Source organism: Hyla sarda, chromosome 4, assembly GCF_029499605.1.
Source record: "Hyla sarda isolate aHylSar1 chromosome 4, aHylSar1.hap1, whole genome shotgun sequence".
NCBI lineage: Eukaryota > Metazoa > Chordata > Amphibia > Anura > Hylidae > Hyla > Hyla sarda.
Window position 1 is genome coordinate 403,318,451 of NC_079192.1, and position 144,179 is coordinate 403,462,629.

Genomic DNA, 144,179 nt, shown 5'->3' on the forward strand with positions numbered 1-144,179 from the left:
TGTAAAAAAACAACAACTATTTTTTGATTACCTAAACTATGACTAAATCTCCCATTTTAGACCCTGTTCCCTCTCAAAAGGAAACAAAAAGGATCACGGTCTCCTACAGAAGTTGGTAGGCCTTTCAGTCACCAATCTTACCAACACCGGTGGTCCTCATTTGTCCTTTCCAATGCTTCATCTCTTTTTTTTCTCGTAGGTATCGCCAATCGTTTACAGCATGTTTTGATGGTTGATTGAAAGGAGAATTTTACCTTCAAATGGGCTCTGTCATTACAAAATATGTCATCGGGACATATAACATTTTGATTGGTCAGAGTTTGAGTGTTCAGTCCTCAACCAATCGCTAAAACGAGACAGGAGAAGTGTGTGCTTGGCACATTCCTTCTTGGCTTTATGTCTCGTGACCGAGAAAGTCTCATAATGTGAGTCTATGATATGGTCTACCATACACCATTCATAATAGTAGTGTCTTAAGTGGTAGAGAGTTCAAAACGAGAAGCAGGAGCACCGGCACATAGCCCACTAGTAGTATGCAATGTAGTCCCAAAGTGGCAATCCACTTCATGCACCAGCCCTGATTGCGTTGGTATCAAATATAGAAATATAAGTAAAGACAGCGGCCAGCACTCACCATTCAGGGGTCTTCATTGAAGCATTTGGTGCACAAACAAGGTTGCAGTGGGCAGGGTTCAGAGGCAGGGGTCTCGGGAGCCCCGAGACCCCTGCCTCTGAACCCTGCCCGCTGCAACCTTGTTTGTGCACCGAATGCTTCAATATAGACCCCTGAATGGTGAGTGCTGGCCGCTGTCTTTTCTTATATTTCTACATTAAGTGGTAGAGAGACTGATGGGTTCCCTTAAATACCAGGTCCTGTTGCGACTGCTGCCAAAGCATGTCCTACAACTATGGCCTTGGGTGTAGGTATACAAAAGGTTAAGTTCACCCTGGTCATGTGTTGTTCCGTAAACCAAATACACCATTGAGAACTCACACAACCCACATATACTCAATCCTGATGGTATTTATTGTCACGAGTAACGAAAGTGTAAAAGAACTGCTCCTGCTGGAGTTCATCTAAAGTCATAGTCATAATACACAAATGACGTCAATCTACATAGAACCTCCCGTAAATAATGGTCTACATGGCAGGTTGTGGTACCATCATATATGACCAGTGATTTAGAACACGAACATATTATAAGAAAGGACACTCCCTCCATTGTAGTTTATAAGGATACGGTAAGTGGTCTTAGAAGGATGTACTCTGTAGAAACCTTATAATTTACACCAGGAGGGTGGTTTCATGTTGCCTCATACAACATACTCTTTTTGGTAGTGAACTGCGGCCAGCTCATACCTATTAGCCTGACACTTAGACTAAGTACTTGACAACATAGTAACACATAAGGCAGACTGGCCACCGCCTGCCATTGCTATTTCAAATGGTGCCCATCGTTTCCCGTCTATTTCGTGTATGACCTCGAGGGCAAGCTACATAGTCCGTCTACTTCTTGTTGACTGTCCATTTCAAAAATAATCTCATGCTAGAGATAAAAATATTGCTTACAAACAGATAGAAAGTACATCCCGATGACTGTGAGAGTCTTTTCTGCCAACCCCTTATTTGTAAAAATTCCATAAATGTCATTCTCCTCCATTCCTCCTTCAGTCGTGATTGGCATTCCAGACTCAGGTTTCCACCTGGGTGATAATCTTCTTCCATCTTTAGGCACTATAGTTATTCTGGAAGAGAAATCGAGAAGTGATTAGAGGCTAGAAGACTGGCATCAATGTTCAGGGTTCATTATGCAAAGTTACAGAAGGATGAACAAGTGATTGGTTTTTAAAGCCTTAAAGGGGTATTCCAGTGAAAAATTTTTTTTTTCATATCAACTGGTTCCAAAAATTTGTAAATGACTTCTATTAAAAAATCTTAATCCTTCCAGTATTTATTAGCTGCTGAAGTTGAGTTGTTCTTTTCTGTCTGACCACAGTGCTCTCTGCTGACACCTCTGTCTGTCTCAGGAACTGTCCAGAGTAGGAGCAAATCCCCATAGCAAACCTCTCCTGCACTGGACAGTTCCTGAGACAGACAGGGGTGGAAGCACAGAGCAATGTTGTCAGACAGAAAAGAACAACTCAAATTCAGCAGCTGATAAGTACTGGAAGGATTAAGTTTTTTTTTAATAGGAGCAATTTACAAATCTGTTTAACTTTCTGGAGCCAGTTGATATGGAAAAAAAAAATTCTTTTTCACCGGAATACCCCATTTAAGAACATCCAATACATGGAAAAGGTTGAAAAGGCTTAGCAAAAACATGGCTGCTTTTTCCCAAAACTGAGCCACCCCTGTCACCCCTGTGATTCCTTAGTTTCAGACTGTAAAATATCTTGCATGTAGTCTGGTCCTTTAGCCCTGTATTATTCTCCCGCTCTTCTTCTTAAAGGGGTACTCCGCTGTTCAGCATTTTTCCTAACGTTGTTCCAAACGCTGGAGCCGGCGCCGGAAGCTCGTGATGTCATAGCCCTGCCCCCTCATGATGTCACGCCCCGCCCCCTCAACGCAAGTCTATGGGAGGGGGCGTGACGGCCGTCACGCCCCCTCCCATAGACTTGCATTGAGGGGGCGGGGCGTGACATCATGAGGGGGCTGGGCTATGACGTCACAAGCTCCCAGCGCCGGCTCCAGCGCTCGGAACAGTTAAGCAGCGGAGTACCCCTTTAACCTACAGATAGTACAATTAAGGGCACATGGAGTGGAGTAACACCTGACTGGAGAATCAGACTACACAGGGTTTATTTGTAGTCTGTTACCATGGAGACACATATGTCTCCATAGAATCTGTTGAGTTGCTCAGTTCAATTGCTCAGTTTAGCCAGAAAACATTCCTTTTTTTTTTTGTAACATTCTGGTCTTTTTGTTTCATTCAAAATATGCAGCAATTATCAAAATCACAGGCCTCAACCCCCCCCCCCACTGCCCCGCCTGCCGAAAAATGCCTACTCCATTAGCTTAGCCATGTATCACAATATCCATTAGCTCTATTATGACCTAAATGATTTACAAGTGAATAGGATTTCTGTAAATATGATGTCCTCTGCATAATGCAACATCGTCTCTCGGCGGAGAAATATTTTTTCCTATTATCCTCCTTTTTTTTATTTACATTTTTGGGACTTAAAAGCCGCTGCCTCTTCTCTCCGAAGTCATTTAATATTCTGTTTCATGCCAAGGTTCAGACCGAATTCAGAATGTGATAAACATAAATGTCAGAACTCCTATCAGCATTCAGAGGGTAAAAAACTAAACAAAAACCAAAAAACCTCCATATATTTTGAGTAAATATCAAAAAGCCTGTAATTTTTGTAAACATTTGTCCCACATGCTCGGTCATTTTTGCCAAATGTCCCTTAAATCCTGCCAAAGTAAGGTTGTCATGGAGGCCACCAATGGGCAATTTTGTGGAGGTCAATGGCCTTTTCGTGCACCTGTCTGATCGCTGAGGTTTGGAACCCTGATGGTTTGGACCATGGAGCGCTGTTTAGGATGAATGGATATTCCTTAAAGGGGTATTCCAGGAAAAACAAAAATTATAATTTTATATCAACTGGCTCCAGAAAGTTAAAAAGATTTGTAAATTACTTCTATTAAAAATCTCAATCCTTTAAATAATTATCAGCTGCTGAAGTTGAGTTGTTCTTTTCTGTCTGACAACAGTGCTCTCTGCTGACACCTCTGCTTGTCTCGGGAACTGCACAGAGTAGAAGAGGTTTGCTATGGGGATTTGCTTCTACTCTGGACAGTTCCCGAGACAGTTGTGTCATCAGAGAGCACTTAGACAGAAAAGAACAACTCAACTTCAGCAGCTCATAAGTACTGAAAGGATTAAGATTTTTTAATAGAAGTAATTAACAAATCTGTTTAAAGGGTACCTCTCATCAAATAAACTTTTGATATATTTTAGATTAATGAATGTTGAATAACTTTCCAATAACATGTTAATGAAAAATATGCTTCTTTCTATTGTATTTTTCCCGATCAGTCCTGGCAGCAAGCATTTCTGACTCATGCTGGAGTCCTAAACACTCAGAGCTGCCAGCCTGCTTTGTTCACAGCCAAACAGGCTGTGAACAAAGCAGGCTGGCAGCTCTGAGTGTTCTCCTTTGTGAACAAAGCAGACTGGCAGCTCGTAGTGTTTAGGACTCCAGCATGAGTCTGAAATGCTTGCTGCCAGGACTGGTAGAGAGACCCCTAGTGGTCATTTCTTCAAAGTGGAAAATTAAATAGAAAGAAGCATATTTTTTAATAACATGCAATTGTGAAGTTATTCTGCATACATTAATCTATAATATATCAAAAGTTTTTTTGATGAGAGGTACCCTTTAACTTTCTGGAGCCAGTTGATATATATAGAGGTACCCTTTAACTTTCTGGAGCCAGTTGATATATATATATAAAGTTTTTTCTTGGATAACCCCTTTAAATATCCCATTCACACAGAATTGTATTTACTCTCTGCTACTTAGGTGACTCCATGGGTGCTGCGTGTGAACATAATAAGGTCAGAATATATAACAATCTAGAAGTGTTTTAAAATGACCTAGTGGGTTCATTTCTGACACTAAAAAGGGGTAAAGGGGTATTCCAGTGAAAAACATTTTTTTTTCATATCAACTGGCTCCAGACAGTTAAACAGATTTGTAAATTACTTCTATTAAGAAATCTTAATCCTACCAGTACTTATCAGCTGCTGAAGTTTAGTTGTTCTTTTCTTTCTGACCACACTGCTCTCTGCTGACACCTCTGTCTGCCTCAGGAACTGTCCATAGTAGGAGCAAAGCCCCAAAGCATACCTCTCCTGCTCTGGACAGTTCCTGAGACAGACAGAAGTGTCAGCAGAGAGCATTGTTTTCAGACAGAACAGAACAACTCAACTTCAGCAGCTGATACGTACTGGAAGGATTAAGATTATTTAATAGAAGTAATTTACAAATCTGTTGAACTTTCTGGAGCCCTTTGATATGAAAAAAAAAAATGTTTTAAAAAAAATGTTTGTAATCAACTGGTGCCAGAAAGTTAAACAGATTTGTAAATTACTTCTATTTAAAAGTTAAGGTTGTTCTTTTCTGTCTAAATCCTCTCTGATGACACGTGTCTCGGGAACCGCCCAGTTTAGAAGCAAATACCCATAGCAAACCTCTTCTAAACTGGGCGGTTCCCGAGACACGTGTCATCAGAGAGCACTTAGACAGAAAAGAACAACCTTAACTTCAGAAGCTCATAAGTACTGAAAGGATTAAGATTTTTTTTTATAGAAGTAATTTACAAATCTGTTTAACTTTCTGGAGCCAGTTGATATGTATAAAAAAAGTTTTTTCCTGGATAACCCCTTTAAGCCCAATTCAAGTGGTTGCGATACCAGATGCAGCCACAAGAGCGGCGCTGGATCCCAGTAAGAAACATCCCTTTTTTGTCGAATCTACAATTGCTGTATTGTCCAAAAATTGCAGTTGAGCCCTATTAAGCATTATTATGTGCCAACAATAGATTCTGTACTTTGCTTTATCTGCCCTGAAAATATTTCCTTTTTTCTCTTTTTTCGAAATAGAAAGAACACATGCCCTAGATAATTCCTCGGTGGCTCCCTTTTCTTCTTTGCCAGTTTAATTATTGCAGATCAAATAGGTTTCCTCCCTTGAAGCTTTCTTTCGGCAAGTTCTTGCATATAATCCATTATTCACCAGAAAACTATTAACACCCTCTTGATCTCTCTAGACCTTTAAAAAAAAATGGGAGAGAACTGGAGAAAGTTATAAACACTCTGTTCGCAGCCTGATACAAAATGGCATCATCTTAAAGGGGTTATCCAACTAATAACAGGATGGGGGGGTAAGTGTCTGATCCTGGGGGGAGGGGTGGCACCTTCAGAGACAAACTGGTCCCGGCAGTAATAGGCTGGCTCGACAGTGAGTCGGGACACCGATTGGCTCAGAGACCCTTCACTGCCAAGGCTAGTATGTTTTTGAAGGTGCGGGGCATCTCGGGGACATCACAGGGGTCCCCTATCACTTATCCCCTATCCTGTGGATAGTGGATAAGTTTTATTAGCTGGATAACCCCTTTAAAGGGCCCATACACCTTAGACTAAAGTCGGCGGAACCCACGACATTGATAGGCTTGGGTGACTGTCTAAAATGGGGACTTCCGGACTCTCCACTGACAAATGATGTAGGAAAAGAGAATAGTCAGGCGTATTGGATTATAACCAACCGACTCTTTTGTTACCAGGGCTGTCTGGCCTCGGCTTACAGCTCCAGCCCCCATGGAGGAAACAACAACCTTTAGCCGTAGTAAGTGTTCATGTGTATGGGGACCTCAGGAGAGATACAAACAAATACATAAATAACAAATGTTAGGCCGACAGATTTTGAAAGTGTATGACCACCTTCATCAGAAGCATTGTACCTATATAGTCTATGAAGGGTGCATAAAATAACCCAGACTTCAATAAAGGGGATACAGTAAATAAAAAGGCATTGGGAAGGTTGTGCACCCACTGAATTCCCCATGATTAGGGGTGTTGAAGCATCAGAAATGTGTTGGTTATCAAGCTAATAACACTTATAGGACTTATATCCACAGGATAGGGGATAAATGTCGCTGAATCGTGCCAGAGACCAACTGGTCTCAGCAGTTTTGGGCTGGCTAAGTCAGGACATTGCTGTGGCCAGTGATTGGCTGAGTGGCCTGTCACTACCGAGGCTCGTACGCAAAGGTGGGGACCAGAGCACTCAGAGGTAAGAGATGGGGCCTGTTCTGGAGATCACGCGGGTCTTATCCTGTGAATAGAGGAAATGTTTTATTAGCAGGATAACCCCTTTAAGGGGCCCATGCACCTTAGACTAAAGTTGGTTGAACCTGAAGACTATGATAGGCTTGGCTGACCGTCTAAAGTGGGGGCTTCCAGACTCTTCACCGATCGATGATGTGGGGGGAGAGAATGGTCGGGCAACTCTTTTGTTAATAGGGCTGTCTGGCTGCAGCTTATCCCACCCAATTTGTAAAACTTGAAAATTTTGCTGTGCTAAACATTCATGTATATGGGGATGTCAGGAGAGATAACAAACGTCAGACTGGCAGTATTGAGTGTGTATGACCACCTTGATCATAAGTAGTGATGAGCAGCACTGGCCATATTCAAATTCGCGATATTTCACACACACACACACACACACACAAATATATATATATATATATATATATATATATATATAGAGAGACGAATATTCATTCCATATTCGCGAATTTTGCGTATTCGTTATATTTGCATATGTGAATATTCGCATATTCACATATTCAAGGAAGAAAACAGTGGGGGGGGGGGGGGGGGGGTGGGCGAGCTTTACTATTGGTTGCTAGGGATGTTGTTGATAACCTCTGACAAGTGTATTTTCATCATTCTAATTGGTCCACAAGTGAAAAGAAGGAATATGCGCATATGCGGAAAAAAGTTAATATTCGTAATTTCGGATATATAGCGAATATAGTCGCAATATTCGCGAATTTGCAATAGAAATTCAAAATGTGAATATTCGTGCCCAACACTAATCATAAGTATTGTGCCTTTATGTTCTATGAACGATGCATAATATAAACCAGACTTAAATGAAGGGAATACAGTAAATAGACAAACATTAGAGAGGTTTTACCCCGATTGAATTCACCATGATTAAGGGTGCCGAAGCATCAGAAACACGTCGGTGTTTCTACTTGGCTATATGTGATGTTATTTTAATCGAGCTATGGGATAAAAGCTGAAGTTTTATACTGCGTGAACTGGATCCACTCGTTCCTCTCAAGATTTGCACTTAGAACATGATTCTTTGTATGTAGAACATTATATGTCTGTGCTATAAATTGTGGCTTGTGCAGTACAGAAAAACCTTATTCTCATATACAAGGCGTGACTGACAGCGAACAGGAAGGAATCTTTTATGTGGTTATAAATAAGACTGATTGAGCAATTAACGGAATAGAAGAGATTGACACATCAATCAAGATCTTTGTGAAACGCATCAGAGATTGAGGAGATGGTTTCTATGAAACCATCTCCTCTATGGTATGAGTGAAAAATTTAGACACCGGGAATATTTTAGGAACATAAGGAACGTGGCTCCTAGGATTCCGCTAACCATGAAATTCAACTTCTGCTCCCCATTGTGCATCCCCTTTGACAGTGTTTCCCAATCCTTTTCATCTCGGGGCACACCGTGTGATAGTTTGCACCCTGTATGTAGGACCCGCTGCAGGTAGTTTTCCTCCCTGTATATAGGGCACCTCTGTAGGTAGCTTTCATCCTGTATATAGGGCCCTACTATGGATAGCTTGCCCCCTGTAGGTAGCTTACCCCTGTATATAAGGTCTCTCTGTAGTTAGCTTCCCCCCTGTAAATGGGCTACCCATAGTTAGCTTGCCCCATGTTGGTGGCTTTGTCCCTGTAAAAAGGGCTCACCCCTGTATTTAGCTTGCCCCCTATAGATAGCTATCCCCCTGTAGGACTCTCCCCCCTCCAACCTAAGAAGAAAAAACACATACTCACCTCAGTTCTCCCACAGTCATTGGTGTATTTTCCAGCATCTTTTTGCAGCCACTAGAGGCCGCTCCAGAAGAAGTGATGTTCTCGGCCTCTAGTGGCCACAGGCAGCGTCACTAGAGGTCAGAAGGCCCTGGAGACCTCAAAGCTAGGTTGCGCTAGAAACCACATAGCAGTGATACGCCACAGGGGTCCTAGTGTGTCCCATCACCAGCTTCCTCACCAGACTGCCACGGCACACCTAGCATATCCTACGGTTGAGAAAGGGGGCCCCATAGCAAATATCAAAATGGGCCTTGTATTATGATGTGTGATTTTGCCACCCTCTCGCACCACATGATAAAGATCTGGTGTTTACTTCCCCATGTTTTCCTTCCCCATACTTCTATTGACTGACAATGGGGAGAAACATCCTGCACTGGCACTTTCTCATATAATATACTACAGTTTACAAATGATCCTTCCATATTGTGTCAAATCAAAATGACCCTAAAAATGGTGCACAAATATCAGCGCCATACACTGGACAAATAATACAGCGCTGCCTAAATAACCACTATAGACTTCAGAAATAATATTCTTAACTGTGTGTATTTAGCTATGCCATCCTCCAAGGCACAAGACCATAACACTTCATCTATTTTTAGTATGATTAAGGATGTAAATCACCTGAAATGTGTCAAATGACTTGTTGTCAGGTCCATTGTTTGATTTTACTGGAATAAAGCTTTGAAACTGCACATTCCCACACTGGACTTCTTATCTTTTATTTTTAGGATTATACTGGTTTTTCTTCACAATCATTGCCACAATTCAAAAGATATATTCACAGCATTAGAACAAGATATACAAATATCATCCAAAAGCCTATGGTATATAAATATATAACGTACATACGGTTTAACGCAGTATTACTGTACATCATACATTTTCAGTACAAAATTGCCATGAGATTAAAAACACCAAAATGAAATAAAATCCTCCAAATATAGAACACACAAAAGGGACAGTAACCATAATCTCCCCTATTAATATACCACATAATTACAGGATTCATTAAAGGGGTTCTCCGGTGCTTAGACATCTTATCCCCTATCCAAAGGATAGAGGATAAGATGCCTGATCGCGAGAGTCCCGCTGCTGGGGACCCCTGTGATCTTGCACGCGGCACCCCGTTTGTAATCAGTCCCCGGAGCGTGTTCGCTCCTGGTCTGATTACTGTCGATCACAGGGCCGACGGCGTGTGACGTCACGCCTCCGCCCCCGTGTGACTTCACGCTCCGCCCCTCAATGCAAGTCTATGGGAGGGGGCATGACAGGTATCACGCCCCCTCCCGTAGGCTTGCATTAACGGGGCGGAGCGTGATTCTTCGGTGTCACTGCATGTATTACAAGGGGCGATATTGTCCCGTTCGGTCTATGATAGTTTCCTACATACCGGATAGGCATCGATGTAGCCTATAAGGGTCAAGGTTGTTTATTACCTTCTCAACAGAGTATATTATATTCAGACTTGCAATTTCACCACAACCAAGATGGTGTTTGCCGTATCTAAGACCATATTCAGAGTTTTTATGCTCAATAAAGTCTAGCTCCCAACCAGTGCCGCTACCAACATGTGTACTACCCACTTTTTTGACAATCCACAAGAAGCCAATGACTGGTTGGACATTAGCAAAAGCTGCATACGGTCAAATACAACTTGATTAATGCTTTATAGTTGTTTTTGTCAGAAGTGATGGCCTCGCTATGTTGTGTTTTTTCTTTTTTTGGGAGCGGGAGCAGCAAGCTGTATCCAAGGATACGCTGAGTCAGTTAAAACCGGTTCCTATGTTTTTGCAAGGGTCAGGTAGTCAAATTAGACTCCTCCTTGTCTTCTTTTTGAAGAGGTTAGTTAAAGGACATGCTTTTTAGATTGCTAAATAAAAACTGTTATTATGTTTTCTTTGGGTATTTTGGGTGGGATGTGTTGTTTTTTTCTCCTCCCCTTTTTTTCCCTTCCTCCTCTCCTCTCCTTATTATTCTATATTTTTTCTATAAAACTTTATGTCTATAGTAAGCTGGTCGGACCTCTCTCCCCTGCAAATTCTATTTTCGTTTCAAGGGGAAACGGTCGCAGGCACTTTTTGGAAGCTTAAAGGGGTACTCCGCTACTCAGCGTTTGGAACAAACCGTTCCGAATGCTGAAGCCGACGCCGGGTGGTCGTGACATCATAATCACGCCCCCTCATGATGTCACGCCCTGCCCCCTCAATGCAAGTCTATGGGAGGGGGCGTGGAAGTCGTCACGCCCCCTCCCACAGACTTGCATTGAGGGGGCTATGAAGTCACGAGCTCCCGTCGCTGGCTCCAGCGTTCGGAACAGTTTGTCCCAAATGCTGAGCAGCGGAGTACCCCTTTAACCCATATTGGCTTTCCGTTTTAAAAAGTGAACAGGATATCAAGGAAAAAATTTGAGAATTCTTTTTGTACAACAATGGTACAGCACCCAAACAGATGGTTTGGGAATCAATGAAGGCATATCTCCGTGGCATTCTAATTAAAAGTATGGTGTGGGAAAAATGGAGTTGTGCCAAAGGATAGGGGATAAGATGTCAGATCGCTGGGGTCCCGCTGCTGGGGACCCCCGGGAATTGCCGCTGCGGCACCGCGCTATCATTACTGCACAGAGCGAGTTCGCTCTGCACGTAATGACGGGCAATACTTGGGCCGGAGCACTGTTATGTCACGGCTCCACCCCTCGTGACGTCACGGCCCGCCCCCTCAATACAAGTCTATGGGAGGGGGCGTGGCGCCCCCGCCATAGACTTGCATTAAGGGGGTGGGCCATGATGTCACGAGGGGCGGAGCCGTGACGTAACAGTGCTCCGTCCCCTATATCGCCCGTCATTACGTGCAGAGCGAACTCGCTCTGTGCAGTAATGATAGCGCGGTGCCGCAGCGGCGATCCCGGGGGTCCCAAGCAGCGGGACCCCGGCGATCTGACATCTTATCCCCTATCCTTTGGATAGGGGATAAGATGTCTAGGGACGGAGTACCCCTTTAAAAACTGATTTACTCTATGATGGGGTGCGAAAAGCAGAAACTCGGTTCGTGGAGGAACCTTCTGATCAAAGGGGGATAGAATTGTCTGTTGCTCAGAAAGCCCTGGAATCTTTTGGGGGAGGCAAATGATAGAACGATGATGCATAAGCGAATGTTCTATGCTGAGGGGGAGGCAGCCGGGTACATGTTATCTAAAACTATCAAAGCTCAGGATCCTTTAGTATTGCCTCCCTTAAAGACCATGAGGGTGTAGTTACTGAAGATAATGATGGTATATTAAATGTCATTCTGAAATTTTATTCTACATTATATAAATCCCAGGTGGAAGATAGTTACGCAGACACAAACATTTTTTTCATCAATCATGTGCGCGCAGCAGCAGGCAGGTTCGCATGGCTCCCCGCTACTGTGGGTACCCACTGGAGACAGACAGGGCGTCTAATCGGTTTATCAAGATCCGGTCAAAGGCCAACTCCTGTTTATTATTTCTGTGCCCCACTACATAGGGGATCCAGTGGGACCTATATTGGATGCTGACTGGGAGCTGCCACTGTATCGGTAGCCGTTATTGTGTTTCACGTGTGTGTATGTATTTGGAGGCTATGATTTATCTCCATATATAGGCTATTATATCCCACTTAACCCCTGAGGAGATCACGTATACCAGTGGCCAAAACACGTTGGGAAGTATTAAGGGACTGATTATTTGGGATAGCCAGTGTTACTCCATCATACACCATGTTACTTGGTACCTATTGCATTTGACTGAGTTTATTGATAATTTGCGTCTTTATGGTGGAGGGACAACACCCGTCTTTTCCATGGTACATTCACTTTTTTGTATTTTCTTTTAAGCTATCTATTAAAATCTAAGTTTTATTCACTCCCCCCTTCCTCTGTCAAGTTCTTCTTTCTAATTTAATTGATCTGTTTAACTGGGCTTTAGCAGACCAAAAATTGCCAAATTCAATGCGGGAGGCGATTATAGTTGTAATACCGAAAAATGGGAAAGTTCCACAACTTCCAGAATCATACAGACCTATTTCTCTTATTACTTGATATCAAGTTATTGGCTAAAATATTAGAAACACTTGAATAAGGTTATTGCAAAACTAATACATCCCGATCAGGCAGGATTTATTCCTACTAGATCTACCTCTATTAACATCAGACGTCTCTTTCTAGGTTTACAGATTCCTCCCGACTCCCCCAAAGATAGGGCCATATTCTCACTGGATGCACAGAAAGCATTCGAATCAGCCCTATGTTTCGGCGACTCTAGAAGAAATGGGCTTTTGCCCTAAATTTATTTCCTGGGTCCAATTAATGTATAAAGAGCCCCTCGTGCATATTAGAGTAAATGGTAAGATTTCCGAGTTCCTAGTTATTTCGTGGGGCGCAGCATTGATGCCCCCTGTCTCCTTTGCTATTGGCAATTGCAATGGAACCACTAGCAGAATATGTTCTTCTATAAGTAAAATAGCATTATATGCAGATGATGAACTGTTATTTTTAAACGATACCAGTCCCTCGTTGTAAGTAGCAATAAATCTCATTACGCGATACGGGAAACTCTCGGGAATAATGATAAATTGGGACAAATCGTTTTTAATGCTTTTGGACCGTACAACATCTCAGGTCCAATTAGAAGGGAATGTTACTGTTAACTGTGTCACCCAAATTAAATATCTGGGATTGGAGGTGTCAACCTCAATCCAAGATTTTTAGAGGCTCAATGTAACCCCCCTTTTGAATAGATTTAAAGGGGTTCTCCACTGCCCTGTCTTCCGGAGCTCTGCTCGCAGCGTCCGGAAGTTTATTACTCCGGACGCTGTGTGCGGGCTTCCGTGTTCGAGGCCGCCCCCTCGTGGTTCACGCCCGCCCCCTCAACGAAAGTCTATGGGAAGGGGGTGTGACCGCAGTTAAATTACTCCAGAAGCTGCGGGCGGAGCTCCAGAAGACAGGGCAGTGGAGAACCCCTTTAAGCAAAAAAGTGCCGTATGGAGGAAGGTACCGCTCTCTCCAGTTGGCAGAGTAAATTTTATTAAAATGATTTTAATGCCCCAACTATTATATATATATATATCTCCCCCATATGGCTACCATTTAACATTCTTCAAACAATTAATATCCAATTCAGGGAACTGATTTTTAATGGAAGAAAGCCTAAACTAAAACTGGAGAATCTACAACGTCCTAAACGGGAAGGCGGACTTGCTTTATCCAACTCTTGGTTTTACTTTTTGGCATCACAATGTCAACATTTTGAGGGCTGGGATACGACAAATGCTGAGAACATCTCTGCCTTGATTATGTCCAGGTATTTATCTTCTTATAATTTGGTTATGTCTCTAGAGAAAGGAGATTTGAAAACATCTAAACTTTCTCCTCCGACTGTTGTTTTGATGAACAAAGTTTGGAATAAAGTGAAACAGGTTAGAGAGGTAGGAAAGATTCTTCAATATACACCACTCTGGGGAAATCAAATTCTGAAAGAGGTGAAGAAACTGTAGGGGTTTGATAATAGGAAAAGAACGGGAGTATTGTGGGTAAAGGATTTATATAAAAATGGTAACTTTCGTTCATTTTTGGAGTTCCAGGAGGACTTCCATCTGCCTCGACACTCCCTCTTCCAATACCTGCAGCTAAGACATACCGTAATGACACAGAATAAATTTATGAAGTAAATAGTGAACTGGTTTTGGATTTAATCCTGAAGAATAAGGGTAAGGCTGGGTTCACACTACGTTTTTGCCATACTGTTTTCAATCCGTTTTTCTAAAGAAAACCGTATGGCAAAAAAACAGATGGAAAAGTATGGAAAAAAGTAAACCGTATGCGTTTTTAAACATTATCCTGTTTTTAAAAGTGCATACAGTTCCATCAGTTTTTATAGAAAAAAACCCCATACGTTTTTGAAAATGTTGTCCATTTTTAATGGGAGGGGTCTTGGGTGGGGACTTTAGGATTCAAATGCGCATGTGCAAAGTAAAAACTTATATGTTTTTCCCGTATGGAACCGTATACATGTGCATTTCCCATTGACGTCCATGTTAAAAAAAAAAAACGTATGCGGTTGCAGTACGGTTTTTAAACCGGATTCGAAACCGTGGTTGACCACGATTTTGTCTCCGTTTTAAAAACCGTACTGCAACCGCATACGTTTTTTTTTAACATGGACATCAATGGGAAACGCACATGTATACGGTTCCATACGGGAAAAACATATAAGTTTTTACTTTGCACATGCGCATTTGAATCCTAAAGTCCCCACCCAAGACCCCTCCCATTAAAAATGGAGAACATTTTCAAAAACGTATGGGTTTTTTTTCTATAAAAACTGACGGAACTGTATGCACTTTTAAAAACAGTATACTGTTTAAAAACGCATACGGTTTACTTTTTTTCCATACTGTTCCATCCATTTTTTTGCCATACGGTTTTCTTTAGAAAAACGGATTGAAAACAGTATGGCAAAAACGTAGTGTGAACCCAGCCTAAGAAAGGATCTATCTCTAAAATCTATTAGCAATCAAGAACTGGGAGACTCATCAGGTAGCAGCCCTCCGGAGATGACGGACAGAGGCGGGACTGTCAGAGGCAGAATGGAACTCAATCCTGAAATTCGTTCCGAGCCAATCTATGGGAGAAGGGGCCAGACTTTCCCAGTTATACTTTCTATACAGAGCATATCAGACCCTAGCATTTCTCTTTAAGAATGGTTTCCTAAAGGATTCTAGATTCCCACGCTGTTCTAATCCCGAGGCAGAAATGACGCATGTGCTTTGGGAATATCCTCATATACAATGGTATTGGAAATCAATTATATCAAGTTATATCGGTAAAATAACCTCCTTTGAGATTCCACTAGAATTGAAGATTTGTATTTTGGGTTATATTGAGGGTATTGACATAGACATGAATCTTAAAATTGCTCTTGGTAGAATGCTATTTATTGCTAGAAAGCTGATTGCGCAGCACTGGAGGGATTGGACTCCCCCAACACTGGAACAGTTTATTAGGAAAATGGAGACGGTGGTAGACTGGGAGAGAGCTATTTACTATAAAAAGGGGTACTGGAGGGACATTTATCCAGATTTGGACATATTGGACGAGTAGAGAATGAGAGGCAATTCCCCCCCCCCCCATTCTTTTTTTTCCCTCTTCTTCCCGTGTCCCCTCCCCCCCCCGAAGCACAATGGGATGGGTATAGGATAGGTTTGGTGGGTGGGTGGGTATGGGAATAGTAATAGAAAAAGGAAGGAGAACTTCTCTTTCTCATGATATGTTCTCTGCAGAACTTTTTGTACTAATTGTAAAATTGAAAAATAATTATTTCTTTTTCCTATGTTGTATATTCTGACAATATTGAATTAATAAGAAAGAAAGAATTTAATAATAAAATAAAAAAACATGTGTTCTCATTATAATGCTGCTACTTAAGCCAATCTGTGTCAGCTACAAAACCCTCAGCATGGAGTGGACAGAGCTTTCGGGTTATGGTACTATTAAAAGTGTGAAAATGATTTTTTTTCCATTATTACTCTCTTTCATCAACTGTTGGGTCCGAAATTGTATTTGAAATTTACCATGAAGTTTTCAGCCTTGACTCCAGTAGAGCCTAAATTTTTTTTACTTGCAAATGCACTTTACATTCACAAGTATGCACACTTTTCTAACTAAACTTTTTATTGCTCTTCTTCAGATCTATGTGTATCCATGGTTACAGACTACAAACAAAACCCTATGTGTAGTCTGACCCAGATGTTGCTCCCTTCCATCAATTCAACCCCCCTTTGTCTTTACATTAAAGGGGTACTCCAGTGGAAAACTTTTTTTTTTATCAACTGGTGCCAGAAAGTTAAACAGATTTGTAACTGACTTCTATTAAAAAATCTTAATCCTTCCAGTACTTATTAGCTGCTGAATACTACAGAGGAAGTTATTTTCTTTTTGGAACACAGAGCTCTCTGCTGACATCACGAGCACAGTGCTCTCTGCTGACATCTCTGTCCATTTTAAGAACTGTCCAGAGTAGAAGAAAATCCCCATAGCAAACATATGCTGCTCTGGACAATTCCGAAAATGGACAGAGATGTCAGCAGAGAGCACTGAGCTCTGTGTTCCAAAAAGAAAAGAATTTCCTCTGTAGTATTCAGCAGCTAATAAGTACTGGAAGGATTAAGATTTTTAAATAGAAGTAAGTTACAAATCTGTTTAACTTTCTGGCACCAGTTGATTTAAAAACATCTTTTTTTCCACCAGCGTACCCCTTTAAAGTAGAGTTTGCCAACCAGTGTGCCTCCAGTCACTGCAAAACCACAACTCCCAACATGCCCGGACAGCCTTTGGCTGTCCGAGCAAGTTGGGAGTTGTAGTTTTGCAACAGCTGGGGGCACACTGGGTAGGAAACACTATGTTAAAGGCTTTATCCAGGATTAGAAAAACCCAGCTGATTTTTTCCAAAACAGCACCACTCTTGTCCTCAGGTTGTGTTTGGTATTGCAGCTCACTTCCATTAAAGTGAATTCAGTCAAGTAATACCACAAAAATGAACTCTTTATTTCTTTTCGTGAACATCCCCTTTAAGTAGAAAAAGGGAACAAAGGGTGTAGAGTAATACATACAGGATAAGGCTGGGCTAGTTTGTAGCTAGTCATGTACATTGGACCCATGTTGGAGGCTACAAGTTGGGCCTAATTCTTTGTTTTCTTGGGATGTAAGCAATGTCAAAAATTGGAAGCCGGGTTCATGATCTCGATATGCAGTAGCCAATGGTTGCACAACTGCGGGTAATACCATGCTGCAGTTGCATGTGGCAGCTGAAGAATGGGAACCTTTCCTGGTTCTCAAAACTCTGTGGCCCGATCCAGCAGGGCTGTTGGAGAAAATCGGAACCGGAGCAGCAGATGAGGAAGCATTCATCCTCAGGATACGGCTCTGGAACTGGGCAAGGTAGCAACCATTGAGCATAATGTATCTGCGGTAGGCACTAAGCTAGAACTTAAATCTATGACGGTATATACAGTATAGAAATGAATCAGCACAGAATGTTTTAGTTTCATCTATGCTATGTATCAGCAGGGCTGTATCTGCCTTGAGGTGAGTTGAGCATCTCGCCTCAGGTGTCATACTACAAAGTCCTTGAGGGGCAGCTTGTGCCATGAAACGGCCATAACTTATACTGTCTAGCATTTTCTGCTACACAACCCTCGCCTCGTCTCTCTTTTCCGGTACTGGTGGCCCCATTGACCTCATGTCCTGCCCAATAGTCAACACAGATGTGGAATACAAGGCAGTCAGGACTGGGAACGCTGTATTTATTTGGTATGACTATTATATAGAGGTATACAGCACACTTTGCTGGTACTGGGCAGAATGTCTGAACGCAAGCCATTCTTATCTATAATTTTCAATGGTGGCAGGTGGGCGTCAGGCAAAGTTGCATTCAGCCCTGTGTATTGGTTTATTAAAAAAAAATTCCTGGCCCACTAAAAGGCCATCAATGTCAAGTTTTCAGTCCTTACAGCGGGGTAAACAAGGCCAGACCTTGGCACAAAATGGCATGCAATCTCGTCGTATTCCTGTGTCGTACTTTTGAGCGTGGCTGTCATCCCTGCAAGATGCGGAATAGAAGACACACAAAAGCCCCGCATTGGATTGTCTATCACATGTCCTTCACAGTGTTCTTTTCAATTCAACACAGTTTAAAAGACACCATTATGTACAAACCGGGCGCACGCTGGAACCATCTCGTGTTCTTTTCTCTCACGTATCTTTCTGGTGACAGCCTGCTTGGCTATTTCTCCACACAGCTGAGTACTTTGTGAACTGGTTGACATGAATGACCACTTAGCGCTGCCACTAGTGCCCTTAAGTCATAAGGTGGACGGAATAGTTATACGGTGACTTTATGTCAACTTTTTAGCTAAAAGGCATAAAAATAAATCGCTACTTAAAGGAGTAGTCCAGTACTGAAAAACGTATCCCCTATCCCAAGGATAGGGGATAAGTTTCAGATCGCGGGGGGTCTGACCGCTGGAGCCCCCCCGCGATCTTCTGTACAGGGCCCCTGCAGCCCGCGGGGCGTGTTGACCACTCAATACAACTCTATGGCAATAGAGTGTGGCGGTATGAGAGGGCGTGGCCATGATGTCATGCTCACGGCCTCCGGCTGCGAGCGTTCTGAAGTACTGAAGTACCCCTTTAAATGGTATGGCTATGTTTACACAGGCTAATGTCTGCATAGAAATTCTCCATGTGGACATTGCCCTGACAACCACATTGTCTATATCTTAAGGAATATCCTTTATAGTCCATTCTCTTTTGACAATGCTGTCTCATTCTTTGCTTGTTGCATCCTTACTGCTCACTAGTGACCACCCCTGACTACATTGGTCACCCCACTACAGTTCCATCAGTGCTCCTGCATAGTGAACAACAGTTCCACAAAATAGCCACAATGGCAGTAAGGGGGAGCACAGAAAGGCAGAGTATGAATGGGGTTTGTGCTTTCATGGGTGCTTGAGGGTAGTCCCAGGCTGTCCTCAGGGGCGGGGCTTAAATGCTCAAGGATCATGTTGGAATCCATGCTCCTGCCACTGACTTTTCCAGGAACTATAGGGGAGATTCCTTCTTTCATTTTTTAGAGGCCTTTAAAAAAAAAGTGATCTGATTGGTTGCTATGGGAAACTGGACGACTTTTTTCTCTGCACTGGCTTTGATGAATTTCTCCCTATATGCCGGAAAATTGATCCCTTATTGGGGCTAAGGGTGGAAAACAGTGAGTTCTAAGACTCCATATCCCACTCCAGAAACAATGCCAGTCCTATCCATAGCTTGTGCCTGATATTGCAGCATGACTCCGCAAGTGAATGGAACTGAGATGTAGTACCAAACGGAACCTGTGGGCTGGTGTGGCGCTGTTTTGGGAGGAAAGCAGTCATATTTTTTGTACAAATCTCTAATGAAAACAATATTTGATGTTAGGTAAGATGTATATCCATATTCTTACCAGGCAGTTGAAGTCTGAAAGGACATCAGTGTTGGACTAACAGTATCTCCTTTTAAGGTGTGTACAGCATGTGACATCTGAGACATCTGAGACATCTGTGACATCTGAGACTGAGTCTGTACTTGGGAAGGCTCTGGTACTGCTGCTTTATCCCATTGCCTCTGTCCTTGTCTCATCCATTTCGCATGGATCCCCCACCTCGCAAGGTACATTTTACAAATATCATAGTTCATTGCTGAATAATATAACAGATCTAGAATGAGCAGGATGACCACAAAGAATCCGTAGACCCAGACGCCAATGAGTGCGCTGTAGTTGCTGAAAAAAAAATAGACAAAAAGTATAGTGAATAAGACTTCAGGACAGCCCATTGGCTTCAATAACGTAATACTCCATTTAACCTGCGGGGGTGCTGCAGGGAAATAGCACACTTCCTGTTAGGTTTTGTAACATTAGATTACAGCTGATCAGAGGGTATTTTGGCTGCAGGACACCCTGTGATAGGTTTATCATCGGGGGGACACTTACAAAAAGGTGGTCCGAACTAGACAATCACAAAGTAGCACTTACAGTATGCCACACATTTACAACACATTTACTAATTCCCTTATCATACCTTGAATGCATATTTATTGGATATGCCAACACTTTGTGATAACAGGGGTCTGACCCCTGGAACCCCCACTAATGGTGAGAACGAGGGGGGGGGCACCCCATTTTAGAAGATTCTGTCATTGGAATAGCATATAAAAATGTATCAGTGGCTGCGACTCTATCTGGTTAGGTCTGTGCCTTTAAGCCTTCGGTTCACAGATGCGGAAGGGAATAATAAAGCATGTTAACTTCACAATGCAGAATATATTCCTTCCTAATAGACGTGACTGACAGAAACTCCAAAGGGGTCATTACCGATGATTATAGCTCCGGCACCGAGGATTTCACAAAGGGAGATACATATTTAGAAGACCCCCGAGACAATAATTTCACGGTGGTGCGTGATGGTGCAGAAATCACTGACCATGAGGAATGTCACCTTTGTTCTTATGTATTAGGGAGAAATGTTATGTTAGGGATGGGACCATGATTATTGGAGGATGAAAACCAACGCAATATTGCCTGTGAATATAAAATGTGTAGGCAATACCTTTCCTTATGGATGTACCTGGGACCTGCCCTATGAACCAGACTGGGACCAGACAGGACCAGGCCCAACCATATATTGCATGTCTGACCAGTCTAAAGAGAAGGTGCCTTCATATGTCAACTCATATGAGCATTGGATATGAGAACGGGATATAAGGATGGGACGTGAAGACAGCATATAAGGAAGGGGCATGAGGACAGGATATGAGGATGGGATATGAGAATGGGATATAAGGACGGGGCATGAGGACGGGATATGAGAACGGGATATGAGGACGGGATATGAGAATGGGCTATGAGAACGGGATATGAAGACAGCATATAAGGACAGGGCATGAGGACGGGATATGAGGACGGGATATGAGGTCAGGATATGAGGTCAGGACATGAGGATGGGATATGGGGACGGGCTAGGAAGACAGCATATGAGGACTGGACATAAGGGCGGCATATGAGGACAAGTTATGAGGATGGGATATGAGGACAGGATATGAGGATGGGATATGAGGACAGGATATGAGGATGGGATATGAGCATGGGATACAAGGACGGGATATGAGGATGGCATATGAGGATGGGATATGAGAACTGGATATAAGGACAAAATATGAGGACGGGATATGAGGACAGGATATGAGAATGGGATATAAGGACGGGGCATGAGGACGGGGCATGAGGATGGGATATAAGGACGGGGTATGAGGACGGGATATGAGAGTGGAATATGAGAACGGGATATGAAGACAGCATATAAGGACGGGGCATGAGGACGGAATATGAGGACGGGATATGAGGTCAGGATATGAGGTCAGGACATAAGGATGGGATATGGGGACGGGCTAGGAAGACAGCATATGAGGACGGGACATAAGGGCGGCATATGAGGAAAGGTTATGAGGATGGGATATAAGGACAGGATATGAGGACGGGATATGAGGACGGGATATGAGGATGAGATATGAGAACTGGATATAAGGACAGAATATGAGGACTGGGTATAAGGACAGAATATGAGGTCAGGATATGAGGATGAAAGTGTCATTCTTGCCTTTCTTTCCCCACATGATTTAAGTAGGAAGACCAGGCATAGCCGGGTACTCTGCAAGTTCAGAATAAATCACTATACAAATATATATATATTTTTCAAATAATATAATAAAACTGTGTGATAATCCGGGAGGAAGCTTTCATGAAGGTCATATTTGCTGTGAATTACATATGCTGTGGGTCTGGCTAAAGGGATTGTAGAGGAAGCAGTTACACCTACACTCTGGTGCCTGAGGGAACTGAAAGGCCCCTCAGCCACAACATGATATAGAGTGATGCCACAGCATAAGAGAGTCCAGACGGATTCAAATAGAGTAAGACCATCTCCTTGAGAAAACCACCCCATGTCCAGACCAGATTTCCTGTTACAGATTTTTAGGTGCCCTAAATATGATGCATATTGACTTTCTTCTTGAGAAGACCGCCTCTCTAGAAGACCACTTTTCAATGCAACTTTGGGCAGTCGTCTTAAAGGGGTACTCCAGTGCAAAACAATTTTTTAAAATCAACTGGTGTCAGAAAGTTAAAGAGATTTGTAAATTACTTCTATTTAAAAATCTATGGGAGGGGGCGTTGCGGCCGTTACGCCCCCTCCCATAGAAATTAATGGAGGGGGCATGGCGTGACGTCTCTTCCCCGTCTCGGAAGCCCGGCTGTTTCCGAAACTTCTGACGCAGCTACGCATAGAATGCGGACTGCTGCAGGGATATCGTGGGGGGTCCCAGCGGCGGGCCTCCAGCGATCAGACATCTTATCCCTTATCCTTTCGATAGGGGATAAGATGTTTTTGCCCAAAATACCCCTTTAATCCTTCCTGTACTTATCAACTGCTGTATGCTACAGAGGAAGTTCTTTTCTTTTTGAATTTCTTTTCTGTTTGACCACAGTGCTCTCTGCTGACACCTCTGTCCATGTCAGGGACTGTCGAGAGCAGGAGCAAATCCCCATAGCAAACCTATCCAGCTCTGAACAGTTCCTGACACGGATAGAGGTGGCAGCAGAGAGCACTGTGATCAGATTACAAAGAACTACACAACTTCCTCTGTAGCCTACAGCAGCTGATAAGTACTGGAAGGATTAAGATTTTTAATCTTAATCTGATGGAACCAGTTGATTTAAAGGGAACCAATCATCAGATTTTACCCTATATAACGCTTGGCAAAGCGTTATATAGGGTAAAATCTTTATTTTCACCATTCCCGGGGGACGCTCCTGCCCCCAGGGATGGTGAAGATATGAAGTTGTAAACTAGTCACCGCCGCCGCCGTAAGTAGTCACCTGGGCGGGGAGCTCTTCTCATCTACTCCCGTTCTTCGGCCGGGAGCGACGCCCCCTCCGCTTGATTGATGGGCTGCGTCATTGTTCCACTCACTGAATAGACAGAGCAGAGTGATGACGCGGCCCGTCAATCAAGCGGAGGGGGCGTCGCTGCCGGCCGAAGAACGGGAGTAGATGAGAAGAGCTCCCTGTCCAGGTGACTACTTACGGCGGTGGCGGTGACTAGTTTATAACTTCATATCTTCACCATCCCTGGGGGCAGGAGCGTCCCCCGGGAATGGTGAAAATAAAGATTTTACCCTATATAATGGTTTGCCAAGCGTTATATAAGGGAAAATCTGATGATTGGTTCCCTTTAATTAAAATAGTTTCCCACCGGAGTACCCCCTTTAAAGAGTTTTCCCTGTAATAAAGTGACCATACAGCCAATAATAATGTATTATACACAGTTGTACCCTATGCTGCCATTTTTCAGAACCCTTCTCGATATTTCATCCCTGGCCTGCACAAGCGCCGAACATAAAGAAGAAAAAGCTTTTGGTAATGATATAATGAGGTGTTGAAATTCCCAGCCAAATGCCTTATAAAATGTAAAAATGACTTGAGGGGATCGTGTATCCTCCTATATTAAGATTTATGGCGGTAGTGAGAGGAATACAATGCTGCGCACAAATTAATCTCCGCAAACACAGAGGAATGGGATTTACTCAGAATGGTAATAAATACCAGACATCATAAAGTATCCCCATCAAAAGCTGCAAAAGTGGCATCGGCCAAGAACATAAAGGAAAGGCGTACGAAAGGGGCCCACGTTTATCGCTGTTCTTCAATATACTCCTAGGGGGAGATTTATCAAAACCTGTCCAGAGGAAAAGTTGCCGAGTTGCCCATAGCAACCAATCAGATCGCTGCTTTCATTTTTGAAAAGGCCTCTGAAAAATGAAAGTAGTCATCTGATTGGTTGCTATGGGCAACTCAGCAACTTTAGCCCATAGCAACCAATCAGCTCGCTTCTTTCATTTTTAACAGGCCTTTTCAAAAATGAAAGTAGTGATCTGATTATTGGTTGCTATGGGCAACTCAGCAACTTTTGCCCATAGCAACCAATCAGATGGCTTCTTTCCTTTTTAACAGGCCTTTTCAAAAATGAAAGAAGCGATCTGATTGGTTGCTATGGGCAGCTCAGCAACTTTTCCTCTGGACAGGTTTTGATAAATCTCCCCCTAGTGACCACAGCTATAGGGGGAGAGTAGCCATGGGATGATCAAATTCCTCATGGGCCCCTCATACAGCAGACTGTTGCAAAACTACAACTCTCAGCATGCCCGGACAGCCAACGGCTGTCCGGGCATGCTGGGAGTTGTAGTTTTGCAACGGCTGGAGGCACCCTGGTTGGGAAACGCCGACCTATACTATATAGTCCAACATGCTGGGAGTTGTAGTTTTCGTTTGCGGCAGCTGCTGAGCCACAGGCTGTATAGGGGAATGCTGGGAGTTGTAGTTAGTAACTAACTGCAACTCTCGAATTTAATAAAAAAAAAAAAAAAAAAAAGCGATCAAAAAATCACAACAAAACAAAAATGGTACTGTTAAAAACTACAGATCGGGGCGCAAATGACCCTCATACAGGCCCGTTTAAGGAGAAATAAGTTATAAGGGTCAGAATAGGACAAAATCTCCCCCCCACATACGTGCATCCTGTGATGTCACGCAGATATAATCGTGATTAGGGTGTGATGAGGGCAGATGTTATTACCCTAGGGGCAGATGGCATTAGCCCCTTGTATCCGTGACGCCAGGGCGTGGTTAACCTCAGCACCACCCGAGGTATGGCCGCTGGATCCTGGGCTGTGCACGGGGCAAATAATGACTCCGATGCCAAGTTACGGAACAACGGCAGCTTTACTGAGACAGACAGGTGTAACAGTCTTTACAGCTCTGTTAGGAATAGTCTTTACAGCTCAGTTCGGCCCAAGGAGATGACCAGTGACTTTAGAGACTTGCGGGCTCACTGGGACTTGTAGTGGACTTGGACAGAATGCTGCAGACCCACGCTGAATTTAGACAGACTTGACTGAATTGACTAGGACTGACTAGACTCACCCCTTGTGTTGCTTACCAGGCTTTGACGGTCACCTGTGGGGCACTTGGTGGTGGAAGCGTGGCTACATGACTAGGCCTTGGGTCTCCTCGCGACACCAGACACTCTCAGGTCTTGACTGTTCCTCAGCATGCAGTACACTGACTAGCTATCTCCTCCCAGGGTTTATAAGGGGAGACTTTGGAGGGGTCCTATAGGTCACCTACAATACTCACCCACATACTTAATAGAAGGGTGGACTCAGGGGTCACTGCAATAGAGTCCGCCAGACAGAACAGCAAGGTACAGGGGTGCAACTCCTCTACTGGGCTACCTCATAATTAATGATGCAAATTAGCATGGCCGGTATTTCTTTTTTTTTGCAAGAAAGGTAGCAACCCTAGTCAATAGTAATAATTAAGATATTTTCATGAGCTTCTTGACACCACCACACTCCTAACCATCCCATTTTATGACTTTAAGGGGTTTTCCTTCCAAGGCAACTTTTCACTGCTCCATTCTGACAGGAGACTTGAAACCATGTTCTCAAAAATGCAGGGTGTCCCAGCAGTTGGACCCCCTGTAAGTATAATTCTCATTGCAGTATTGGTGGAGACCACCTACTTGTTCCTTGTATGAACACGGTGGCAAAACCAACAGAAATGGGCCTACCTCTTCAGGGCTTCTCTAATATATGCCCTTTGGTTTATCCTGGTCATTTGTACTTGAAGTGGACAGTGGAAGACTGGAAGAACGTTGTCTGGTCTGATGAGTCTCCATTCCAGCTGCAACATTCAGGTGACAGGGTCAGAATTCTGTGTAAACAACATGAAAGCCTGGATCCATCCTGCCTTGTATCAGTGGTTCAGGCTGGTGGGGGGGACATTTTCTTGGCACACTTTGGGCCCCTTAGTACTATTGGTATAAAAACGCCAGTCTTGTTATTGACCATGTCCATCCCTTTATGACCACAGTGGACTGATCTTCTGATGACACTTCCAGCAGGATAATGCCCCATGTCACATGACATCATTTCATACAGGACAATGAGGTCACTGGACTCCGATGGCCCCCATAGTCACCAGATCTCATCCAATAGATCACCGCTGGGATGTGGTGGAATCGAGGATTCTCATGATGGATGGGCAGCCGAGAAATCTGCAGTAATTATGAATTATGTTCATATGGAGGAACTGTGTGATGTCATCATGTCTATATGGAGAAACTGTGTAATGTCATCATGTCCATATGGAGGAACTGTGTGATGTCATCATGTCCATATGGAGGAACTGTGTGATGTCATCATGTCCATATGGAGGAACTGTGTGATGTCATCATGTCCATATGGAGGAACTGTGTGATGTCATCATGTCCATATGGAGGAACTGTGTGATGTCCTCATGTCCATATGGATGAACTGTGTGATGTCATCATGTCAATATGGAGGAATTGTGTGATGTCATCATGTCCATATGGAGGAACTGTGTGATGTCATCATGTCCATATGGAGGAACTGTGTGATGTCATCATGTCCATATGGAGGAACTGTGTGATGTCATCATGTCCATATGGAGGAACTGTGTGATGTCATCATGTCCATATGGAGGAACTGTGTGATGTCCTCATGTCCATATGGATGAACTGTGTGATGTCATCATGTCCATATGGAGGAATTGTGTGATGTCATCATGTCCATATGGAGGAACTGTGTGATGTCATCGTGTCCATATGGAGGAACTGTGTGATGTCATCATGTCCATATGGAGGAACTGTGTGATGTCATCATGTCCATATGGAAGAACTGTGATGTCATCGTGTCCATATGGAGGAACTGTGTGATGTCATCATGTCCATATGGAGGAACTGTGTGATGTCATCATGTCCATATGGAGGAACTGTGTGATGTCATCATGTCCATATGGAAGAACTGTGATGTCATTGTGTCCATATGGAGGAACTGTGTGATGTCATCATGTCCATATGGAGGAACTGTGTGATGTCATCATGTCCATATGGAGGAACTGTGTGATGTCATCATGTCCATATGGAGGAACTGTGTGATGTCATCATGTCCATATAGAGGAACTGTGTGATGTCATCATGTCCATATGGAGGAACTGTGTGATGTCATCATGTCCATATGGAGGAACTGTGTGATGTCATCATGTCTATATGGAGGAACTGTGTGATGTCATCATGTCCATATGGAGGAACTGTGTGATGTCATCGTGTCCATATGGAGGAACTGTGTGATGTCATCATGTCCATATGGAGGAACTGTGTGATGTCATCATGTCTATATGGAGGAACTGTGTGATGTCATCATGTCCATATGGAGGAACTGTGTGATGTCATCATGTCCATATGGAGGAACTGTGTGATGTCATCATGTCCATATGGAGGAACTGTGTGATGTCATCATGTCTATATGGAGGAACTGTGTGATGTCATCATGTCCACATGGAGGAACTGTGTGATGTCATCATGTCCATATGGATGAACTGTGTGATGTCATCATGTCCATATGGAGCGAAATCTCTGAGAGGCATTCAGAAGTTTTGGTTATTTAACGACAAACTAAGCTTGTTTCCTATAACATTGCTGCCGGTTGTGTCAATAATCTCCGTAATATTGTAGTTTTGCATTGAACATTGGGATCTTGATGGAGTCATTTATTTTGTTGGTCACAGTCACATTTAATATGAGAAGCGCCAATTACATCTAAAGCTATAACAAACAGCCATTCTCAATGAATGCAATCTTCAGCAATTTATTAATCTCCCAGCCTGTGGCTTCCCATCTGCTCCTTGTAAATAACATCTGTCTGTCATATAAGAAGCTTTCTCAGCTGACAGGAGGGAACAGAGGGCCCATCACTACAGAATGAGAAAGAGAGAGAGAGAAAAGGAGGGGGGCACTTACTTATCTTCATTACATTTATTGCTATAATTCCATGTCCATCTACTTAGCAATTTTTAGATTGGGGAGGGAGTCTAGGTTATCATCATGGAAAGTAAAATAATTTGACGCAAAGCTGCAGAAAAACAATTTTTAAGTTCCCTATTAGGAAAATCTAATCTAAATTTAATAATGGGGCTTCCTCCTTCAGGATCCTAATCTACAAGCCAGATGGCCAAACAGTTAACAAATAGCATCTCTGGGGGACTAAAACATCCATCCATGTGTAATTCCTCATTTCTCCAGTAGTAGTGCTGCAAGGAAACTCTTTAAATAAAAGAGAAGACCTACTAGATTACTGGAAGAGCAGAAATGTCTCCCAAAAACCATACCCTGACTCCCTCTGGGACCGTATTTGTTTAACAGTCTGGTTTTAGTGTTGGTATTTTTAGTGGGTCTGATCAGGGGTCTTCATTTGTTAAATAGGTCTGGTCTGGTTTCCGTATATAGTTAGGGGTTCTGGTCTGCTGTCTGTATTTCTTTGGTGGGGAGTCTGATATGGTGTCTCTGTTTTTTTTTGTGATCTAGTCTTGAGCCTGTAGTCATTTTGGGGTGTTTAGATGGGAGCAAAATGTATTTTAGAATCCTGGTATGGGGTCTCTGCTTGCTTAGTTCGTCTGGTTAGGGGTTGGTTTTTGTGTTTGAGGTCTGGTCAGGGTCCTAAATTTGCTCCTAGGCTCTGGGGTCTGGATTTGTTTATGGGGTCTGTATTTACATTTAGGGATTGTGGATTTGTCTAAGGGCTGTGGTCTGGGGTCTACATTTGGTTAGGCATTCTTGTCTAGTGTCTGTATTTATTTTGTTGTCTGGTATATAGAATCTGTATTTATTTTGGGTCTGGTCAAGGTTATAGCTTTTCTTCGAGGGTCTGGGGTATGGATTTACTTATGTAGTCTGGTTGTGCATTTAGAAGTTCTGTATTTGTTTAGGGGGTCTGGTCTGGGGTCCGAATTTGGTAAGAAGTTCTGATCTGGTGTCTGTATTTATTTTGTGGTCTAGAATGCGGTCATTGGTGATTTTGAGGTGTTATGAGACCTTAATGTATCTGGGGTCTGTATTTGTTTAAGGGTTTGTCTGGGGTCTTTGCTGTTGAGGGGGTTTGGTCAGGAGTCGGTTTATATAGAAGATTTGGTTCTGGTCCTAGATCTGGCTTCTGGATTTTTGTAATGTCCTACAATGGGTAATACCCTAGGTAGTGTAAGTGCATATTGAAGTGTGAACCCAATTTACCTTACAAATTTCTCCATCCACCATTTTTAGGTAATAGGTCCCAATGTGCAACCCCAAATAGGGATAATGATACAGTAAAAAAAAAAAAAAAGTTTTTTTTTTTTAACTACTTACCACTGGAAAATTTCATATTAAAAATTGTAAGTATTCATATGTACTGTGTAAGGCAAGCTGGAAGAGTATAAATTCTGGCAGTAATGGGTTACTTCCTGCAGGCGGGGGAGATAAAAGTGGAATCACAGCAAACAGCGAGCTTGGGCCCCGTCTTGTGATTCCGCCTTGTTATTTGGGCTCCACATGGTTGCCATGACAACGGCCTAATAGATGGATTATAGATTTATTTATAAATGGTATTAATTGGATTCTGGAATTGAAATGGAAATCAGTCTGTGCACGTTTGGGCGGTATGATTTTAGTTAATCTGCATATGAAGAAGCAGCCATATAGTCGTGGTAGAGTAACTGTCTGTCAGCAGGATTGTAATGCAGAACAATGGACGAAAGGAGCCGTTTGATCCGTAACCTTTTCATCTTACTTTTTTTTTGTTGCTTTTATACAGTTTTCATTGTACTTGTAGAACCTTGGAGCTGAGGAAAACCATCCTTTCGGAAGCGGAGGTGGAGGAAATCTACTGTATCCAATTTTCTTTGACTGATAATCCTAAATATTTCATAATCCAGCAACCCACTGATTCCACCCCGAAACCACAACCAGTAATGAAAACGGAGGGGCAGCAACACTCTGACAGCGCCTTTATAACAGTACCTACAGGCGTCATCCCTGCTTCCTTAAATGGGTTAAACTTCAGGATTAGAATCAGTAGCATTCTGGAGCTGCAGAGAAGGCCTCATTTTGCCAATTGGTGAGGGACATATTGTAAGCCCTTCACTTATCACACAATCAACAATGAAAACTGTTGGCGATCCCTTTCAAATAATAATATTACATAGTAATATTTCATAGAAAAAACAGACATACTGTATTTTGCATGCAGTAACATACCTTACCACTGGGTGTGCTGTAAAAAAAATAGCTTCATAGAGTAGATGGAAGCTCACAGCACTGTCATTATGATACAATACCCTAATGTACCCTCTACTGGCAGAATTTTACTCTTGACCCCTTCCATGCCACGTACCATGGACCTTGTACCAAGTTCTTCTCTACCTGTATGGGAATATGACAACCCCCTATCCTGCGAAGTTACAGAGGAACCCATGTAGGTCATATTCAATGGAAAACAGGTTATAAATCCTTTCTGTATAATGGGAATATTTGACAAAAAATTGCAATCCCTCTGAGATCATATTCAAATATTTTGAGAGAGATGGTATGGGGTTCACTTACTTGTGCATATAACCATTAGCACCCAAGGTGAGATTCATCTGCATGACGTTCTGGAATTCTGTCTCATTACAGCAGTACTTGAAGACGGTGTTGTTGTGGTGACAGCACAAGACGTAAGACTTGTTGTCTGAAAGGCGCGGACAGTGGAATCCAAAGTGATATCGACCTTTGTGGTCTGTATACGGTTCACAAACTCTGAAGTGTGCAGAAGAGGCTGTGGAAAACAATATGATAAGATATCAGAATGCAGTATATAGTGACACCATATTTATGTTATTTCAACTTATAAATGTACTATATAAAATATATTTCCATTGCAATACCATGCCTAACCACACGGTGTGCTGTCTAGAGTTTTAGGTTCTAAAGTTAGGTGGAGCATAAATCTCTGTCTTAAGACTCTGCTCATATTATGAAACAAAGATAGGATCTGGATTAGCCCTGATGGATCCATGTATGGTCATGTTGCTGGTGTGAACAGGATCTAACACAATGCTTTGGGGCATTAACAATTGATAGACTAGTTTAGTGCTGTCATACACATTAACGTCATGAAGACTAATGAAATTGCATAGAAACTTTCAGAATGATAGAAGGTTCATCTGTTTTTAAGGATGGTAAAAGAAAGGTATACAAATTGAAGTTGCAATACTGCTCCTGACCACATGGCGCACCCTCATTCAGACAAGTGCTGTACAGTACTCTATATGGCTCCAGCTAGTGGAAGAAATAGGAAATGCAGTAACTTTTATTTTCTAAAATTCAATGCAATTAAATGAAATTAGTATTCTTCACATATAGAGTGCAGTTATGGAAACCACAAGTAGGTGTCCAGGATGCAGGGGCATCTAGACCAGTCTTTTACTTAAAGGGGTACTCCACCCCAAAACATCTAATCTCCTATCCAAAGAATAGGGGATAAGATGTTTGATCGTGGGAGGTCCGGCCACTGGGACCCCCCATGATCTCCCCGCGGTGGCGTTCTGAACATGGAAGCCTAGGGCTTCTGTGTTTGTGATGCCATGCCATGCCCCCCTCCATTCATGTCTAAGGGAGGGGGCGTGATGGCAGCTGTCACACCTCCTCCCATAGACATGAATGGAGGGGGTGTGGCGGCTGTAGTCGCCAGTCATCCAGCATGGAGTGGAGTTCACTTCATGCACCAGATGACTGGGGTACTGCACCGGAGATCTCTGGGGTCCCCAGTGGCCGGACCCCCGAGATTGGACATCTTATCTCCTATCCTTTCAATCGGGGATAAGATGTTTTGGATCAGAGTACCCCTTTAACAATGGACACCACTGGCTATGCTATACTAGTGAAAAACTGTTTAGTGGTACCAACCCTTCTGGGCCTCAGCTGCTAAAAAGAGAAGGCTATCATTCCTCTGATTCTTCTGCACATAGTAGAATGACTAGGAGTAACCATTTCAGTTGTACGTGGCCCAAAATCAAAGTTATGAATCCACTTGCATGTTAGTTTAAAAAAAATATTTTAAAAAAGTGGACCCATAAGTTCCTCCGGACTATGAACAGCCGATAACCATGTGTTAGACGACTGGCCTGGGTCCAAGTTTGAGTCTCGTCTGAACTTGATCTTCAGCTCCCACATCTTATCCATGGATGTTTGATGCGGTCACATCAAGGAAACTTTCAGTAACATCCCAGCCACTGACTGTAAAGAGACAGGAAGGTCTAATACAAGACACATGTGGAAGACGCCAAAAAAATTAAATAATATGCGCTTTAGTGTTTGGTGGGGACTTGATATGGATAAACCCAACAGTTCATCTGAAACCAGAAGATCTTGTTGTCCAGTTAGGCCAGTAGGGTCGTCCTGAATTGGTTCTTTCCTGGTTCCAAATATTTGCACATAATAGATCGCCTAATGGTGCCCAAAAGGTCTATGAAAAACATATTTCCCAACATTTCAATGCCAAACTGAAGACAAATTTAGGGGAACATGTCATCAGAAAAGGACCTATTGTTTAGATCATGGTTTTATGCTAACCAAATTTTTGGTTAATAATGAGGGGGTGGGGCTATGATGTCACAAGCTCCCGGTGCCAGCTTCAGCATTCGGAACAGTTAGTTCCAAACTCTGAGCAGCGGAGTACCTCTTTAAAGACCTTTTGTAATATGGTTGTTTAATATTTTTTTTAATATTTAATAAAGAAAACGGCTCCTTAAAATCCCACCACTAGGGGTCCCCATACCTACTTGGACACTAACCAGTCCTGCAGCAGCATCAGGTTTGTCCATGAGTCATGGATAAGAGATGATTCATGGACAAGTCTGCATGAGCAGACACACCAATCACCTCCCACCACTACAAGGGAGGGACACACCCCCTCTCACCACACACCAATCACCTTCCACCACCACAAGAAAGGACACACCCTCTCCCACCACACACCAATCACTTCCCACCACAAGAAGGGACAAACCCTCTTCCACCACACACCAATCACCTCTCACCACCACAAGGAGGGACACGCACCTTCCCCTGAGAGGATTTCTAACACTGTGAGGTAATGAAAAGAGGAGTTGATATAATATATATATATATATATATATATATATATATATATATGTTACTTAGTACCTGATCCTGACCATGTTCATCTAATTTTTTTTTTTCAAGTTCAAATTTTTATTGATTTCAACAGTAAATCGTACAAACAATCATTAGAAGAGGGTTAACCATATGAGTCGAGCAGATATCTGAAGAAGGCAAAAACATGCTGTCTGATCAGAGCACCACATAGCATATTATCTATGGCTACGGTGCGGGAATATGACCATATCCTAACTGGTAGCGTGGGAGATGGCGTCCTAGTCACATATCTTTTCATAGAGACCATATTTATCTTGGCAACAAGACATAATTAACAAAGAAGAATACATAGACCACAACATATGGTCCTAAGTCGTAGATCGAAAAGCATCTCAATGTGGTGGTATTTAGACCTCTGCTCATCTCAAGCTAGGGGAATGAAACCGGGGCAGGAGTGGGGAAGAAAGGGGGAGGTATGAAAGAGAAGAGAAAAAAAAAAAGGGGGGGGGGGTCCCTGTCCTAGTAAGAAGGGGAAAGTGGGCAGGGACAGAGAGAGGATAAGAGGGAAGAGAGGACACAAGAACATAGGTAGGATCAGTGGGACAAGTGGGCTTACCTCGCAGGCCGGCTCGGCTTCTCCCCCCCACGGCAGTTGTGCAGGCAGTTCAGTAATTAATGGGAAGGGTCATGGAGAGGGGTGTGATACGTGGAGTGTGAGGAAAGCACATCTATGGAACTGTTGGGGTCGCATATGGGCTCGGGTTCAGTCAGATGAGTGGAGGAGAATTCCTGAGAGTGTAGGAAAACAGTCCAGGGATGCCAAATGGCTGTGTGGCGTTGTATGTGGTTGGTTGTGTCCGCAGTCAGTTCTTCCATTCTGTGTATGTGGGACACTTCTTTTAGCCAGCTCGAGATCGTTGGGGGGATCACTGATTTCCACAGTCTAGGGATGACAGCTCGGGTCGCCATTAAAAGAAAAGTTATCAGTTTCACAGTGTTTCTAGGCATGTTGGGAGGTAATATGGACAGAAGGACAATTTCTGGTGTGAGGTCAAGTCGTACCGAGGTGATACGCGCTGTCACATCCGCCACCCCCCTCCAAAAGCCCATAATAACAGGACATGTCAGCCAAACATGGATCATATCCCCTCTGCCAGAGGCGCATCGCCAGCACATATCTGATACACCCTGGTAGAAAGACGCCAGTAGAACCGGGACTCTGTACCAACGGGTCAAGATTTTGTAGTTAGTCTCTTGAGCCTTGCATGAAACAGAGCTCTTGTAGCAAGAAATGAAGGCCCTGCACCACTGGTCATCAGGGACAGGGTGACCCAGATCTCTCTCCCAACCCTGTTTAAAGGGAAGGGGGAGGGCGGTTACAGCTTCTAGGATGGTAGAGTAAAGGAGGCTGACGGAATGACTAACGGGATGGTTGGAAACACATAGAGATTCAAATTTAGTCAATGGCCGATGAAGGCGTAATTTATGTTTTATCGACTGGTAGTAATGGCGCAATTGCGTGTACTGGAAGGTATGTGTCACCGTGGGGAAAGTGTCTGGGAGAATTTTCTCAATGGCTTGCAAGGATGTTTGGGTGGTAATGGCACGGAAAGTAAGTGTGCCTGTGCGTGGGTGGCCTAGGAATCGTCTGCTATGTTGCGCTGGGGGAAATGTAGGGTTGTTCAGGATGGGGGTCAAGGGGCCGTCTTGTGGGAAGAGTCCCAGTTTGGTCAAATAGGCCTTACGGGCTCGATGTATTGAAGAGAGTACCGGAGGGAGTGGCAGGGCTTTTTTCGGAGGCGGACTACAGCGAAGTCGCCACAGATATGCCATTAGGTCACAGCCTACTACCAGGCCCTCTAACCCCACCCATTGCTTGTCGTTTTGGTGGTGACAGCAGTCCAGAACTCTGGTCAATATGGTCGATAGGTGATATGATAGGTAGTCTGGAAGTGCCAGGCCTCCTTCTCTCTTCTTGCGAATGAGCACATGCCTAGGCAGTCAGAGGTGTTTGGAGGCCCATACAAAGGAAGACTGCATTCTAGAGACTTCATTGAAGAAGGATCGAGGGAGGTAGATAGGCAGACAAGAGAACAGATAGAGAAGTCTTGGCAATATGTTCATTTTCATAAAATTTACTCTACCCAACCACGAGAAGTCTTTGTTATTCCACCTCAACAAGTCCCTCCTCAATGAGTCCAGTAGGGGCGGGTAGTTGAGTCTGTAGGTGTGTGATAGATTAGCCAGCACTTGGACACCCAAATATTTTATGGATGTAGACTGCCATTTAAAAGGGTATATCGACCTCAGATGTTGTACTACTGAGGTCGGGAGAGTGAGGTTGAGAGCTTCGCACTTGGATGGATTAAGTTTATAATTACTAAATTGAGAGAATCTTTTAATTGTCGCCAACAGGGAGGGAAGGGAGGTGTGAGGGGATGAGAGATATAACAGCAGGTCATCAGCAAACGCTGAGCATTTATAATGGTTTGATTCAATGGTGAGCCCTTTGATATCTGGCTTTCGCCGGATATCAATCAGAAGGTGCTCCATACATAATACGTATAAAAGGGGAGAAAGGGTGGCAACCCTGACGCGTACCATTACAGATACCAAAGGGCTGGGATAGGCGACCATTTACACAGATTTGTGCTTGGGGTTTAGAGTATAGGGCCATTATGCGGGAAAGCATGGTCATGCCAACGCCTAGCTGAGACAGTGTGGCTGACATGAAGCCCCAGTCCACCCGATTGAAGGCCTTTTCGGAGTCAAGGGAGAGAAGGAATAGAGGGAGTTTCCTCTGGGTTACATGGTGAACCGTCGAGAATGTGCGGAGGGTATTATCCCTTGCCTCTCTACCTCTAATAAAACCGACCTGGTCTGGGTGGACAAGGGATCCCATGTGAGAAGACAGTCTATTGGCTATCAGCTTGGCAAATAATTTAGTGTCAGAATTCAGGAGGGAGATCGGTCTATAGCTCGGGCACAATAATGGATCCTTGCCGAGTTTGGGCAGTACGGTGATATAAGCTCTTAAAAAGGAGGGGGGTAGAGATGAGGATACTGATATGTCATTGAAGGCCTCTAATAATACGGGAGAAATATTTGGTTGTAATACTTTGTAGAATTTTGCTGTAAAACCGTCGGGGCCTGGGCTCTTACCAGACGGCATGGAGGAGAGAGCGGTCTCCAATTCCACAGTAGTAAACGGCATCTCCAGTTCTTGGGTAGCTAGAAGGCTAAGGCAAGGGAGGGCTGTATCCGAGAGATATTTGGATAGGGTCACGGGTTCGGTACCCGACGAGTCTAGGCAGGTGGGAGGGGGTAGGTTATATAGGGATATGTAGTATCGGCGAAATGCCTCAAGTATGTCCGGTGTAAGCAAGCAAGCAGAGCCCCCTGCATTTCTGACTGAGGGAACAAATAAAGACGATCTTTTCTCCTTGAGAGCGTTAGCCAAAAGTCTACCTGCTTTGTTCCCCCACTCATAAAAGAGGCGCCCGTGAGCTGCTTGTAAAATTTATACTTGGAGGACAAACTCACCAGGAGCTCGCTGCAAACTTGTATAAGTTCTCTCATGACCGAATCCTGCTGGGTTTGCTTATGTTGTGTTTCCAGGGTCAGTAACCTTTCATGTAGGCTCACTAGCTTCGCCGACGCTTCCCTCTTCAGCCGGGCACCATGTTTGATCAAAACTCCTCTGAGTACGCACTTTAGCGCTTCCCATTTAATCATGGGAGAGGAGGTATCAGTCGAGTGATCAGAGAGGAAGTTAGCGATAGTGGCCTTGAGATCCTCAAGGCATACCGTGTCTCGTAGGAGTGATTCATTCAGTCTCCAAGAGGATTGCGGCCGCGACAGGGAGGGGAGCATCAGCGAGCAGTAGATAGGTGCATAGCCTGACAACAGTCGTAAGCTTATATCCGTGAAGACCACGGACGGCAGTAGAAAGTGTGGGCAGAAAATGTAGTCGATGCGGCTATATGACTGTCTAGGCGGGGAATAGAACGTAAAATCCTTATCATGAGGATGAAAGGTCCTCCATGTATCACTTAGTTGCATTTCATGCAAACGTCTTCTAAGCACTCTAAGCTTGGCATGGGAGATAGTGGAGTTGCCCGAGGATGTATCCAGGTGTGGGAACAGCGGGAGGTTCAGATCTCCTGTAAGGAGAATCGGGTCATCTAATTTTTATGCCTCTATCACCTATATTTTTTTTTGTGGGATCTGACAAGTACCCTTTAAGGTCACTAAAATGGCTTTAAATAGAGAGATGATTACACCCCCCCCATCCGCTGCCAGTATCTGTTCATGGTATCAGACTCCTTAGTACAAATGGAATTTGAAGTGCACATTAACATTGGCTATGATATAACCTTTCCACATAGCGGGAGCGTCCATGACAATATAATGATATCATGTCATTTTCTAAAGTAAACCTATTCAAATGCTTCTAGTGAAAAAAAATTGTCCTTTTTGCCTTGAAGGATTAACCTTTACATTGAAAGCTTTTCAAACCCATTAAACTTGACATTCTAATCTCAAGTATGTCGCCTGGGGAATTGGGGGTAAATAGTTATCTTACCATCTAATGGAGGGAAAATGTATTGTGATCTTTGTTGTTATAATCAAAAAAGGTCTATTAGGTTATTTAGTCACCTCCAATAGGGACATACTTCTACTGGAGCTTTAGAGGGGTCATGCTGTATTGGGGTCCATGCGTGGGCATCCACCATGGTCAACTGGTGATTCTCTGGTGGGCTAGTCCAAGCCAGTGACCCTGCTGTGTTTTTTTTTGCCTGGCAGGGATGCTTCAGTTGCCACTGCTCTTTCTCTTCTTCTGCTCATCATTTATGCTCCAGCCATCACTGCTCTTCTTCTTCTCATCATTTATGCTCCAGCCATCACTGCTCTTCCTTCTCTTCTGATCAGCATCTTTGTTTCAGTTACCTCTGCCTTCTTATCTGCCCACCACCCATGCTCTAGCCACCACACCACTACTACTCTTCTGTCTGTCACCCATGCTCTAGCCACCACTCCTTTTCTGCCTGGCACTTATGCTTTGACTGCAGCTGCTCTTCCTCCTCTTCTGCCTGGCCCTATGGTCTAGCTGCCACTACTCTTTTTCCTCTTCTGACTGGCACCTAAGCTCCAAATGCAGCTGCTCTTCCTCCTCTTCTTCCTGGCACCTATGCTCTAGCCACCACAGCTCTTTCTCCTCTTCTGCTTGGCACCTATGCTCCAACTTCAGCTGCTCTTCTTCCTCTTCTGTCTGGCATCTATTCTCCAGTCACAGCTTCCCATTCTTTTCTTTTGCCTGGCATCTACGCTTCAGTTGCTACTGTTCTTCCTTCTCTACTCCATTGCATTTATGCCTCAGCTGCTATTGTTCTTCCTTTTCTCCTGCATGGCATCTATGCTTTAGCCACCACTGCTCTTCTATGGCTTCTACCCGGAATCTATGCTTTAGCTACTGCAGCTTTACTGGTAGGCCCTTCTCTGTTCTCAGCCAGCAGTGCTGAATTGCCTGGCACTCTGTATTATCAGCTATTGTCCTGGGGTTTTTAAACGGGTACTCCACTGGACTCCACTGGAAAACATTTCTTACTGGTGCCAGAAAGTTAAAAAGATTTGTAAATTACTTCTATTTAAAAATCTTAACCCTTCCAGTACTTGTCAGCTGCTGCATTTCCATTGAGTTGTTCTTTTCTGTCTGGCAACAGTGCTCTCTGTGCAGTTCCAGGGACAAGCAGAGATGTCAGCATAGTAGAAGAGGTTTGCTATGGGGATTTTCTTCTACCCGAGACAGGTGTCATCAGAGAGAACTTAGACAGAAAAGAACAAGTCAACTTCAGCAGCTCATAAGTACTGAAAGGATTAATATTTTTTAATAGAAGTAGTTTACAAATCTGTTTAACTTTCTGGAGCCACTTGATTTATATATATATATATATATATATATATATATATATTCAACCCATCCATGTACAGTAACAGCTGTTGCTTCAAAAGAATACTCCAAGAGTAGAAACTTTGGGATTCCCTGTGGGAGAGTTTGTATCTCCATGAAGGTGTTATGGGTGAAACATTTACAACCCTGCTTCTCAGTTTAGCCCTATGCTAATTCCATCGCCCTATTCTGGAAAGCCTTGGATCCAATGGCCTCTCATTAGAATGGGCAACCATCACTCATAGGGTCTACTTTATAATGGAAACATCATATAGTTTTTTTCTACGTGTTCTTTTCAAGGGAAGGCACAAAGGAACACCATTTCCCGCACGCTGTGAGAATCAACTCGCTTTGTTTCTGCAAATTTTCTGCCGCGACTCCTTTTTCATCTATCCTACGCCTGTATCATCCAAATGGGAAATGAATGAAGCCTAGCAGACGGTGGTGACTGATTTAATCCTTGCAGCCAGAAGAGGAGATTCATTTATATTTTAATTATGATTGAGCCAATTAAGTGGCTGACACGAGAGAATAGGGAAAGATGGGACTCCACCAGACGTTAACCTACATACCACTTAGATGGGTCAGCACGGTTTTCGTGGAAAGTCAGTACAATGCTATTTTGGTCACGAGGTCACCTCTAGCCTTGCTGTGTCCTCGAGATCTCTTGTGATGGATGAGATACAACATGACTTCATCCTACATTAACTTCCAATGTTTTATTCAGCAATTCCATATATTTCAGTCATTATGGAGAGTTAGGGCTCGTGAAAATTGTTTATGGCTTTGGAGTTTTCCAAGGGATTTGGCAGGTTATCAAGAACTTCCACCGCTTTGGAAAAGTACGAAACAAAAAGTTCTCTGCGTTTCCTGAAAGAGAAGTAACAACTGTCTAGGTAATGGAATTATGTTATAATATAAGGGGCTACTAGCTTCACTTAAAGGGGTAATCTGCCGAAAAACATCTTATCCCCTATCAAAGGGATAGGGGATAAGATGTGTGATCGTGGAGGGTCTCCAGGAAATGTATAATTTCTTGGTAAAATCCAGTGCCTGTCCACGCTGTGAGGATAAAGTGCTCAAATTTTTCATCTCCAAAAAGGAGTTTTTGATTTTTGTCAGAGGAAAATACCAAGGCTGGACAAGTGTCCCTCTGCAATACACTAATCTCTTTAGTTTAAGTGCTGGATGGCTGCCACGTCATCAGAGATTTTTCTGCATTCGTGATGACAGGCCACACCCCCTCCATTCACGTCTATGAGAGGAGGCGTGACGGCTACGTAGTAGCCGTCACGCCTCCTCTCATAGACGTGAATGGAGGGGCGTGGCGGCTGTAGTCACCAGTCATCCAGCACGGAGTGTAGTTTGCTCCGTGCACAGATGACTAGGGTGCTGCGCCGGAGATCCTTATATATGTATCCTGTGTTGTGTCAACATATATTCAACACACATTAAAAAAACAGAGAGGAGGGGGTTACAGAGTAGCCTGCAGTGAAAGATTAGCCATGTAAAGTGAGGACACACCCTCTCCAGAGCGCAGGATAACAAACCAAGTGAGCAACTGAAAGAAAGTATTTGTGAGAGAAATATAAGTGCTAGACGCATACAAATATATGTACATGATTAGGATTAGTTACTGAGTAACATATAACTTTTCTTTGTGAAATATGACAGGTACTCAACGTTTTTTTTTTGCTATAAAATCAACATTCAGTCTTCTTAATTGAAGTGATGTAACCCAAAGTGCATGGACCCCAATGTAAAATCAGTAACCCCCATTTACCACATGCCCTATACAAAACTGGTCTCTATGATGTGGCCTTTTGGCACCTTAATGGAACCGGAGCCAATTGTTTTCTACGAACCCCCTATACGTACGCCTCCGATCAGATGTATACACAGTAGTTCAGATCATGTACAAAGGTGAATGTGGAGAATAGTAAACTGTGTTCCGAGGATCCTATTACGTACACAGTAGGGTCTGCAGATAGTTAGCACCGTCCTCCTTGTACCGGCTCTTACGCCTCGCCCTAATTACATCACATGTGGTTTTAATCTGAACAATTTGTAGTTGCTTAAAAATTAGTAACAAACTTTAGAGCGAGAAGTCTTTGGTTTCCACATATTGTATTAATCTGCAGTCTGGAGGCTGATGGTTAAAGGGGTACTCCAGTGGAAAACATATTTTTTTTAAATCAACTGGTGCCAGAAAGTTAAACAGATTTGTAAATTACTTCTATTTAAAAATCTTAACCCTTCCAGTACTTATCAGCTGCTGTATGTTCCAGAGGAAGTTCCTTTCTTTTTGAATTTCCTTTCTGTCTGACCACAGTGCTCTCTGCTGACACCTCTGTCCATTTTAAGAACTGTCCAGAGTAATAGCAAATCCCCCATAGCAAGCCTAAAATGGACAGAGGTGTCGACAGAGAGCACTGTGGTCAGACGGAAAAGAAATTCAAAAAGAAAAGAATTTTCTGTGGAGCATATAGCAGCTGATAAGTACTGGAAGGATTAAGATTTTTAAATAGAATTAATTTACAAATCTGTATGACGTTCTGGTACCAGGTGATTTGAAAAAAAAAAAAAAAAAAAGTTTTCCAGGGAAGTACCCCTTTAAATAGGGTTGTATTACAGAAACTCCATATGTATACTATCACCGTATCATATCTACACATCAATATGGCACTAGTATGACTACAAGCAGTGGCATAACTATAGGGGGTAGAATGGTAGAATGTGGGGGTCCCCAGCGGCGGGACCCCCGCCATTAGACATCTTTTCCCCTATACTTTGGATAGGGCATAAGATGTCTAGGTGTGGAGTACCCCTTTAAGGGTTATTCTCGTGGAATATCCCTAAGAAATGATCATTGGGACCCCCAATATATGATGATTCCGCAGTGTAAGTTTTGCTCTACCTTACCACCGATCTCTGGGACCCCAATCACTTCCCCAATGGCCTCCGGGACTTCCATCTATCATGAGAATGTAGAATATGCAGCAATGACTTAGGGTTCCATGTTCTTCTAAGTGTTCCCCGCAACGGGGCACTCTCACCACCAAATGTACAGTGAACTGCTCAGCCCCAAGAGTATGGAAATGGCTGCGGTTCCCCACACCCCCAGGTGACCTGAAGTGCCGTTATATCTCGAAACAGTGTTAAATCAGTGATAAGGCCTCTTCATTCTAAGGATCAATGGGGATTAAAGAGTTCGGACCCTTACTGACCATATCCTAGTGATCTGACATCACTTTCTCACATGGGAATACCCCTTCAAGAAAATAGTCAACATTATACTTACGTGATTTACCTTTAGAAGACATTACCAAGAGAAATAAGATGAGACCGTTGAGATAGCGATGAGCCCAGCTAGTCATCCTTTTGCTCTCATCTGTCCACTAGAGAATCACCTGGAACATAAGAAGAGATATACACATTAGATATGGTGGAAACTTCTTTTCCCGAACACAGATATTTATGGCTAAAGAGTTGGAAGATTGAAACAGGACAAAATTATTAGATGTAGTCAATGGGTCTTTAGGTTGAGTGGTACGACGTGGCAATGGATAGCCAATAAATATACTATGACAAAACCATAGGTACCATGGAGGTCGATGTGCCTGCTGTGGATGCTTAGAAAGGGGGAATGAGCCTTGGTTGGTCTGATCCCCTTTCTATTTGGACAAAAATAATCTGTACATGACTCACATCCCTAGAGTAACAGCATTGTTGGCAAACAACAGGTTGGGGACTAGCCATAGGGTCAAGGAAGGGGAAACAGAAATACTTGGCCATTCTGTTATGGGGAAGGACACATCCTGGGACCATAATTGGAAGCCTAGGTTGTTCTTCAGTATGGGCTACTGACTTGAGATATCACACAGCTGAAACAAGTTCCACAACCAGTCCCTCAACACCCGTTTCTTGCTTACTTGGGTCTATTTCGTAAGAAACTGGTGTTGAGGAGGGACAACCCCAAATCCCCTCTCTTGAAATGCAAGTTAAACAAGGTGTTCCTATCTTCTCAAAATGGCATAGTTGCTGACATTTAAGTGGGTAAAATGGGGAAATTTAATGCCCCTGAAATGCACGTTTTTGAAATTGAGATTGTTGTCAAGTCTTGCTTCTTCCGTTCACTTATAAAGAAAGCCTGAGAGTCCTGCTTCACCCACCCAACAGGAAAAACAGGAAAAACTGTTGGACGTTGTCAATGGATCATTGGAATAAGTGGTACTATGTGGCAATGTGTTGTCCATGAATAAACTATGACAAAAGCATAGGTACCATAGAAGCAGACCATGTGCCTGTTATGGGTCCCTAGAAAAGGGGATGGAGGCCTAGTTGGTCTGATTGGATAAAAAGATTCTTTACATTACTCCAATCCTCAGAGGAACAACATCGTTGGCTGTCCGGGCATGCTAAAAGTTGTAGTTTTGCGACATCTGGAGGGCCACAGTTTGGAGGCCAATGCTCTATAGCTATTGTATGTCCCTCAGCCAGTAGCTTAGATTGTTGGTGGATGAGAATCCCGATCCCTGGATACGAGCGCATTCAATTCCCGGATATACTGTCGGGCAACAAGCCTGAGACTCGTCTTTAATCTCCAAAATACAGGAGTTATACAACAGAATGAGTCACTGTTTAGCAACACGGCTTTTATCCAGAAAATTTCCTTTGATTGCAGATGGCAAAACAAGCCGACAGCCCCATTGTTCTATGTTTATTAACAAAAAAGTGGTTCAGATTTGCCGAAAACACAGAAGACGAATGGTCTGGGGTAAACAAGGATCAGACAAGTGGGACCAGGCATAGAGTCCAAGTGTCTTGGAGCAGCTTACTATGCCTCCCTTTATTAAAGGGGTACTCCGGTGGAAAACATTTTTTTTTAAATCAACTGGTGCCAGAAAGTTAAACAGATTTGTAAATTACTTCTATAAAAAAATCTTTACCCTTCCAGTACTTTTTAGCATCTGTATGCTACAGAGGAAATTTCTTATTTGTCTTGTCCACAGTGCTCTCTGCTGACACCTGATTCCCTGTATCAGGAACTGTCCAGAGCAGGAGAAAATCCCCATAAAAAACCATGCTACTCTGGACAGTTCCTGACACAGACATAGGTGTCAGCAGAGAGCACTGTGGACAAGACAAAAAAGAAATATAAGAAATTTAAAAAGAAAATAATTTCCTCTCTAGTATACAGCTGCTTAAAAGTACTGGAAGGGTAAAGATCTTTTAATAGAAGTAATTTACAAATCTGTTTACCTTTCTGGCACGAGTTGATTTAAAAAAAATATTTTCCATTAAAGAGTGCCTGTCATGATCCGTTAAATTTTATAATCCTCCCATCATGATAAATCACCCCCTGCCTTTATTTTTATTATTTGTTAGTTTTCTACCTTGATATTGCTCTGTATTTTCTGTCAGTCTCAGTCCCTCACTCTGCTACACACAGCCCAGAGCAGTCCAGTGTGAGATGAGCTATGATTGGCTAAGTCTGCACACACCTCCTCAGCATTTCCTGATTTCGGACTTCTGCCAGACCAGCAGGAGTCCAAAGTCTGTGCAAGAGATGGGGGGAAAACTTTTTTTTTTTAAACAAAGTACATTAGAAAGTTTTTTTTTTTTTTTTACCATAGGTAGTGCAAGAGCAAAATTTTTAATAACAGTGCCCATTTAAGCTTTTTTAGATTAGGTAATATGTTGCTGTATGATCAATAATTTATATATTTTACACATCAGTAAGTTAGTGGGGGGGGGTAGTATAGAGGGGGAAATACAGAGCTTGGGGATAAATAGTTTTCTGGTTGCATTCATTATTTTTCTAAAGCTCTTTAATGGTTGTCACCCACCAACATTGAGTCCTGCTCCCTCTGTCCACTCATATAGAGTCCTGCTTCTCCCTCATAGAGAGAGCATGTGAGTGCTACTTTATCTGCCCACTTATTGAAAATGCCTTTTAGTTCTGCTCCTCCTAACCACTCATAGAGAAAGCTGGTGAGTCCTGATTCTAAACTCCCATTCTTCTCCCATGCACTCACAGAGAGAGCAGGACTGGTGAAAGGATTTTTGCCACCCTAGGCAAAAGCCTATTTTGCCGCCCATTGGCTCCACCCTTTAACACGCCCCACCTTACTACTGGGGTGACACACTGTAAAAAACCTCCTCCTCATGTAATCTCCTTACTACTGGGGTGACACACTGTAAAAAACCTCCTCCTCATGTAATCACCTTACTACTGGGGTGACACACTGTAACAAACCTCCTCCTCATGTAAGCTCCTTACTACTGGGGTGACACACTCTAACAAACCTCCCCCTCATGTAATCTCCTTACTACTGGGGTGACACACTGTAACAAACCTCCTCCTCATGTAATCTCCTTACTACTGGGGTGACACACTGTAACAAACCTCCTCCTCATGTAAATTCCTTACTACTGGGGTGACACACTGTAACAAACCTCTTCCTCATGTAATCTCCTTACTACTGGGGTGACACACTGTAACAAACCTCCTCCTCATGTAATCTCCTTACTACTGTGGTGACACACTGTAAAAAACCTCCTCCTCATGTAATCACCTTATTACTGGGGTGACACACTGTAACAAACCTCCTCCTCATGTAATCTTCTTACTACTGGGGTGACACACTGTAACAAAGCCCCTCCTCATGTAACCTCCTTACTACTGGGATGACACATTGTAACAAACCTCCTCCCTATGTAATCACCTTACTACTGGGGTAAACTGAGGTGCAGATTTCTTGGACTAATACCCAAGATTGGTCTTGGACTATTATTACCCTGCCTAACCTAGGGATAGCGGTACTACCGTTCTGGTGATTACCGGGAAAACCACGCCCTGGCGTCACAAACATTTAGGGGTTAATACCATCTGCCCCTGGGCTACAACATCTGCCCCATACACCTCCCCTTCACACTCCGAGACACCACAATTGTTTTTGACCATAAGACATCCAAAGGTCTCTGTAGGGCCTATCTTCATACCTGATTTCTTCCCTGGTTGTTGGACTAATCTATTTTTCAATAAATATTCGAGAAACACACGTCTCTCCTCCTGAACTCGCACCTCATTTAAAGGGGTTCTCCGGTGCTTAGACATCTTATCCCCTATCCAAAGGATAGGGGATAAGATGCCTGATCGCAGGAGTCCCGCCGCTGGGGACCCCCAGGATCTTGCACGCCACGCCCCTTTTGTAATCAGTCCCCGGACGACCACAAAGCCGGCAGCGTGTGACGTCACGCCTCCGCCCCCATGTGACGTCACGCTCCGCCCCTCAATGCAAGCCCACGGGAGGGGGCGCACGCCCCCTCCCGTATGCTTGCATTGAGGGGCGGAGCGTGATGTCACATGCCGCCGGCCTTGTGGTCATCCGTAATCAAACCCGGAGCGAACACGCTCCGGGGACTGATTACAAACGGGGTGCCGCGTGCAAGATCCCGGGGGTCCCCAGCGGCGGGACTCCCGCGATCAGGCATCTTATCCCCTATCCTTTGGATAGGGGATAAGATGTTTAAGCACCGGAGAACCCCTTTAACAACAGTGGGTCCCCGACACCATCATGCCTTGTGAAGTGGCCGCTTACCTCCACATCCAACTAGAGATTGGTGTTGGCCAATTACGGAATGATATGAGCCCACTAGGAGGGATGGGTGTGAGTGGACCCATATCCTAGACATAGATGCATGTCTCATTTATGGCTATTACCCATTTTTGTTCAGATTCTGAGGTTTTGTTGTTTCGCTTGGTCCACCCCATATCCAAAAGTTATAAAAACAATGAAAAGATATCCAACCACCATGGCTTTCCGTCTGCAGTAATAAAGTCTGAATGGTATGAACATTTTATAAGTAAACTGGAAAAATCCAATCTAAGTTGGAGACATTCATTTATATTCCTTTCCGATAAAGTTCCCCCAATCTTGATATTTAAGCTTAAATTCCTTATTTCACGCCTCAGAGTTCTCCTTGTAAGGAGTTTATCTGGGTCACGGTGTGTAGCCACAAAACAAATTATCTCCCCAAACCGTTTGTACGTGATTTGTTATTCTTTTTTTTGTTACCATAAAAGTGACTTTCCGTACTTTTATAGACTACAGATGTGTCTCCAAAATGCTGAATAAATAAATGGTTGTCAGGTGAGATCTAGGGCAACTTATGCTGCATTATGGGACACAAGTAAGCCAAATGCTACTATCTTAGGCCATCACGGAAAATTCACCATTTAAAGGCATACGATTTTCCCAAAAAATTTCTGCATCAATTTCTCACTATGCTGTTATTCAATAGGAACCTTCATTGTTTAGGTCCTTATTTAAAAATGACGATTTAAAGGGGTACTCCTCCTCCCCTAGACATCTTATCCCCTATCAAAAGGATAGGGGATAAGATGTCAGATCGCGGGGGTCCCAATCCTGGGGACCCCCGGGATCTCGGCGAAAGCACTCACCTGTTGAGGCTTCCGGCAGCGCTGGAGGCTCTCATCCTAACGCCTCACGATCACGGGAGATCGTGATGTCACGACTACGCCCCCCGTGTGACGCCACGCCCCGCCTCCTCAATGGAAGTCTATGGGAGGAAGTCACAACAGGTGAGTGCTGCAGCCGAGATCCCGGGAGTCCCCAGCGGCAGGACCCCCGCGATCTGACATCTTATCCCCTATGCTTTGGATAGGGTAGAAGATGTCTAGGAGCGGAGTACCCCTTTAAAACCAAATTTGTTTCTAATTTCCCCCCCCCCCCCCCCAAATTTCCTTTGTTTGAATCTCAAATTTTGGGGGTTTCGTTTAGAGTGAATTGATTACAGAAGCAGGGACTCCTTTCAAAAACAGGTGATCCTGCTCTTCTTCACTGAGGCATAATTGCTACTCGGTCACATTGTTTGAACTGGTCACAAAACTCCCGACCCAGGGCACTCTTCACATGGCTCACTGAAACTAATTTCAGGTGTCTAGTCACACATATATATATATATATATATATATATATATATATATATATATATACTTTAATATCTGTCTTCTTTCATCCTCCCTCGTAAACTCATCATCACTATGATAAGATCATCTCGAGATGGATCATCTAGACCCATAGAAGTCTATGGAGAGAGGAGGGGGAGGAAGAGAAGGCTGCAGAGTAAAACAGAGGCAAAGAGCAAGAGAAAGAGACAGACACACACACACAGAAGCAGCTGAAAGCTCCAGGAAGTATCTAACGCAAGTGGTGGATTCACATCTTACACTGCTCAGTACTGCTTTATAATGTCCTCTATGTTGCTTCTGAGAATGTGCTATAGATATATAAGGGAAGCAGGATTCTCACTTCTGACTCCCTACACTGAGCCCACTCTGAGAGCACTCAACAAAACAGCCAGTGGGTCAAAATAGGATTTGTCCATACTAATACTCGTGAAGAACTGTGGACTGTGGCAGAAAGTTGCCATATTCTAAAATGTTTATTGTGAGATCACTTTTGTTTTGTAAGCACGGAAGCCGTTCTTATTACTTTACCATAGTAACACATAAAACTAAGCAATATGTCAAGTTTAACTAAAAGCATAAAAACCATAGAGACAGACCATGCAGTGGCTATGAGCTCCTCAGGGGAGTGGCCTTAACCTAGTTGGTGTAACTTCAGCCCCTGATGGGGGTCCTAGTAGATTTCTGCTATGGGGATCCCTCTCTTCTATGTGTACCACTGGTAACCCACTATTACTTTAGAGTATTAAGTGATTCCTCATTTCCTAAAATAAATAGCTTCAGTCCAGGACCTCGCTTGAATAAAAGATACCATAAATTTCTGACTAAGTTTTAAAAATCTTAAAAATTACAAAAAGGTTTTATGATAAGGATTTATTAGGGAGAGGGTGGGGGGCACATGACGCAAAATCCGTACTCTTATTCAGGAATGTGTTTATTCTTTGTCCAAAAAAATGTTGTTTTAAGAAGTTTATTTGATACGTATAAATGACATTTTCCATTAAATTATCAACAATTTCTTGAAGGAATTAACCTTGGAGAACAAAACGTGAACTTAGTTATGTCCTAGTACAACTTAAATTGAGTTTAGATGAATTTTAATGAAATTCCGTGGTTTATTTTGTTTACCTTTGACCCAATAGCAAGAGGCCTGGCGCCAAATTCTGATAGATGCAACACTTGGTGCTGACACTGCACGTCATTTATCCAGCCGTGGTATTAATGTCTAAAAGGAAGGACATGTTCCTCATAAAAATTCATCGCAGCTTTTTAATGTCTTGCTTCACTGAGTTGCAAACGTAAAAAATAGGGGTGTACTAACTTATGCCAGCCTAAAAGATGTATGCTTCTACCATGCTGACATCTTTAAAGGTCCTTGAATCAATCCCGTCAGTGAAAAACTCAATTTAGCTGTGTTATCTGTTTTTTTGGGCAAGTTGTGTTACAGTGATAACCAATATGGCAGCCTGTATAGCTTTTTACGAGGATTGTCACTCAGCTTTCTTAGTCTCCTGAATGGTAAACGGAGCCATAGAAGATGAATATTAGAAGATGATAGAGATATTAGAAGATGAACAGCTGGGTGTCACTTAATATAGCCAGCGCTTCAGGTTTGAAGACATCTGGGAGATTTTAAAATGGACCATAACATTTTTTTTGCATTAATCCCCATCCATTTGACTCACAAATAGCACATATAATCCCTTTATTAAATGTATACGAATCACAGACCAGACCCCCCCTTAACAAATACAGACCCTAGACTAGACCCCATATACAGACCACAGACTAGACCCCATTGACAGACCACAGACTAGACCCCATATACAGACCACAGAGGAGACTCTCTAAACAAATACACACCACAGACTAGACCCCCAAAACAAATACAGATCACAGATTAGGCCCCTTATATTCAGACTACAGACCAGACCCAAATAAATACAGGCCACCAGACTAGACCTAAACATATAAAGACTTCAAGCCAATTAACCTAAAAAACTACAGACCACAGACGAGAACCCCTAAACAAATACACACCTCACACCAGACCCCCTAAACAAATACAGACCTTACATCAGACTCTCTAAACCAATATTGAACAAAGACCAACCCCCTAAACAAATACAGGCCACAGATTAGACCCCCTAAACTAATACAGACCACCTAAAGAAATGCTGACAACAGACCAGACTCCCTAAACAAATACAGACCCCAGACCAGACCCCTAAACAAATATTGAATCCAGACCAGGCCCCCTAAACAAATATTAAATCCAGACCAGACCCCCTAACAAATACAGAACCCAGACCTGACACAGATTAGACCTCCTAAAGAAATACAGACCCTAGACCAGATACTCTAAACAAATACAGACCCCCCAGACCAGACCCTATAAAAAAATACAGACCTTCGACCAGATACTCTAAACAAATACAGACCCCCCAGACCAGACCCTATAAAAAAATACAGACCCCCAGACTAGATACTCTAAACAAATACAGACCCCCAAGACCCTATAAACAAATACAGAGCCCCAATGAGATACTCTAAACAAATACAGACCCCCAGATCAGACATTCTAAACAAATACAGTCCCCCAGACAAGATACACTAAACAAATACAGACCCCCAGACCAGATCCTATAAACAAATACAGACCCCCAGACAAGATGCTCTAAACAAATACAGACCCCCAGACCCTATAAACAAATACAGAGCCCCGATGAGATACTCTAAACAAATACAGACCCCCAGACCAGACATTCTAAACAAATACAGACCCCCAGACAAGATACTCTAAACAAATACAGACCCCCAGACCAGACCCTATAAACAAATACAGACCCCAAGACAAGATACACTAAACAAATACAGACCCCCCAGACAAGACCCTATAAACAAACACAGAGCCCCGATGAGATACTCTAAACAAATACAGACCCCAAGACCAGACACTCTAAACAAATACAGACCCCAAGACCAGACACTCTAAACAAATACAGACCCCCAGACCAGACCCCCGAAACAAATACAGACCTTACATCAGACTCTCTAAACCAATATTGAACAAAGACCAACACCCTAAACAAATAGAGGCCACAGATTAGACCCCCTAAATTAATACTGACCACAGATCAGACCACCTAAAGAAATGCTGACAACAGACCAGACTCCCTAAACAAATAAAGACCCCGGACAAGACCCCTAAACAAATATTGAATCCAGACCAGACCCCCTAAACAAATATTAAATCCAGACCCCCCTAACAAATATAGAACCCAGACCAGACACAGATTAGACCTCCTAAAGATATACAGACCATAGACCAGATACTCTAAACAAATACAGACCCCCAGACCAGACCATATAAACAAATACAGAGCCCCAGACAAGATACTCTAAACAAATACAGACCCCCAGACCAGACCCTATAAACAAATAAAGACTCCAGACAAGATACACTAAACAAATACAGACCCACAGACAAGACCCTATAAACAAATACAGAGCCCTGATGAGATACTCTAAACAAATACAGACCCCAGACCAGACCCTATAAACAAATAAAGACTCCAGACAAGACATTCTAAACAAATACAGACCCCAAGACAAGACACTCTCAACAAATACAGACCCCGACCAGACAGTCTAAACAAATACAGATCACAGACCAGATTCCTAAGAGGTAAGTATATTTAGAGAATATATACGGTATATACATATATATGTATATCTACCTGGTTTAATAAACTACCTGATTGTTTTTCTTATTTCTTCCCTTTTTGCTGTGTCCCCTTTTTTAGATTTAAAGAATTCATTTTCTGTGACATTTGGATTATTTTTTGCCACTGTCTCCCAGAGCCCCTCTGGGAGAATAAAATGCCAGATGGAGAAGGAAGAGACATGTTCTGCCAGATCCTTCCCCAATGACATAGTGGGAGTATGGGCAAACACAACTAAAGTTTGTGCCACTAATGATATCTGATGTTTTCAGGTTAAACAACCGCGCACAGAGAGCCAAAGGGCAGCGCAATTTATACTAGTTTACATACATGCAGAATACCTGTAAAATAGTGGTCTCCAAACGGTGGACTTTCAGCTGTTGCATAACTACAACTCCCAACACGGCCACACAGCCAGTCTGGGCATAGTGGGAGTTGTATTTCTACAGCAGCTGGATGTCCATAGGGACCCCTCATAACCTTTATTAGATGAAAAGAGAAAAAACAATCTACAGTAATAGCACAGCCATTCTGTGCCCAAATAATACAGTGGTCCCTCAAGTTACAATATTAATCAGTTCCAGGACGACCATTGTATGTTGAAACCATTGTATGTTGAGACCAGAACTCTATGGAAACCTGGTAATTGGTTCTGAAGCCACCAAAATGTCATCCAAAAAATAGGAAAAAGTGAGGATTAAAGAAAAATAAGTAGATAACTAATATAGATAAAGCAAGTCCTTACATATAAAAGTAATAAAGATCTGCTGGGAGCTGTAAATCACTGTCTATGTCAGTGTTTCCCAACCAGGGAGCCAAGCAGGTAAAGAGTATTACAGAAAATGTAATACCTCCCTGTACTGTAGGGGGCGCTACCAGACACCAGTCAGTGCATACACTTCAGTAATACAGGTAAAGAGTACAGAACATGTAATACCTCCCTGTACTGTAGGGGGCGCTACTAGACACCAGTCAGTGCATACACTTCAGTAATACAGGTAAAGAGTACAGAACATGTAATACCTCCCTGTACTGTAGGGGGCGCTACCAGACACCAGTCAGTGCATGTACTTCAGTAATACAGGTAAAGAGTACAGAACATGTAATACCTCCCTGTACTGTAGGGGGCGCTACCAGACACCAGTCAGTGCATGTACTTCAATAATACAGGTAAAGAGTACAGAACATGTAATACCTCCCTGTACTGTAGGGGGGCGCTACCAGACACCAGTAAGTGCATGCACTTCAGTAATACAGGGGTTTTACCGGTGAATGTTCTTCCAGACATTGACACATTTCACAGATCTGGACTGTCTGTACATTGTATGTTGAGTCTGGTTTCAACATACAATGGTCCAGAAAAGACCATTGTATGTTGAAACTATTGTATGTTGAGGCCATTGTAAGTTGAGGGATCACTGTACTAGCCTATAGTATCCAGTAATAATTCTACCATATAGTATTCAGTAGTGATGAGCGGCATAGGCCATATTCGAATTCGCGATATTTTGCGAATATATGGCCGAATATTCATCATATATTCGCTAAATTCGCATATTCGTAATATTCACGTTTTTCGCATATGCTCAAATTTGTACGCCTGTCTCACACAGTAGTATTAGAGCCTTCTTTACACCACACAAGCTGGAAGCAGAGAGGGATGATCACTGTGATGTGTACTGTGAAAAAAAAAAAGAATATTCGTAATTGCGAATATATAGTGCTATATTCTCGAATTACGAATATTCGCGAGCAACACTAGTATTCAGTATTAATACTACCATATAGTATCCAGTAATAATAGTACCATGTAGAACCATGTAGCATCCATTAATATTTCTACCATATCGTATTCAGTAATAATACTACCATATAGTATCTAGTAATGATACTACAATATAGTATCCAGTAAAAATAGTACCATATCATTTTCAGTAATAATAGTACCATATAATATCTAGTAATAATACTACCCTATACTATTCAGTAACTATACTATCATATATTATCCAGTAATAATTTTACCATATAGTATTCAGTAAAAATACTACCATATGGTATCCAGTAATAATTGTACCATGTAGTATCCAGTAATAATGCTGTCAAATATTATCCATTAATAATAGTACAATATAGTATTCATTAATAATAATACCATATAGTATCCAATAATAATAGTACAATATAATTTCCAGTAAGAATAGTACCATATAGTAATAATACTACAATATAGTATGCAGTAATAATAGTACCATGTAGTATCCAGAAATAATACTATCATATAGTAGCCAGTAATTATAGTACCATATAGTATCCAGTAAGAATAGTACCATATAGTATGTAGTAATAATACTACAATACAGTATGCAGTAATAATAGTACCATGTTGTAGTAATTATAGTACCATATAGTATCCAGCAATACTACTACCATATAATATCCAATAGTGATACTTCCATATAGTATCCAGTAATACTACTACCATATAATATCCAATAGTGATACTACCATATAGTATCCAGTAATACTACCATATAGTATCCAGTAATACTACCATACAGTATCCAGTTAGATTAATAATCCTATACAGGACCCAGTAATATTAATAATACCGTATAGTAAACAGTAATAAAAATACCATATAGTATGCATTAATAATAATAATACAGTAATAATTATACCATATAGTATACAATAATAAGAATGCCATATAGTAAGGGGGCGGGATAATTGTAGGCAGAGTTGACCAGTGTCACCAAGGACCATTATTGAATTAGGTTGAGGAACAAGATCTATCCCATCATTGCAGTAAATGTGAACTGGTGGAGGTCTTTGGAGATCTCTATGGTTTGGCACATGGGTTGATGTGGCACGGACAAGACCAGACACAAGGGTATAGAGCCTATAGAGTCTCCAAAATGTGGACCTTCAGCTGTTGCAAAACTCCAACTCCCACCATGCCCAGACAGCCATGGACTGTCTGGGCATGGTGGGAGTTGTATTTTTTTTACAGCAGCTGGATGTCCACAGTGGCCCACTGGGGCCCCTCATAATCTTTATTAGATGAAAAGAAGAAAAAAAGTTCAGACCAAAAACAATCTACAGTAATAGAACAGCCATTCGGTGCCCAAATAATACTACCCTATAGTATCCAGTAATAATACCACATAATATTTAGTAATAATGCTATCACATCATATTTAGTAATAATACTACTACCATACAGTATCCAGTAAAAATACTACCATATACTATCCAGTAATAATAGTACCATGTAGTACCATGTAGCATCCATTAATATTTCTACCATATCATATTCAGTAATGATACTACCATATAGTATCTAGTAATGATACTACAATATAGTATCCAGTAATAATAGTACCATATCATTTTCAGTAATAATAGTACCATATAGTATCTAGTAATAATACTACCCTATAGTATCCAGTAATAATACTATCATATCATATTTAGTAATACTACTACTACCATACAGTATCCAGTAAAAATACTACCATATACTATCCAGTAATAATATTACCATGTAGTACCATGTAGCATCCATTAATATTTCTACCATATCATATTCAGTAATAATACTACCATATAGTATCTAGTAATGATACTACAATATAGTATCCAGTAATAATAGTACCATATAATTTTCAGTAATAATAGTACCATATAGTATCTAGTAATAATACTACCCTATAGTATCCAGTAATAATACTATCATATATTATCCAGTAATAATACTACCATATAGTATCCAGTAATAATACCATATAATATTTAGCAATAATAGTACCATACCATAATAATAATAATAATAATAATAATAATAATATAAAATAATAATAATAATACCACACAATATCCAGTAATAATAATACCATATAGAAAGAGCTTTGTTCGTCATTCAGTCGTCATTACAAATCATACAATAAATTACAATCACACAAAGCATGACAGTACAGTATACGGCACATATAAGCTATGGACCGTACCACATGCTACACTACACTAACACTCGATAACGGAAAAACAACAGCATATTAGAGTCTGTGATCGGGGAGGGGCATGGGAACAATAGGGGTGGGAACAATAATAATACCATATAGTATCCAATAATAAGAATGCCATATAGTAAGGGGGTGGGATAATTGGAGGCGGAGTTGACCAGTGTCACCAAGGACCATCAGTTGAGGAACAAGATCTATCCCATCATTGCAGTAAATGTAAACGGGTGGAGGTCTTTGGAGATCTCTATGGTTTGGTCTACGGGTTGATGTGGCACGGACAAGACCAGACCAAAGGGTATAGAGCCTATAGAGTCTCCAAAATGTGGACCTTCAGGTGTTGCAAAACTCCAACTCCCAGCATGCCCGGACAGCCAACGGCTGTCCGGGCATGCTGGGAGTTGGAGTTTTGCAACGTCTAGAGTTTGCCACAAATCCTCTATTTCTCTTACAGAAAGAAGAAAAGAGTCGGATAGAAGTAAATCTCACTCATTCAACTCGCTGTCTCGTGCACGGAGAAGCTGAGAACTGTTTGAGGGTTTGTTCGCTCTCGCGCACCTTCTCCGACATCTCCTGTCATTCGGCGCACAAAAGACGATTCCGGGTGACTGATGTGTTGTCATCCACGCTGGCGGCTTTGTGCGCCGATCCACTTTGACGCTCCGTTATGTGAATGACACCGAGGTCTAATAGCTGACGGCTCTTCTAATCACGGATTCCTTCTGGTGTGTACCGACAGAAATGTAATTATACGTTGGCTACGGCGTTCCGGCATGCCTCACACCGGCGATAAAGGATCCGCCGCACATTATATAGCCGGCGTGCGGCTATTAACCCTTTAGAGACTGCCGTCAAAACTGACAGCGGCATCTAGATAGGCGTTTAACCTGTGGCAGGCTTTACCAATAGAGTGCAGATCTGATGGATCAATGGCTTCGGCATGCCTTACTCTGGCAATAAAAGATCTGCCGCACATATGTAGCCAGCGTGCCGCTATTAACCCTTTAGAGACCATTGTCAAAACTGACAGTGGCATCTAGATAGGCGTTTCACCTGTGGCAGGCTTTACCAATAGAGTGAAGATCTGATGGATCAATGGCTCCAACATTCCTCAAACCGGCGATAAAGGATCTGCTGCACATCTATAGCCAGCATGTGGCTTTCAAGCTTTTAGAGGCCGCTGTCAAAACTGACAGCGGCATCTAGATAGGCGTTTTACCTGTGGCAGGCTTTACCAATAGAGTGCAGATCTGATGGATCAATGGCCCCGGCATGCCGCACACCGGCAATAAAGGATCCGCCATACATATATTAGGTCAGGAGAAGTGTCAGTATTCTGGAGTATTCATACATTATATGTTCTCCCTATGTTTGTGTGGGTTTCCTCCGATTTTCTCCTCCCATACTCCAAAACATACTGCCAGTTGAATTTAGATTGTGAGGACTGGGACTGATCAGATGATGATGAACACTATATGTTGGTAGCGAGGGCCACTGCAAATAGCCAGCATGTGGCTATTAACCCTTTAGAGGCTGCTATCAAAACTGACAGTGGCATCTAGATAGGCATTTAACCTGTGGCAGCCTCTACCGAGTGCAGATCTGATGAATTAATGGCTCCAGCATGCCACCAACCGGCAATAAAGGATCCACCATACATATATTAGGCCAGGAGAAGTGTCAGTATTCTGGAGTATTCATACGTTATATGTTTTCCCCATGTTTGTGTGGGTTTCCTCCGGTTTTCTCCTTCCAAGCTCCAAAACATACTGACAGGTGAATTAAGATTATGAGGCCCAGTGAGGACTGGGACTGGTCAGATGACGACATAAATAATGGAATTATTAGTTATTGTAAGGATGCTTGGAAGACACACAATTGAAAGTTGCAGTAGAAGAGTAAGTGCGTGGTGGAAGTCTAGGTATAGTCTAGGTATAAGTTTACATACCCCTTACCAACCCATGTAAGATCTAATCCATCATGGCACCGTTAAGGGTATATGGATCGGGCTTAAGACTCAAGTCTGGTCCATACTTGGTGGCTCCAGGGTGATTTCAGTCGTATTAACCCTATTAGATGTCGCTGTCAAAATGGACAGCGGCATCTAAATGGGCATTTTACCTGTCATCTTTGGCAGGCTCTACCAATAAAGTGCTGATCTGATGGATCAATGTAGGACATATTAGAGTCGTTAAGGGTGTGTGAAGCAGGCTTAGGACTGAAGCTTGCTGCATACTCAATGCCCCCCCCCCCCCCCCCCCCGTCCTATTGGCATAAATGGGAAAGAGAGGGAGGCTGAGCTGTGAGCAACAGCTATTGTCTGTTGCTCTGTTATCTTTAGACTGGTGTTACATTTAACTGTGCAGGGGGGGGGGGTTGGTTGAGGATGTGAGACCCCTGTTTGTCTCCTGAAGAGACCGCCATCTTTGCCTCAACTCCAACTCCCACCCTCTGAGGCCTACTTGTCCTTAACACCAGTGACCGCCCCTGCTCAGGTCCCATCTCAACCAGTGATTCCCTGAGTGGGCAGTCACTCTTGTTCATCAGGAGCGCATCTCTGAAAGTGGGGGGCGGAGTGTTCAGGGGCAAAGATGTGACTGGTAAGTTTTTCCAATCCGGAGTGCCCATTTAAAGGGGTACTCCACTGCCCCAGTGTACGGAACATTTAGTTGGGTGCTGGCTGCGGGGGTAGTGATGTCACGACCACTACCCACATGGCGTCACACCATGCCCCCTCAATGCAAGTCTATGGGAGAGACGTCATGCTACACGCTACATCCCCCTCATTGTGAGTCTATGGGAGGGGGCATGTCGTCTGCCACGCCCCTTCCGTAGACTTGCATTAAGGGGGGTGTAGCCGAACGCTGGGGCAGTGGAGTACCCCTTTAAAGAGGCTGTACTTTACTCCTAGGCTAGTATACTGATCACTTACTGTATTATTACTGAGTTTACCATATTAACAGTATGCATTAAGCTACTCAGCTCCCCCTATTGGTGGCGGTGAGTAACCAGCATTTTTTTACATAATTCCATTTCACATATTTTTAACCCTGCAGTGATCTAAATTTGATTTGGAGCCTTAAATGCAGTTCTATAGCATCGGTGGACTTAATGGCGGTCTCTGTGGCTTCATTTGTTCTCTGATTTTTAGACACTATGAGGACACCACAGCGCAGAGCTCCCGGAGAGCCGCGGACGTCCTGCTTAGAACACTTATTTTTAGCGTCACATCCTTCAGCATTAAATATAAAGCAGAATCTGCCACCGCCATCTCTTCGGGGACATGTGCTTCATTCCGTCTGGATGGCGGCAGAGATTTGGAGGGTATTGATGGCGAGCTTCCAGGTCAGCGCTAGAAAGTGATTGATCGCTAAAGTATTTAGTGCAGGCGTTTTACTGAGTCGGCTCCCAGCCCCGGCACATCCAGGGAGAAGTCATTACCGTGTCATTAGCTAGCCGGGATTGTTATATATGAGCGCGAGCGCACCACCAGGAATTTACATTCAAGACTCATTTCTCTACTTTTTTATGTTTTCCTAGAGAACGCAATATTATTAATGCCAGACAAGTAGGGCTCCGGAGTAAATCTAATTACAATTGCTTACTGTGGAGTTATAAATAATACATATGACGGGGCGCACATGTGCTATAAATATATGGAAAGGGGCCGTAAACCTAGAGAGGGATAAAAGAAAACACCTGTTTCTGCGGGAGGGGATCAAATACTTATTGTCCTCAAAATCAGGAAACTAAATAGAGGTGGGGATGGTCTACACTCATTGGACACTTTAGCCCCACATTGGACCTTCTTTTGCCTTCATTCTTAGTGGAATACTTTCTAAAAGGTGCTGGATACATTCCTCAGAGATTTCGCTCCATATGGACATGATGACATCACACAGTTCCTCTATATGGACATGATGACATCACACAGTTCCTCTATATGGACATGATGACATCACACAGTTCCTCTATATGGACATGATGACATCACACAGTTCCTCTATATGGACATAATGACATCACATAGTTCCTCTATATGGACATGATGACATCACACAGTTCCTCTATATGGACATGATGACATCACACAGTTCCTCCATATGGACATGATGACATCACACAGTTCCTCTATATGTACATAATGACATCACACAGTTCCTCCATATGGACATGATGACATCACACAGTTCCTCCATATGGACATGATGACATCACACAGTTCCTCTATATGGACATAATGACATCACACAGTTCCTCCATATGGACATGATGACATCACACAGTTCTCCATATGGACATGATGACAATACACAGTTCCTCCATATGGACATGATGACATCACACAGTTCCTCCATATGGACATGATGACATCACACAGTTCCTTCCATATAGACATGATGACATCACACAGTTCCTCCATATGGACATGATGACATCACACAGTTCCTCCATATGGACATGATGACATCACACAGTTCCTCCATATGGACATGATGACATCACACAGTTCCTCTATATGGACATGATGACATCACACAGTTCTCCATATGGACATGATGACATCACACAGTTCCTCCATATAGACATGATGACATCACACAGTTCCTCCATATGGACATGATGACATCACACAGTTCCTCTATATGGACATAATGACATCACACAGTTCCTCCATATGGACATGATGACATCATACAGTTCCTCCATACAGACATGATGACATCACACAGTTCCTCCATATAGACATGATGACATCACACAGTTCCTCCATATGGACATGATGACATCACACAGTTCCTCTATATGGACATAATGACATCACACAGTTCCTCCATATGGACATGATGACATCATACAGTTCCTCCATATGGACATGATGACATCACACAGTTCCTCCATATGGACATGATGACATCACACAGTTCATCCATATGGACATGATGACATCACACAGTTCCTCCATATAGACATGATGACATCCCACAGTTTTTCCATATGGACATGATGACATCACACAGTTCTTCCATATGGACATGATGACATCACACAGTTCCTCCATATGGACATGATGACATCACACAGTTCCTCCATATAGACACGATGCCATCACACAGTTCCTTCATATGGACATGATGACATCACACAGTTCCTCCATATGGACATGATGACATCACACAGTTCCTCTATATGGACATGATGACATCACACAGTTCCTCCATATGGACATGATGATATCACACAGTTCCTCCATATGGACATGATGACATCACACAGTTCCTCCATATGGACATGATGACATCACACAGTTCATCTATATGAACATGATGACATCACACAGTTCTCCATATGGGCATGATGACATCACACAGTTCATCCATATGGACATGATGACATCAAACAGTTCCTCCATATGAACATGATGACATCACACAGTTCCTCCATATGGACATGATGACATCACACAGTTCCTCCATATGGACATGATGACATCACACAGTTCCTCTATATGAACATGATGACATCACACAGTTCCTCCATATGGACATGATGACATCACACAGTTCTTCTATATGAACATGATGACATCACACAGTTCTCCATATGGACATGATGACATCACACAGTTCTCCATATGGACATGATGACATCACACAGTTCCTCCATATGGACATGATGACATCACACAGTTCCTCTATATGAACATGATGACATCACACAGTTCCTCCATATGGACATGATGACATCAAACAGTTGCTGTAGATTTGTCGGATTCATGATGAGAATCTCCGTTTCCACCACATCCCTCTATTGGATGAGATCTGGTGACTGTGGAGGCCATTGGAGTCATGTGACCACATTGTCCTGTATGAGATGATGTCATATGACCTCATTGTCCTCGTGATGTCACGCCACACCTCCTCAATGCAAGTCTATGGGAGGGGGCGTGGCGTCACGAGGGGCGTGGCCATGGCATTGCGATGGCATATATTTCTTCAACTTATGACAACATTGTGGTCTCCTCGGGCTCCACTATTGGGAATGGATCTTTACTTTCAACCCTGTTACTCCATGGACTATACAGCTGTATACTTGTACTCGTGTATAGAAAGTTTAGGAACATTTGACAACTCCAGAGTTCTTCTGTTCAGGTAGAAAGGGCTTAGAAAGTGCGTCTCTCCCTGGAATGCCTGTCCTGCGTTGTCTTGATCAGAGGTCCCCAACCCAGTCCTCAATTCCACCTACAGTCCAGGATTTCAATTTTTCCCTGTTCTAATTTAAAAAACCCGGACTGTAGGTTGGCCTTGAGGACTGGGTTTGGGACCACTGACCTATACAACCAACTGATATCAATGAGTGCAGTCACTACATATATGGATGCAGAGTAGTAAAGGGGATGAAACCAACCAGGTCGCAGTCCCCTATCTACAATGGCTTCATATAGGGGCATTGCTATAGGGCAGAGGCAGCGGCCTCACCCGGGACTTGGTGGCCCAGGAGGCCCCAAGAAGACAAATACTGTCACATTAGGTAGGGGACCATGTTGCAGATTTTGCAGTATGGTGGAACTTTAAAGGGGTACTCCACTAGAAAACATTTTTTTTTAATCAACTGGTGCCAGAAAGTTAAACAGATTTGTAAATTACTTCTATTTAAAAATCTTAATCCTTCCAGTACTTATCAGCTGCTGTATGCTCCACAGGAAGTTGTGTGGTTATTTTCTGTCTGACCACAGTGCTCTCTGCTGACACCTCTGTCCATGTCAGGAACTGTCCGAAGTAGGATAGGTTTGCTATGGGGATTTGCTCCTACTCTGGACAGTTCCTAAAATGGACAGAGGTGTCAGCAGAGAGCACTGTGGTCGGACAGAAAGGAAATTCAAAAAGAAAGGAACTTCCTCTGTAGCATACAGCAGCTGATAAGTACTGGAAGGATTAATATTTTTTAATAGAAGTAATTTACGAATCTGTTTAACTTTCTGGCACCAGTTGATTAACAAAAAATAAATAAAATAAAAATGTTTTCCAGTGGAGTTTTAAGTCCTAAACCTTCGGTCTGATAACAGCGTCTATGGCCTCATTCATTGACACCTAATACAGTGGCCATGAAAACTCCAACACTGGTTGTCCCCCAGCTTTATGCTCCTGGAAGAAATTTGCCTAAATCAGTACTTAGATTTATTACCCAGAGTAGTTACAAAGAGTGTAACCAAGACAGGCCATTGATTTTAATGTGCACTTTGTAATGCCTCATTTCCCCTGTGGAGGCGCTGCAGGGAAAAAATGAACGCTTACAGTTAGGTTTCAGATCAGTTGATCACCAGGGTATCCTTTTAAAGAGACTTAAAAAGCAAAGAGACCCCTATAAAGCTCCTTGTAAAAATAAATAAAAGAAAACTGCATTAAAAGAAAAACAATGTACGGTTGATATCACCTTTCTGATTTATAATGAGGCCTTAGAAGGCTCCATAGTGCAAAGACTAATGAAAGAAACGGGAGGAAAGATGGAGACGGCGGCGTCAGAAGATTAATAATAATAATAGAGGAAAGAGCAGAACAGGACCGAGAAGAATATGTGTCTCTGCTGAGAGGAAATATGGGAAAAACTGAGTCCGGAGAATAAATGTCTTTAAACATTCACTATATCTGTATCCGTCCCCTCATAACTTCATCTATTATAGGTCATCACCATTTATTATTATGATTCTTTATGCAGTCCGCAAGGATTTATACAGGTTTATTACCTCCATTACCTCATATCTATCTATCTCATATCTATCTATCTATCTATCTATATCTATCTATCTATCTATCTATCTATATCTATCTATCTATCTATCTATCTACCAAAGGATAAATTGGCCAGCACTATTGATCCAAACTATTGTAAAAACCTGGCCTGCAGGTGCAAGCTGCTGGGCTAAATATACAGCAACAGGAGAATACAGCAGCACACTGCTATCACAAAGATATAGATGAAACATGAATATATAGATAAAACATGAGTATATAGATAGAACATGAAAAGCTATACAGCTGTAATGCAATAAATGAAGATATGAAACTATGAAAATATGAGGTACTTAGCTTGCAAATTTGGCGCCAAATGCTGGCGCAATTTATCCTTTGGTTGTATTGCACATACAGGGGAGTGGCTACCTCCATGTTGGCTCCTGCACCCCACCCACCTCTATTAGGTGTATATAAGGTGCCTTGGATGTTTCAGACCTTGCAATGCCTGTTGTACTGTTCACACAGAGGCATATTCACAGTGTAGGGTCCGTCCCAGAATGAGGTCACCTTACCGTGGTGGGACGGTCCACGCTATTTGGTGCCAAATTTGCAAGCTAAGTACCTCATCATTTCATAGTTTCATATCTTCATTTATTGCATTACAGCTGTATAGCTTTTCATGTTCTATCTATATACTCATGTTCTATCTATATACTCATGTTTTATCTATATACTCATGTTTCATCTATATCTTTGTTCTAGAAGTATCTATCTATCTATCTATCTATCTATCTATCTATCTATCTATCTATCCGTCCGGGTTTATCAGGGGGTGTGGGGCTGACTAACACCAAGAACTGAGGCCAATGGGGGTGCTGAAATGTGAACTTAATGTGCTATATCTGTCCTCTTTATATGCTCCCTGTATGACTGTTTTTTAATAGGTCTGTGTGATCTTCAACTGCCCACAGTTTTGCCCTTAGATAATATGGCTGCCGTGTATGTCACTGATGTGGCTGCGCATGCGCGAGGCGGTGGCGACTATGTTGCCGTGGCTACGCGGGTGCGCACCTATGATTGGTGCTCCCTCACGGCTGAAATCTTCCGGCTCCCTCCCGACACAGACGCGGGCTTAGCTCGCGCCTGCACTGCTATTATTTCCTGATGCCTAATGTTTACATGGTGACGTTTGTGGTGAGTGTCCGCCCCTCTATATATTGTTTTTAATAATGATTTTAATCTGCACCGTCACTTTACATGATTTTTGAATGTTTTGCACTGTACACTGTGCACTTTATATAATGATATATACCGTATTTTTCGCCCTATAGGACGCACCGGCATATAAGACGCACCCTATTTTTAGGTGCAAATCTAAAAAATTTTTGAACCCAATAGTGGTCTTTAACCTGCGGACCTCCAGATGTTGCAAAACTACAACTCCCAGCATGCCCGGACAGCCGTTGGCTGTCCGGGCATGCTGGGAGTTGTAGTTTTGCAACATCTGGAGGTCCGCAGATTGAAAACCACTGCATAGGAGGTAATACTCACGTGTCCCCGCCGCTCCGGACCCGTCACCGCTGCCCTGGATGTCGCTCCATCGCTGTCGCCGCGTCCCCGTCGCTCCGGAACGTCTCTGTTGCCGGCCGGGTATCCTCGCTCTCCGTCGCCGCCATCACGTCGTTACGCACGCTGACGCACGTACGCGACGACGTGATGACGAGGAAGGAGAGCGCTGGCCATACAGGGGATCCCTGAACGGAGAAGACACCGAGGAGGCAGGTAAGGTCCCTCCCGGTGTCCTTGAGCACTAACCTGGCTATTCAGTCAGGCTGTTCGGGACCGGCGCGGTGAAATCGCGGCGGTCCCGAACAGCCCGACTGAACAGCCGGGTTAGTGTCACTTTCCCTTCAGACGCGGCGGTCAGCTTTGATCGCCGCGTCTGAAGGGTTAATACAGGGCATCACCGCGATCGGTGATGTCCTGTATTAGCCGCGGGTCCCGGCCGTTTATGGCCGCAGGGACCGCCGCGATAGGGGTGTATTCGCCGTATAAGATGCACCGACTTTTTGGGAAGAAAAAGTGCGTCTTATACGGCGAAAAATACGGCATACAGCAAGTGATCGCTGTTCCTAATGCACTTTATTGATATGTTTACACTTGTTAATTGTTTTTGACATGATTAATTGCACATGTATTGAGGAGGGTATTTATACTCTCCATGTTTGTCCACTTACTATGCTTGGAAAAGGCAGTGAGAGACTGCCGAAACGTAGCAGTTCAGGACTTAAAGGCTTTGCAGCCAATGGGATTAGTCCAGCCCCCCTAGAATATGAGGGGCTGCAGTCACTAAATTCTCTCTCTTGTTCCCGCTCTTAGTTCCGGACTATCAAGCAAGCACAATCTCAATTCATGTCAACTAGGCCAAAGCCTAAAGAACCAGCAGCCACTAAAACCGTGAGTTATAAAGCTCAACCTAGAAATCATGTCTGACTACTATTCCACTCAAATCATATAATTAGTAGCACAGTGGGCTGCTTAAAGCTAAATACTATCAGTTCCAGCAAAGCCTGTGAGGAACCTGCATCCCGGTTACCTCAAGAGAAACTGTTTAATTGTAAAGACCGTTTGCATAAGAAGTTTAGTAAAAGTTCACGTTATCTCATAAAATCTGCTGTGGACAGTGGCCCTCATTTACTAAGAAAATCGGGTTGTAAGTCTATGTTGCTTTCTTACCCGACTGCTTTTTTCCCCTGGTATTTATTATTATGTCGCATCCTGTTTGTCGCACGTGGGTTTTGTAGGTTTTGGTTTCCAACTCCTCTGAGCTGTCGGGAAAAAATCCACAACAATTCAACAAATTCGGGTTGGAAACCTTAATAAATACGTGGGAAAGCTCAGAAATGTCGGGTAACGCCCCTTTTTCGGGTTTGGGAGAATCCACATCGGGTCCGTCGGGAAAAAATGTTGCATAGTGTCGCAGACTGGCACACGATATCTGCGACATGGCGCAGACAAAAATGCGACAAAAAAACCCGACAAAAGAGGTCGGGTTTAGAATAGTAAATGAGGGCCATTCTGTTTATTATCCCTGCCATTTGTGGGCTGGTTGGCGGCAGGATCTCCCATACTAAGCAAACCGCAACCTGGCGTCACGACAAATTAAGTGTTAATACCACCAGACCCTTCATTCACCATTGCAACACCCCAGACACCACATATCTATCTATCTATCTATTCATCTCATATCTATCTATCTATCTCATATCTATCTATTTATCTCACATCTATCTCATATCTATCTATCTATCTATCTCATATCAATCTATCTCATATCTATCTCATATCTATCTCATATCTATCTCATATCTATCTCATATCTATCTCATATCTATCTCATATATATCTATCCATCTCACATCTATCTCATATCTATCTATCTATCTATCTATCTCATATCTATCGATCTATCTATCTCATATCTATCTATCTATCTATCTCATATCTATCTCTCTATCTCATATCTATCTATCTATCTATCTATCTCATATCTATCTCTCTATCTCATATCTATCTATCTATCTATCTATCTATCTATCTATCTCATATCTATCTATCTATCTATCTCATATCTATCTATCTCACCCCCATATGCATTATTTCTCGGCTCCTTATAACACTCGGGTTTTGTCCCATCAATCAGGACTTATGATCAGAAGCCAGAACTCAGGGCTCCATATGTTATTTTGGCTAAAAAAAAACGAGAAAATGTATTAACTCCTTCCTGACTGCAGGTATTAGAGCACTGAGGAGTATTATCTCAGCCTGGTCTAATCCATCTCATAGATAATGGGTGGGATCTGTAGATTACTCTGCACAGACCTTCTGCTATATACCCCAGTACATTATATATCAACAAGATAATGGAGGGCACTGCTGTATGATCACCCTGCTATATACCCCAGTACATTATATATCAACAAGATAATGGAGGGCACTGCTGTATGATCACCCTGCTATATACCCCAGTACATTATATATCAACAAGATAATGGAGGGCACTGCTGTATGATCACCCTGCTATATACCCCAGTACATTATATATCAACAAGATAATGGAGGGCACCACTGTATGATCACCCTGCTATATACCCCAGTACATTACACATGAAGATAATGGAGGGCACCGCTGTATGATCACCCTGCTATATACCCCAGTACATTATATATCAACAAGATAATGGAGGGCACTGCTGTATGATCACCCTGCTATATACCCCAGTACATTATATATCAACAAGATAATGGAGGGCACCGCTGTATGATCACCCTGCTATATACCCCAGTACATTACACATGAAGATAATGGAGGGCACCGCTGTATGATCACCCTGCTATATACCCCAGTACATTACACATGAAGATAATGGAGGGCACAGCTGTATGATCACCCTGCTATATACCCCAGTACATTATATATCAACAAGATAATGGAGGGCACCGCTGTATGATCACCCTGCTATATACCCCAGTACATTACACATGAAGATAATGGAGGGCACCGCTGTATGATCACCCTGCTATATACCCCAGTACATTACACATGAAGATAATGGAGGGCACAGCTGTATGATCACCCTGCTATATACCCCAGTACATTACACATGAAGATAATGGAGGGCACCGCTGTATGATCACCCTGCTATATACCCCAGTACATTACACATGAAGATAATGGAGGGCACCGCTGTATGATCACCCTGCTATATACCCCAGTACATTACACATGAAGATAATGGAGGGCACCGCTGTATGATCACCCTGCTATATACCCCAGTACATTACACATGAAGATAATGGAGGGCACAGCTGTATGATCACCCTGCTATATACCCCAGTACATTACACATGAAGATAATGGAGGGCACCGCTGTATGATCACCCTGCTATATACCCCAGTACATTACACATGAAGATAATGGAGGGCACCGCTGTATGATCACCCTGCTATATACCCCAGTACATTACACATGAAGATAATGGAGGGCACCGCTGTATGATCACCCTGCTATATACCCCAGTACATTACACATGAAGATAATGGAGGGCACCGCTGTATGATCACCCTGCTATATACCCCAGTATATTACACATGAAGATAATGGAGGGCACCGCTGTATGATCACCCTGCTATATACCCCAGTACATTACACATGAAGATAATGGAGGGCACCGCTGTATGATCACCCTGCTATATACCCCACTACATTACACATGAAGATAATGGAGGGCACCGCTGTATGATCACCCTGCTATATACCCCAGTACATTATATATCAACAAGATAATGGAGGGCACCACTGTATGATCACCCAGCTGTGCCTAGGAGATGACCTTTATGTTAGACTTTTTTACCATCATTATTTCCATCCTTCATCATGGCACTGCGTCTAGTGGTTTCGGTGCTTTCCTTACTAACATCAATCCCACTCATAGACAGGTCACTGCCTCAGTATATTGTCCCCTAAAATACTCTGTGCTGCTGGAAAGCTTATTTATTCCATCAATCTATTACTTTTCACTTTCCATTTCCCACCCTACATAATGACATGGATAGACTGATTACTGCCACCATGTAAACCAGTTAATTTCCTGCTGAATGTCCTACCAGCCCCTCCCCCCCCCCCCCCCCCCCCCCCAAGTTCTTCTGGTGTTCCATTCCTGCTCACTTCTTGTGGTGTTCTATCCCTGCTCACTTCTTCTGGTGTTCCATTCCTGCTCACTTCTTGTAATGTTCTATCCCTGCTCACTTTTTGTGGTTTTCTTTCCCTGATCACGTCTTGTAATGTTCTATCCCTGCTCACTTCTTCTGGTGATCCCTGGTCACTTCTTGTGGTGTTCTATCCCTGGTCACTTCTTGTGGTGTTCTATCCCTGGTCACTTCTTGTGGTGTTCTATCCCTGGTCACTTCTTGTGGTGTTCTATCCCTGGTCACTTCTTGTAGTGTTCTATCCCTGCTCACTTCTTGTGGTGTTCTATCCCTGCTCACTTCTTTTGGTGTTCTATCCCTGCTCACTTCTTGTGGTGTTCTATCCCTGGTCACTTCTTGTGGTGTTCTATCCCTGCTCACTTCTTGTGGTGTTCTATCCTTGCTCACTTCTTGTGGTGTTCTATCCCTGCTCACTTCTTGTAGTGTTCTATCCCTGCTCACTTCTTGTGGTGTTCTATCCCTGCTCACTTCTTGTGGTGTTCTATCCCTGGTCACTTCTTGTGGTGTTCTATCCCTGGTCACTTCTTGTGGTGTTCTATCCCTGGTCACTTCTTGTGGTGTTCTATCCCTGCTCACTTCTTGTGGTGTTCTATCCCTGCTCACTTCTTGTGGTGTTCTATCCCTGCTCACTTCTTGTGGTGTTCTATCCCTGATCACTTCTTGTGGTGTTCTATCCCTGCTCACTTCTTGTGGTGTTCTATCCCTGCTCACTTCTTGTGGTGTTCTATCCCTGCTCACTTTTTGTGGTTTTCTTTCCCTGATCACGTCTTGTAATGTTCTATCCCTGCTCACTTCTTCTGGTGATCCCTGGTCACTTCTTGTGGTGTTCTATCCCTGGTCACTTCTTGTGGTGTTCTATCCCTGGTCACTTCTTGTGGTGTTCTATCCCTGGTCACTTCTTGTGGTGTTCTATCCCTGGTCACTTCTTGTAGTGTTCTATCCCTGGTCACTTCTTGTGGTGTTCTATCCCTGCTCACTTCTTTTGGTGTTCTATCCCTGCTCACTTCTTGTGGTGTTCTATCCCTGGTCACTTCTTGTGGTGTTCTATCCCTGGTCACTTCTTGTGGTGTTCTATCCCTGGTCACTTCTTGTGGTGTTCTATCCCTGGTCACTTCTTGTGGTGTTCTATCCCTGGTCACTTCTTGTGGTGTTCTATCCCTGCTCACTTCTTGTGGTGTTCTATCCCTGGTCACTTCTTGTGGTGTTCTATCCCTGGTCACTTCTTGTGGTGTTCTATCCTTGCTCACTTCTTCTGGTGTTCTATCCCTGGTCACTTCTTGTGGTGTTCTATCCCTGCTCACTTCTTGTGGTGTTCTATCCTTGCTCACTTCTTGTGGTGTTCTATCCCTGCTCACTTCTTGTAGTGTTCTATCCCTGCTCACTTCTTGTGGTGTTCTATCCCTGCTCACTTCTTGTGGTGTTCTATCCCTGGTCACTTCTTGTGGTGTTCTATCCCTGGTCACTTCTTGTGGTGTTCTATCCCTGGTCACTTCTTGTGGTGTTCTATCCCTGCTCACTTCTTGTGGTGTTCTATCCCTGCTCACTTCTTGTGGTGTTCTATCCCTGCTCACTTCTTGTGGTGTTCTATCCCTGCTCACTTCTTGTGGTGTTCTATCCCTGCTCACTTCTTGTGGTGTTCTATCCCTGCTCACTTCTTGTAGTGTTCTATCCTTGCTCACTTCTTCTGGTGTTCTATCCCTGCTCACTTCTTGTGGTGTTCTATCCCTGGTCACTTCTTGTGGTGTTCTATACCTGCTCACTTCTTGTAGGGTGTTCAATCCCTGCTCGCTTCTTGTGGTGTTCTATCCCTGCTCACTTCTTGTGGTGTTCTATCCCTGGTCACTTCTTGTGGTGTTCTATCCCTGGTCACTTCTTGTGGTGTTCTATCCCTGGTCACTTCTTGTGGTGTTCTATCCCTGGTCACTTCTTGTGGTGTTCTATCCCTGGTCACTTCTTGTGGTGTTCTATCCTTGCTCACTTCTTGTGGTGTTCTATCCCTGCTCACTTCTTGTGGTGTTCTATCCCTGCTCACTTCTTGTGGTGTTCTATCCCTGCTCACTTCTTGTGGTGTTCTATCCCTGCTCACTTCTTGTGATGTTCTATCCCTGCTCACTTCTTCTGGTGTTCTATCCTTGCTCACTTCTTGTGGTGTTCTATCCCTGCTCACTTCTTTTAGTGTTCTATCCCTGCTCACTTCTTGTGGTGTTCTATCCCTGCTCACTTCTTGTGGTGTTCTATCCCTGCTCACTTCTTCTGGTGTTCTATCCTTGCTCACTTCTTGTGGTGTTCTATGCCTGCTCACTTCTTGTAGTGTTCTATCCTTGCTCACTTCTTCTGGTGTTCTATCCCTGCTCACTTCTTGTGGTGTTCTATCCCTGGTCACTTCTTGTGGTGTTCTATCCCTGCTCACTTCTTGTGGTGTTCTATCCCTGCTCACTTCTTGTGGTGTTCTATCCCTGCTCACTTCTTGTGGTGTTCTATCCCTGCTCACTTCTTCTGGTGTTCTATCCTTGCTCACTTCTTGTGGTGTTCCATTCCTGCTCACTTCTTGTAGTGTTCTATCCCTGCTCACTTCTTCTGGTGTTCTATCCCTGCTCACTTCTTCTGGTGTTCTATCCCTGCTCACTTCTTCTGGTGTTCTATCCTTGCTCACTTCTTCTGGTGTTCTATCCCTGCTCACTTCTTCTGGTGTTCTATCCTTGCTCACTTCTTGTGTTCTATCCCTGCTTACTTCTTCTGGTGTTCTATCCCTGCTCACTTCTTGTGGTGTTCTATCCCTGCTCACTTCTTGTGGTGTTCTATCCCTGCTCACTTCTTCTGGTGTTCTATCCTTGCTCACTTCTTGTGGTGTTCTATGCCTGCTCACTTCTTGTAGTGTTCTATCCCTGCTCATTTCTTCTGGTGTTCTATCCCTGCTCACTTCTTCTGGTGTTCCATCCCTGCTCACTTCTTCTGGTGTTCCATCCTTGCTCACTTCTTGTGGTGTTCTATCCCTGCTCACTTCTTCTGGTGTTCTATCCCTGCTCACTTCTTGTGTGTTCTATCCCTGCTCACTTCTTGTGGTGTTCTATCCCTGCTCACTTCTTGTGGTGTTCTATCCCTGCTCACTTCTTGTGGTGTTCAATCCCTGCTCACTTCTTGTGGTGTTCTATCCCTGCTCACTTCTTGTGGTGTTCTATCCCTGCTCACTTCTTCTGGTGTTCTATCCTTGCTCACTTCTTCTGGTGTTCTATCCCTGCTCACTTCTTCCGGTGTTCTATCCCTGCTCACTTCTTGTGGTGTTCTATCCCTGCTCACTTCTTCTGGTGTTCTATCCTTGCTCACTTCTTCTGGTGTTCTATCCCTGCTCACTTCTTCTGTTATTCTATCCCTGCTCACTTCTTGTGTGTTCTATCCCTGCTCACTTCTTGTGGTGTTCAATCCCTGCTCACTTCTTGTGGTGTTCTATCCCTGCTCACTTCCTGTGGTGTTCAATCCCTGCTCCCTTCCTGTGGTGTTCTATCCCTGCTCACTTCTTGTGGTGTTCTATGCCTGCTCACTTCTTGTGGTGTTCAATCCCTGCTCACTTCTTGTGGTGTTCTATCCCTGCTCACTTCTTATGGTGTTCAATCCTGCTCACTTCTTGTGGTGTTCTATCCCTGCTCACTTCTTCTGGTGTTCTATCCCTGCTCACTTCTTGTGGTGTTCTATCCCTGCTCACTTCTTGTGGTGTTCTATCCCTGGTCACTTCTTGTGGTGTTCTATCCCTGCTCACTTCTTGTGGTGTTCTATCCTTGCTCACTTCTTGTGGTGTTCTATCCTTGCTCACTTCTTGTGGTGTTCTATCCTTGCTCACTTCTTGTGGTGTTCTATCCTTGCTCACTTCTTGTGGTGTTCTATCCCTGGTCACTTCTTGTGGTGTTCTATCCTTGCTCACTTCTTCTGGTGTTCTATCCCTGCTCACTTCTTGTGGTGTTCTATCCCTGCTCATTTCTTGTGGTGTTCAATCCCTGCTCACTTCTTGTGGTGTTCTATCCCTGCTCACTTCTTGTGGTGTTCTATCCCTGCTCACTTCTTCTGGTGTTTTATCCCTGCTCACTTCTTGTGGTGTTCTATCCCTGCTCACTTCTTGGGGTGTTCTATCCCTGCTCACTTCTTGTGGTGTTCTATCCCTGCTCACTTCTTCTGGTGTTCTATCCCTGATCACTTCTTGTGTGTTCTATCCCTGCTCACTTCTTCTGGTGTTCTATCCCTGCTCACTTCTTCTGGTGTTCTATCCCTGCTCACTTCTTGTGGTGTTCTCTCCTTGCCCACTTGTAGTATTCTATCCTTGCCATCTTCTTGTGGTGTTTTATCCCCGTCCACTTGTGGTGTTATATCCCCATCCACTTGTGGTATTATATCCCTGTGCACTTGTGGTGTTCTGTCCCCACCCACTCGTGGTGTTCTATTCCCACCCACTTGTGATGTTCTATCCACGCCCACATGTGGTGTTCTATCCACGCCCACATGTGGTGTTCTATCCCTGCCCACGTGTGGTGTTGTATCCCCACCCACGTGTGGTGTTCTATCCCCGCCCATGTGTGGTGTTCTATCCCTGCCCACTTGTGGTGTTCTATCCCCACCCACTTGTGGTGTTCTATCCCCACCCACTTTCAGTGTTCTATCCCCACCAACTTGTGCTGTTCTACACTTCCTGAGTGTTCTATCCCAGTCCACTTGTAGTATTCTATTCTTGCCAACTTCTTGTGGGGTTCTATCCCTGCCCACCTGTGGTGTTCTATCCCCGCCCACATGTGGTGGTCTATCCCCGCCCATGTGTGATGTTTTATCCCCGCCCATGTGTGGTGTTCTATCCCCATCCACTTGTGGTTTTCTATCCCCGCTAACTTTTTGAGTGTTCTATCACTGCCCACTTGTGGTGTTCTAGCCCTGCCCACTTATCATCTTCTATCCCCTACCACTATTGGTGTTCTATTTCCGCCCACTTGTCATGTTTTGTCCCCGCCCACTTGTCATGTTCTATCCCCGCCCACTTGTAGTGATCTATCCCTGTCCTCCCTGGCTGCATTCTTCCTGGAACAGTGCCACCCTTGCCCATAGGCTATGCCTGGTATTACAATTCAGCTCTTTTCACTTGAATGCCACTGAGCTGTGATACCAGGCAACATTTGCAGTAAATCCTCCTCCTGAATCTTTACGGCCAGAACATGTATACATTAAGATATATTTATTTTTACCAAAGAGAAAGTTGGTCTGAGAATTCCCCAATGACAGCATCAGCCAAGGATCAGAAACATTTCCAGTCGTAAAATATATGTTCGGGCAGCGGAAAAAAAAACGACTGTCTACGTCTATGGAGCTATAAATAGGACTTTGCTTAAATTCATCATTCCTATGTGCGGAACAACATCAGGAGCGGATGAACTTACATTAACCCTTGTATTCCCAATGACATCTGCAGCTATTCCATCAACGCTTACTTTGTAGAATGACAGCAGCAATGGCAGCATAAGAGGTGATCTCCAGGGCTTGCCTGTGGGGTGTGTGCAATGAAGGTGGCGTCACAGAATACCTGCCACCCAAGATGTGGGACCACCCCAAATCTTAATGATAGTTATTTAGTTTTTTTTTTTTTTTTTATAAACATCTTATGACATTTTTACTGAATTATATATATTGTTGTATCAGCATTGTTTTTCAGTATTATTTTGACTCTATGGTGATGTTATTTGAGCACTGTATGGTGACGTTATTTGAGCACTGTATGGTGATGTTATCTGAGCATTGTATGGTGATGTTATTTGAGCACTGTATGGTGATGTTATTTGAGCACTGTTTGGTGACGTTATTTGAGCACTGTATGATGAAGTTATTTGAGCACTGTATGGTGATGTTATCTGAGCACTGTATGGTGATTTTATTTGAGCACTGAATGGTGATGTTATCTGAGCACTGTATGGTTATGTTATATGAACACTGTATGGTGATGTTATCTGAGCACTATATGGTTATGTTATCTGAGCACTGATTGGTGATGTTATTTGAGCACTGTATGGTGATGTTATCTGAGCACTGATTGGTGATGTTATTTGAGCACTGTATGGTGATATTATTTGAGCACTGTTTGGTGATGTTATTTGAGCACTGTATGGTGATGTTATTTGAGCACTGTATGGTGATGTTATCTGAGCACTGTATGGTTATGTTATATGAGCACTGTTTGGTGATGTTATTTGAGCACTGTATGGTGATGTTATTTGAGCACTGTATGGTGATATTATTTGAGCACTGTATGGTGATGTTATCTGACCACGGTATGGTTATGTTATATGAGCACTGTATGGTGATGTTATCTGAGCACTGTATGGTGATGGTATTTGAGCACTGTATGGTGATGTTATTTGAGCACTGAATGGTGATGTTATTTGAGCACTATAAGGTAATGTTTTTTGGGCACTGTGCGTTGGTATAGTTTTAGCAATATATGGATGTATCATTAGAGGATTGTATGGCGATGGTATTGGAGAAATATATGTTGGTATTGTATGAGCACTATGTGGTTGTATTATTTGAGCACTATATGATAGTTATAGTGGGACAAAAAAGTATTTAGTCAGCCACCAATTGTGCAAGTTCTCCCACTTAAAAAGATGAGAGACATAATGTGAAAAAAATCCATAAAATCCCATTGTCTGGTTTTTAAAGAATTCATTTGCAAATTATGGTGGAAAATAAGTATTTGGTCACCTACAAACAAGCAAGATTTCTGGCTCTCACAGACCTGTAACTTCTTCTTTAAAGGGGTACTCCGCCCATAGACATCTTGTCCCTTATCCCTAGTGGCGGGACCCCCTTGATCTCGGCCGTCATTCCCTCTCCAATAGACTTGCATTAAGGGGGCATTGACGTCATGAGGGGGCGGAGCTGTGATGTCATGATGCTCCGTCCCTGTATCACCCGTCATTACACACAGAGTGAGTTTCCTCTGTGCAGTGATGACAGCGGGGGCTCTGCAGCCGAGATCGCGGGGGTCCCCAACGGTGGAACCCCCGCGATCAGACATGTCTAGGAGCAGAGTACCCCTTTAAGATTCTCCTCTGTCCTCCACTCGTTACCTGTATTAATGGCCCCTGTTTGAACTGTTATCAGTTTAATAGACACCTGTCCACAACCTCAAACAGTCCCACTCCAAACTCCACTATGGCCAAGACCAAAAACACCAGAAACAAAATTGTACACCTGCACCAGGCTGGGAAGACTGAATCTGCGATAGGCAGCTTGGTTTAAAGAAATCAACTGTGGTAGCAATTATTAGAAAATGGAAGACATACAAGACCACTGATAATCTCCCTTGATCTGGCACTCCATGCAAGATCTCACCCCGTGGTGTCAAAATTATCACAAAAACGGTGAGCAAAAATCCCAGAACAACACAGGGGACCTAGTGAATGACCTGCAGAGAGCTGGGACCAAAGTAACAAAGGCTACCATCAGTAACACACTACGCCGCCAGGGACTCAAATCATGCAGTGCCCGACGTGTCCCCCTGCTTGAGCCAGTACATGTCCGGGCCCGTCTGAAGTTTGCTAGAGAGCATTTGGATGATCCAGAAAAGTCTTGGGAGAATGTCATATGGTCAGAAGAAACCAAAGTAGAACTTTTTGGTAAAAATTCAACTGGTCATGTTTGGGGAGAAAGAATGATGAGTTGCATTCAATGAACACCATACCTACTGTGAAGCATGGGGGTGGAAACATCATGCTATGGGACTGTTTTTTTGCTAAAGGACCAGGACGATCGTGTAAAGGAAAGAATGAATGGTGCCATGTATCGTGAGATTTTGAGTGAAAACCTCCTTCCATCAGCAAGGGCATTGAAGATGAAACGTGGCTGGGTCTTTCAGCATGACAATGATCCCAAACACAACGTCCGGGCAATGAAGGCGTTTAAGGAAGAAGCATTTCAAGGTCCTGGAGTGGCCTAGCCAGTCTCCAGATCTCACCCCCTTTGGAGGGAGTTGAAAGTCCGTGTTGCACAGCAACATCCCCAAGACATCACTGCTCTAGAGGAGATCTGCATGGAGGAATGGGCCAAAATATCAGCAACAGTGTGTGAAAACCTTGTGAAGACTTACAGAAAATGTTTGACCTCTGTTATTGCCAATAAATATTTATATAACAAAGTATTGAGATGAACTTTTGTCATTGATAGCTGTCACGCCCCCTCCCGTAGGCTTGCATTGAGGGTCGGAGCGTGACATCACACGGGGGCGGGGGCGTGACGTCACACGCCGCCCGCCCTGTAGTCGCCCGTAATCAGTCCCAGAGTGAACACGCTCCGGGGACTGAATACAAACGGGGTGCCGCGTGTATGATCCCGGGGGTCCTCAGCGGCGGGACTCCCGCCATCAGGCATCTTATCTCCTATCCTTTGGATAGGGGATAAGATGTCTAAGCACCGGAGTACCCCTTTAATGATTAGACAATACACATTTTTGTTATTTGTACAGTCACCCACAAACGGTACCGTAAGGGGCATTACCCATCATGAGGCCAGCCCCAGGGCCTTGGGGGCATTCTGAGTCGTTTTGAGGGCATTTTTGGCAGGGACTTAGGAACGGTAACTATGGTCATTCTGGTCCCCATTGTGCTCTTGCTGTCGCTCTGGTACCAATGAAATCCCAGGAAGATTGCGTATTTTAGGGTCCGTTTTTTTTCGGCATCATTGATCTCTATGATCCTGTTAGTTTTGTCATTATGCCCTTGTTGGGTCAGGACATAGGGTGGTCATATAAATTAGCCCCTCTCCTGACATCCAGGTTTATTCCTTTCCCTCTCCAGCTGATCCCATTTCTCTGTCTCGCAGCCGCCATTACGCCATTATTCCGGCTCTTTCCTCAGAGACGGTAATCCAGCTGTGAACCTTCCTATTTTCCTCCTCTATGGGCAGATAAAATGAGAGCAGGTGCTTCACAATGGATTTGTAGTCAGACACATAACCCTGCACTAAGGGATTTCGGAAAGAAAATATCTCTTCAATAACATCTTCATTGTCAGTTTATGCAAACAAAAGTAGCGGGAACAGATGAGGAAACATCAGAAAAGACGCAGCGGACAGAAGGGGAAGACGAAGCCATTGTACTTGGAGCCTCACCAGCTGTCGGCGCACATAGAGGCTTATTAAGTAACGTGAAATCAGCTGCATGTGGTGCTCCGGAGCAGCGATCGCTGCCAGAATCATGTGTTTTCCTCTATGTGTCATTGAAGTGTTTAGGAGTCCTCAGTAGATTGCTGTCCTCTATAGATTGTAGTCCTTCATAGATTACAGTCCCTTATAGATTGTAGTCCTTCATAGATTACAGTCCTCTGTAGATTGTAGTCCTTCATAGATTACAGTTCTCTATAGAATACAGTCCTTCATAGATTTCAGTCCTCTATAGATTGTAGTCCTTCATAGATTACAGTCCTTTATAGATTGTAGTCATTCATAGATTACAGTACTTTATAGATTGTAGTCCTTCATTGATTGCAGTCCTCTATAGATTGTAGTCCTTCATAGATTACAGTCCTCTGTAGATTGTAGTCCTTCATAGATTACAGTCCTCTGTAGATTGTAGTCCTTCATAGATTACAGTTCTCCATAGAATACAGTCCTTCATAGATTACAGTCCTCTATAGAATACAGTCCTTCATAGATTTCAGTCCTCTATAGATTGTAGTCCTTCATAGATTACAGTCCTTTATAGATTGTAGTCCTTCATAGATTACAGTACTTTATAGATTGTAGTCCTTCATTGATTGCAGTCCTCTATAGATTGTAGTCCTTCATAGATTACAGTCCTCTGTAGATTGTAGTCCTTCATAGGTTACAGTCCTTTATAGATTGTAGTCCTTCATAGATTTCAGTCCTTTATAGATTGTAGTCCTTCATAGATTACAGTCCTCTATAGATTGTAGTCCTTCATAGATTACAGTCCTTTATAGATTGTAGTCCTTCATAGATTACAGTCCTCTATAGATTGTAGTCCTTCATATATTACGGTCCTTTATAGATTGTAGTCCTTCATAGATTACAGTCCCCTATAGATTGTAGTCCTTCATAGATTACAGTCCTCTATAGATTGTAGTCCTTCATAGATTACAGTCCTCTATATATTGTAGTCCTTCAATGATAACAGTCCTCTATAGAATACAGTCCTTCATAGATTACAGTTCTCTATAGAATACAGTCCTTCATAGATTACAGTCCTCTATAGATTGTAGTCCTTCAGAGATTACAGTCCTCTATAGATTGTAGTCCTTAATAGATTACAGTCCTCTATAGAATACAGTCCTTCATAGATTACAGTCCTCTACAGAATACAGTCCTTCATAGATTACAGTCCTCTATAGAATACAGTCCTTCATAGATTGTAGTCCTCTATAGATTACAGTCCTCTATAGATTGTTGTCCTTCATAGATTGCAGTCTCATATAGATCGTTGTACTTTACAGATTGTAGTCCTTCGTAAAAATTGTAGTCCTCTATAAATTGCTGTCCTTCATAGATTGCAGTCCTTAATAGATTGTAGTCCTTCATAGATTGCAGTCCTTAATAGATTGCAGTCCTTCATAGATTGTAGTCCTTAATAGATTGTAGTCCTTAATAGATTGTAGCCCTCTATAGATTGTAGTCCTTCATAGATTGCAGTCCTTCATAGATTGTAGTCCTCTATAGATTGTAGCCCTCTATAGATTGTAGTCCTCTATAGATTGTAGTCCTTCATAGATTGTAGTCCTTTATAGATTGTAGTCCTTTATAGATTATAGTCCTACATAGATTATAGCTTCCACAGGCTGTAGTTCCTCATAGATTGTAAACTTGCAGTCCTCCATACATTTAGATCCTATATAGATCCCAGTCCTCGACAAATCACAGTCCATACAGAATGCAGCCATTCACAGTTTATAATTTAATTGTATATTTTTTAAATAAAAAAAAAAACAACAAAAACTATATATATATATATATATATATATATATATATATATATATATATATAAATATATAAATATCATAATATATATATATATATATATATATTCATCTTCATTCTGCAGTATTTCATGTCACTCCCCGTGAATTTTACGTACGTTTTTTTTCTCCAGTTTTTCGAGGCCCGTCTCCAAACCGATTGATTTTCTATTAGGTAAATAAAACAGTCATTTTATTTCGCGGTGTGATGTCTTATACGTTTAGGCCGAGCGGGAGAGTAATTTATATTTTAATATACAGGTCCGAGAGAATATAGATTTTTCCCTTCTGATCGATAAGGCGCTGTTATCCTGAGTCCCACGCTATCCAGCGCCTGGCGGCCTCCGTGTTCACGCACACATCCCAGCTATATATAGGAGTGGGGACTTGTTTGTGTATTAGTGCAGCAAATCCGGAGTATCCGAGCACCAGATACAGAATTCTACACACGCCTTGCACTAGATAAGTGGGTCATCTGGACAGCCGGAGGGATCTCTGTATGAAGGAGTCACATGAATAGTGTTCTCATTTTATGTGCTGTGTAAATACATGAAAACAAGGGCAGGTTACCCTCTCTGGGTATCCTTAATAATTTATCACCTCTCCGACTGGAAAGACAAAACTATATTGATATGGAATTTGTGCAGAGAACCATAGTGATAGGCTGTAATCAGCTACGGAAACTGCACGCAGTGTTCATTCTCCCTGCAGCGCCCCCGAAGGGGAAGTGAAGTATTACACAGTTCCAATTAAAATCAATGGTCTGTGTGTAATGCAGTGGTTTCCAAACTGTGGACCTCGAGATGTTGCAAATCTACAACTCCTAGCTTGCCCAGACAGCCAACGGCTGTCCGGGCATGCTGGGAGTTGTAGTGTAGCAACAGTTGGAGGTCCACCGTATGGAGACATACTCTTTTTTTTGGAATTTTGTATCATCTAGAAGTTCACAGTTTGGAGATCACTTGCATAATGTAGGGTCCTCCAGTAATAGGGACACTCTTTCTAGCTGCTGTCTGCTCTTTCTAGTCCACAAGGATGTAGTCTATCACAAGCCCTTCTCCTAAAGGAGAGAAGCCCCCACAACTTCTGTACCAAAAGGGTCCATGATAGATGTCCCCCAACAATACTCCTGGATACCATCAAGTGTCAGCCAAGGAGTCAACATCTAGGTGGCATCCCTGTGAAAATATGGACCCCATGTTGCAGGGAGGTGAGGAAACCAATGGCCAAACACACCTCCCCTAGACCTCCAGAAGTGAAATCCCAAAAGGGCACAAGCTCTCAGTGGCATGTACAAGTGGAATGGACCAGACCGGTGGCATGGACAAGATCAGAACAGTGGCCTGGACAAGACCAGTGGCATGGACAAGACCAGTGGCATGGACAAGACCAGACCAGTGGCATGGACAAGACCAGTGGCATGGACAAGACCAGACCAATGGCAGGGACAAGACCAGATCAGTGGCATGGACAAGACCAGTGCATGGGCAAGATAAGACCAATGGCATGGAAAAGACCAGACCAATGGCAGGGACAAGATCAGATCAGTGGCATGGACAAGACCAGTGCATGGGCAAGATAAGACCAGTGGCATGGAAAAGACCAGACCAGTGGCATGGACAAGATCAGTGGCATGGACAAGACCAGACCAATGGCAGGGACAAGACCAGATCAGTGGCATGGACAAGACCAGTTCATGGGCAAGATAAGACCAGTGGCATGGAAAAGACCAGACCAGTGGCATGGACAAGACCAGTGGCATGGACAAGACCAGACCAGTGGCATGGACAAGACCAGACCAGTGGCAGGGACAAGGCCACACCAGTGGCAGGGACAAGACCAGACCAGTGGCATGGACAAGACCAGTGGCATGGACAAGACCAGACCAGTGGCATGGACAAGACCAGTGCATGGACAAGATAAGACCAGTGGCATGGACAAGACCAGGCCAGTGGCATGGACAAGATCAGACCAGTGGCATGGACAAGACCAGTGGCATGGACAAGACCAGACCAGTGGCATGGACAAGACAAGACCAATGGCAGGGACAAGACCAAACCAGTGGCAGGGACAAGACCAGACCAATGGCATGGACAAGACCAGTGGCAGGGACAAGACCAGACCAGTGGCATGGACAAGACCAGTGGCATGGACAAGACCAGACCAGTGACATGGACAAGACCAGTGCATGGGCAAGATAAGACCAGTGGCATGGACAAGACCAGACCAGTGGCATGGACAAGATCAGACCAGTGGCATGGACAAGACCAGTGGCATGGACAAGACCAGACCAGTGGCATGGACAAGACAAGACCAATGGCAGGGACAAGACCAGACCAGTGGCAGGGACAAGACCAGACCAATGGCATGGACAAGACCAGTGGCATGGACAAGACCAGACCAGTGGCTTGGGCAAGATAAGACCAGTGGCATGGACAAGACCAGACCAGTGGCATGGACAAGACCAGACCAGATAGAGCCTAGGTGGACCTCCAGCTGTTGCAAAACTCCAACTCGCAGCATGCCCGGACAGCCGTTCGATGTCCGGGCGTGCTTGGAGTTGTAGTTTTGCAACATCGTGGTTGTCCGTATATGCTTGAAATGATTGTTTTGCAACATTTAGAGGACCACAGTTTGAAGACCTCTGTTCTAGACACTGCAGTCATAGGGAGCAGACAATTTTTTTGTAGATGACATCGATTTTATAAACACATTTTTTCTCCCCGTTCAACCATTGACACGTTTACAAATGACAGTGTAACCATCGCGCCAATTACCGATCCCCTAAATCAATCATCCGCTCGGCCGCTTAACGGGGGATGAGTGATCCTCGCAGACGCTCTAGAGAGGAGATAAAAACCAGATATTGTTTTGAACACAAGCCCTGACGGCTGCAGTCATCCTGAGTGACACGTCATTTAAGGAACGATGAGAAAGGGAGGTACGGGATGGATCGTCTGCGCCCGGCTTCTGTCAAGCGCAGCTGAAGAGCTGATGTCTTTGGCGCAGGTTCAAGCCAAGAGACTTTTCAATGGAGATAAAGAAGACAGAGAAGCCTTTTTCTAGATTGTAAATAGAGGGGAGGTGCGGAGCTGAATAAAAATAGATGTGTGCCATATGGAGCCTCTGCCGGCTCATAGGTAGGACCCCCCGGTAGTGATATGGACCATAAAGTAGCAATGGGCAAAATGCATAAATTTTATGTTAAAGGGTGCATCAGTAAAGCAGGTTATGCACAGTGCAAAAAGTATGGATCCAACCTTTGGGAATTAGAATGATGGGCCCTGATTCTACGGAAATGAACATGATTGGGTTGCTCTAACAATATAGAAAAACTGTCATCAGTGTTGCCCGCACTAACCTGTTGGTACAGGTGTGTAGTGTGGGTGAAACGGATGACAACCATACTTACCTGTCCTATGGGATAAATCTTAATGGTGGGTTGATCCTAGGTTACCAGATCCACAGACCAAGATGGCTAGGGTTGTCAAATTTGGCCTCATAGACATCGGCATTGAGGTCTCTGCCTTGGGACTATAATGGGTAAACACCTACCTATGTGGTAGTCTTTTTGCCCCACTTCTTTAGGCAAACCTACATGCCAGCCAAGACACACCCCAGGCAATTGCAACACCCTCAATACGTACCTATATGTACATCACCACCAATGTAAACAATGAGTGCTATTTTGGAGTCTGCCAGAAAAAAAATATTTTGAGGGCCCAACCCCAGTGCCCTGTGTCCAATTATCATCATTATGTTAAGACTGCGGTCCTTGGGTGATCCTTTAGTGGACTAGTTTCATTCAATTAATATTAGGGGACATTTTCTTTTTAAGGTTCTAAATAGATGATAAGGCATGTTGTGGTGGCAGCCATCTGTATCCCGAAAAATAATGTAGGTAGAACACTTTGGGTATGACTTGCTGTCTTAAAGGGGTAAGTCAACCCTAAACATTTTATCCAAAGGATAGGGAATAAGATGTCTGATTGCGGGGGCCTGCAATCTCGAGCGGCACCCCAGTCATTTGATGTCGGATGACAAGCGACCACAGCTGTCACACACCCTCCATTTATGTCTATGGGAGGAGGCGTGACGGCTATTTACTAGCCATCACGCCCCCTCCCATAGACATGAATGGAGAGGGGGGGGGGTGACATCACAAACACGGAAGCTTTCAGCTTGCTACCATGCCAGCCTGGAGATCAGACATCTTATTCCCTATGCTTTGGATAGGGGATAAAATGTCTAGGGCGGAGTACATCTTTAAAGGGGCTGTCAGGGGAGCAGCAAAGGTATTAATTCTTCTGCTCCTCAGCATTCCACTTCCACCTTGTCCAAGTCTTGGAGTAAACCCTCTGAGACGGGAGGGGCGGACACCAAATAGTGACCATCACTTGCGGGTGAAACCATGCCTGCATGCTATGTCCAATAGTCGCACAATGTCGTGGATGTTATAATGAGATTCGGATGGCTATTGGACTTGCGATTATCAAAATTTGGTACCTGCCTCCTCTCGTCTTGGAAGGTATACTTCCAAGATGTTGGCAGGGTAGAAATAGAGCAATGGGGAGCAGAAGAGGTCATATCTTTTCTGCTCCCCAGACAACCCCTTTACGTTGTCTCAGCCATAAGGTTGAGGTTTTACAACGTCCCACATAGTGTAGGGTCATAAAGATATTGGTCCAGTTGAGTGAGGATCGACATGATTGTGTCCATCCAAATGTGCACTAATTCTCCTACCAAGAATTGTGGATGAGTGGCAGAACTGGACAAATTTTGGCCACATAAATGTGTATGGGATTCCTCATAAAAGCCCCCGAGCTGGTTTTTCAGGCCTCACTTGGCAGCTCTGGTCAACCAAGCTCTTTACTTCTTTACTTCCACCCAGCTGCTTGACTATAGTTGTTCCTATGACGTGTCAATATGGGCAAATCCCTACATCTCGAAATGAAAACCACTTGTGTTATTCTTCGTCTAACAATAAAATCCAATCAAAATAAAAAATATGAGTCAATAAGTCCCAACCGCAAAAAGTTTGGATGCAGCAGAGAAAAGGGGCAGTGGTGGGGCTCAAGTAACACTTCAGCTTTCTACAGATTCTGAAAAAAAATTGGACAATAAATTACATCTGACACCTTGATTTACTTGAAGCATTTGCAAAGAAAGTTATAGAGTTGGCAGCTGCGAAATGAAATATTTGGAATTTATGGAAACCGAGTTATGAATAAAAAAATATTATTATTTTATTGCATTTGAAAGGAACATTCCAGGCAATGATGATACACGGTGTTATGTTTATTCTAGGGCCAGAAGGGGTGAAGCATGACCCAGAGATTCAGACACCTTTCCCATTCATGACAATGGTATATCTGCTGACGATTGTTACATATGTCCACGGGGGCTTGCTATAAAGCCTATCAATAAATGCTGTTAAAAAAGCTCAGGCAGATAATGTGCAAAAAAATTATAAATAAATAAAATGTAATAGTCACCTGTCTTGATTTCCCAACACTTTTCTCCCGAGAGTACCTTATTTCCTGATTCTTTATCCCGAGAGTCCCCGATACCTTGACACTTTCTTCCAGACAGTCTCTGATTTCCTTACTCTTCCTCCCGACAGTCCCTGATTCCATGACACTTCGTTCTGACAGTCCCTGATTCCCTGACACTTCTTCCCAACAGTTCCCGATTCCCAGACTCTTTCCTCCCGGCAGTCCCCAAATCCATGACACTTCGTTCCAACAGTCCCCGATTCCCTGACACTTCCTCCAAAAAGACCCTGATTCCTTGACACTTCCTCCCAACAGTCTCCGATTACCTGACACTTCCTCCCAAAACTTTTCCCCAACATTCCCCAATTTTGGCTGGGCAGCACATTGGTACAAAGAGAAGGATGAGGCAGGAGATCGGGGAAAATTAGTCTTCTTGTTTAAAGATTTTATCCCAACCTATGCACCACAATATTGTGGCTTCAGGCAACCCCTTTTGGTCAGTGGAGAAATACGGGTAAAAAACCTAACGACATGATAATAATATTAGATGGAGATTCCCTTTAAAGGGGTACTCCACCCCTAGACATCTTATCCCCTTTCCAAAGGATAGCTTTTGGCTGTTGCACCCCAGACATCCAGTGCACGGAGCGAACTTCGCTCCGTGCCAGATCACTGGCGATGTGGGCCGGAGGCTCGTGATGTCATGGCCATGCCCCACTCATGACATCACGGTCACGTGCCCTCAATGCAAGTCTATGGGACGTCACGAGCGGGGTGAGGCTTTGACGTCACAAGCCTCCGGCGCTGCACCCGATGCTCTAAACGAATGCCGAGTGCAGCAGGGAAATCAAGGGGGTCCCCAACGGCGGGGTCCCCACGATCAGACATCTTATCCCCTATCCTTTGGATAGGGGATAAGATGTCTAGGGGCGGAGTACTCCTTTTAGCGTTGACATGTTCTTGTTGTAAGTCGCTCTCTAAGATAAAGCTGTGTTCAACGCTACATAAAATTCCTTATAGAACTGTAAAAAATAAGCGGAAGATAAATGTGAAGCAATGTAAAGTACTTTCTGCCTCCCATAGATAACATTATGAATTCAGCTCGGAAAAACAAACCTTGCTCATTGCAAATCACTCGGGGCCGTAGGACGCCAACAAACATCTAATGGTATATGAAAAAAACGACAGCGGATTCCATTACCCCGAACGTTATATGTTCTCCTGAAAGCGGAACATTAATTCTTGGCCCAGTTCCATTAAATAAATGAACGTCTACAAGGATAATCTACTTCTCATACTCAATGACTAATGCAACCAAAGAATCAATAATGTATGTCTGACTATAGGGAACGGGTCTTGACAATTGCCAACATGTAATGTCCGCTTCCTAATGGGTATCCCAAAATGGAAAGAGAACGTCCTTAACGTGGTCCCGAAGGTATAAAAATGGGATATAATGGTGCTTTCGGCATTCTATCAAAAATGTATAAGAATTTTCATGTTACTTGACATGACTTACATACGTTAGAAGTGGAAATAAATCTTCACAGAGTCTGTGCATTGGAAAGAGATGGACTATGATGCCACTTTATAGGATACAGTATAGGATGCCATAGGATACAGTAGAGAAAAAGAAAATGGGAAAGACCAAGGGTAGAGTGGAAGAGGATAACCATTCTCTATTCCCATTCCATTGGAGAACTTCAATCTGTCCTGGGGCTTTAGGTCCATTAAGCCCCAATCTGTCTGGATTGCTTTATAAGCGGAATAAAAATTCACGATTCAAATGCATATGAGTGCCGAGTCTATTCATCTTATCTATCTATCTATCTATCTCATTCCCCATGCTCTGTGGGTTGGAGCAGTAAGAAGGGTTCTGCACAGATGGTATTGGGGGTAATAATTTCCCCAAAGTGTCCGTCCTGTCAGTGTATGGGCTGCTTTTGGTGTTGTAGAGCATGAATGAGGTAAAACAATAGGATAGCAGATGAAACCGTCTTTACTCATCAAGTTAACTCTTCCACAGATGGAAAGCCCCTTTTTGTAAACAAAATATACTGGGTCACTAGTGTCATGTCTGTATTTTCCTTGGGGTGTTTAGTGACCGCTTGGCTCACATATAAACCCAGAAATCTCTGTTTACTTTTTGAAGCTGCAGTGCCCACTGTAGGGTGCAGGTTCCATGACGCTTTGTAGCTTGGCAGGTAACTGGCCCTAGGCTTGGCCTGAAGACCTGGACGGTCATAGATGTAACTTTGGAGAAAATGTTTCCCTTCTTACACAGGCTGTGTACTTCACTTTCTCCTCTCTGTATTATGCATGTGACCAGATTAAGATCACCACAGAAGAAAGATTTTTTTAGGGTGTAAAGCTTACTATAAACGGATTTCCTTTAACTTACTCTCTACTCTGGACTTCACACAACTGAACTTCCGAGAAAAAGATAAACAGAGAGAAGATAGAGAGAGAGAGAGAGAGAGAGAGAGGGGGGGGGGGCAGGGCTCATAGCAAGCTCCTCCCATCTGTAGAAAGTTCCTGTACAAGTGTATGTGGATGTCTTATTTTGCCCCCCAGAACAGAAGGGTCTGGTGTTTATTACCCCCTTCTTTCCATGGCCCATTGGTCATCACCCCCCTCCATTGAATTGCTGACAATGCAGTTCCCTCAGACTGTTGAGACCCAATTACCTCCCAGCAGGCTATAACTACCCCTCCCCCTTACACTACAATAAATAATTAAATAATAACTGACACAACAACAATTCAACTTTTCCGTGGGTGGGAATCGACCACAGCTTTATTTATAAAATTACTTATATAAATAACAATTTAACTGTAACAAAGACACCGATTGGCTTCTTACCAACCCGAGAGGTGCTGCCACACCGTCCTGTGTGGAGGTCTACCCCGGGTTGACCCCGCTTTCACCGTCTTCTTACCGCCAAGCTGTGACTTACAATAAACAGAGATACAAAAAGGGAGGGAGGGCAAAACTCCGGGTCCTGGGCAGATTGAGGGGGGAAGGGAGGCACCACAGCTATAAATACCCAGGGGAGGGCCCCTGAAAGCCCGGGAAACTAGTGAACCCCTGATTGGTGCACTCCTTCCCCCCCACCCATGGGACATACCACTATAGTTACCTACAAGTTTTACAGGCGGGGGAGGGGGCTAAAAACCTTGCCTGTATTATTTCTTAACCCCTTAACTGCTCACCAGTCAGGGGGCAAGCTAGTTATGCACAGCTTGCCCCTCCAATAGAGGAGTTCAGTACAGTTTCTACCAAGAGAAAAAGGAATGGGACCAACCAGGATGGGGCCCCCTCTCTCCAAGGAACCTATGGTATGTACACCCTTGTCCTCGAAATTTCCTTTATCTATCTTTTTACACCCTCCAGTCAGGCCTGGTGCAAGGATTTTTGCCACCCTAGGTGAAAGCTAATTTTGATGCCCTTTGACCCCGCCCATTGGCTCCTCCCTGTGAAACGCCCCATCTTACTACTAGGATGACACACTGTAACAAACCCCCTCCTCGTGTAATCTTTTTACTACTGTACCGGGGTGACACACTGTAACAAACCTCCTCCTCATGTAATCACCTTACTACTGGGGTGACACACTGTAACAAACCTCCTCCTCATGTAATCACCTTACTACTGGGGTGGCAAGGTTTAGCTGGATGGGCAATTGCTTTGAATGCTGGCTAAATTTATTGCTGTGGGCAGAGCAGTGCGACCACCATCAAGTGTGCGCTCTAGGCGGCTGCCTATTTTACCTATAGGCAGAGCCGGCCCTGCCTCCATGACCCGCTGTGCAGGTCTCATCCAGTCACAGGTACCTATTGCCCACATCGCCCTTCATAAACTCATCTGGCCGGGCCTGGAATGAAATTATTTCACTAATTGAATGTGAGAAGTTTCAGATGTGAACAGAACTTTTCATTTCTGCTACATATGCAAGATCTGAAGGTTACAGCGGAGATGTCCCCTCGCGGTGACTGCCTTCACGTCCTGTCACATCCGATGAGACGAGGTATAGCACGAGATGTGTCATTCAGCGCTCCGCTCCATTTGGAACCTTTTTTTTTCTTTTTTTTTGCTGACTGGTACTGAACACGTGAAAGGGTTCCTTAAGGCACAATGATATTTCGTAACTGGTCGCGAGCCGCCGTTATTAGTAGCTGCCAACTGTATTGTATTATACAGGCAGATATTGCGCTTACCGTATTTTTCGCCCTATAAGACGCACCCAATTTTAAAGGTCCAAAATCTAGAAAAAAAGATTCTGAACCAAATACAATGTAAAGTATAGGACAGTGATCTTCAACCTGCGGACCTCCAGATGTTGCAAAACTACAACTCCCAGCATGTCCGGACAGCCAACGGCTGTCCGGACATGCTGGGAGTTGTAGTTTAGCAACATCTGGAGGTCCGCAGGTTGAAGACGACTGGTATAGGAGGTTATACTCACGTGTCCCCGCCGCGCCGGAATCGTCACCGCTCGTCACCGCTGCCCTGGATGTCGCCCTCCATCGATGTGGCCACGTCCCCGGGGTGTCCCCGGCGCTCCGGAACGTCTCTGCTCGCTTTACGTCGCCGCCCTCACATCGCTATGCACGCCGCTCCTATTGGATGATGGGACGGCGTGCGCGACGACGTCAAAGTAGAGCGCCGGCCATGCAGGGGATCCCGGCACGGAGCAGACACCGAGGAGGCAGGTAAGGTCCCTCCCGGTGTCCTGTAAGCTGTTCGGGACGCCACAATTTCACCGCGGCGGCCCCGAACAGCCCGACTGAGCAGCCGGGTTAGTGTCATTTTCGCTTCAGACGCGGCGGTCAGCTTTGATCGCCGCGTCTGAAGGGTTAATACAGGGCATCACCCCGATCGGTGATGTCCTCTATTAGCCGCGGGTCCCGGTCGTTGATGGCCTCAGGGACCGCCGCGATATGACATGTATTTGCCGTATAAGACGCACCAACTTTCTCCCCCCCCCCCCCCCCCCCCAGTTTTGGGGAAGAAAAAGTGCGTCTTATACGGCGAAAAATACGGTAGCTGCCATGAACGTGCCATTCGCAATTGTCTTACTAACAAGCGCCTCCGTGTTCTCAGAGACGGTGTCTTGTTTAATACGTTCCCGCTACGATTGCTGAGTGGTAAATTCCACTAAATCGGCAGATTTTTGGGTTCTTTTTAGATTATTATGGCCCTGAGATGCTACCTTTCCTGTTGCTCCCTTTACCCAGTCCTGGGGTTCAGTAGAGTAGATCCAGCCTGATAGAACGAGGTTCTATTTCACATGAGCAGAAGACATTTTTGCATCTGTATTACAGACGTAGGTCCCAGTTGGACTCCAGGCCGGGCCTTGCTACCATAATACAGACACAAAAATTCCTCCCTGTTACGTGCTTGCAAAAACAAAGAAATGTGAAAAATTCTGAATTTAAAGGGTTACTCTGGTGGAAAAACAATTTTTTTTTTTAATCAACTGGTGCCAGAAAGTTAAACAAATTTGTAAATTACTTCTATTTAAAAATCTTAATCCTTCCAGTACTTATTAGCTGCTGTATGCTCCAAAGGAAGTCATATTTCTTTCTGGAGTTCTTTCCAGTCTGACCACAGTGCTCTCTGCTGACACCTCTGTCCGTATCTGGAACTGTCCAGAGCAGGATAGGTTTGCAATGGGGATTTGCTCCTACTTTGGACAGTTCCTGACATGGACAGAGGTGTCAGCAGAGAGCACTGTGGTCAGACAGAAAAAAAAATCAAAAAGCCAAAAAAACTTCCTCTGGAGCATACAGCAGCTGATAAGTACTAGAACGCTGACCACAGTGCTCTCTGCTGACACCTCTGTCCATGTCAGGAACTGTCCAAAGTAGGAGCAAATCCCCATTGCAAACCTATCCTGCTCTGGACAGTTCCAGATACGGACAGAGGTGTCAGCAGAGAGCACTGTGGTCAGACTGGAAAGAACTCCAGAAAGAAATATAACTTCCTTTGGAGCATACAGCAGCTAATAAGAACTGGAAGGATTAAGATTTTTAAATAGAAGTAATTTACAAATCTAACAACAGTGACATAGGAAAAGGGAGAGTACACAACAGGCAGACTTCACCTGTACTGGATTGCAGCACGGTCTCAGCAACCCAAATCTGTATCTCCTGCGGGGTGCACATACACTCAGCGGAGATTGTTGCGTGACAGGGTCCGGTTACGGGGAGCTGGGTCTCAGCATCAGCGCAGGTGTAATGGCGCTCAGAGGCCACGGCGGCAGTTTCGCACGTGAGTGCATGCTTCTTCCGGCCTCTATGAGGCCGGAAGAAGCATGCACTCACGTGCGAAACTGCCGCCGTAGCCTCCGAGCGCCAGTCCTCCTGCGCCGATGCTGAGACCCAGCTCCCCGTAACCAGACCCCATCACGCAACCTTCTCTGCTGAGCGGTGAGTGCACGTACGTGTTTCTTTATTTGTTCCTAATTTACAAAACTGTTTAGCTTTCTGGCACCAGTTGATTTGAAAAAAAAAAAAAATAGTTTTCTACCGGAGTACCCCTTTAAATAAAAGAAAAAAATGCATTTAAAGGGATACTCTGCCAAAAAAAAAAAAACATCTTATCCCCTATTCAAAGGATAGGGGATAAGATGTCTGACTGCGGGGGACCCCCACGATCTCCGTCACGGCACCCTAGTCATCCGTACAATGAGCGAACTCCGCTCCGTGCTGGTTGACTGGCGACTACAGCCGCCACGCCCCCTCCATTCATGTCTATGGGAGGAGGCGTGGCTGCATATCCCCTATCCTTTGGATAGGGGATGAGATGTCTAGGGATGGAGTACCCCTTTAATTAAAAAAATTCCCAAAACTTTCTACAGTTTCTACAGTGGAGCATTGGGCTGTTGATAGGGTTTAGTAGAATATTCTTAAAGGGGTGCTCCACTTGCCAGCGTTTGGAAGTAAACGCTCCGAAGGCTGCTTTCGTGCTGATAGGGTCAGCCACGCCCCTCGTGATGTCATGATCACGCCCCCTCAATGCAAGTCAATGGGAGGGGGCCACGCCCCCTCCCATTGACTTGCATTGAGGGGGTGTGACCATGACGTGATGAGGGGCGTGGCCGACCCCTGCAGCGCAAAAACAGCCTTCAGAGCATTTACTTCTGAACGCTGACCAGTGGAGTACCCCTTTAAGTGCTCTACAACCTTCTCAAGACAGATGGAACCTCCTCCTCCCCCTGCATCTTCTGTGTTTTGTTGTCTGTGGCCCCTCTGAGGAGCCCGAACATAAACATGTCCAACTCTTCCTCTGCTTCCCCGCAATTTCCCATGTCAGAAAAGCTCATGAGAAGCCAGCAGGCTTGCGGAGCATTATCTACAGAGCGCGGCTCAAGGTAAGTCTTCACTGCTCCACATCACATCTGTTTTCCTGGCTTCCGCTGTCATGCTCTGATTATTTCCCTTCTTGGGTTTCGAAAAAAATTTAATAAAATAAAAATCCAAAAAAATAAAATAAATAAAAAATTTTTGTTATATAAATATATCATAATCATAACATTGACCCGATGCCCAAACATCTGTTGCTCCGTACAGGGAAGAGATAATGAGGCAAATTGACAACAGGTTAACGGCAAAAAAAAAATCCTTGGATGGAGTTGGATGAGAAGCTAAAAAGAGCCCAAAAATTCTTCGATCGTCATACTTAGATCCTGGATGAGAAGCCAAAAATTCTACAATTCTCTTATTAAAGGGGTACTCCCGTGGAAAACTTTTTTATTTAAATCAACTGGTGCCAGAAAGTTAAGCAGATTTGTAAATCACTTCTATTAAAAAAAATCTTAATCCTTCCAGTACTTTTTAGGGGGCTGTATACTAAAGAGAAATTCAAAAAAGAAATGCATTTCCTGTGATGTCATGACCACAGTGCTCTCTGCTGACCTCTGCTGTCCATTTTAGGAACTGGAGAAAATCCCCATAGCAAACATATGCTTCTCTGGACAGTTCCTAAAATGGACAGCAGAGGTCAGCAGAGAGCACTGTGGTCGTGACATCACAGGAAATGCATTTCTTTTTTGGATTTCTCTTTAGTATACAGCCCCGAAAAAGTACTGGAAGGATTAAGATTTTTTTTTAATAGAAGTGATTTACAAATCTGTTTAACTTTCTGGCACCAGTTGATAAAAAAAAAAAAAAAAAAAAAAGTTTTCCACGGGAGTACCCCTTTAACCACTTAAGGACCTAGGGCGTATGGATACGCCTTGACGTCCTGGTACTTAAGGACCCAGGGCGTATCCATACGCCCGTGGGAATTTCGGTCCCCGCCGCGCGCCAGGCGGGGACCGGGCCGGGGTGACTGCTGATATCGATCAGCAGGCACCCCGTGCAAATGCCCAGGGGGGTCATCAGACCCCCCCGTCGGCGATCCCTCCAGATGTTGCAAAACTACAACTCCTAGCATGCCCACATAGCTGTTTGTTGTCTGGACATGCTGAGAGTTGTAGTTTTGCAACATCTGGAGGTCCACAGTTTGGAGATCACTGTGCAGTGGTCTAAAAACTGTAGCTCTCCAGATGTTGCAAAACTGCAATTCCCAGCATGCCCAGAAAACAAACAGCTGTCTCTGCATGCTGGGAGTTGTAGTTGGGTACCTCCAGCTATTGCATAACTACATCTCCCAGCATGCCCTTCGGTGATTAGTACATGCTGGGAGTTGTAGTTTTGCAACAGCTGGAGGCACACTGGTTGGAAAATATTGAGTTAGGTAACAGAACCTAACCGAAGGTTTTCCAACCAGTGTGCCTCCAGCTGTTGCAAAACTACAACTCCCAGCATGCACGGTCTGTCAGTACATGCTGGGAGTTGTAGTTTTGAAACAGCTGGAGGTTTGCCCCCCCATGTGAACGTACAGGGTACATTCACATAGGCGGGTTTACAGTAAATTTCCTGCTTCAAGTTTGGGCTGCGGCAAATTTTTTGCCGCAGTGCAAACTCCTAGCGGGAAATTCACCGTAACCCGCCAGTGTGAACATACCCTAAAAACACTACACTACACTAACACCTAATAAAGGGTAAAACACTACATATACACCCCTTACACTGTCCCCCCCCCCCCAATAAACAATTTAAAACGTCTTGTACGGCAGGGTTTCCAAAACGGAGCCTCCAGCTGTTGCAAAACAACAACTCCCAGCATTTCTGGACAGCCACTGACTGTCCAGGCATGCTGGGAGTTTAGCAACAGCTGGAGGCACCCTGTTTGGGAATCACTGGCGTAGAATACCCCTATGTCCACCCCGTGCAATCCCTAATTTAGTCCTCAAATGCGCATGGTGCTCTCTTACTTCGGAGCCCTGTCGTATTTCAAGGAAACAGTTTAGGGCCACATATGGGGTATCTCCGTACTCGGGAGAAATTACACTACAAATTTTGGGGGGCTATTTTTCCTTTTACCGCTTGTGAAAAGGAAAAGTTGGGGGCTACACCAGCCTGTTAGTGTAAATTTTTTTTATTTTTTTACACTAACATGCTGGTGTTGCCCCATACTTTTTATTTCCACAAGCGGTAAAAGGAAAAAAAGACCCCCAAAATTTGTAACGCAATTTCTCCTGAGTACAGAAATACCCCAGATGTGGACGTAAAATGCTCTGCGGACGCACAACAAGGCTCAGGAGTGAGAGTGCACCATGTACATTTGAGGCCTAAATTGGTGATTTGCACAGGGGTGGCTGATTTTACAGCGGTTCTGACAAACGCAAAAAAAAATAAAATACCCACATGTGACCCCATTTTGGAAACTACACCCCTCACCGAACGTGACAAGGGGTATAGTGAGCCTGAACACCCCACAGGTGTTTGACGAATTTTCATTAAAGTTGGATGGGAAAATGAAAAAAATTATATTTTTTCACTAAAATGCTGGTGTTACCCTAAATTTTTCATTTTCACATCGGGAAATAGGAAAAAAGCCCCCCCAAATTTGTAAACCCATCTCTTCTGAGTAAGAACATACCCCATATGTGAATTTAAAGTGCTCTGCGGGCGAACTACAATGCTCAGAAGAGAAGGAGCGCCATTGGGATTTTGTAGAGAAAATTTGTCCGGAATTGAAGGCCACATATGTTTACAAAGCCCCCATAGTGCCAGAACAATGGACCCCCGACACATTTTGGAAACTACAACCCTCACGTAATGTAATAAGGGGTACATTGAGAATTTACGCCCCACAGATGTCTGACAGATTTTTGGAACAGTGGTCCGTAAAAATGAAAAATAATTTTTTTCATTTGCACAGCCCACTGTTCCAAAGTTCTGTGGGGTGTAAATACTCACTGCACCCCTTATTAAATTCTGTGAGGGGTGTAGTTTCCAAAATGGGGTCACATGTGGGGGGTTCCACTGTTCTGGCACCACGGGGGGCTTTGTAAACGCACATGGCCCCTGACTACCATTCCAAACTAATTCTCTTTCCAAAAGCCCAATGGCGCTCCTCCTCTTCTGAGCATTGTAGTTCGCCAGCAGAGCATTTTACGTCCTAACATGTGGTATTTCCATGCTCAGAAGAAATGGGGTTACACATTTTGGGGGTCATTTTCTCCTATTACCCCTTGTAAAAATGTAAAATTTTGGGGAAAAACTGCATTTTAGTAAAAAAAAAAAAAATTTTCATTTACACATCCAACTTTAACGAAAAGTCGTCAAACACCTGTGGGGTGTTAAGGCTCAGCGGACCCCTTGTTACGTTCCTTGAGGGGTGTAGTTTCCAAAATAGTATGCCATGTGGGTATTTTTTGCTGTTCTGGCACCACAGGGGCTTCCTAAATGCGACATGCCCCCAAAAAACCATTTCAGCAAAAGTTGCTTTCAAAAAGCCAAATGTGACTCCTTCTCTTCTGAGCATTGTAGTTTGCCCGCAAAGCATTTTACATCCTAACATGGGGTATTTCCATACTCAGAAGAGATGGGGTTACAAATTTGGGGGGCATTTTCTCCCATTACCCTTTGTAAAAATGGTAAATTTGGGGGAAAAACTGCACTTTAGTGAAAAAAAATTTTTTTTCATTTACACATCCGACTTTAACGAAAAGTCGTCAAACACCTGTGGCGTGTTAAGGCTCACTGGACCCCTTGTTACATGCCTTGAGGGGTCTAGTTTCCAAAATGGTATGCCATGTTGGGGTTTTCTGCTGTTCTGGCACCATAGGGGCTTCCTAAATGTGACATGCCCCCCAAAAACCATTTCAGCAAAATTCCCTCTCCAAAATCCTATTGTCGCTCCTTCCCTTCTGAGCCCTCTAGTGCACCCGCCGAACACTTGACATACACATATGAGGTATTTCCTTACTCGAGAGAAATTGGGTTACAAATTTTGGGGGGATTTTTCATCTATTACCCCTTGTAAAAATTCAAAAACTGGGTCTACAAGAACATGCGAGTGTAAAAAATGAAGATTTTGAATTTTCTCCTTCACTTTGCTGCTATTCCTGTCAAACACCTAAAGGGTTAACACACTTACTGAATGTCATTTTGAATACTTTGAGGGGTGCAGTTTTTATAATGGGGTCATTTGTGGGGTATTTCTAATATGAAGGCCCTTCAAATCCACTTGAAAACTGAACTGGTCCCTGAAAAATTCCGATTTTGAAAATTTTGTGAAAAATTGGAAAATTGCTGCTGAATTTTGAAGCCCTCTGGTGTCTTCCAAAAGTAAAAACACGTCAATTTTATGATGCAAACATAAAGAAGACATATTGCATATGTGAATCAATGTATAATTTATTTGGAATATCCATTTTCCTTACAAGCAGTGAGCTTCAAAGTTAAAAAAATGCAAAATTTTAAATTTTTTCATCAAATTTTGGAATTTTTCACCAAGAAATGATGCAAGTATCGACAAAATTTTACCACTAACATAAAGTAGAATATGTCACGAAAAAACAATCTCGGAATCAGAATGAAAGGTGAAAGCATCCCAGAGTTATTAATGCTTAAAGTGACAGTGGTCAGATGTTCAAAAAATGGCCGGGTCCTTAAGGTATATTTGGGCTGGGTCCTTAAGGGGTTAAGATCCTCTGGGGAAGAGTAGATCCTCAGATGAGCCGTCAATTATTTATACATTTACTGGTCACAGTATTCACTGGACAGGGGTGCGAGAAATGGCAGTGGAATCATTGGTGGATCTCAAGAACCTTGGGAAAGAATTAAAAACAAGCACAAGCTAAAGCAAGGACACGGGGGAAAATGTATGTTTGATGGAGTTAGTACCGTATTTTTCGCCATATAAGACGCACCCAATTTTAAAGCATAAAAATCTAGAAAATAAAGATTCTGAACCAAATACATTGTAAAGTATAGGACAGTGATCTTCAACCTGCGGACCTTCAGATCTTGCAAAACTACAACTCCCAGCATGCCCGGACAGCCGTTGGCTGTCCGGGCATGCTGGGAGTTGTAGTTTTGCAACATCTGGAGGTCTGCCGGTTGAAGACCACTGGTATAGCTAGTACTCACGTGTCCCCGCCGCTTCGGACCCGTCACCGCTGCCCTGGATGTCGCCCTACATCGCTGTCGCCGTGTCCCCGTTGCTCCAGAACGTCTCTGCTGCCCGTATCCTCGCTCTCCGTCGCCGCCATCACGTCGCTACGACGACGTGATGACGACGAAGGAGAGCGCCGGCCATGTAGGGGATCCCGGCACGGAGCAGACACCGAGGAGGCAGGTAAGGTCCGTCCCGGTGTCCTGTAAGCTGTTCGGGACGCCGCGATTTCACCGCGGTGGTCCCGAACAGTCCGACTGAGCAGCCGGGTTAGTGTCACTTTCGCTTCAGACACGGCGGTCAGCTTTGATCGCCGCGTCTGAAGGGTTAATACAGGGCATCACCGCGATCGGTGATGTCCTGTATTAGCCGCGGGTCCCGGCCGTTGATGGCTGCAGGAACCGCCGATTTTAATGTGTATTTGCCGTATAAGACGCACCAACTTCCACCCCCCCCCCCCCACCACCAGTTTTGGGGAAGAAAAAGTGCGTCATATACGGCGAAAAATACGGTACTTAACCCCATCCTGACCCAAGACGTACATTTACACTGCGGGATAAGTGAGGGGGTATGGCGTGGGTTCGGGAGCTGGGCCCACACCATACCAGTGCAGATAGCAGCTGATACTTGCCGGTAATGAGGAACATTGGAGATCACTCTAATGTCTGTCATTTAACTGTTTAGATTCCGCAATCGCTAAACTTAACAGTTTTTAGCTTGGGCAAAGGAAGGTTGTATCAGTAGCCGAGCTACGCCAGACAATGGGTTTTCAGGGCAGACGGAGGCCTTGGCTAAGCCTAGGTGTCTGGCATGGTTCCAGTATTGATACTGCTTGCCTAAACCCAGGCAGTAAATACAGTATATTCTCAGTCATTCTCCTTGTATGTATTTCACTTCCCACTGCTTCACATCACCCCCAGACAGTCTCATTTCTCTGTCTGGGTCTCTCCTTCTGTAGTTGTAAAAATACTCCACAGTAAGTAACCTAATAAGTCTCCTTCCCCCTCTGGCAGCTGTAAATATAGTCTTAGCTAAAGTTGCAGTCAGTCTACTTCCTCTTCTGGCACCTGTAAATACAATCCCCAGTAAGATCCCATTCAGTTTGCGGCTCCATCTGGCAGCTTTAAATACAATCCACAGTAATTCCCCCAGCCAATCTCTTTTTCCCCTTGTTGCAGCTGTACATACAATTTCCAGTTAGTTCCCAGTCAGTCTCCTTCCTGCTCTGGCAGCTGTATATATGGTTGACAGCAAATAACCAAGTCTGTCCTCTCCTCTTTCTGGAAGCTGTAAATATAGTCCTCATTACGTTCCCAGTCAGTCTTCCTCTTCATCTGATGACTTAATAGACGAAGAAACAAAGAGGCACTGCAGTGGCGCTTCCACCCAGATATGATCCAATGAGTGAACAACTCATTGGATCATATTTGGGTGAAAGCGCTGCTGCAGTGCCTCTTTTTTTCTTCATCTATTAATTAATCGCTTATTACGGATCTCTGTCAAGGTACTGTCACTGACATATACATACCGCCCATCCACCACTACCTATTTGGACGTCACTACTAGTGACAGCACTCCTCCCAGAGGAACCCCGCACCAACCACCTGCACGGGGATACAAGGTGCTGATGTCTCTGACTTTTTACTTAGTGTAATCACCTTCCTCTCCATCTGGCAGATGTAAATACAGTCCCCAGTAGGTACCTCAGCCAGTCTATCTTCCCCCAGTAAGTTCCCCAGCCAGTCTATATTTCCCCTTTGACGGTGTAAATACATTCCCCAGTAAGTTCCCTCTCTAGAAAATACAAAAGAGAACAGGGTGCACACCCCTGGATGGAACCTGATGGATGAGATAGTGAAGAGCCCAATCAAAACGCACTCACCTATGTGCGAATGGAGGCACAACACTCAATGCGCTTGATCAGGAATCCTGTAATCGCAGCTGCTGCGGCTCCCAGCGTCCAGGCGCAAATATAGATAAAAGGAGATCCAAGAAAGGGAGATGAACCGCGCTGACACAAGAAGTATATATGGGTAAATTTATTGCACACAAAGGATCCACGCAACGCGTTTCAAAGCCGTTCTGGCTTTTTCGTCAGGCACACGAATCAGCGCGCTTCATCTCCCTTTCTTGGATCTCCTTTTATCAGTACTTCCCTATCAGTCTCCTACCTCCGCTGGCAGCTGTGAACATATTCCCCAGTAAGTTCCCAGTGGGTCCCCTTCCTCCTCTGGCAGCTAGTTCATTTTAAGTAGGAGGAGTAGGAGCTGAACACTTCTCTATGCCTGTGCTCACCATGTTTAAAGCATGGTCTGTCGAAACGGTGTCGCCCCTGTCCAGGGGTTGTGTCTGGTATCTCAGTTTATCTCTATTGAAGCAAATGGGGCTAAGCTGAAATAATTCAAACATGCAATACTATAAAAATTCTAGACTGTTGAGACCCAATTAGCTCCTAGCAGGCTATAACTACCCCTCCCCCTTGTTACAATAAATATTTAAATAATAACTGACACAACAACAATTCAACTTTTCCGTGGGTGGGGATCGGCCACAGCTTTATTTATAAAATTACTTATATAAATAACAATTTAACTGTAACAAAGACACCGATTGGCTTCTTGCCAACCCGAGAGGTGCTGCCACACTGTCCTGTGTGGAGGTCTACCCCGGGGTGACCCCGCTTTCACCGTCTTCTTACCGCCAAGCTGTGACTTACAATAAACAGAGATACAAAAAGGGGAGGGAGGGCAAAACTCCGGGTCCTGGGCAGATTGAGGGGGGAAGGGAGGCACCACAGCTATAAATACCCAGGGGAGGGCCCCTGAAAGCCCGGGAAACTATTAAACCCCTGATTGGTGCACTCCTTCCCCCCCCCACCCATGGGACATACCACTATAGTTACCAAGTTTTCCAGGCAGGGGAGGGGGCTATAAACCTTGCCTGTATTATTTTTTAACCCCTTAACTGCTCACCCGTCAGGGGGCAAGCTAGTTTTGCACAGCTTGCCCCTCCAATATAATGGTATTATTTGGAAATAATTGAAGCGCGGTCTATGGATGTCTTGTGTGAGAGGAGACTGTGGAAATCGAAGCGGTGGAAGGAGAAGCTGAGACACAACTGTATCATTAGCTGCAGAAACAGTAAAGATGCCTTAAAGTGGAGGAGCTCTGATCTGAGATCACAGCCGTTTCCTGCAAGGAATCTACAAAGGGACCAGCAACAATAAAACCGAACCTTCTCTGGGTAATTGGATGTAATAGGATTTTATGCAGTAAGCAGAACAGGCAGGGGAAAGGTCTAGATTCATGGATAGGGATGTACGACAAGTCTAACACACGGCAGAACCCCGCACATACAAATGGTGTTCATTAAGGGCTTCATGTGAGAGTAGAAAAACAGTGTAACCCATGTCTTTGCCTGTGCCTGATACTGCAACTTGGCCCCTTCAAGTTCAAGAATCAAGAGCCTCATAAATATGTTCCCCAGCAAGTTCCCCAGCCTCCTTCTCTCCCATAGATGTAAATACCCAGTCAGTCTGCTTCCTCCTGTGCAGCTGTAAATATAATCCCCATCCCAATCAGTCTTCTTCCCCCTCTGAAAACTGTAAATACAGTAACAAGTAAATAACCTGTCAGTCTACTTCCTCCTGTGCAGCTGTAAATATAATCCCCATCCCAATCAGTCTTCTTCCCCCTCTGAAAACTGTAAACACAGTACCAAGTAAATAACCTGTCAGTCTACTTCCTCCTGTGCAGCTGTAAATATAATCCCCATCTCAATCAGTCTTCTTCCCCCTCTGAAAACTGTAAATACAGTACCAAGTAAATAACCTCTCAGTCTACTTCCTCCTGTGCAGCTGTAAATATAATCCCCATCCCAATCAGTCTTCTTCCACCTCTGAAAATTGTAAATACAGTAACAAGTAAATAACCTGTCAGTCTACTTCCTCCTGTGCAGCTGTAAATATAATCCCCATCCCAATCAGTCTTCTTCCACCTCTGAAAACTGTAAATACAGTAGCAAGTAAATAACCTGTCAGTCTGCTTCCTCCTGTGCAGCTGTAAATATAATCCCCATTAAGTTCCCAGTCAGTCTCCTTCCTCCTCTGGGAGCTGTATATAGTCTTTGGGGATAATTTACTAGGTGTCCGTGTCTGTGGCTGCTGTTGTGCCCAGAAATTTACAACAGCACCCAAGGCAGGAATGTAAACCAGCTACACCATAATATAGTGCACAAATGACAGCACTATAAATTACCTAAATAATACCATCATATAGTGCACAAATGACAGCACTATACAGTACCTAAATAATACCATCATATAGTGCACAAATAACAGAACTATGTAGTATCTACACAATGCCCAAATAATACCGCTATATATTGCACAAATAACACTAAAAATTATGCCCAAATAATACCATCATATAATGTATGAATAATAGCACTATGAAATACCCAAATAATCCTACTATGTAGTGCATACATAACAAGACTATACAGTACCTAAATAATTCCATCATATAGCGCACAAAAAAAACAGCACTATACGGTACCTAAATAATACCAACATATAGTGCACAAATAACACTATACAATACCTAAATAATACCAACATATAGTGCACAAATAACACTATACAATACCTAAATAATACCAACATATAGTGCACAAATAACACTATACAATACCTAAATAATACCAACATATAGTGCACAAATAACACTATACAATACCTAAATAATACCAACATATAGTGCACAAATAACAGCGCTACGAAAAACCCAAATAATACCGCCATATAGTGCACAAATAACACTAAACTATGTCCAATTAATAACCTCATATGAAGTACCAAAAAAAATACCACCATATAGAGCTCAAATGTCACTAAACAATTCCCAAATAATCCCATCATGCAATGCATGAATAAAAGCACTATGAAATACCAACCACCATATATGAAATTTAGTCACTATATAGTACACAGACAACAACACTATACACTGCCTAAATAATACCACCATATAGTGCACAAATAACACTATACAGTGACTAAATTTCATATTCTATACAAATAACAGCACTATGCAATGCCCAAATATTACCATCATATAGTGCACCAATAACAGTACTATCCAATGCCCAGATAATACCGCCATATGATTCACATAAAATTTCCCCATTACTAGAAATAATCAGATTACACCAAACAATCCCCTATTAATGTATTTGTTTTGTCCAGTAAGGACAATAGTTGATAAGAAGAGAGCGTGGTGGATTAGCCACAGTCCACGCAGCAGCTCACGCTTTCCTTTCCTTTATGTTCTCGCTATTTGTTTGATAGAAATAACTTTGTGCACGAGGATAATCCCTTCAATTGTGCAAATAAATTAAATTTCTCCTCTGCTCCGCCGCTCTAAGATGTTTTGAGCAGAATGTAAATGTCCTTAAATATTCTTCAAAGACGGATAAAACAAAACAAATGTGAGTCCCCCCCCCCCCCCCCCTTTAAATCTTGTGGCCAAAGCTTGAATTATATGCCCGGATCATTCTCAGCTTTCTGTGCCCGATGCACTGTAGATTGGGTCGTCAATGTGTGTGAGTGGCCATATAGTGCATCAAAGGCCTAACATATATGTAGCCGTGGCCACATGGTGCTAAACGGACCGGACATATATGGCCATATAGGGCAGAGCAGGCCTTACATATATGGCCATATAGGGCAGAGCAGGCCTTACATATATGGCCATATAGGGCAGAGCAGGCCTTACATATATGGCCATATAGGGCAGAGCAGGCCTTACATATTTGCAGCCGTGGCCATATAGTGCAGGACAGGCCTTATATATAGTGCAGAACAGTACAATACCCAAATAATACCACAATATACTGCACAAATAACAACACTGTGCTCTGCACAAATAACACCAACATCTTCCAGTACACGAGTAAAAAACAAACAAAACATGCAGTTGCCTAGAGCGCCCTCTTGATAGGGGCACCGCTCTGCCCGCTGCAAGAAAGTTAGTAACCAGCTGCATCTGAAGCACCTGCCACTCATCCGAAGCACCCACCCAGCCAGAACCGCCTTCACGTAAGAAGGGGGATTGTTACAGTGTGTCACCCCAGTAGTAGGTACATGAGGAGTGGGTTTGTTACAGTGTGTCACCCCAGTAGTAAGGTGGGGCTTGTCAAAGGGAGGAGCCAATGGGCGCAGTCAAAGGGCGGCAAATTTGTTTTCATCTTTGCACCATCCCTGAGTACAAGGATAACATACATTAGTAACACAAAAGTACTACTACAGTACTCAAGTAGCAGTGTTATACTGTGCTCAAATAAAACTGTCCCATATAGTGCACAAACTATACCACCATATACTGCCTAAATATTAGCACTTTGGCGCTGGTCTCTGTAATGAGTTGATGCCAAAACATTAGGTACTTGTACTTCTTTTTAGTAATGTATAGTAATTTAAGAGTAGTAAATACAGTAACCACCCGACATGCGATGGCCCCGACATATGATCAAATCGACATACGATGCTTTTATATGTCGGGGCCATTGCATTAACTGCTTTCCGACAGCGCAAAATGCTTAAGCTGCTGTCGGATAGCAGTTTAAGCATCCCGGATAGGTTCACTTACCTATCCCTGCTGCTCCGGGTCCACTTCGCGATCCTCCGGCGTCTTCTGCATCTTCTCCGGGGTCGGGGCCTCGCTTTCCGGCGTCGTTCTTACGTCGCTGCGCACGCCGTGCGTAATAACGTCACCAGAAAGCGAGGCCCGGACCCCGGAGAAGATGCGGAAGAAGCCCGAGGATCCCGAAGAAGACGCCGGAGCAGCGGGACAGCATCGGGAGCGGACAGGACGCGGTCCGGAGCGGCGGGGACAGGTGAGTATTAAATGCACTTTTTACATTGCACGAATCCCTCATCATACGATGGATTTGACAAACGATGGGTCGTTTGGAACGAATTACCATCGTATGTTGAGGGACCACTGTACTCCTGAGGTTCTTTAACGTGGGCCAATTATTGCCTCATATAAAAGTCGCATTGATCAGCTGAACGGCTGCGATGGTGCGGCCTGTAAAACTTGTACACAGTTGATTGGTGCTCGTATGTGGCGGTCATCTGCCTGAGCTGTGGACAGCAGGGGGCACCTGCCGCTCTATATTCCTATACCGTCCCCTTTACTTCTCCGTACATGGATTACTCGCACGGTAATCCTCCACACTATCAGCACATGTGTCTTTTGCGCGGTAGCTCGGGGACACAGTCAGGTGTGACCATGCCTTAAGCTTTAATTAGACAGGGAGGCTTTACTGCTGTCACAGATGCCTGGATTTGTCTAAGCATGAAGAGGCGATGAAATCTGCGATGGGGCCCATTGGCCGCGGCATCATGGAAACCGCACTAATCACTTAATCAAGACATCATCCGAAATTACCGGCAAAGGAGAAAAGTAAATATTGGTACAAAGTCATCATTTTGTTTCGGGCTCAGGGGTGTGGCACGGTAGAGGGTGATGTGCCAGAGATGGCGACTGACGCAAACTACTTATACTGTATCATCTGAATATCTATTGTAGAACATTGAGTTGTGGCTGACAACGCTTATTGCCGTCATTGCTGTATACTGTATACAAACTGTATACTGCAAAGAGTCTCAATTATACCAGGACAATGCCATGAGCTTGACCAAAAATAGAGGTGGAGTTTATGTAAACTCCACCAAAAGTATGAATTTTCGGGGGAAGATTTCCCGCTCCCAGGTGTTTTTATACAGGTAACGAGATTCCAAACTCTCCACCATGGCCAAGACTAAAGAGACTCCTGGCATTACACTGGAATGAAGCTCATTGGGCATTGTTGTATGGGCAGTGTATAAAGGGGTATTCTGCTGCCCCAGTGTTTGGAACATTTTGTTCCAAATGCTGGGGACAGGCGGCGGGGGTCGTGATGTCACACTACGTCCCCTTGTGATGTCACGCCACGCCCCCTCAATGCAAGTCTATGGGAGGGGGCGAATGCCCCCTCCCATAGACTTGCATTGAGGGGGCATGGCAAGACATCATGAGGGGCGTGGAGGGGACATGGTGAGACATCAGGAGGGGCATGGAGGGGGTATGGCGAGACATCAGGAGGGGCGTGGCAACCCGCACCCAGCATTCTACACAAATGCCAGGTGATGCACAGAGATAACGGGGGTTCCAGCTGCGGGACCCCCGAGATCAGACATCTTATCCCCTATCCAAAGGCTTACCTGACATACCCCATACACATGAATGCTGGTCTAGCATGGGTAAACCATTGCCAGGCTCCTCCTGAATTACAAAAAGATCCTTCTTCATCTGCCATCTGGGCACCAAAAACATTATGGGGGACATTTATCAAAACCTGTCCAGAGGAAAAAATACTGACTTGCCCATAGCAACCAATCAGATCACTTCTTTCATTTTTGAAAGGGCCTCTGCAAAATGAAAGAAGCGATCTGATTGGTTGCTATGGGCAACACAGTAACTTTTCCTCTGGAGAGGATTTGGTAAATCTCCCCCCCCCCCCAGGTGGTGGCCTGATCCATTCAAAATTGGTGGGTTTGGCTAACACAAGTCTAACATATATGGCCAGCTTTGGCGGTAAGAACTCATTGCTATGTAGTTGGCACAAAACACACTTGGGTAATCCTGTGTTAATGGAGGGAAATTGCCACCAATTGGCATCACTGTGAAGGGTAGGGTAGATGCCCACACACTGTTAGGGATCATTATGTTGACCATACGTCTTGTTTTGACTGGGACAGTCCCATTTTTTCCTTTGTTTTTAGCCTGTCCTGTCTTTTTATTAAGAATTTAGTTTGTGTCCCATCTTAAACAAAAGGGGGGAAAAAAACTAAATGTTTTTGTTTTTTGTTATTTTTTTTGTCCTGCTGAACCCCTGGTCTTTTTTCTCAAAATGGCCACGGCCCGTGCCACCTGATCCTAAATCGACAGCCGGTGCACCTGCCACTAAAGTGGGTACTCCGCTGGAATTTTTTTTTTATAAATCAACTGATGCCAGAAAGTTAAACAGATTTGTACATTACTTCTATTTAAAAATCTTAATCCTCCCAGTACTTATCATCTGCTGTATGCTTCACAGGAAGTTGTGTAGTTCTTTCCAGTCTGACCAGGGTCAATGACACTTCTGTGAAAAAACACTGATTGACAATCAATTTCACATGCTGTTGTGCAAATGGAACAGACAACAGGTGGAAATTATAGGCAATTAGCAAGACACCCCCAATAAAGGAGTGGTTCTGCAGGTGGTGACCACAGACCACTTCTCAGTTCCTATGCTTCCTGGCTGATGTTTTGGTCACTTTTGAATGCTGGCGGTGCTTTCACTCTAGTGGTAGCATGAGACGGAGTCTACAACCCACACAAGTGGCTCAGGTAGTGCAGCTCATCCAGGATGGCACATCAATGCGAGCTGTAGCAAGAAGGTTTGCTGTGTCTGTCAGCGTAGTGTCCAGAGCAAGGAGGCGCTACCAGGAGACAGGCCGGTACATCAGGAGACGTGGAGGAGGCCGTAGGAGGGCAACAACCCAGCAGCAGGACCGCTACCTCTGCCTTTGTGCAATGAGGAGCAAGAGGAGCACAGCCAGAGCCCTGCAAAATGACCTCCAGCAGGATACAAATGTGCATGTGTCCACTCAAATGGTCAGAAACAGACTCCATGAGGGTGGTATGAGGCCCGATGTCCACAGGTGGGGGTTGTGCCTACAGCCAAAACTGTGTAGGACGTTTGGCATTTGCCAGAGAACACCAAGATTGGAGAATTCACCACTGGCGCCCTGTACTCTTCACAGATGAAAGCAGGTTCACACTGAGCACATGTGACAGAGTCTGGAGACGCCGTGGAGAACGTTCTGCTGCCTGCAACATCCTCCAGCATGACCGGTTTGGTGGTGGGTCAGTAATGGTGTGGGGTGGCATTTCTTTGGGGGCCGCACAGCTCTCCATGTGCTTGCCAGAGGTAGCCTGACTGCCATTAGGTGCCGAGATGAGATCCTCAGACCCCTTGTGAGACCATATGCTGGTGCGGTTGGCCCTGGGTTCCTCCTAATGCAAGACAATGCTAGATCTCATGTGGCAGGAGTGTCAGCAGTTCCTGCAAGAGGAAGGCATTGATGCTATGGACTCTGGCCCGCCCGTTCCCCAGACCTGAATCCGATTGAGCACATCTGGGACATCATGTCTCGCTCCATCCACCACAGACTGTCCAGGAGTTGGCGGATGCTTTAGTCCAGGTCTGGGAGGACATCCCTCAGGAGACCATCCTCCACCTCATCAGGATCATGCCCAGGCGTTGTAGGGAGGTCATACGGGCACGTGGAGGCCACACACACTACTGAGCCTCATTGTGACTTGTTTTAAGGACATTACATAAAGTTGGATCAGCCTGTAGTGTGGTTTTCCACTGTGACTTTGAGTGTGACTCCATATCCAGACCTCCATGGGTTGATACATTTGATTTCCATTGATAATTTTTGTGTGATTTTGTTGTCAGCGCATTCAACTATGTAAAGACGAAAGTATTTCATACGATTAGTTCATTCATTCAGATCTAGGACGTGTTATCTTAGTGTTCCCTTTATTTTTTTGAGCAGTGTATAAATGGGGCAGTATAAGAGCTTAGAACTATATATGAGGTCAGTTTAGGGGCCTACAACTATATTTGGGGGCAGTATATGGGCATAACACTATGTATGGAGGTAGTATAAGGGCCTACAGCTATATAGAGGGGCAGTTTGAGGGCCTACAACTATAAATGGGGGCCTAAAACTATGTACAGTGGTCCCTCAACATACGATGGTAATCCGTTCCAAACGGACCATCGTTTGTTGAAACCATCGTATGTTGAGGGATCCGTGCAATGTAAAGTATAGGACAGTGGTCTACAACCTGCGGACCTCCAGATGTTGCAAAACTACAACACCCAGCATGCCCGGACAGCCAACGGCTGTCCGGGCATGCTGGGTGTTGTAGTTTTGCAACATCTGGAGGTCCGCAGGTTGAAGACCACTGGTATTGGAGGTTATACTCATGTGTCCCCGCCGCTCCGGACCGTCCCCGCTGCCCTGGATGTCGCCGTCCATCGCTGTCGCCGCGTCCCCGAGGTGTCCCCGACGCTCCGGCAAGGCCTCTGCTTCCCCGGCATCCTCGCTCTCCGTCGCCGCCATCACGTCACTCCGCACGCCGCTCCTATTGGATGACGGGACGGCGTGCGCGGCGACGTGATGACGACGATGGAGAGCGCCGACGATGCAGGGGATCCCGAAGAGGACGCGCCGGAGCCCCGAGGACAGGTAAGTGATCGTCAGCGGACCACACGGGGCACCGTAAACGGCTATCCGGTGGCAGCTGAAGCAGTCTGCGCTGCCGGATAGCCGTTTATGCGATGGCCCCGACATACAAAAGCATCGTATGTTGATGCTGCCTTCAACATGCGATGGACTCTGAGAGACCATTGTATGTTGAAATTACCGTATATCGGGGCCATCGTAGGTCGGGGGGGGGGGGGGGGGGGTCAATGTATAACTTATTACAAAACCCTGTCCTGTTCCCATATGTCAATATTTTTGTTCCCAAGGAGATACGGGCAGCCTGAATAAAGCCTATTTCACAAGGCCGATGACAGTGTGCGGTGATCTCCCGGCACAACAAGACCTGAGAGAATAAGCCCGTGTGCGCATGACGTTCTATTAGTCTCTGCGCTCCACACAATGGGGGAGATTTATCCAAACCTGTCCAGAGGAAAAGTTGCCCAGTTGCCCATAGCAACCAATCAGATCGCTACTTTCATTTTGCAGAAGTCTTGTTAAAAATGAAAGCAGCAATCTGATTGGTTGCTATGGGCAACTGGGCAACTTTCCCTCTGGACGGGTTTTGATAAATCTCCCCCAATGTTGTTTCCTTTCAAGCAGATACTTAGTATTTCCTATGAATTTTTCCGTCCACATCGACTGCTCCTCATTATTTCCTCTCTATAGTTATCTCCGGCATACAAATCGCCCTAATGATGCGTTATGTAACGGGATAAGAGGTAGTAAGGGGGGGGGGGGGGGGGGGTAAACACAAAAACAAACCCAGAAATATCTGGAACATTTGCCGTTCTATCTGAGCTAAGATTCAATTTGTATGAGACTTCTGGCTCGGGGCCGGTGTTATGAGTGTGCGCAACGCTTGTCCGAGACGTTTTATGTTTAGCGAAGCTGTTGTAGGAAAAAAAATATTTGTGTAGGTTCATAGTGTTAGGGCCATTAGCTGTTTATTTTATTGTCTTACTATGCCAAATCCTATCTGCTCGGCTTTAGACAGCTTGTTTACACAACGTCAGCGTCTGTCGGATCCGCCGCCAAGGATAGCGGTGGCAGTAAAATCCGCACACATGGTCAGTGGCACAGAGTTCACCACCGGTAGACGAAGCCGTCCCAGCCAAGGGAAGCCGAGCGATTGTCATATGGGATGCGGAAAATGTGTTCGCTGGCAGGAAAATAAATAGAAAATGGTAGTTTTTATGATTTTTTTTTTTAATCATTAAAAAAAGAAATAAATAAATAAAAATGAATCATTATTGTTTAATTAAAAAAATATATATACATGTGGGATGAAAATAATTGTGTAAGACTGTGTTAATTGGTATCTTATGTCTTATTTGTGTTATTTTTGTGTCGTTTAAATAACTCCATAAAGTACCAGTTAAAGGGGTACTCCGGTGAAAAACAATAATTCTTTTTTACAATCAGCTGGTGCCAAAAAGTTATACAGATTTGTAAATGACTTCTATTTAAAAATCTTAATCCTTCCAGTACTTATCAGCTGCAGAGGAAGTTCATTTATTTTTTAATTTATTTTCTGTCTGACCACAGTGCTCTCTGCTGACAGTCCAGTCCAGAGCAGGAGCAAATCCACATAGCAAACCTCTCCTGCTCTGGACAGTTCCTGACATGGACAGATGTGTCGGCAGAGAGCACTGTGGTCAGACAGAAAAGAAATTCCAAAAGAAAAGAACTTCCTCTATAGTATACAGCAGCTAATAAGTACTGGAAGGATTAAGATTTTGTTAATAGAAGTCATTTACAAATCTGTTTAACTTTCTGGCACCAGTGGATTAAAAAAAAAAATGTTTTCCACCAGAGTACCCCTTTAAAGAATGCAGAGAAGTGTGTTGTGACCTTTTTGACTCCACAGGGGAGGAGCTAATTGTGGGGAGGAGCACTTTACAACCACTTACTGGCACTTTGCAAGGCAATTGAAGGGTTAAATTGTGTACTAACTTACCAACCCTCATCTGACAAAGAAAATATGAATGTAGGATTATTGTCCGTGCCAATAGAAATGATCACTTTTATAGCAAACCAGGGGGTATTTTCTTGGTGTTCATCAGACCTCTTTGACTCCGCAGGGGAGGAGCTTACTGACACTTATCGTCTATCACTGTCACTCGATGGTGATTGAATGGTTGAATCATAAACAACGTTAGCTATCCTTTTTCATTACAAAGGCACTGTCATTTTGGCAAACTTTGTATAGATCAATAGTACAAGTGAATATAAGAAACTTTGACACATATTGTATTAGACAAAAATGCTTCTTTCTTTTGTTATCAAACTCTTCCTCCCCCCCCCCCCCCCTTTCTGCTGCTCAAAGTTTCTTCTCTGAAAATCCGCTCCGCTTTGTATTGTCTGCAAGACAAGCAATACAAGTCTATGGAGGGGGGAAGAGGGAGCTCCGCCCACCAGCTCTGGTCGAACTGCAAATTATAGATGAAGCCTGCAGAGCAGATATCTACAGAGGAATCCTATATACAAGTTAAATAATGGCCAGAAATAGTGCTGCTCCTCATGTACACACACAGGGCAGTGCATAAGTACCAGTTAGAGAATGCAGAGAAGTGTGCCATGAGACCTCTTTGACTCCGCAGGGGAGGAGCTAACTGAGGGGAGGAGCTAACTGAGGGGAGGAGCATTTTATTGCACTCTGGACAGCGAGGTAAAATCATGTACTAAGTTAACAATCATTGTTTTATAAAAGAAATCAAATATGTAGGATAAAAACATGTGTGTCATGTGACTTCTTTGACTCCGCAGGGGAGGAGCTAACAGAGGGAAGAACATTTTACAACCACTGACTGGCAATATGGGAGGCCATTGAATGGAAAAATCATGAACTGAGTTAACCGATCCTTGTTTAATAAAAGAAAATATAAATTTGGGTGAAAATAATTCTCTTTGAATGTGTTGATTGGAATAGTCTTTCTAAAGGGAGTTTGTTTTGCGATCCAAATGGACTCTTCACTTCTGTTCCAGCTCTAGGATAAGAAGTCAATCCTTGTCCCTTGACTTCATGCCTTGTCTGCATGCAGGAGAATCAGGAGAAGCCTTTTGATATCTAAGCAGGTTGACCTAGGGGGAGGAATATTTAAAGGGGTTCTCCACCATAAGATTTTAGTATGTACCTGGCAGACAGTAATGGACATGATTAGGATCTGCGCTTGTCTTGGGGCTAAGTGACTATGTTGTGAGATTACCATAACACTGTGGCTACCTGTTTGTGAACTGGTATTTCCTGTTTGACTTTTCTTTTTTTGACTACAAATCCCACAATGCCATTTTCCTCGCTCCCACACATCAGCCACCCCACCCATTGAAACATAAATGAGCTGCATCCATTCAAAAGACCTGTGGTTTTCAATCAGGTTGCCTACAGCTGTTACATTAGTTGCAGATTGATCTCTCTCCCACCAAGCGATCCCTCCACCCATTGAAGCAGGCAGGCTCCCTGTCACCAGCTGATTAGTGATGTCAGGTCTCGGCCGCATTGCAACATGGGAAAAATCTGAGACAACAGTCATTTTGTATGCTGTTAAAAATAAATATTGGGGTGAAAATCACAGAAGAATTGTGAGAAAACCGTCACACACAGGTACAGACACTATATTATGAACTACACTAACTTTACAGCCCCTGTAGCATAGTCAAATAAAAAAAATAATCCTGGAATATCCCTTTAACAACTCCTGACTGACACTTTGGAAACTGGTTAGTCGGCGTTATTGCAACTTTTAGTTACAGTTGTGGTTAAGCTTTTCTGCCACCTGCCCTGGATCTCATGGCTATGGCAGTATGGCGTGATAGTAGCTGTTCTGGCAATATGTGCAGCTGAAGTGCCACATTGTTGACTGACAGTGAGGTCACAGTGTACATACATTTCATTACTGATCCTGTACTGATCCTGAGTTATATCCTGTATTATACTCCAGAGCTGTACTCACTATTCTACTGGTGGGGTCACTGTGTACATACATTACATTACTGATCCTGTACTGATCCTGAGTTATATCCTGTATTATACTCCAGAGCTGTACTCACTATTCTTCTGGTGAGGTCACTGTGTACATACATTACATTACTTATCCTGTACTGACCCCGAGTTATATCCTGTATTATACTCCAGAGCTGTACTCACTATTCTGCTGGGGAGGTCACTGTGTACATAAATTTCATTACTGATCCTGTACTGATCCTGAGTTATATCCTGCATTATACTCCAGAGCTGTACTCACTATTCTGCTGGTGAGGTCACTGTGTACATACATTACATTACTTATCCTGTACTGATCCTGAGATATATCCTGTATTATACTCCAGAACTGTACTCACTATTCTGCTGGTGAGGTCACTGTGTACATACATTACATTACTGATCCTGTACTGATCCTGAGTTATATCCTGTATTATACCCCAGAGCTGTACTCACTATTCTGCTGGTGAGGTCACTGTGTATATACATTACATTACTGATCCTGTACTGATCCTGAGTTATATTCTGTATTATACTCCCGAGCTGTACTCACTATTCTGCTGGTGAGGTCACTGTGTACATACATTACATTACTGATCCTGTACTGATCCTGAGTTATATTCTGTATTATACTCCAGAGCTGTACTCACTATTCTGATGGTGGGGTCACTGTGTACATACATTACATTACTTATCCTGTACTGATCCTGAGTTATATCCTGTATTATACCCCAGAACTGTACTCACTATTCTGCTGGTGAGGTCACTGTGTATATACATTACATTACTGATCCTGTACTGATCCTGAGTTATATCCTGTATTCTACATCTGTCAGAAACATCTTCCACAAGTCAAAGTGATTTTCTAATATGTATCGGATGGTTTTAAAGCTATGCACCAGAATGGCCAGCAGGTTGCGCCCTTTGGCACAACTATGATCGTACACTGAATGTTCCTGCTGAGACAATGTGGTTGTGATTGGGTTAAAAATTGTGAAAATGTGCAGAAAATGGGAAAGACGCGAGCTTCCTCACAACCACATGGAACTGGGCAGGTACAGCATTACAACCTGCCACAAAACTTCCTAAGATTATAATAGACATTATACAGTATATAAATGAGGGACAATGTGACGCATCACATCCGAGACAGAAGGAAATGTTCATCGGAAAGAAGAATTCAAGAAATCTAATGGTCTGATGCCCGGTGTTTATCTATAAATGGTAGAAAAGCAGATGGATAATGTTCAGTGGGTGTATAAAGGGTTGGTCCTAATAATGCGTGACATTCTCTAATATCTATCTATCTCATATCTATCTATCTCCTATCTATCTATCTCATATCTATCTATCTATCTATCTATCTATCTATCTATCTATCTCATATCGATCTATCTATCTATCTCATATCGATCTATCTATCTATCTATCTACCTCATATCTATCTATCTATCTCATATATATCTATCTCATATCTATCTATCTATCTCATATCTATCTATCTATCTCATATCTATCTATCTATCTATCTATCTATCTCATATCTATCTCATATCTATCTATCTCTTATCTATCTCATATCTATCTATCTCATATCTATCTATCTATCTATCTATCTATCTCATATCTATCTATCTCATATCTATCTATCTCATATCTATCTATCTATCTCATATCTATCTCATATCTATCTATCTATCTCATATCTATCTATCTATCTATCTATCTCATATCTATCTATCTCATATCTATCATCTATCTATCTCATATATATCTATCTATCTCATATCTATCTATCTATCTCATATCTATCTATCTATCTCATATATATCTATCTATCTCATATCTATCTATCTATCTCATATCTATCTATCTCATATCCATCTATCTCATATCTATCTATCTATCTCATATCTATCTATCTATCTCATATCTATCTATCTCATATCTATCTATCTCATATCTATCTATCTCATATCTATCTATCTCATATCTATCTATCTCATATCTTTCTATCTCATATCTATCTATCCCATAATTATCTATCTATCTTAGATATTCCTATGTTCTATAGGGAATATGCAGGAATTCCATGCTACATGCCGTCCACCTGTTGGGTACTACTATATATAGTTTGGCGGATCTTCCTGGCTACAGAACAGCTGGGCCTTGGATGAATGATACGGATATTTCCACTACAGACGTCTACAGTGCGGAAACTTCTACTGATCCGTGTACATCCCCAGACCCTACAAGTTATCCTGGTTTGTGGCCATTTTTCTGGCATAAAAAAGTGCCAAGTTTATGTGTAAGCCCCACTTTTTGAAATTGTGGAAAAGCTATTTTCCTGATTTTGCGAGTTTTCAGGTGTAAACATTGATACATTCCCTCGTCCATGCTCGGCCACGAGAAGACCGATGAGACATTGGAGGAAGCAGGAGGTGGTGCACATGGGGCAATAACTCAGTTTACTGCCCCGTATCTAAATAGACTGGCCAAGGTAGAATAGCTCTCTGGCGCCCCCCTGGCACACAGCACCTTGGGCACATGGCGCACCAGCCTACTCTCCAGCTACACCCGGCTTGTGCAGAAAGAAGACGCATGAAGTATCTGTTATAGACACAATATAAGAAACTACCGGTATACTCCATTATGTCACTGGGGCTGAGGATTTACAAACAGGAGCCTCCGAAAATATTACATTTCACCAAGAAAATATTGACAAGAAGATTTACTGAGAAAAAACAGGAAGAAGAAAACTCCATGATGTTCTCCAAGTTACCAAGAAGATACATTGGAGGTTAGACGAGCTATAGGTGACCATGGGAGATAGAGAGCAGGTAATGGTGACCATGGGACATAGAGAGCAGGTATAGGTGACCATGGGAGATAGAGAGCAGGTATAGGTGACCATGGGACATAGAGAGCAGGTATAAGTGATCATGGGAGATAGAGAGCAGGTAATGGTAACCATAGAAGATAGAGAGCAGGTAATGGTGACCATGGGAGATAGAGAGCAGGTAATGGTGACCATAGGAGATAGAGAGCAGATATAGGTGACCATGGGAGATAGAGAGCAGGTATAGGTGACCATGGGAGATAGAGAGCAGGTATAGGTGACCATGGGAGATAGAGAGTAGGTAATGGTGACCATAGAAGATAGAGAGCAGGTAATGGTGACCATGGAAGATAGACAGCAGGTATAGGTGACCATGAAAGATAGCAGGTAATGGTGACCATGGGAGATAGAGAGCAGGTATAGGTGATCATGGGACATAGAGAGCAGGTATAGGTGACCATGGGAGATAGAGAGCAGGTATAGGTGACCATGGGAGATAGAGAGCAGGTATAGGTGACCATGGGAGATAGAGAGCAGGTAATGGTGACCATGGGAGATAGAGAGCAGGTATAGGTGACCATGGGACATAGAGAGCAGGTATAGGTGACCATGGGAGATAGAGAGCAGGTATAGGTGACCATGAGAGATAGAGAGCAGGTATAGGTGACCATGGGACATAGAGAGCAGGTATAGGTGACCATGGGACATAGAGAGCAGGTAATGGTGACCATGGGACATAGAGAGCAGGTAATGGTGACCATGGGAGATAGAGAGCAGGTATAGGTGACCATGGGACATAGAGAGCAGGTATAGGTGACCATGGGAGATAGAGAGCAGGTATAGGTGACCATGGGAGATAGAGAGCAGGTATAGGTGACAATGGGACATAGAGAGCAGGTAATGGTGACCATAGAAGATAGAGAGCAGGTATAGGTGACCATGGGAGATAGAGAGCAGGTAATGGTGACCATGGGAGATAGAGAGCAGGTAATGGTGACCATGGGAGATAGAGAGCAGGTATAGATGACCATGGGACATAGAGAGCAGGTAATGGTGACCATGGGAGATAGAGAGCAGGTATAGGTGACCATGGGACATAGAGAGCAGGTATAGGTGACCATGGGAGATAGAGAGCAGGTATAGGTGACCATGGGAGATAGAGAGCAGGTATAGGTGACCATGGGACATAGAGAGCAGGTAATGGTGACCATAGAAGATAGAGAGCAGGTATAGGTGACCATGGAACATAGAGAGGAGGTAATGGTGACCATGGGACATAGAGAGCAGGTAATGGTGACCATGGGACATAGAGAGCAGGTATAGGTGACCATGGGACATAGAGAGCAGGTATAAGTGACCATGGGAGATAGAGAGCAGGTAATGGTGACCATAGAAGATAGAGAGCAGGTAATGGTGACCATGGGAGATAGAGAGCAGGTAATGGTGACCATGGGAGATAGAGAGCAGATATAGGTGACCATGGGAGATAGAGAGCAGGTATAGGTGACCATGGGAGATAGAGAGCAGGTATAGGTGACCATGGGAGATACAGAGCAGGCATAGGTAACCATGGGAGATAGAGAGCAGGTAATGGTGACCATGGAAGATAGACAGCAGGTATAGGTGACCATGAAAGATAGCAGGTAATGGTGACCATGGGAGATAGAGAGCAGGTATAGGTGATCATGGGACATAGAGAGCAGGTATAGGTGACCATGGGAGATAGAGAGCAGGTAATGGTGACCATGGGACATGGAGAGCCGGTATAGGTGACCATGGGAGATAGAGAGCAGGTATAGGTGACCATGGGAGATAGAGAGCAGGTATAGGTGACCATGGGAGATAGAGAGCAGGTATAGGTGACCATGGGAGATAGAGAGCAGGTATAGGTGACCATGGGAGATAGAGAGCAGGTATAGGTGACCATGGGAGATAGAGAGCAGGTATAGGTGACCATGGGAGATAGAGAGCAGGTATAGGTGACTATGGATGATAGAGAGCAGGTATAGGTGACTATGGATGATAGAGAGCAGGTATTGGTGACTATGGGTGATAGAGAGCAGGTATAGGTGACTATGGATGATAGAGAGCAGGTATAGGTGACCATGGGAGATAGAGAGCAGGTATAGGTGACTATGGATGATAGAGAGCAGGTATAGGTGACCATTGGAGATAGAGAGCAGGTATAGGTGACTATGGATGATAGAGGGCAGGTATAGGTGACCATGGGAGATAGAGAGCAGGTATAGGTGACTATGGATGATAGAGAGCAGGTATAGGTGACTATGGATGATAGAGAGCAGGTATAGGTGACTATGGATGATAGAGAGCAGGTATAGGTGACTATGGATGATAGAGAGCAGGTATAGGTGACTATGGATGATAGAGAGCAGGTATTGGTGACTATGGATGATAGAGAGCAGGTATAGGTGACTATGGATGATAGAGAGCAAGATAAAGGCACCCACCGCGTTATACTGGGGTCCATGAAAGACACAGGAGGGAAGAGGTCACCATAGAGATACAAAGATGGGTATAGACGAGCAGAAAGGTTCACAGCAGATATAGGGGACCATGAAAGATACAAATCCTGATAAAGACAACCAAAGGGGAATCCTGGGGACCAGAATGACAGAAATGATGACAGGACATGTACACAAGGGTATACAAGGCTATGGATCCACGGGAATGATGACAGCCTCTGTACATCGCTACAGAATATGTTGGCGCCTCCTAGCAGAGAAGACCATTGAACTATAAAGAACTTACCTTTGAGCTGAGGGGAGTTCTCTGTCCAAACCCTGGCTCAGGCATCCTCACCCAAATCCTATACTCCAAGGTGGAAAAGTAACTCATAGCATAGAGAACGTGAGGGGTTAAATCCTCGTCATGAGAGCAGAGGGGGGTCTGAGGGTCTTGGGTGGGGGGGACAATAATTCCACAGGATTCCGATGTGGTGTAAGGGATAAGCGAAGTATCTCCAGCTCCAGATCCCGGCACTTTGTGGGGAAGTGTCAGGATGAATGTCCCCTCCGTGAGCTCATTGTCTTCTCCTCACTCCCCTCCTCTGCTGGCGGCCATCCAAATCTGAGGGGTCAGATGGTGCCTGAGCGCCTCTCCGGGTGACAGCTCCGATGTGAGGGATCTGGGCAATTACTGAGAGTCTTCAGCTGCCAGCCTCAGTGCCCCCACCCATGTAACACCCCCTACACACACTGCCCCCACCCGTGTAACACCCCCTATACACACTGCCCCACCCATGTAACACCCCCTATACACACTGCCCCCACCCATGTAACACCCCCCTATACACACTGCCCCCACCCATGTAACACCCCCTATACACACACACTGCCCCCACCCATGTAACACCCCCTATACACACACACACTGCCCCCACCCATGTAACACCCCCTATACACACACACTGCCCCCACCCATGTAACACCCCCTATACACACACACTGCCCCCACCCATGTAACACCCCCTATACACACACACTGCCCCCACCCATGTAACACCCCCTATACACACTGCCCCCACCCATGTAACACCCCCTATACACACTGCCCCCACCCATGTAACACCCCCTATACACACTGCCCCCACCCATGTAACACCCCCTATACACACACACACTGCCCCCACCCATGTAACACCCCCTATACACACACACTGCCCCCACCCATGTAACACCCCCTATACACACTGCCCCCACCCATTTAACACCCCCTATACACACACACACACTGCCCCCACCCATGTAACACCCCCTATACACACACACTGCCCCCACCCATGTAACACCCCCTATACACACACACTGCCCCCACCCATGTAACACCCCCTATACACACTGCCCCCTTCCAAGTAACACCGCCTATACACACTGCCCCCACCCATGTAACACCCCCTATACACACTGCCCCCTTCCAAGTAACACCCCCTATACACACTGCCCCCACCCATGTAACACTCCCTATACACACTGCCCCCACCCATGTAACACCCCCTATACACACTGCCCCCTTCCAAGTAACACCCCCTATACACACTGCCCCCTTCCAAGTAACACCCCCAATACACACTGCCCCCACCCATGTAACACTCCCTATACACACTGCCCCCACCCATGTAACACCCCCTATACACACTGCCCCCCTTCCAAGTAACACCCCCTATACACACTGCCCCCACCCATGTAACACCCCCTATACACACTGCCCCCTTCCAAGTAACACCCCTATACACACTGCCCCCCCCCATGTGACACCCCCTATACACACACACTGCCCCCACCCATGTAACACCCCCTATACACACACACTGCCCCCACCCATGTAACACCCCCTACACACACTGCCCCCACCCATGTAACACCCCCTACACACACTGCCCCCACCCATGTAACACCCCCTATACACACTGCCCCCACCCATGTAACACCCCCTATACACACTGCCCCCACCCATGTAACACCCCCTATACACACTGCCCCCACCCATGTAACACCCCCTATACACACTGCCCCACCCATGTAACACCCCCTATACACACTGCCCCCACCCATGTAACACCTCCTATACACACACTGCCCCCACCCATGTAACACCCCCTGTACACACTGCCCCCACCCATGTAACACCCCTATACACACTGCCCCCACCCATGTAACACCCCCTATACACACTGCCCCCACCCATGAAAGACCCCCTATACACACTGCCCCCACCCATGTAACACCCCCTATACACACTGCCCCCACCCATGTAACACCCCCTATACACACACACTGCGCCCACCCATGTAACACCCCCTATACACACACACTGCCCCCACCCATGTAACACCCCCTACACACACTGCCCCCACCCATGTAACACCCCCTATACACACTGCCCCCACCCATGTAACACCCCCTATACACACTGCCCCCTTCCAAGTAACACCCCCTATACACACTGCCCCCACCCATGTAACACCCCCTATACACACTGCCCCACCCATGTAACACCCCCTATACACACTGCCCCCACCCATGTAACACCTCCTATACACACTGCCCCCACCCATGTAACACCCCCTATACACACTGCCCCCACCCATGTAACACCCCTATACACACTGCCCCCACCCATGTAACACTCCCTATACACACTGCCCCCACCCATTTAACACCCCCTATACACACTGCCCCCACCCATGTAACACCCCCTATACACACTGCCCCCACCCGTATAATCCTCCCTATACACACTGCCCCACCCATACAACACCCCCTATACACACTGCCCCCACCCATGTAACACCCCCTATACACACTGCCCCCACCCATATAATCCTCCCTATACACACTTTCCCCACCCATATAATCCTCCCTATACACACTGCTCCCACCCATATAATCCTCCCTATACACACTGCCCCACCCACATAATCCTCCCTATACACACTGCCCCCACCCATATAATCCTTCCTATACACACTGCCCCACCCATATAATCCTCCCTATACACACTGCCCCCACCCATATAATCCTCCCTATACACACTGCCCCACCCACATAATCCTCCCTATACACACTGCCCCCACCCATATAATCCTCCCTATACACACTGCCCCACCCACATAATCCTCCCTATACACACTGCCCCCACCCATATAATCCTCCCTATACACACTGCCCCCACCCATTTAATCCTCCCTATACACACTGCCCCACCCACATAATCCTCCCTATACACACTGCCCCCACCCATATAATCCTCCCTATACACACTGCCCCCACCCATACAACACCCCCTATAAACACTGCCGCCACCCATATAATCCTCCCTATACACTCTTCTCCCACCCATATAATCCTCCCTATACACACTGCCCTCACCCATGTAACACCCGCTATACACACTGCCCCCACCCATATAATCCACCCTATACGCACTTTCCCCACCCATATAATCCTCCCTATACACACTGCCCCCACCCATATAATCCTCCCTATACACACTGCCCCCACCCATATAATCCTCCCTATACACACTGCCCCCACTCATATAATCCTCCCTATACACACTGCCCCCACCCATATAATCCTCCCTATACACACTGCCCCCACCCATAGAATCCTCCCTATACACACTGCCCCCTCCCATACAACACCCCCTATACACACTGCCCCCACCCCTATAATCCTCCCTATGTACACTGCCCCCACCCATATAATCCTCCCTATACACACTGCCCCCACCCATATAATCCTCCCTATCCACACTGCCCCACCCACATAATCCTCCCTATACACACTGCCCCCACCCATATAATCCTCCCTATCCACACTGCCCCCACCCACATAATCCTCCCTATACACACTGTCCCCACCCATATAATCCTCCCTATACGCACTGCCCCCACCCATATAATCCTCCCTATACTCACTGTCCCCACCCCTATAATCCTCCCTATGTACACTGCCCCCACCCATATAATCCTCCCTATACACACTGCCCCACCCATATAATCCTCCCTATACACACTGTCCCCACCCCTATAATCCTCCCTATACACACTGCCCCCACCCATATAATACCCCCTATACACACTGCCCCCACCCATATAATCCTCCCTATACACACTGCCCCCACCCATATAATCCTCCCTATACACACTGCCGCCACCCATATAATCCTTCCTATACATACTGCCCCCACCCATATAATCCTCCCTATACAAACTGCCCCCACCCATATAATCATCCCTATACACACTTCCCCCACCCATAAAATACCCCCTATACACACTGCCCCCACCCATACAACACCCCCTATACACACTGCCCCCACCAATATAATCCTCCCTATACACACTGCCCCTATACACACTGCCCCCACACACTGCCCTATACACACAGCCCCCACCCATATAATCCTCCCTATACACACTGCCCCCACCCATACAACACCCCCTATACACACAGCCCCCACCCATATAATCCTCCCTATACACACTGCCCCCACCCATACAACACCCCCTATACACACTGCCCCCACCAATATAATCCTCCCTATACACGCTGCCCCTATACACACTGCCCTATACACACTGCCCCCACCAATATAATCCTCCCTATACACACTGCCCCTATACACACTGCCCCCACACACTGCCCTATACACACAGCCCCCACCCATATAATCCTCCCTATACACGCTGCCCCTATACACACTGCCCTATACACACTGCCCCCACCAATATAATCCTCCCTATACACACTGCCCCTATACACACTGCCCCCACACACTGCCCTATACACACAGCCCCCACCCATATAATCCTCCCTATATACACTTCCCCCACCCATATAATCCTCCCTATACACACTGCCCCCACCCTTATAATCCTTCCTATACACACTGTCCCCACCCATATAATCCTCCCTATACACACTGCCCCCACCCATATAATCCTTCCTATACATACTGCCCCCACCCATATAATCCTCCCTATACATACTGCCCCCACCCATATAATCCTCCCTATACACACTGCCCCCACCCATATAATCCTCCCTATACACACTGGCCCCACCCTTATAATCCTTCCTATACACACTGCCCCCACCCATATAATCCTCCCTATACATACTGCCCCCACCCATATAATCCTCCCTATACACACTGCCCCCACCCATATAATCCTCCCTATACACACTGCCCCCACCCATATAATCCTCCCTATACACACTGCCCCCACCCATACAACACCCCCTATACACACTGCCCCCACCCATACAACACCCCCTATACACACTGCCCCCACCCATACAACACCCCCTATACACACTGCCCCCCTCCACTCAGGATGGAGCACTTCACATTCTCCACAATCCTTTCATCATTTCAGGTGTCAGATTGTCCCCGCACCTTCCTGCTCTCATTATCAGACTGGGAATGTGAGGTATCCGAGTGCCCATGTGAGGTGTGTGTGTGCCCGCAGGGCTCTGTGCCCATGTGAGGTGTGTGCCCGCAGGGATCTGTGCCCATGTGAGGTGTGTGTGCCCGCAGGGCTCTGTGCCCATGTGAGTTGTGTGTGCCCGCAGGACTCTGTTCCAATGTGAGGTGTGTGCCCGCAGGGCTCTGTGCCCATGTGAGGTGTGTGTGCCCGCAGGGCTCTGTTCCAATGTGAGGTGTGCGCCCGCAGGGCTCTGTGCCCATGTGAGGTGTGTGTGCCCGCAGGGCTCTGTTCCAATGTGAGGTGTGTGCCCGCAGGGCTCTGTGCCCATGTGAGGTGTGTGCCCACAGGGCTCTGTGCCCATGTGAGGTGTGTGTGTGCCCACAGGGCTCTGTGCCCATGTGAGGTGTGTGTGCCCGCAGGGCTATGTGCCCATGTGAGGTGTGTGTGCCCACAGGCAGGATGATCATTGGTGCTCATGGAGTGCCTGCTCCGTGCCCCGTGCCCGCAGGGGGGCCCCGTCACATTAGGGACATCCCTTTGTCCCGAAAAATCTTTTCAGGACACAAGGATGCCCCGGTTACCTATCTGAGGCCCCGCGTTAACTTTAAAAACATAGTAACAGAGCGGAGCAGAGCAGTGAGGAGGACGCGCGCGCATGGTAAGTGACCAGCGGCACGTCATCTTCAATGTTCCGACCACCCCACCTCCGATCCCGGGACCTACTGCTATGGCCCATAGGCCATGGCAGTAGATCATGACCCCGGACCAGAGGAGCGGTGGTCGGAACACTTAAGTGGGGCAGTAAACAGGCATACAGCCTCCAGCCGTACACTGTATATGGCTGAAGGCTGTATGTATGTCTGTGTGGGGGAACTGTACTGCACCTAATGTGTGGGACTATACTGCACCTAATGTGGGGGGAACTATACTGCACCTAATGTGGGGGGAACTATACTGCATCTAATGTGGGGGGAACTATACTGCACCTAATGTGGGGGAGCTATACTGCACCTAATGTGGGGGAACTATACTGCACCTAATGTGGGGGAACTATACTGCACCTAATGTGGGGGAACTGTACTGCACCTAATGTGGAGGAACTGTACTGCACCTAATGTGGGGGACTATACTGCACCTAATGTGGGGGACTATACTGCACCTAATGTGGGGGAACTCTACTGCACCTAATGTGGGGGACTATACTGCACCTAATGTGGGGACTATACTGCACCTAATGTGGGGGAACTATATACTGCACCTAATGTGGGGGAACTGTTCTGCACCTAATGTGGGGGGACTATACTGCACCTAATGTGGGGGGACTATACTGCACCTAATGTGGGGGAACTGTACTGCAACTAATGTGGGGAACTATATTTGCACTTAATGTGGGGGAACTATATTGCACCTAATGTGGGGAACTATACTGTATCTAATGTGCGGGGACTTTTACTGCACCTAATGTGGGGGAATTGTACTGCACCTAATGTGCGGGGACTTGTACTGCCAACCTAATGTGCCGGGACTTATACTGCACCTAATCTGGGGGAACTACAACCTAATGTGAGGGAACTATACTGCACCTAATGTGGGGGGACTGTTGGGGGGGCCCATCATAATGAAGTGCTCCATCTTCCAGGCAGCCTTAATCTGGCCCTGCCCACAGGGCTTTGTGCCCATGTGAGGTGTGTATGTGCCCACAGGGCTCTGTGCTTCTGTGAGGTGTGTGTGCCCGCATGGCTCTGTGCCCATGTGAGGTGTGTGTGTGCTCGCAGGGCTCTGTGGCCACGTGAGATGTGTGTGCCCGCAGGGCTCTGTGCCCATGTGAGGTGTGTGCCCGCAGGGCTCTGTGCTCATGTGAGGTGTGTGTGTGTGCCCGGAGGGCTCTGTGCTTATGTGAGGTGTGTGTGTGCCCACAGGGCTCTGTGCCATAGTGAGGGGTGTGTGCCCGCAGGGCTCTGTGCTCATGTATGGTGTGTATGTGCCCACAGGGCTTTGTGCCCATGTGAGGTGTGTGTGCCCACAGTGCTCTGTTCCCATGTGAGGTGTGTGTGTGCCCGCAGGGCTCTGTGCCCATGTGAGGTGTGTATGTGTGCCCGCAGGGTTCTGTTCCCATGTGAGGTTTGTGTGTGCCCTCAGGGTTCTGTGCCCATGTGAGGTGTGTGTGCCCGCAGGGCTCTGTGTCCATGTGAGGTGTGTGTGTGTGCCTGCAGGGCTCTGTGCCCATATGAGGTGTGTGTGCCTGCAGGGCTCTGTGCCCATGTGAGGTGTGTATGTGTGCCCGCAGGGTTCTGTTCCCATGTGAGGTTTGTGTGTGCCCTCAGGGTTCTGTGCCCATGTGAGGTGTGTGTGCCTGCAGGGCTCTGTGCCCATGTGAGGTGTGTGTGCCCTGCAGGCAGATAGATAGATAAAAATTAGAAAAAAAGCAGCACAAGTCCCAAGCAAAAAGTAAACGGGTGCACGCAGACATTCCAGCCCTGGTCAGTGGATGATATGTAAATACAGCATTGAAATCTCTCCACAGTACTCCAGCGTTTATTCTATGGAATAAACAACACTTTTTTCACTACACTGGAGTACTGTGGAAAGATTTCAAGTGCTAGATAGATAGATAATACAGACAAAGGAGGGAGTGGCTACCTCCATGTTGGCTCTTGCACCCCACCCACCTCTATCAGGTGTATATAAGGTGTCTTGGATGTTTCAGATCCTGCAATGCCTGCTGAACTGATCACACAGAGGCATATTCATAGTGTATGATCCGTCCCAATGAGGTCACCTTACCGTGGTGGGATGGTCCAAGCTATTTGGCCGCCAAATTGCAAGCTAAGTACCTCACTATTTCATAATTTCATATTTTCATTTATTGCACTATAGCTGTATAACTTTTCAGGTTTTATCTATATACTCATGTTTTATCTATATCTTTGTGCTATCAGCGTGCTGCTGTATTCTTCTGTTGCTGTATATTTAGCCCAGCAGCGTGCACCTGTAAGCCAGGTCCATATAATAGTTTGGAATCAATAGTGCTGGCTAACGTATCCTTTGTCTGTATTACATATACGGGGGAGTGGTTACCTCCATGTTGGCTCTTGCACCCCACCCACCTCTATCAGGTGTATATAAGATGTCTTGGATGTTTCAGGTCTTGCAGTGCCTGCTGAACTGATCACACAGAGGCATATTCATAGTGCAGGGTCCATACCAATGAGGTCACCTTACCATGGTGGGATGGTCCAAGCTATTTGGCTGCCAAATTGCAAGCTAAGTACCTCACTATTTCATAATTTCATATTTTCATTTATTGCACTATAGCTGTATAGATTTTCAGGTTTTATCTATATACTCATGTTTTATCTATATCTTTGTGCTAGCAGTGTGCTGCTGTATTCTTCTGTTGCTAGATAGATAGATACATAGATAGATACAGCACAGGAGAATTAGAGCAGCACGTCCCACAATGATATGATAGCGGTGCAAGCAGCGAGTGGAGCCCCGGTCAAGGCAATTCAGACATCTAGGATGTCTACATAGATAGATAGATAGATAGATATGAGATAGATAGATAGATAGATATGAGATAAAAATGTGGTAGCCCTTGGGGGGTGTATGGTAGTGGTGGTATGGTATCGGTATAGGAGGGGTTAATGTTAACCCTATGGTTCGTGACGCCAGGCTGAGGGCTGGTATGCTTAGTCAATGCTCTGGCCTATCGCCGCCCTTCCCAGTAACGATAGGTGCATGAAATGACTGAAGGTCCACAAAGAGATTGAACTTGAACTTGAGCAACTTTACTTAACTGCTTGCAGTATCCAAGGCACAGTAACAGTCTCATATAAACAGTCCTTATCTTGCTTAGTGACTGGCAGTTGTTGCGGACCTTGAGCTAGTCATACAGTCTCTGAATTTTGGGTAGATATTTGCAGATCCGTCCGGATTTAGGGATATTATTAGGTCCGGTGATGCTGCAGAGTGTCTGGGGATTGATACACTCTAGACTTAGAATTGTTCAGCCGTTACCGCAAGGCTCGGGCCTAACTCACTGCGTTAGTTGCTGCGCAGATCCTTCTCTCATGACAGCCCATGAGGTAAGAGAGCGAAACATGGCCACCGCTCCCTTATATGGACAGGGGGCGGGGCAAATCCGATTGGTCCGAACATCTGCCATTCACCATTACAGAGAGTAATGGGATTTCTTACGACACAGGACCTCCAAAGGTCCCTAAGCTTAATACCATAGAGTTCACCTAGTCACATGACCCACAGATCCTGAAACGCTATGGCACAGGTAATTAACCATTTATTTACAGATATATAATTATATTTACATTAACCTTATATAGACCGCTGGTCTATTAGTAGAAATAGAGGCGACAAGGGGTTAATTAAGTGACAGGGATCCCTACGTCCTAGGGACTCTGGCTATGGGGACCCACGCATACATAGGTACCATATAGGATGCGGTACGGGACACCACAGATAGATATGAGATAGATAGAAATGAGATAGATAGATGTGAGATAGATAGATAGATAGATAGATATGAGAGATAGATAGATATGAGATAGATATATAGATAGATATGAGATAGATAGATAGATATGAGATAGATAGAAATGAGATAGATAGATATGAGAGATAGATAGATATGAGATAGATATATAGATAGATATGAGATATGAGATAGATAGATATGAGATAGATATAAATGAGATAGATAGATATGAGATAGATAGATAGATATGAGATAGATAGATTGATAGATAGATATGAGATAGATATACAGACAGATAGATGAGAATTAAATATAAATTAGTCATACAGATAAATCTAATAATAAATTGAGGGATAGGAAGAGCTTTTTTTTTGTTACACACCTCCAATCCTTTTCTTCTCTGTGTTCTCGCTGTCCACAGCCACCACTAGGGGGAGCTCCCCACACATGAGTTTATACGACTTCTTTGGAGTCAATTGATAAATCTGTACTAATCCCCTCAGCTCCCAGGGTGGGTGCAGGGATTTCAGGGAAAAATTATTTTTTTTTTTTTTCAGGTCTGTAGCCAGAAAATGGAGTTCCAATACAAAACACATTATGAATCAACATAGTGAATGATTTTAGGATGACAATGGATTCACTGGAAGGAGTTCCCGTCCCTTTGAATCTCTATAGCAGTACCAGCTCAGGAGCGAGAGCACATGTAGAGAAGCTGCTTCTCTCCTCACGGTGAATCCCGACCAGCAGGCAACGCTCAGACCTTCATTTCCATACGTTCCTTCTGGACTAATGACAAATGAAATGTGTCAGATGTGCGGCAGGTTTAACAGCCTGGCCTGATATACAAGGATAGCAATGTGTCACCGAGCATAACGCAGCGCCCATAACTAGTCCCCCCCGCCGCTCTGTCACTTCCTGCATTGGGATCTCCAGCTCCCGGCTCCGCGGTGACACAATCTCTGGAAGAACACAAGGGCTTTAACTAAACGCAGAACTTCCTGAAACAGTAGATGAGCTCGGGAATCTTCAGAAAGAAGTAAATGTTATTCTAAAGACTGGAAGGGATGGGGACAAGGGATCTTCATTTCCAGAACTACTGAGGATCAGTACAAAAACAGTGCAATGAAGACCGGTCAACCATGACTGTTCTTACCATAGAGCAGACCATAGTGATGGGTTCGATCCCCAGGGGTTCGGTGAGTCAGTCCCGGGGGTTCGGCGGGGGAGGTCACAACAGGACAGGCAAACCAAGCAATTGCTCGGGGCCCCGAGCTGGCCCGGGGGCCCCAAGCATAGTCGGTGTTTGCCCGTCCTGTAGCGACGGGGCAATTCCACCCCATCACTATTAACTCCTTGCGGCCCCGCGTTAGGTTTAGGAACGCAGGGCCGCCGGGACATAGCGCACGCCAGGACGTCACTGAGTTTGCCCATGGAAACAAAGGCGCCGAGGACCGGAGGATAGAGAAGGAGGAAGACGCGCACTGGCCAGCTTGGTAAGTGACCAGCGGCACGTCATCTTCGGTGCTCCGACCACCGGTCCCGGGACCTACTGCTATAGCCGGAGCGGTGGTCGGAGCACTGAAGTGGGCAGTACACAGGCATACAGCCTCCAGCCATACTGTATATGGCTGGAGGCTGTAGGTCTGTGGGGGAACACCGCCTACATCAGTGGTCTTCAACCTGTGGACCTCCAGATGTTGCAAAACTACAACTCCCAGCATGCCCGGACAGCCGTTGGCAGTCCGGGCATGATGGGAGTTGTAGTTTTGCAACATCTGGAGGTCCGCAGGTTGAAGACCACTGGCCTACATAATGTGGGGGAACACTGCCTGCCTAATGCGGGGGAACACTGCCTGCCTAATGTGGGGGGACACTGCCTGCCTAATGTGGGGGGACACTGCCTGCCTAATGTAGGGGGAACTCCTTCTGCCTAATGTGGGGGAACACTGCCTACATAATGTGGGGGAACACTGCCTGCCTAATGCGGGGGAACACTGCCTGCCTAATGTGGGGGGACACTGCCTGCCTAATGTGGGGAGACACTGCCTGCCTAATGTAGGGGGAACTCCGTCTGCCTAATGTGGGGGAACACTGCCTGCCTAATGTGGGGGGAACACTGACTGCCTAATGTGGGGGGACACTGCCTGCCTAATGTGGGGGGACACTGCCTGCCTAATGTAGGGGGAACTCCTTCTGCCTAATGTGGGGGAACACTGCCTACATAATGTGGGGGAACACTGCCTGCCTAATGCGGGGGAACACTGCCTGCCTAATGTGGGGGGACACTGCCTGCCTAATGTGGGGAGACACTGCCTGCCTAATGTAGGGGGAACTCCGTCTGCCTAATGTGGGGGAACACTGCCTGCCTAATGTGGGGGGAACACTGACTGCCTAATGTGGGGGGACACTGCCTGCCTAATGTGGAGGGACACTGCCTGCCTAATGTGGGGGAACACTGCCTGCCTAATGTGGGGGGAACACTGCCTGCCTAATGTGGGGGGAAACACTGCCTGCCTAATGTAGGGGGAACTCCGTCTGCCTAATGTGGGGGAACACTGCCTGCCTAATGCGGGGGGACACTGCCTGCCTAATGTGGGGGAACACTGCCTGCCTAATCTGGGGGGACACTGCCTGCCTAATGTGGGGGGGCACTGCCTGCCTAATGTGGGGGGAACACTGCCTGCCTAATGTGGGGGAACTCTGTCTGCCTAATGTGAGGGAACACTGCCATTGTTGCGAAAATGACATGAGAGTGGCACTTGCCAAGGTAAAGCCGCGCATTTCTGAACTGGTCTCTGAAAGACAACAGCAGAAGTCACACTGATTTGCAGTAAATATTCGTTATGTTTTTGTGTGAAAATCCTATTTTCATGGTTTTGTTCTTTGTTCTTAATGGTTTTGTTCATTTTGTGCACCTATATATAAATATATACTTAAATATATACCTCCTATGTTTTGAATAAAAAAAAAATCATATTTTATATTTCCAATTAAGAGGGGTTCGGTGAATGCGCATATGAAACTGGTGGGGTTCAGTACCTCCAACAAGGTTAAGAACCACGGCATGTATTGTAGACTGTAGGGTGGTGTGACTGAGGTGAATGTTCATGACGCCATAAGTGTTGACCTACCACACTCCAAGGTAAAGTGGTTGCCGGTGCTACGTGCCGTGTAAAGAATACCACCAATGCTGGGACTTGTAGTCTTAACCAACAGTGACTCGACTTAGACTGAAAAAGACAGGACTTGAACAGACTTGACTGGAATAGCCTTGAATGGACTAGATATGACCTGACTTGAAAGTGACTAATACTGCCTTGAGCTGTTTCACAGTATGGATTCCAAATTGGGTGCTTACCACCTGGGTGGATTTTGTGGACAGGGGCAGCCAAAGGATCTTCACCCCGCTATCCTTGGTTGCTATGTGGCCCCTCAGATTCTTCTATTCTCCTCAAAGCTAACTTGAACTGGACTGGAAATCTGGTTGGGGGGGATCCTGCAAAAATTCTAGCAACTGGGTCTTGGGCCTGTCCCCTGACCCCCACTCTACTGGGTGGGGAAGGGCAGGAGGACCTGATTGGCTGCATTGCTCATGTGGTTTCTCACCCATCCTCCTACAGAGATAACATTAACTCCTTAACTCCTTACATGCCATAAGAATGCAGTTACATTAGGCAATAAAATACAATAAAGACAGGTTTCAAAATACAATAGATTTTAACATGGAGCTGTGAGCCAGATGTGGACACAAAAGGTGACATCCACCTGACAGGGCAGGTAGACGAGGGTGTTCTGCTCCGGGACACTACAGGTGTACATACCATCGACTCAGAGCATGCAGCTATATGGGGCCCCTAAAGAGAGAGAGAGAGGCCCTTTCCAAGTTGGTCTTGTCCAACCAGGCTGTTGAGGAGCCATAAGATAAACCAAGTCCAATCCTTGATGGTTCCATTCCCTTTGCTACTGGGTACCAGGAACCTGTGAAGAGGTCTCCAGAGGAACTACATTATTAGTAAACACAAGGATGGAAAATCGGTTCAAGGGTCATCCAAAACTTGCAGACCCTCTGTCTTCTGTATTATATTACGTGGACCCATCTGAGCTTTATAATGGCTCCCCTCCTGTAATGGGTAGTTACACGTGTGCTGGTGTCAGGCAGCTCCTGATAAGGGTCTAATTTTTAACTTCCATCTATATTTGCTAAATTTGGAATGCATAGTAAAAACATACTACAATAGATCACGAGACTACAAGATGTCGCTGAAGGTCCAACCATTGAAGCTCACAAAGGTGTCCTGTAGTCTCCATATAGAGAATAATAACCACCCTTAACATCATAAACTGTTACCGCAAAATAATGTTCCCTGGATTCAGGGATGGACAAGTCAACCACACGACTGAAAGATCCTTCAGAGGGAACAGGTCCCATGAGGTCCCTCCTGCACCATTGAAGACTTGAAATGTGGTCTATTTGGTGTCCCCAAGATTACTCAATTCAAAACTATTTGACACTTGGTATGTTGTTAGTAAAATATCTGAAATACATTGTGGGACATGAATAGTAGAGGATTGCCCCCTTTATAGGACATTTGTTCATAGCAGAATTGGGGTTACTGTGTAGGGACTTTGGGGCACATGTGTGGACTGGAGTAGGTTCGAAGGCACTAGGCAGTATGTTATTACAAGTATGGTTGGTTGGGAATGGGGAAAACAGTGGTATTTGTATGAATGATAGTCCCTAAAACATTTATAATGCAAAACTTCAGGGTCCAAGGGCAGTGGGGGTATACTCAAAACCCCTCCCGTAGGCACTGAGAGTGCTTGTCCCACCTGTATAGGAGATTGAAATTGTATAGTTTGGGTTTGGTGGCCCTCAGTAGAGGTTAAAGGAAAAATGTCACAAAACTCCCCCCGCACTAACCAGAGGTACTGGCTGGTAGCGCGGGGGATGCTGATCAATATTCTGCCTACCAGGCCTGGATCCGCCCTGCCGTTTGTTCGTTATCTTCCTTCTTCTGGATATGCAAATGAGCTGCTAACTGGCAGGGGCAGGGTTACAAGGCTCCTTCTGGCACTCTGATGTCAGTACCGCCCAGCTTATGGTTATTCCTAACAGTCAGGGGGAAGGGATGAATATTCATAAGCCGGGCGGCGCTGACATCAGAGTGCAAGAAGGAGCCTTGTTACCCCGCCCCTGCCAGTTAGCAGCTCATTTGCATATCCAGAAGAATGAAGATAACCGCAAACGGCTGGGCGAATCTGGGCATGGTAGGCAGCATATTGATCAGCGTCCCCCGCACTACCAGCCAGTACCTCTGGGGGGAGTTTACTGACAGTCTTCCTTTAAGGAGGTGAATGACAGTCCATCCAATGGATAAAATGCGGTAATGTACAATTTGAATCCTCTCCCTTGGGCACTCAGGATCTGTGAATGGAACGAAAACCACAGAGCTTTGCCCTTAGGAATTGTTGGCATGGAATGAAGTCAACGAGGGTTCATTATATGAATGACCATCCATTAAACAGCTTTAATACTGAACTTTATAGACCAGGGGTAATGGGGTGCATTCTAAGACTCCTCCCTTGGGAGCTTTTCCACCTATGTCTGAGAGGCAAATTGTCAAGCTTCATGGACCTCACTAGGGGTTAGTGGAGAATGTGGGCAGAAGGGGATGGCAAAAAGAATGGCGTCCATCCAACAGCTTTAATGATGAACTTTAGGGACCAGGGGCAGCGAGGCACATTCTAAAATGCCAACCTTGGGCACTTAGAGAGCTTATCCTACCAGTGTGAGATGAAAATCCAACAGCTTTGCCACTTTTGTACATTTTCTATCTCTTTTGCCCGTTTCTTAAAGGGGTACTCTGCTGCTCAGCGTTTGGCTGGAGTCGGCGCCGGCAGCTCGTGACGCCATAGCCCCGCCCTCTCATGATGTCCCGCCCCACCCCCTCAATGCAAGTCTATGGGAGGGGGCGTGGCGGCCGTCACGCCCCCTCCCATAGACTTGCATTGAGTTGGCGAGGCTATGGCGTCACGAGCTGACGGCGCCGGCTCCAGCATTCGGAACAGTTTGTTCCAAACGCTCAGCAGCGGAGTACCCCTTTAATGGGTAATTCCTTTGGCCCTAGAATTTGGTCTTAGAGCCAAAGCATTAGCAATGCCTTCACCGCACTGGAAGGACACCATAGCAGTGAGGGTCTGGATAACATCCGCCCGCCTCCAGCCTCATTCCAGGGTAGTTTGCAGCCATCTATCTGAGTTTTCCATCTGCTTATAGAAAGGTCAGTTTAATTAACAAACTAAACAATCTATTTTTACTTGGCCGCAATCTGGATGGGAAAACATTTAGAGCAATAATTGGGATTCTAACTATGGTAAAACAAATATTCCTGGAGGAATCCGGATCCAAAACACCACGTGGGCTGCGCTACACGAACTGTACTTTTCAGGGTCACCGCCAGAAATATCTGGGTACTATATGGGACAATGGTTTGGGGCTTTTGGATGCCCAGCTGTTCTAATAGTAGAATTTTTATGCTGGACCTCCTGCCCATACACAATCAAAATTGGGCATATACTTTTATGTGATTTGAGGGAACCACATTGGGAACCAAGTTTGCCCCCTCACTGCTTATCTCTTCCTGCGGAATTGATCTGTCACTTGTGCAGTAAATCCTTTTTTCCTGTGCCAGTGACTGACTAACAAGAAGGATTCCTTCTTGCTTTAAAAAGAGCTTGTTCAGCTGCTGCGTAAACACCATAATACATACCGCAGCTGCTGCAGAACATCAAAGTACACAGCTCAAGTTTCATATCAACAAATGCGGAAAGGAATCCCCCCCCCCTTCCTTCTCAAATAGAGGTTCTGCAAAATCAGGGTTGTGTATTATTCAGAATACAGTGGTCCCTCAAGTTACAATATTAATCGGTTCCAGGACGAACATTGTATGGTGAATCCATTGTATGTTGAGACCATAACTCTATGGAAACCTGGTAATTCAGTAGTACAGGTAAAGAGTACAGAACATGTAATACCTCCCTGTACTGTAGGGGGGTCTACCAGACACCAGTCAGTGCACACACTTCAGTAATACAGGTAAAGAGTACAGAACATGTAATACCTCCCTGTACTGTAGGGGGCGCTGCCAGACATCAGTCACTGCATACACTTCGGTAATACAGGTAAAGAGTACAGAAATTTAATACCTCCCTGTACTGTAGGGGGCGCTACCACACACCAGTCAGTGCATACACTTCAGTAATACAGGTAAATAGTACAGAACATGTAATACCTCCCTGTACTGTAGGGGGCGCTACCAGACAGTCAGTCAGTGCATGCACTTCAGTAATACAGGTAAAGAGTCCAGAACATGTAATACCTCCGTGTACTGTAGGGGGCGATAACAGACACCAGTCAGTGCATGTACTTCAGTAATATGGGTAAAGAGTAGTACAGAACATGTAATACCTTCCTGTACTGTAGGAGGCGCTACCAGACAGCCAGTCAGTGCATACACTTCAGTAATACAGGTAAAGGGTAGTACAGAACATGTAATACCTCCCTGTACTGTGGGGGACACAACCAGACACCAGTCAGTGCATACACTTCAGTAATACAGGTAAAGGGTAGTACAGAACATGTAATACCTCCCTGTACTGTAGGGGGTGCTACCAGACACCAGTCAGTGCATACACTTCAGTAATACAGGTAAAGGGTAGTACAGAACATGTAATACCTCCCTGTACTGTAGGGGGTGCTACCAGACGCCAGTCAGTGCATACACTTCAGTAATACAGGTAAAGAGTCCAGAACATGTAATACCTCCCTGTACTGTAGGGGGCGCTACCAGACACCAGTCACTGCATGCACTTCAGTAATACAGGTAAAGAGTACAGAACATATAATACCTCCCTGTACTGTAGGGGGCGCTACCAGACACCAGTCAGTGCATACACTTCAGTAATACAGGTAAAGGGTAGTACAGAACATGTAATACCTCCCTGTACTGTAGGAGGCGCTACCAGACACCAGTCAGTGCATACACTTCAGTAATACAGTTAAAGAGTCCAGAACATGTAATACCTCCCTGTACTGTAGGGGGCGCTACCAGACACCAGTCACTGCATGCACTTCAGTAATACAGGTAAAGAGTACAGAACATGTAATACCTCCCTGTATTGTAGGGGGCGCTACCAGACACCAGTCAGTGCATACACTTCAGTAATACAGGTAAAGGGTAGTACAGAACATGTAATACCTCCCTGTACTGTAGGGGGCGCTACCAGACACCAGTCAGTGCATGCACTTCAGTAATACAGATAAAGAGTAGTACAGAACATGTAATACCTCCCTGTACTGTAGGGGGCGCTACCAGACACCAGTCAGTGCATACACTTCAGTAATACAGATATAGAGTACAGAACATGTAATACCTCCCTGTACTGTAGGGGGCGCTACCAGACACCAGTCAGTGCATACACTTCAGTAATACAGGTATAGAGTACAGAACATGCACTTCAGTAATAGAGGTGATTTACCAGTAAAATGCCCATTCTGATTGGTCAGATCTTCCAGTTGTGACATGTTTCACAGATTTGGACTGTCTGTACATTGTATGTTGAGTCTGGGTTCAAGTTACAATGGTCCAGAAAAAATCATTGTGGTAAGCTTGAGGGGGTGTAGGGTATATGGGGTGTAGCTGTGCAGTGACTAAAGGGTGTTTGGTTAACCCTAAACACTCGTGACGCCAGGGTGGGGTCTCCTCTGTATATACTTGTCCTATCGCCACCAGTCCCAAGAGCGATAGGGAGGAATAATAAATGATTGTCCTCAACCGGAGGTTTCAGAAAACTATCAGAACTTTTACTGCAGGTTTTATGCAGAATTAAACAGTAACATTCTTTGTACAATAAGAGTCTATGAGGATCCTGACAGTTGGTTGGGACCTTGTGAGTTTTAAGCTCAGGATATTTATATGCGCTGTTCCACTGGATTTAGGGGATTGAGTTTAGGTCCAGCAGTCACGCAGACTTTAGCGGGGAGTTGTATTGTAACTCACAATTTGGTAAGTTGCGGTATTATCAGGCTTCAGCCTGGTCTTGTCTTTGAAAGTTGCACGGATCTCTATTCTCTGCTAGTCCGGAACCCAAGAGAGCGAGGATTGGCTGGCAGCTCCCTTATGTGGGCAGGGGCTGGCCTTGAGCTCATTGTTCCATGGAAGGTCCTTTAACATACCCTAAGAGAATTAACATTAGTCACATGACCTAAGGTCCTGCAGACACTATATACACAATTAAATATACACAATATAAACATCACAAAATTAAAGAAGGAATAGGTGACTAGGGGCCATCCCACCAGGAGGACCCTACCGGAATGGAGTAACTCTGGATTTGGGGACCACCACACAAAGTACAGTATACTATACGGCACCGGGACACCACAAACATTGTATGTGGAAACTATTGTATGTTGAAACTATTGTATGTTGAAGCCATTGTAAGTTGAGGGATCACTGTTGTGTGCTCCTTTGATAAATTAGAAGAATACATGTTTAATATACAGCAATGATCTCCAACCTGTGGCTCGTAGGCTGCAGCAAAACTACAACTCTCAGCAGGCTGGGAGTTGTAGTTTTGCAATGGCTGAAGAGCAACAAGTTGTAGATCACTGATAAACAGTATAGTATTTTGTAGTGTCCCAGTACAACTGTTTCAGCAGTTTGCACAGAAAGTTGTCAGGTGGCTGTGAATAAAGGGTTTAGCACAATGCATAAATGTGCCTCGGGTACTGAAGAGTTAATTGCATACACTGAGGTAGTAGAAGTGAGTGTAAAGGGTTAACATAACTTTATTTGCTGTACATAGGAGAATGATGCCTTGGTCACATGATCCTCCCAACTAATGGTGGAGTTAAAACTCCCTAGCCCAACCTCCTTCTCCAAAGAGAAGGGGATGAACCTAAATCTGGACCTAAATTTCCTAGGTTTGCTTTTTCTAGGCATACCTACATCTAGGTCACATGTCTTACCTAGGTACCATCCTGTTTACAATCAAGTCACTATTTCTTTAAGTTTCCTACAAGTTTTTTCATCTCCAAGGAGAATTTCGACTTTGTCACAGAGAAGAAGACAGGACAAGGACCTCTCTGCAATACACTAATCTCTTCATTTGGCCACTGGTTGGAGTTAGTGCTGCTTGGCCATCACATCAGGAAGATTTACCTGCATACATCTTTCCAGGTACCTTGTACAGAGTTGCATCTTTAAGGGGTACTCCTCCCCTAGACATCTTATCCCTTATTCAAAAGGATAGGGGATACAATGCCTGATCGCAGGGGTCCAGCTGCAGGGACCCCCAGCGATCTCCTGCCTGGCATCCAGCGTTCTAAACATTTGTGTTTAAAATGCTGGCTTCAGACAGCGGTGGTCATGACATCACGCCACGCCCCCTACATTCATGTCTATCAGAGGGGGTGTGATGGCTGTGGAGCAGAAGTACACACCCATCATGCCCCCCCTCCTATAGACATGAATGGAGGGGGCGTGATGGCTGTGATCGCCAATCATCCGGCACGGAGTGGAGTTCGGTCCGTGCAGCGGATTACCGGGCGCTGGAGATCGTGGGGGTCCCTACAGTCGGACCCACCACAATCAGACATCTTATCCCCTATCCACAAAATGTCTAGGGGCAGAGTACCCCTTTAAAGAAAAGACTACACATTGCACCACAATGAGCCAGCCTGTGAAGATCCTCCTCAGTAGTTTCAGTAATTTTGGACTGAGAACATGAGAACCTGCCTTAGTCGGTTATTTCACGTACACCTCAGAGATGAATAATTTCAATGAAGCTGCTTAAAGCATCAATTCAAGGGACAGTGACCAAATATCCATTTTTATGGCTCCGTAACATTTCAAGAAGCTGTGACAAAGCAACTATATTTTCTTTGAATTCCACTATAAATTTACGTAAAGTTGTTAAAGTTTAAGAGAATCCTATGGAGGTCTCATCCCTGCACTTCGCATACGGGAACAGCTTTCCAGTTGGGTTCACAGGGTACACTGGGTTAGCCACACCATCCTGCCATGTGACATAATAATTAAAGGACTACTACTCCCACCTGACCCGAGTAACATCAGTCCATATGTAGTACAGACTATTATAAGAGTCTCAGGAATTTCATCTTCTGCTTTTCCTTATGAATTCATTCAGAGCGGTCCGTCCGGCTTCTTAAGAGTTAATGCTCCCCTTCAATGACGGCTCCTTGGAAACAATATTGTGCGGCTGTTGACACTCTTATCTATTCTAGTAACAACCCAATCAGTGCAATTCTCTGATGCGAGGAAAAAAAAATAGGTGTTATATCCGTGGCGGTATTTTTAGCTCCGAGCTCATAAAGGAGTCATTGATAAAGGATTAGCTCTCACTGGCAGGAGGTTAGGGGTTATAAATAGATAGCGCTGTGGATTTCCATGGTGTCCGGATGCTGAGACTCTCATTGATAAACCCGCCACGTGTTACACTTGGATTATTACTGCCTGATATGTTAGAGTGTATGGTATACAGCATTTATGAGTCAATATTGATGTGAAGGGCTCACATAGTCCAATATAGGAAGAAGCATCACTCTGATTCAATACTGGACACAATCCATGGACCCAAGAGGAAACCAGACACAATATGTGGACACAACCAGACACAACCCATGGACAGGTCTGAGCTGCAAAACTGGACACAAGATGTGGACACAACCATATACAGTACATAATACAATCGATGACTCAACCGGACACCAGACCCTACGTGTGGACACAACAGGGCACTGGACAAAACCCAAGGACCCAACTGGCCAGAACTTGTGAACTGGTTGTGTCCAAGTGTTGTACAGTATCAAGTTAACAGTACTGAGCTGTACTAATGGAAACAACTTATGGACACAACCATACACTGGACTCAACATGTGAACACAACCCAGACACTGGACAAAACACTGCCAGACAACCAGTGGACAGGTCCAAGCTTCAATACCAGACAAAACCCGTATATACAAACATACATGAAACATAACCCATGAACACAACTGGACACCAGACAAGACTCATGCACACAATTGGATACTGGACACAACAATACACTGCATACAACATGTGAACGTAACCCAGACACCAGACAAAACACATGGACACAGTCAGACAACCAGTGGACAAGTCTGAGCTACAATACTAGACACAACCAATAGATACAACCGTACATCAGACATAACTCATGAATACAACAGGACATCAGACATAACTCATGAATACAACCGGACACCAGACACAACCTGTAGACACAACCGTTGAACAGACACAACTGACGCACAAAAGTGGTTACTGAACACAACACATGGACCCAGCTGAACACTACCAATTGACTGGTCTGAGCTGCAATACGAGACACAATTCATGGAATCATACGTTGGATACAACTATACACTGAACATAACCAGATACAGGACACAACTATACACTGAACACAACCAGACACTGGACACAACTATACACTAAACACAACCAGACACAGGACACAACCATATACTGAACACAACCAGACACTGGAAACAACTAGACAGTGAACACAAGCAGACACTGGACTCAACCAGACACTGAACACAACCAGAAACTGAACACAACCAGAAACTGAACACAACCAGACACTGAACACAACCAGACACTGAAAACAACCAGACACTGAACACAACCAGAAACTGAACACAACCAGACACTGAACACAACCAGACACTGGATACAATCAGACACTGAACACAACCAGATACTTAACACAACCAGACACTGGACACAACCATACACTGAATACAACCAGACACTGGACACAACCAGACACTGGACACAACCAGACAATGGGCAAAACCAGACACTGGACACAACCAGGTGTTCCTAGAAGAAAGCAGCAATTTTTCTAATCATTTACAACCCCTTTAAAGGGTTTATCCACTGTTTTAGAAAAACTAATATAGTGCTGGGGCAGAGTAGAAATAGAAAAAAGAAAAAAACATACCTAGTCCCGGTCCACCACTGCTCCCCCACAGCTTCTGTCCTCCTCTGACTGGTTCTCTGGTCTTCTTTCTTCTTACGGCTTCACAGACGAGCTCTCGATGCAGGACCTGCCGGCTCTGCCGAGCCGGCAGGTCCTGCATCTAGAGCTCGTCTGGGAGGCAGGAAGAAAAAAGGAGACTAGGGGACCAGACAGAGGAGAATGTGAGCTGTGGGGGGAGCAGCGGGGGAATGGGGACTAAGTCCCTATGTTTTTTATTCTATTTCTACCCCTGCCCCAGCACCATATTACATATGGCGACTTCATGGGGTAGGACAGGATCCAAGTGGCGCTGACCAGGACAGGCACAAGATATGAGGTAGGAACAGTTTATTTAATAAAACGCGATGCCTGATGAAACTGGGCAAGCGCTGTGAAACGCTTCACATTTTATCAGATAAACCGCTCCTACTGTCAGCGCCGTTTGGATCCTAACCCACCCCACGAAGACGCCATATGAAATTGCTCATTTGGTCAAGAAAGGCTGCAGACGGGACCCCAATCTCACTCACACGGACCATTGTTGCGCGTGAGCTCACACAACCACCTAAAGTGGGGATCAAAAGTTTGGGCACCCCAGGTAAAAATTTGTATTAATGTGCATAAAGAAGCCAAGGAAAGATGGAAAAATCTCACAAAGGCATCAAATTACAGATTAGACATTCTTATAATATGTCAACAAAAGTTATATTTTATTCCCATCATTTACACTTTCAAAATAACAGAAAAAAAGTTTGGGCACCCTGCAGAGTTAATATCTTGTACTGCCCCCTTTGGCAAGTATCACAGCTTGTAAACGCTTTTTGTAGCCAGCCAAGAGTCTTTCTATTTTTGTTTGAGGTATCTTTGCCCATTCTTCCTTACAAAAGTCTTCCAGTTCTTTGTGATTTCTGGGCTGTCTGTCATGCACTGCTCTTTTAAGGTCTATCTATAGATTTTCAATTATGTTGAGGTCAGGAGATTGTGAAGGCCATGGCAAAACCTTCAGCTTACGCCTCTAGATGTAATCCCCCGTGGATTTCGAAGTGTGTTTAGGATCATTATCCATTTGTAGAAGCCATCCTCTCTTTAACTTCAGCTTTTTCACAGATGGCATCAAGTTAGCATCCAAAATTTGCTGAAATGTTATTGAATCCATTTTCCTTCTACTCGTGAGATGTTCCCTGTGCCACTGGCTGCAATACAACCCCAAAGCATGATTGATCCACCCCCATGCTTAACAGTTGGACAGAGGTTCTTTTCATTAAATTCTGTTCCCCTTCTTCTCCAAACGTACCTTTGCTCATTCCGGCCAAAAAGTTCAATTTTAACCTCATCGGTCCACAGAACTTGTTTCCAAAATGCATCAGGCTTGTCTATATGTTCATTTGCAAAGTTCAAATGCTGATTTTTTGTGGTGAGGACATAGAAGAGGTTTTCTTCTGATGACTCTTCCATGAAGACCATATTTGTACAAGTATCTCTTTATAGTGGAATAGTGTACCACAACTCCAGTGTCTGCCAGATCTTTCTGGAGGGATTGTGCAGTCAAACGTGGGTTTTGTATTGTTTTTCTCACAATCCTGTGAGCTGTTCTGTCTGATATTTTTCTTGGTCTTCCAGATCTTGCTTTAACTTCCACTGTTCCTGATGACTGCCATTTCTTAATTACATTCCGAACAGAGGATATTGACATCTGAAAACGTTTTGTTATCTTCTTATAGCCTTCTCCAGCTTTGTGAGCATCAACTATTTTCAATTTCAGATTTGTAGACAACTGCTTAGAAGAACCCATGGTGCTGATTGTTGGGGCAAGGTCAGATGAGTCTGGGCATTTAAAACCTTTGAGATTGACATCATCTGGTCTTCCCAGATGATGATTGAGAACAATCCATGACACTGGCAGGTCTCTGGTTTGCAAAGGGGGCAGTGCATGCTATAAATTCTGCAGGGTGTCAAAACTTTTGCAGATGCCATTTT

General features: G+C 44.6%; 2 protein-coding genes across 4 annotated transcripts; both read right to left on the reverse strand.

Annotated features, from left to right (window-relative positions):
* Positions 1-1,006: 1,006 nt before the first annotated feature.
* SHISAL1 (shisa like 1) lies at positions 1,007-119,862 on the reverse strand. Of its 3 annotated transcripts, XM_056517432.1 has the most exons (5): positions 119,449-119,860; positions 42,547-42,655; positions 30,740-30,953; positions 19,657-19,974; positions 1,007-1,746 (listed from the first exon to the last, which is right to left on the reverse strand). In XM_056517432.1, coding segments are annotated over exons 2-5 (609 nt in total). In that variant the 5' UTR covers positions 42,623-42,655; positions 119,449-119,860; the 3' UTR covers positions 1,007-1,745. The 3 variants fall into 3 exon arrangements, with proteins under 3 accessions (XP_056373407.1, XP_056373409.1, XP_056373406.1); XM_056517434.1 differs by lacking the exon at positions 1,007-1,746 and having other exon boundaries at positions 19,653-19,974; positions 42,556-42,655; positions 119,449-119,862; XM_056517431.1 differs by lacking the exon at positions 1,007-1,746 and having other exon boundaries at positions 19,653-19,974; positions 119,449-119,862.
* Positions 71,265-72,383, reverse strand: LOC130367493 (putative uncharacterized protein ENSP00000383309). The gene has a single exon (XM_056569916.1). It carries the CDS (start codon positions 72,381-72,383, stop codon positions 71,265-71,267), a length of 1,119 nt encoding a protein of 372 aa, XP_056425891.1.
* Positions 119,863-144,179: the final 24,317 nt, after the last annotated feature.

What these genes read in the sequence shown, in the direction of transcription:
- SHISAL1 (XM_056517431.1), bottom strand. Translation starts at nt 42,622, where the DNA reads ATGACTAGCTGGGCTCATCGCTATCTCAACGGTCTCATCTTATTTCTC. An exon ending in GTCTTCTAAAGGTAAATCAC is followed by an intron (nt 30,954 to 42,546) that starts GTAAGTATAATG and finishes TGTTTTCCACAG; the next exon opens with CCTCTTCTGCACACTTCAGA. An exon ending in GCTAATGGTTATATGCACAA is followed by an intron (nt 19,975 to 30,739) that starts GTAAGTGAACCC and finishes TTTTTTTTTCAG; the next exon opens with CAACTACAGCGCACTCATTG.
- LOC130367493 (XM_056569916.1), bottom strand. Translation starts at nt 72,383, where the DNA reads ATGAGCAGGGATAGAACACTACAAGAAGTGAGCAGGCATAGAACACCA.